This window comes from Mustela nivalis (genome assembly GCF_964662115.1).
Source record: "Mustela nivalis genome assembly, chromosome: 6".
NCBI lineage: Eukaryota > Metazoa > Chordata > Mammalia > Carnivora > Mustelidae > Mustela > Mustela nivalis.
Window position 1 is genome coordinate 50546896 of NC_139025.1, and position 135461 is coordinate 50682356.

General features: G+C 35.8%; 1 long non-coding RNA gene across 1 annotated transcript; it reads left to right on the plus strand.

Annotated features, from left to right (window-relative positions):
* The first annotated feature begins 39247 nt into the window (after positions 1-39247).
* On the plus strand, positions 39248-89137 carry LOC309867016. Its single transcript, XR_014312927.1, has 6 exons — positions 39248-39308; positions 40344-40470; positions 43390-43493; positions 85312-85387; positions 86691-86737; positions 89029-89137. It is a non-coding gene; the product is annotated as an uncharacterized lncRNA (long non-coding RNA).
* Positions 89138-135461: the final 46324 nt, after the last annotated feature.

The following is a 135461-nucleotide window of genomic DNA, read 5'->3' on the forward strand; positions in this document are numbered from 1 at the left end:
AGATCAAGAAGGAAATAAAGGCCTTAAATGACACACTGGACCAGATGGACATCACAGATATATTCAGAACATTCCAACCCAAAGCAACAGAATATACATTCTTCTATAGTTGACATGGAACATTCTCCAGAATGGATAACATCATGGGTCACAAATCAGATCTCAACTGGTACCAAAAGATTGAGATCATTCCCTACATATTTTCAGACCACAAGGCTCTGAAGCTAGAACTCAATCACAGGAGGAAATTTGGAAAGAACCCAAATACACGGAGGCTAAGAGCATCCTTCTAAAGAATGAACGGGTCAACCAGAAAATGAAAGAAGAATTGAAAAAATTCATGGAAACAAATGATAATGAAAACACAATGGTTCAAAATCTGTGGGACATAGCAAAGGCAGTCCTGAGAGGAAAATATATAGCAATACAAGGCTTTCTCAAGAAACAAGAAAGGTCCCAAATACACAACCTAACCCTACACTTAAAGGAGCTGGAGAAAGAACAGCAAAGAAAGCCTAAACACAGCAGAAGAGAAATCATAAAGATCAGAACAGAAATCAATGAAATAGAAACCAAAAATAAACAATAGAACAAATCAACGAAACTAGGAGCTGGTTCTTTGAAAGAATTAATAAGGTTGATAAACCTCTGGCCAGACTTATCAAAAAGAAAAGAGAAAGGGCCCAAATTAATAAAATTATGAACAAAAGAGGAGAGATCACAACCAACACCAAAGAAATACAAACAATTATAAGAACATATTATGAGCAACTATACGCCAGCAAATTTGACAATCTGGAAGAAATAGATGCATTCCTAGAGACATATAAACTACCACAACTGAACCAGGAAGAAATAGAAAATCGGAACAGACCCAGAACCAATAAGGAGATAGAAGCAGTCATTAAAAATCTCCAAACAAACAAGAGCCCAGGACCAAGTGGCTTCCCAGGGGAATTCTACCAAACATTAAAGAATTAATTCCTATTCTCCTGAAACTGTTCCAAAAAGTAGAAATGGAAGAAAAACTTCCAAACTCATGTTATGAGGCCAGCATTACCTTGATCCCCAAACCAGACAAAGATCCCATCAAAAAGGAGAATTACAGACCAACATCCTTGATGAACACGGATGTGAACATTCTCACTAAAATACTAGCCAATAGGATCCAACAGTACATTCAAAGGATTATCCATCGCAACCAAGGGGGATTTATTCCTGGGCTGCAAAGTTGGTTCGACATCCACGAATCAATTAATGTGATACAATACATTAATAAAAGAAAGAACAAAAACCATATGATACTCTCCATAGATGCTGAAAAAGTGTTTGAGAAAGTACAGCATTCTTTCTTGATCAAAACTCTTCAAAGTATAGGGATAGAGGGTACATACCTCAATATCATCAAAGCCATCTATGAAAAACCCACTGCGAATTTCATTCTCAATGGAGAAAAACTGAGAGCTTTTCCTCTAAGGTCAGGAACATGGCAGGAATGTCCACTATCACCACTGGTATTTAACATAGTACTAGAAGTCCTAGCCTCGGCAATCAGACAACAAAAAGAAATAAACAACATCCAAAATGGCAACGAAGAAGTCAAACTCTTACTTTTTGCAGATGATATGATACTTTATGTGGAAAACCCAGAAGACTCCACTCGAAAACTGCTAGAACTTGTACAGGAATTCAGTAAAGTGTCAGGAAGTAAAATCAATGCACAGAAATCAGTTGCATTTCTATACACCAACAGCAAGACAGAAGAAAAAGAAATTAAGGAGTCAATCCCATTTACAATTGCACCCAAAACCATAAGATACCTAGGAATAAACCTAACCAAAGAAGCAAAGAATCTGTACTCAGAAGACTATAAAGTACTCATGAAAGAAATTGAGGAAGACACAAAAAATGGAAGAATGTTCCATGCTCATGGATTGGAAGAAGAAATAATGTGAAAATGTCTATGTTACCTAAAGCAATCTGCACATTTAATGCAATCCCTATCAAAATACCATCATTTTTTTGAAGAAATGGAACAAATAATCCTAAAATTATATGGAACCAGAAAAGACCCCATATGGCCACAGGAATGTTGAAAAAGAAATCCAAAGTTGGTGGCATCACAATTCCAGACTTCAAGCTTTATTACAAAGCTGTCATCATCAAGACAGTATGGTACTGGCACAAAAACAGACACATAGATCAATGGAACAGAATAGAGAGCTCAAAAATGGACCCTCAACTCTACAGTCAACTAATCTTCAACAAAGCAGGAAAGAATGACCAATGGAAAAAAGACAGTCTCTTCAACTGATGGTGTTGGGAAAATTGGACAGCCATGTGCAGAAGAATGAAACAGGACCATTTTCTTATATCACACACAAAAAATAGACTTAATATGGATGAAAGACCTCAATGTGAGACAGGAATCCATCAAAATCCTTGAGGAGAACACAGGCAGCAACCTCTTTGACCTCAGCCGCAGCAACATCTTTCTAGGAACATCGCAAAAGGCAGGGGAAGCAACGGCAAAAATGAACTATTGGGATTTCATCAAGATCAAAAGCTTTTGCACAGCAAAGGAAACAGTCAACAAAATCAAAAGACAACTGACAGAATGGGAGAAGATATTTGCAAACGACATATCAGATAAAGGACTAGTGTCCACATTTTATTAAAGAACTTAGCAAACACAACACGCAAAGAAAAATAATCCAATCAAGAAATAGGCAGAGGACATGAACAGATATTTCTGCAAAGAAGACATCCAGATAGCCAAAGAACACATTAAAAAGTGCTCAACATCACTCAGCATCAGGGAAATACAAATCAAAACCACAATGAGATACCAATTCACACTAGTCAGAATAGTTAAAATTCACAAGTCAGGAAACGACAGATGTTGGAGAGGATGTGGAGAAAGGGGAACCCTCCTACACTATTGATGGGAATTCAAGCTGGTGCAGCCACTCTGGAAAACAGTATGGAGGTTCCTCAAAAAGTTGAAAATAGAGCTACCCTATGACCCAGCAATTACACTACTGGGTATTTACCCCAAAGATACATATGTAGTGATCTGAAGATGCACATACACCCAAATGTCTATAGCAGCAATGTCCACAATAGCCAAACTATGGAAAGAACCTAGATGTCCATGAACAGATGAATGGATAAAGAAGATGTGGTGTGTGTGTATATATATATAGAATGGAATACTATGCAGCCATCAAAAGAAATGAAATCTTGCCATTTCCAACAGCAAGGATGGACGGAACCAGAGGGTATTAAGCTAAGCAAAATAAGTCAATCAGAGAACAACAATTATCACATGATCTCTCTGATATGAGAAATTTGAGAGGTAGGGCAGGGAGTTGGGGAAGTAGAGAAGGAAAAAAATGAAACAAGATGGGATCGGGAGGTAGATAGTCCATAAGAGACTCTTAATCTTACAAAACAACTGAGGGTTGTTGGGGGTTGGAAGGGTAGGGGTAGGATGGTTGGGTTATGGACATTGGGGAGGGGATGTGCTATGGTGAGTGCTGTGAAAGGCATAAGGTTGATGGTTCACAGTCCTGAATCTCTGTGGCAAATAATATGTAATACATTTAAAAAATAATTAATTATTTTTAAATGTAAGTTATTCAATAATTAAATAATTACGGTCTTGCTCTGTATGTGGAATTTCTAATAAAGTCCATGTTTTCATCCATTGTAAAAAGTTTTTCTAATTTCTCATTAATACAGATATGCAATTCTAAAAATGATAATCATAGAAGGAAATGGTAGTGAGTTGCATATTGCCACATTTTTAGTGCATATCTTCCATGACATTTTAAGGAAATAGAACATACTTGAAGTGTATATAAATATTTCATTATATGATAACAGTTATTCTCTATTAGGAATATTTCTTATTGTTTAAAAAGAATATCACATTACTAAGAAAAAGTTATCTTTCTAGAAATTATATTACTTCTATACATCATTCAGGAAAGTATTATCTGAGTATATACCCAATAACCAATCTGTAGTATCTTCTTCAGTAATCTTTCTTTCTTTCTTTCTTTCTTTCTTTTTTCTTTCTTCTTCCTTTCTTTTTCTTTCTCTTTTACTTTCAAGGCATATGCTTTTCCCTATTTTATGTCATTAATCACTTATTACTTGAAGATTTCATTAGTTTCTATTTGTATCACTTTCTAGACCATTAATAAAGCTAATGTTAATATAATCTTCCTTCAACTTGACAGTCTACTATTTTTTTTATTATTCTTAGTTTTCTGTTCTTCAGCATGCTGTCAATCCTGCTAACAATCCTCATAGGTAGGTACTATAAATTAATTTTTCAAGCACAGTAATATGAAAAATATGAAACAACCTTAAGAGTTATGTGATAATGGTTTTTCCTAAAGCAGAACTCTACCATTGCTTGTAAAAGTTATGTATAGAAGTAATCATTAATATTAGAAGAGAACATAATCAATATTATTAATCTATGTTAATGTTTTCTTCGCTAACAAATACTTAATAAAATAAGTCAGAATACAATTATAAATTGTGTTAAGCCATTTAAGCCATTTTATGACAAGTCTTTACTCTTACTCATTTGTACTTATTTCTGAATATGAAGCTGACTCTTTTTTTGAGTTCCATTTATGAATTGCACAACTAGTTCAAAATGATTGTTCAGTTGATCCAAAATATTTGCCTATTTGCTAATTGTGAATAAAAAATTCTACAGCTCATTTCATAGAAAGACTCAAAAAGAACTCTAAACAAAGGAGAGGACTCTCCTCTAGGTTTAGAGAAGGGATGTGTTTAGTGATTAAGGCATTGTCAGTTTTCTCTGAAAACTTCAGGTAACCCTCAATCAATATTCATTAGGTTTATCAATCAAACAATTTTGTTTAATTTATACCTTTCCTACTATCTCTTTCACCATCTGTCTTCTTAAAGATATTTTATTTTATTTTTATATAATTTTTTACTTATGTTAATCACCATACAGTACATCATTAGTTTTTGATGTAGCATTCCATGATTCATTGTTTGTATATAACACTCCATGCTCCATGCAATATGTGCCCTCATTAATACCCATCAAAGATATGTTTTATTAATGATAAGGCTAGGTCTTTATTTTTCTCTTTTAGAAATAAGATTTATATAAATTTATATTTATTTTTTCCAGGTAGTTGTTTCTACTTTAAATTACCAAAGAGAAGAAATGCTGGTTATATTTAACTGTATTTGAATAACAATGCATATAATCTTATGATAATATTGGTTCATAATTATGCAACAATTGATGAAATCCAAGTTAATGAGTTTCATCCAGGTGATGCCAAATATTTTTAAGACATAGAATACATTTTTTCAAATAAAATCATAGCAATACTTCAAAATATTTAACAGATAAAAGTGAACATCTCTGTGTGAAACAGACTTAATGAGGGCCTGGGATTCTTTTTCCAGCTGTTATCTCTAGATCTCCATGATTTACCTCACAAACCCTAAGACACATCCAAAGAAAATTATATGGTAAGAAAATCAACTTTGTTTCTTGGGAAAGTGGGCATGGAGATGTGTGGGTTAGAGATACACATTCAGAGGTAAATATATCTCTAATTCACATTCAGAGGCAAATGACTGGCCTATGCCAAGTGTTAGTAGAATAGTGGTTACACACACACACACACACGTTCTGGAAGTATGCTGTAGCTATAGAACTGCTCTCAAAGAAGATTCTACTCTGCTAGCTGTGATATGCTGAAAGTACTTTTCTAATGGATCTGAAAATCTTTCATAAAGCCTATTTGCTATTAATTCTGTATTATAGCTTACACATAGGGCTTATGAATCATTTTTGTGCTATACTTATTTTTCAACTGAATTTAATGTGCACGACATGATAATAGGTTTCATACATCATTGGAATAAACTGTTATTCTAAGTTGTTTTTTGAACAAAATTTATTTTCCTCATTTTTCAAATAGCTGTACCGAAAATCTTAAGCTAATACTTAAGCAAATCCAAATAAGAAATAAAGTACATAAGAAAAGGACATTTTTGAGAAAATTTCTCTGGTATCTTTTGAAACTAGAAACATGAAAAAGAAAGTAATTCTTTTTTTTTAAATAATTTTTTAAAAGTAATCTCTACACCCAATGTGGTGCTCAAACTCACAATACTGAGATCAAGAGTTGCATGCTCTACCAAATGAGCCAGCTAGGCACCCCAAAATAATTCTCCATCAATGTAAAATTAAATCAGAAAATGTATTAATACAATGTTTTATATAAAAAGATAGTTCATTCTCATATGTAAACAAAATTGCACAGTTAATAAATAGTGGTTTAGAAATATGTCATGTTTAGAACTATGTCATCAATTTCTGGATCAGGTAGCTTTGCAAACTTAGGTTGTTTGAAAAGTATATTGCAATTTTCCTTGAAAGTACCACATACTTGGCAAACTAAAAATGTCCTATTACAACTCATGTCATTTTGTAAGTTTCTTGGATACTTGCTTATTATAGTTGACAAAGCTTTGATATTAGATGTATTTCTATGTAAATGCACATATTTAGCTAATGATATTAATTATTCAGTGTGAAAGTTAAAAAATTTTTTCCTATAGTTAAGTAGTTATAATATGGAAGTAGAACAAACATAATCACTAGATTGAAGGTGATTTGACAATATTAAGTCTAAGATGCTCAGGCTTATTATAGTCAGGGCCTCCAGACTATATATTAGGCCCAGGGAAGACAGGCACCCATCTGCCCTGGGTCCAGTGTTATAGAAAGTCTAGATGTAACATTACTTCACCCATGACTCTTACCATGCCCCTCTCTACAGTATAAAAAATTTTAAGTACCAAGGAGATGATTCTCCCACCTGAAATCCTGGCCCCATTTTAAAGGCACTCTTTGGATATCCAGAAACCTGGTTTCCTGTCCGAAGGACTGTTGTCAGCACACTCTGACTACTGCAAAGGAGGGTATATCTCTGAACCTGAGAGTAGCTAGAGAGTAGACACCTCTTGATGGGCAGAGGGGAATTGGGCATGAGGAGTAAAGCCTTGGGAGTATAAAAATAGTGGGGGCATACCAGAAGTTCAGAAGAATTTGGAAGCAGTTCTTTAGCATGGAATTTGGAAGCAGTTCCACACTTTGGCATGGAATCCTGAAGAGTCCCAAGCAGTATAAATTTAAGTGAGAACTTCCAGGTTTTTATCAATATATTTATCAAAGTAGAAGGATAAAATATATTTTATATTATAAATTGTTGCTTTAATTCATAACTTTTAAATATTGATAAATACAGTATGTGAACTTCTATGTGTACCCTGGCCCTAGGCACCCCAATATTGGACATGAACCTAATAATGATGAGTGTCTGCACAGTAAATAAAGGCAGGACAACATTGAGAATAAACCATCCTGACAACCAATTTGAATAATTTAGTTTCCAAACATTTATTTTTAGCTTGTTTTCCTCCTTTTGGGTGAGCTGAATTGGAAGTCCACATGGTCTAATAAAATGACAAAAATGGATACACAGTCCAATTTCTCATTCTATTTGAGAATGGATGACAATGAAATGGAAACTACAAAATTATTCCTTATACTTTTTAAATTTTATAGTCACATAAATATACATGTATGTCATGAGAGTTAAAACATTTGAGAATCTAGTATATTTTAGAATAATTTTTCATAAATTTTGTAGTTAAAAATTCTGAATAAAATTATCTTGATCCAAGTGGTAAATGACACTGAGGAAAAGTCACAATTTACATGAAGCTTTATATAAGAAAATAGAAGAGTCATAAAAGATATTACTAATATATGTCCCAGTAGATACTGAGTTACTCTTCAGAAAATAGGATTTTTAAGAATATTTTCTGAGAAATTATTCATGAGGTAATATTTTATTAATATAAGAATTCTGAATGATGATATAAACACTTCTAATCTCAAAGTATATATGTAAAATAATAAGATTTTGTTGACCACGAATCATATATGATTGTATTTTCATGGATATTGCCTGAGCACCAATTTCATGTATGATTGATTTTCAGAATGTGCTGAACAGAATACATTTTCAAGGTCCATTTATTCAAGATGAGGTTCAATTCACATAAAACATAGTTTCTTATGAATTATAAAGACAAAAGAGTCCCCTAAAACACCAGAGTTCATATGGATTCCTGTTAGTAGAGTTCCTTTATTAAATAATACAATATTTTTAATCAGTTCTTTTTATAGAGGTTAGTACACATTTTTTAAAAGTATACTCTATAATCTGATTATTCAATTTAGTTTCCTCAACCAGCAGCTAAGAAAGGATTTTTTCCCTGAACTTTTATGCATTGAATGGATACACCAAGCCCTCTCCATTTCGTTCATTCGTCTAGTCATGTATATATTCATTTATTGAACAAATTGTTAATTGAGACCCATATACCTGACACTGTGCTAGTGCTGAGATATAAAAACATGTATATACACACATATATATACACACACACCAGATTATTACATAAGATAAGAATATAGAAAGATAGATAAATATTATAGATTGCTAAACCTTGTAAAAGAGGAAAGATCCCCCCCATAATGTCTATCTGCTAAAAGGAACCAAGGCAACCTCAATCCTCTCTTCAACATGGAAAAAATGATGCCTTTTGGTATATTAAATTTGCTTCATGGTTATATATGTTCTATACTTACATTCTGAACTTACATGCACATGCCACAACCCCAAAACAAATCAACTGAAATTAACTGACTCAGATTTGACATACATGTTAAATATTAACAAAGGACATTAAAACAGTTATAATAACTATTTTCCATGTTTTCAGAAATTTAGCAGAATATGGAAGGGTTTTGTTTTTTTTTAAGATTTTGTATTTATTTTAGAGGCAAAGCTAGAACAGAGCACGAGGAGGAGCAGAGGGACAGAGGAAGCAAACTCCCCACTGAGCAGGGAAGACTCAGAGCTTCATCTTACAACCCTGAGATCATGACCTGAGGCAAAACCCAGAGTCAGACACAACTGGATGAGCCACCCAGGCACCCCCATGGAAGATATTTTTAAAAACATGGATGGAACTAGAGCGTATCATGCTTAGCGAAATAAGTCAAGCGGAGAAAGACAACTATCATATGATCTCCCTGATATGAGGAAGTGGTGATGCAACATGGGGGCTTAAGTGGGTACGAGAAGAATAAATGAAAGAAGATGGGATTGGGAGGGAGACAAACCATAAGTGACTCTTAATCTCACAAAACAAACTGAGGGTTGCTGGGGGGAGGGGGTTTGGGAGAAGGGGGTGGTATTATGGACATTGGGGAGGGTATGTGTTTTGGTGAGTGCTGTGAAGTGTGTAAACCTGGTGATTCACAGACCTGGAGCCCTGGGGATAAAAATATATGTTTATAAAAAATAAAAAATTATATTAAAAAAAAAAACTAAGCTTACAAAGATGAAAATTTCAATGTCTGCTATTAAAAAAAAAATACCTAAATGGGATTAGTAGATTAGACATTGCAGAAGAAAGGAATTAATCTGAGGACAGGTAATCCAAAATGAAACAGATAGAAAAAAAAAAACTGAAAAAAGTTAATAAACACAACATTTGTGAGTTCTGGGTTAAATTGGCCTAAAAAGTGGCCTAAAAATTATGGAATTGGAATCCCTAAGGGACAAAGTAGGGGGAGAGAGATGTCAGAGAGGAAAATATATGAACAATCTTTTTAATATGAAGAAAATTATAAATTTAGAGATCTAAAAAATCCAAAAAAACCCAAGCACAACAAATAGAAAGAAAACTATACCAAGGCACATCCTAATCAAATTAATCAAAAATGGTGATGCTGAGAAAAATCTTAAGGCAGGAAGAGAGAAAAAACATAAAGTTCATACATTAAAAACAAAGAGTAGTGGCTGATTTCTTGTAGGAAACACTAAAATTGAGAAGACTGTAAAGCAGCATTTTTTAAATAGTGAAAAAATTCCCATAAAACTAGAATTCTATATCCAAAGAAAATATCTTTTGAGAACAAAGCTGAACTAAGGTACACTTTTAGATATTCAAAACTAAAGAAATTAATCTCTAGCAGGGATCCACTATAAGAGATAATAAAGGAAGTTCTCTAAGCAGAAAGAAAGTTATACCAGATAAAAATATAGATTAACACACAACAATGAAGAGCACTGAAAATGATAACAATAGAGACACCATCCCGAGGTGGAAGGATTATATATATATATATATATATATATATATATATATATATATATATATATGTTTTAAGATGATTATTTAGCAAAACAATTAACAATATATCATGGGAGATAAACATAGAAAGAACTAAAATGCATAACAAGAGCAAAAAGCTGGGAGAGAAAAAAGAGAAGTATACTGTCTTAAGACTTTCTAATATATATATAAAGTTGGATAATATAATTTCAAGGTTGACTGCAGTAAGTTAAAGATACATAAGGTATACCTTAAAGCAACCACAAAAATAGCAAAACAAGAGTTATAGTTTATAAGCCAAAAAGGGAGGTAAACGGAACCATAAAACATATTCAATTGATCCAGAAAAAAAGGAAACAATCTATAAGATGAATAGAAAACAAGTAATAAGACTATATATTTACTTTATATGGTTACTTTAAAGGAAAAACTATCAACTCATCACATTTAAAAAGCAGATATGATCAGATCAGATAAAAAAGTACGGCCCATCTATATGCTGCCTAGGGAAAACAGAAACATTAAATACACAATTATGTAAAAAATAAAAGTGATATATATTGCTGGCTCATCTGAATCTCAAAAGTTTAATAAAATTTGCCCTACTTTCTAACAACAAAGGCAGAATCTGCAGCTCACCATAGAACCCATTCCCAGGGGTCAACATCAAGCACATAACTGGCAAGTAGGTACCATTGACCCTTTACCTATTGTTTGCTCTAGGAGTACTTAAATGTATCTATGCAATTCCAGGTTTGGCACCGAAGCCAATGTTCCAATATGCTATAAAGCACCAGAACCAAAAATATTGTACCAGTTTGAGACTCTTGGGCATCTTTCATCAGATCCAGGCACTTACTTTACTGTTTACTCATTGCAACATGGGAGAAGAAATATCACATTCAAAGGACTAATGCTATTCCTTATTACCCTCAAACCAATGGACTAAGAGGTAAGTGGAAGAGACAAGGGAATGCTATAATGGTGGTGCTATAGAGGGGTCAGGGGAGACAAAGTTTTAAAGAAATGGCCTACAAACCTCTGGTGTTATGTGCTATAGTGTAACATGAAAGTAGTCGTGTCATACAAATTATAAGACAGATGTACATTATATGAATTGTTAGGCTCCTGTTGAAATTGGAGCACAGGGGATGAAAGATGATATAGAAATAAAGTAGAAATCTTCCTTATCTTACCATAACTTTCTTTTTCAGTGCAGATCTAATATTCCCTGGACCCAGCTGCCATTAAGGATCCCAGAGGCTAACAATTCTGAAAATAAGATATTCTGTCCATTAAACTGAACTCCTAGCACTCTGGTTTTATCTTTATTGAGAAAATAAGGCAATTAAAAAAAAAAGTTGAACCTAAGTATCCACAATAAAGCAATTAATGCCAAGTGAAGAAATAATCTATTCCACAAAACATGTGACCCAAGTCATAACACTGAAAATCTTATGGAAATAAGTCTGCCTGAATAACACAAATTAAACATCTAAGAAAATAAAATCACATGGCTTTGGAATGAAAGAAGCAGTGCTGGCAGTCCCAAGTCCTCTGCTTAGTAGCTGTTTTCATTCATTTGTAACAATTAAAATCATGATTTAGTAAATTTTACTTTCCAAATGTGGTTACAACAGAGCCTCGCCTGGCATGTGCTCTTTTGCAATGTGATTTTGCCAGCTCCCCCTTCAGGAGGTAGATGGAGATGCATCCCTCTCCCGTTGAATATTGGCCGGTCCTCATGACTTGCAGATAACCAAATCTTGCAACAGAGGTGATGCTATAAGACTCTTGAGACTGGGTCAGAGAGAGGCTTACAGCTTCTGTCTGGGTTCCTTGGAATGCTGGTTGCAGGCTTGTTAGAAGCCTGTCTCATGAAGAGACCACACTTGGGCTCTTTAGTAGAGAACCCCAACTACCCCAGACTTCAACTCACCCTAGCCCAGGAGCCAGATAGTTGAGTGAAGTCCCCGGGTGATTTGCCCCAGCAGTTAAAACCACTGCTGCTGCTCAAGTAGACAGACACTGAGTCCAATTGAGACAAGCCCACATCCGTGCCCTGAATTCTTATTCCAGAGAATTTGTGAGCATAATATAATGGTTATGGTTTTATATCATCAAGTTTGGAGTGTTTTTGAGGATTGAAAAATTAAAGATAAGGTTTAAAGACACCTAATTTATTAAATAGCCCAACTCTAAGCCTCATTACAGGTTAATTTCTTTCTTTTATTTCCCCTTAGAGCTAGAGCTCATATAGCCAACTTAGAATTTGTAATACATTAAAAATGTGAAAAGTCCAGAAAAGAAATGATGACAAAATATATGTCTTTGGATAAACTACTACACACATGAACCAAAAAGAAAAAGAAAAGAAAAGAAAAGAAAAGACTACTGTTTTAATAACTAATAAGACTGTTATTTTAAAGTATATAGAATGAGGGAAATAAAAAATTCAATTTAATGTATACTCAATTTTTCTATGTAGTTTTACTCCCTTTTTTTTTTTAAGGACTTTGTTTTCTTTAGAATGTTAGAAGTCAGTAATAATGCCAACATTGTTAGTTACACAGTTCAGAGAGTAGGCCTTGATTCATAGGAACAGTCACAAGCTAAGTTGGGAGTCTGCAGTTTTCTCAGCATGATTCTTGTGTAGTCAACTCCTTGGGACAACACGCCATTTCATTAAATCATTTCTCTTCTAACCAGCTTAACTACTACTTCCCCACACAGCTTTTCCTAAAACTGCAATCATTCTGTTACTTTCCACTGTACATACTTCTCAATATATGTTTTGAATTTTCCTCGGGAAAAAAAAAAATTCAGTGGCACCAATTCTGTTCAAGATGGAGTACCTGTTCTAAGACAAACATGAACCATCCTTTCTACAGGACAAAACATGACAGCCCACACTTACTCCACTTCTTATATTCTGGAGTCACAGTGAAGCTCATACTTCTCAAGAGAATATTATAGCAGATCTGAAATTATTGATGTTTATTGAGTTTGAATATTAACATGGATGAATGTTGGAAAAGACTCAACTTCTAAACATAGGCAAAATGAAATTGTAAAAAGATTAAAACTTACCTTGAATAAAAGGAAAAATAGAGAAAAGACTTTTAACTAATTCTCAAGTTGGAAAATGAATACCTCCCTATAGTTTCTATAGACATCAAGTAATAATTTGTTAATATTATAAACAACTTTATACTGATAAATTTTGAATCTTTGGTGATTTGGACAAATTTCTTGGAAGACACAAATTTACTATGATGCTTCAAGAAAAATCCAAAAATCTGAATAGCTCATATTAATAAAAAGTTTGGGGTTCATAATCAAACACCTCCTCAAAAAGCAAGGCATGGATGTCTGTTTGCACTATTTCTATTCTGCTTTGTACTGAAGATGCTAGCAGGAAAGATACTAGAGGAAACAAAAGACATGCAGAATTAGAAATAGTTAGTGTCTTGATTGACCAAATAATCACAAGGAAGCTACTAAAAAAAAAAAAAACCTCTACCATTAGGTATGAATTTAGAAAGATCACAATATACACGATGACTGTTTTTATACTAGTTGTAAAACTGAAATACGATATTTAAGGGAAAAATGGCACTTACAATAACATCAGAAAGATATAATGGAATGAGTTTAACAGGCATGTGAGCCCCAAACTGAAAAAAATAACTTCGCTAAGGGAAATTAAAGAACATGTAAATGAATGGAAAGTTTTACTTTGCTCATAAATTGGAAGACTCAGTCACTAATATGTAAATTTTCTGCAAATTGATCTATAGTTTCAATACAATCTTGATTAAAATATCAATAGGCATATCTATAGACAAACCAATTCTAAAATGTATATGGCAGTGAGAAGGACCTAGAATAACCAAAATAAACTTACCAAGTAAAAATGTTGAAAGACTTACACTATTTCACTTTTTAAAGATTTTTATTTTTTGAGAGAAAGAGAGCAAGAGCAGGGCGGTGGGGGGTGGGGAGGCACGGGTAAGAGGGTTAGAGGGAAAAGCAGATTCCCTGCTGAGCTGGGAACCAGATGCAAGACTCGATCCCTCTAACCCGGGACTCAGGAATCATCACCTGAGCCAAAGGTAGATGTTTAACTGCCTGAGCCACTCAGACGTCCCTATCTTATCTCATTCTAAAAATTTAATTAAAGCTACAAAATTCAAGACAGTGTGATATTGATGAAAGGATAGATAGATAAATTGAACAGAACAGAGAGCCCCTAAACGAACCTATGTACATAAGGTAAGTAGATTTTGACAGACTCCAAGGCAATGCAGCGGGGAAAGAAACCCTGTTCAACAAATGTTGCTGAACCATCTGCATAAATGCAAGGTCATAAACTGTTCATCAAAAGTCAGTATTAAGGAAATTATAAAAAATAAGTCACAAACTGAGAGAAATATTTATGATGCTTATAAATGACAAAATACTTTCATCCTACATATGTAAAGAACTTCAACAAATCATTTAAAAAATCCACATAAATTTGGGCAAAATAATTGAAAATATATTTCACAAAGAAATATATTTAAATGGGAAATAAGTATAGAAAAGGAGTTCTACATCTTCAGTCATCGGTGAAAGTACATTAAAAATATAATGACATACAACTTCACACCTACAAGAAGAATTAAAATTGAATGTCAACACCCAAACTGGCAAAATTGAGGAGCAATTGGAGCATTTGTACGTTGCTGAAGCAATGTAAAATTCTAAGGTCACTTTCGAAAACTGGTGATTTTTGAATTAAGTTAAACATGTATTTACCTTATGACCCAGAGATCCCACTTGTTGGGTTATCCCCCCCAAAAAATAAAATATACATAAGTAAAATAGTTGCATATAAAATATTCTACTAGCTTTATTATTAATTGCCAAAAAAAAACAAATGTCAATCAACAAGAGAATGGATAGACAAATCCTGATATGTTCACAAAATGAAATATTCAGAAAAAAATGATCTGCTGAATTATGCAGGTGTGCATCTTAACATTGGATTAATATTATGTCGAACATAGAAGCTTGATACAAAAAAGTATATACAGCATGATTACATTATACAAATTTTGAGAATTGGTAAAATTCATGTATTTTAATAGAATCAGAGTGTGATTGCTCATAGAAGTTGAGATTAATTTGTGGAGACAAAAAGGAAAGTTCCTGGGATGAGAGAAATATTCTATATTGTAACATTTCTCAAATAGCATCAAATTATACAATTAAATATGCATTATCACTCAAAGTTAACATATAAACTTTCCCTCAAAAAGAAAAAAAAATATCAAAAGTTCAGGTGTTGGTGAAGAAGGTGAAAAGCTCTACTTCTATACATTGTTGATGAGAGTGTTAACCAAACAACCACTTTGATGCATTCCTTGCTAATATCTATTGAAACTGAACATACACAGACCTTATAACCTAGCATTCCCATACCCATTTACCCAATAAATACAAATACATATGTCTCCCAAAAGAGATCTAAAAAATGTTCAAACTACTTTCTTTATAATTAACATAAACATGAAGCAAGCCAAATACCCACCCAAAGAGGACTAGAATTTCTCAAGACTAGCAATGTTGACATTTTAGACCAAATAATTCTATGTTGTAGAAACTATCTTGTGTATTGTAGGATGTTTAGCAGCACCCTTGGCCTTTTATCCATTAGGTGTCATTAGTAACCCCGCTATTAGTGACAATCAAAAATATCTTCAGACATTGCCACACATACCCTAATGGGAAATTACCTCATTTGAGAAGCTCTGAAATAAAGAAAGCATATTCACCAACTGGAATATTACTCAGCATTAAAAAGAAATGTAGTATTAATAAAAACAACATGCATGAATGGAAAACAGAGTACTATATTGGTAAAAGTTTAATAATTGCTCTCTAAGACGGGGTGAGGAGAGGCTGATTTGTAGCATTTACCAATCTCCATGGTTTCCACAACTATTTCAAAAGCTAGCTGTTTAGTGGTAGCAGAGTTGTGTTTTTAGGGAGAACATTTCTAAAAATTAGGCTATCCCAAAATATTTGGAAAAGTGGCATACCTTCTTCATTAGTAATTTCATGGGTACTGTGTGATAAGTTACTGAGGATATTACATAAAAACTTATGAATCCATAAACTTTGAGGTCTTCTAATTTTGAAATTTTGTCATACTAATATTTGTCTTCAGTATCTACTGCCCATTTCCTGTTTATGAAACTAAATAGACCTAAACTCTTAGTGATTTATATTTTTAAACATGTTCTCTTTATATTTATTTGTAAATTCAGTATGTATCTTTTCCTCTCAGAAGAAATTACTGTATATTTTCATAAAAGACATTTATTTTATATACTTTTATGTGTGTAAAAGAGGTCTTTTGTACTCATAAGTAAGTAAAGGTCATAGGAGAAAAGGGTCTCATTTAGAAGCCAAAGATAACATTGAGATGATGGTAATTACTTTTCCTTGAGGCTACGGTGCTGTGTTGCTGATAATAAGTATATAAAATGTGACACCAGATTCTACTACTTAGAGATGCACTAACAATAGTAATAAAGGATTCAAGAAAGGTAACATAGCTTTTGACTCTAAAAGATTTGGCATGAATTCATACCTCAAGTTGAAGGGTCAATAAGCCATTGAATATTCTGTAACATGGGTATCCTATTTAGATCTTAAGTAAATATCACATGTGAATTTTTGACATTTGACTATCACTGCTCATGTCCAGTTCACTACTTTTTTCCCCCGCAGACTTAAGATGGATGCTGCTTAAATCTATGCTTAATCACTAAAGAACTATTGAGCAGATTTGGGGATTTGAAAGGTTCCTGGATTGAATCTTCAGAACTTATCTCATAAATAGTCAATGAAGCTATGAATGTTAATTTCCAAACTGATGGTTATTTTGTTACATAATCCCACATCAATGTCTTTCAGTAATTAGGGGGCAATCTTCTCTATAATCTACATTCACTCACATCCTACCATGTACAATTTCTTAGAAAACAAAGGAAATAGTGGGCTCTACCTTTTCTTCATATTTGTTGGAAAATATAAATTAAACTAATATTAGTAAAATAGACTTGTGAATGACATTTGAACATCTATGTTACATCCTTCAGTAGAATTCAAAAATATTTCATTCCAAAACTATTTTACAAAATTTCTTTAAATTTCAATAATGGTTTGGGCATTGTGTATCTACTTTCATATACCATAATCTTTAAATTCCTCTAAAGTCTTCATCAGCCTCTCCAATTATATTAGCCTCTTATGCACTGAATTACAATGTACAATGTTTCAAGTTTTTAAATTTTGAATATATTTTTATAATTGAAAAATATTGAATACAAGAAAATGTTTTTTATAATTTACCCATAAATTAAAACAAAAAAAAATAAGAAAAAGCCTGATGATTTGATTACACTGAAGTAAAGATATCTATATTAGCTAGGATACCATAATCAGAATGAAAACTAGAAGGAAAAAAAATGCAAAGAAAAAAATCTCACAAATCTAATAGCAACTGCCCATAGCTATTTCCAAATCAGCTTTCAATTCTAATATTTTGTTTTACATTCAACAATCAATATGAGAAAAATTAAGTCCTCACATTATTGAATATTCTCAAATTTGAAAAATTTTGTCACTCCAATAAATGTTAACAGACATTTTTAGTATGCATAAAATTGGATATCTTTTCACCTTTTATTTGGCATCTGCCCTTTATCTTTAGGAAATATTTTTTTTATTTTGAGGTTTTAATTTCATGATCTCTTTGATGTACCTTTTGTTTCTAGATGAATAAAAAGCTATAATTAACAATAAAGTATATACTATAGGTATAATTGTAAACAATTGTATAGCTCAATAAGTATAGTATATTATTGGGAAAATTTTAGAATTTGAATTTTATCTGAATTACAGGTAAATTGTATATATATTTATTATATATATATTTTTTACTGTTCTTTAATTATTTTTCTGTAACTTTGAAATGAATTTGAAATTAGTAGTAAAAAAAAAGGAAAACAACAATACAAAATGTTTTTAATGGTCTGGAGGTAACATTTAATATTTATATGTATATATGGATGTTTAAAGGTCTCAGTCACAGCAAAGCTAAGTTTGTTGTATCATGAGAGCAAAGCATTAGCCCCTTCGAAATAAGGGAACATAGATTATTACACTTGGTTATAGACGTGACAGCATGCCCTTGACATGTGTTCAGATGACCATACTATTACTGTAGCGAGTAGACTGACTTCTTTGAAAAACTTAGTGCCAGGTAATAAGAAATCTTATTTCATGTCGCTTATTATGCACTGTAAATATTAATTTGTACCTTTGCCATTACATGCCTAACATAGTTATTTAGCATTTCTTCAAACTTCAAACAAATCATCTCAAAACAGTCTCAAAGATATGAAGTTTCTTATAATTCAGCCCTAAATGCAATTTTCTTTTTTGGGGGGTCTTTCTGCCTCAGTTCTTCAGAATATGACCATAATCTCCCATAATTATGAAGTATTTCATACATCGAGCAAGTTTTACAGCCCACTAAAAAGCTAATTAATGTTAAGTTCAAATTGGTTCTCTTACACTGACATTGCTATGAGTAGTTGGCTTGGCTCAAATATAAAGTGCACTTTCCTGTTTGACCTTATATAACTGAATGCAAGGGTAGCTCATTAAAGGAATTTTAGCATTCTACTTGCATGGATATATTACTAATGCTTGGCTTTCAGAAGCAAAAAAGAAAGTGGGGGCAGGGGTGCAAAACAGTGAAAGTTCAGACAAGGGCAAATACCACATGCAGTTTAATGTCTCTCTTAGTTTGCACTTGACATTGGGCAGGAAGCAACTTTAGAAGTCAGACGTCATAAAAGAAAGTGCTTATGCTCTCTTCCCTGTACTAATCTTTCTAATTTTGGTCTCAGTGTGTTCAATCTAAGGTTATTTAACCTTACCAAGAATTTACACAGAGCAGTATTCTTGCTGTGCCTTCTAGAGAAATATATTTAAATATATGTATACATATATACATATACATATACATATACATATACATATACATATAGACTCTCATCACCCCTTCAAATTCTCCTGGTCCCAGCCCTTTCTCCAGCCTATTCCTGCTTACCATTTCTTCACAGGTTCTGACCAGCTTTGTGAAGATATACTGGCACCTATATTTCTTCTGTCCTCCTCAAGGATGCACGGGTTACCTAGAACCATGAGGATTTAACATCCATGATCCACTCTACTTAATGAGGATAAATTATTCTCCTTTCCTTCCAGCTGTAGGGAGTCCTGAGCTAATGTCATAAGATTCTGGAGGAGGTCTACCTGGATAGAGTTCCCGTGGCCAGGAGCAAATACCAACTTAGTATTGCATCCTTGGATGGTTTCCCCATTCTCCTGTTTTGTTTTGTTGCTTCTTTAACTTTTGCTCCCTGGGATCATTTTCCAAAAAAGCTATGTACTCAACTTTCCCTCAGTTATAGCTTTCAGGATTTGCAGACAGGACATAGAGCAATAGACATATAGAGATATCTTATTAAATATAATTATCTTGTGCTTTATTGTATGACAAATATTCTGAAAGTTGTTTCTAAGGCATTTTTTTTTAATTTCACTGAATGGTAATTTTTTCAAGTTAAGGCCTAATATAGCATTGTCAACATTTTTTAACAGGTATGAATATTGAAAATAAATATCTGCTTAATATCCTAGGCTCTGATTTTGCCTACACATGAATCTAAGAAATGCCATTTGCTACAGGTGTGACTTTGGCAAGTTGTTAATGTCTCTGAGCCTCTGTTTCCTTATTTCATAAAATAGGGGGAGAAATAGAAAGTTATACCACAGTAGTCCCCCCTTATCCACAAGGCCTATGTCCCAGAACCGCCACGGGATGTCTGAAACTACAGATAGTACTGAATCCTCTATAATACCAATTATAAGGTTTAACTTATGAATTAGGCACAGCAAGAGATTAACAATAATAACTAATAAAAAAAAACAATTATAACAATATACTGTAATCAATGTTATGTGAATGTGATAGCTGCCTCTTAAAATATCTTATTGTACTGTACTCAACCTTCCTGTGACAATGTGAGGTGATAAAATGCCCACGGGATGAGATGATGTGAGGTCCATGTCTTAGGTGTCATGACGGAGAGTTATGCTACCTTCTGAGGATAAGGTCAGAGGAGGATCACCTGCTTCCAGATCACTGTTGGCCATGGGTCAATGAAACTGCAGAAAGCAAATCCACAGGCAAGGGAGAACTGCTCTAGTGGGCACAGGAAATCATGAATGTATTATACAGCCCTTGTTGCATAACAAAACAAGCCCATACTAAGTGGCTTCAAATAGTAACCATTCGGTTTGCTCAGGATCCTGCAATATGGGCTGGATTAGCCAAAATATTTCTTCTGCTGCTGTCTTTGGGGATCATTCATGAAGTTCATCATGTGATCACTCACAGGTTGCAGAGGTGAGTAGTTCAAGATGACCCTACTCACATCTCTAGTGGACCACTGGAGTTTCTGACATTGAGGTAAGCAGCATTTCAAATGATAGAGAGTGGAACCTATGTAAGGCTGAGGCTGAAAAGTAACAAAAATGTTACTTCTGCCACTTTCTGTTGGTTATAGCAAATCACAAGGATTGGAAGGAAAGAGAGTAAACTCCACATCTTAAAAAGAGAGGCAACAAATAGTATGTGGCCATTTTTAAGGTATCCACCTCCAGTTAGCATTTATAAAAAGCTAAGAACAGTGCCTGGCACGTAGTCTTTACTATTTAAGACAAAATGAAACAAACAAAAACAAAAACAAAAACAAAAAAAAACAGCTATTCCCACTACTTAATTTTTTACTACCATTTTATAAAAGTAATTTATTTTTCTTAAATTATAGGAAATTCATTATCTAAAACTAAAGAATAATTCTTATATTTAATAAATGTAGTGAAAACTGAGTGTATTTCCTTATTATCTCATTTCACACAAAATATTAAGTACATATTTACAGAAACAAGTGTATATATGTTAATGCACACACACACACGCACAAAACTAAGACTAGTCCCAGCACCAGTGTTTAGTAATTTCTGGTCAAAAACATCATTTTTCCTTTTAAAATCCAGTCTGTATGGAGCCCAGTTTGCCTAGTTTTTAAACAAAAGTTCTTATCACAACATGACCATTCCCAGGATCCCCATATAATTTTCTGCCTCATCAGACCTAGAGCAGCCAAATATAAGAAGAGCACATCTATTCTGCTTGGGAATAGAAACAAATTACAGGGTTGGAATTGTGTAGTTTCCTGTCCCGCAAATGTTCCTGAGCTTCCTGTGTGAGTTCAGGCATTAACTCAATTCCAGTGATGAGCATAAGACACGTAAGCTTTTGCCTCAGAACACACAGTCAAATGTCAAGCTCCATTCTTGTTCTGAATTCTTGCTTCTCTCCTCAGTGTAAGAATAACATCTTCCTTGGATGGTTTTAAATAATGGATGATAAAATTATCACAATGTGTGGTGTCTTTGAACACATTTAGTGGTATATGAAGTAATATATAGATACAGATATCTGAATGTCAACTATTTTTACTATGCAGTAATAATATATGCTCCATGCCTGCCTGTAAATGGCTGGCTGCTCAGACTGTGACTTTTGACTAAACTGGGAATGTTGGTTCACCCAGGTTTCCCACAGGCATTTGATTTCTGCATCCAACTTGCCTAATTTCACACTTCATCTCTATGTGCCTGAGTGCCTGACCACACCTTCCCGTCATGTAGATCCAACCTCTAGCTTAGATAACCTGTTTTACCTGCTAACTTCCCTTTGGTTAAGCTAAACATATCTTCCTGCCCTTTCCACTCCCACCAATGAGCTGTGTATCCTTTGTACTGTGGGAGGATTTCAGTGACTATGGTACTCAGGGTGGCTGACCTTACCACTGTACTGATACCTGTTGTATATATTGTAGATGAGTAAGATTCACTTTGAGAAAGATTGACTATAGTTGTCAATAAAAATCCACCAGGCACTCTAATTCCTATCCCAACACTGTGCATCTTGTGGCCTTGGTAGGAATCAGTTGAAATCTATAATCTAAAGAACCCACCTTTTAATTATTTGTGATTCAGAATTTTTCCAGGGCACTTGTATCTGCCTTCCAAAATTGACAGAAAGCTGATAACATGAAAATTCCAAATAATATATGCCTAATCACCTTGTTCTTGCAAAGGAAATTGGAAAAATCATATGACTCTGACTCCAAATCCACTATGATATTACCTAAGGTACACTGTACTTTTTTTGAGTGCTTATTTAGCAAGACTTGCTTATCCAAAAATTTGGACTCTGTGAAAAGCATTTAGAATTCCTACTGTTTTTTTGATGACCCTTATTTTATCTGGCATGTATTTTCAAAATTTATAAAAAGGCATATGGGTCAGATTTTACCAAGTATAGTTTGTATTGATGAGGGAATTTTTTAAATATTTAGGGAGTTTTTTATCAAATAATACCTATTTTTTATGTCTTTGCAGAGAGAGCGGGGAAAGGAAATGAAAGAGCTAGTAATTCAAATCACTGAAGCACTCAGGTTAAGAAGTCCAGTGATTTATAGATTATTCCTGGTTGTACTAGTAAAGACTTCCGTGGGTGTAAGTTATTGAAAAAAATTGTTGAAAGCTTTGTGTTATTTTTCAACCATCATTAACAAAGTAGGACAGATAATTGGTATCATGAATAGTCACATGGTCTTATGTAAGAAAGGTGAACAGATGTAAATGCAGGTGGATAACAGAAGATTAAAAGGAAAATTCACCAATTCACCATGCTGGCATTTCTGTCTAACAACCTTTCAACTCCTTATGTAAATGTTCTTGGAACAGAAGGTGGTTTAAATTTGAAGAGGAAAAAAGCCACATGAGGACAGTTGCACTGTTTTTGAGAGAATTTGTTTTCCTCGCTGGGCTTACTCAAGAATAAAATGTTTCCTTCTAAATATCGAGGTTTTTAAAGGAAAAGAAAAGATCCTTTACAAGAGGACTAGAAACAGAAAATAAAATACCATTACAGGAAGCGAAGTTATAGTGGGAGTGAATGACTGTGGAACAGAAAAGCAAGGAAAGAAAAATGAATCATAAGTTATATGAAAGAACAAGAGAGCAACCTTTAAGAGAGAGAGTGCAGAAGAGGTGGAAATCAGGAAAAAAATGAATCTGGAGGACTATGATGCACGTGGAAGAAAACCTTAGAAATAGTGGTGATAATAGTGATAATAGTGAGATATTTGTGGAAGCAGAATTTAAGCCCTCTGAAGCAAGCCAAGAGGGAAGACTAGAGATAAATCAAGACTAGGTTCTTGAGGGACCATTACCACAGTCCCAGTGAGCAGCATTTGGAGGCGAAAATTTAACTCACCCCTGAGTACATCTGTAATTGGATTTGGAATATTTGCAGTGATGAATACTCTACTAAAAATATTGATTGGAAGAATGGTGCAAAACGGAAAGCCCTAGGAATGTACAATATGACCCAAAAAACTGGGGCTTAAATTCCAGCTCCAGCTCTTAATAGCAATGTGACCCTGGGCAAATTATTTCAACTCCATGCGCCTCAATTTCTTTATCTGTGAAATGACATTTTAACTGTCTGATTCTGTTGTGAGTAAAATTATTAAGTCTAGTAAATTGAAATAATTAGAGATGCCCTATGTGGGCACTGCTTGGAAGAGAAATACCTATTCTTGAGGAAATATAATATTCCTTCAAATCAGTACAGTGTTATCCATCACTATAGACTTCATCTTCCCTCATGTTTCTTAAAATTAGGAAAGTTTAAATAAAAATGATGGAAGTGACTGAATCTGATATCATTATCATTAGAATATTTAAATTTTTAGAATGATAATTTTATTACAGAATTTAAAATAGATTTTTAGGAATGCTAGAAAAGAAAATACTTAAGTCTTTATTCCTTTTATAGTTTAGCCTATAATACAGCAATTTTCTTTTTTATTTTCTCTCCGTTTTATGTGGTATTCTTAAAAGACAAGTGAGCATAAAAAATCCTATTAAATAGTTGCATAATTAAAATTTTTTAAAGATTTTATTTATTTATTTGACAGAGAGATCACAAGTAGGCAGAGAGGCAAGCAGAGAGAGAGAGAGAGAGAGGAGGAAGCAGGCTCCCCGATGAGCAGAGAGCCCAATGTGGGTCTCCATCCCAGGACTCTGAGATCATGATCTGAGCTGAAGGCAGAGGCTTAACCCACTGAGCCACCCAGGCACCCCTAATTTTTGAAGGTTATATTCCACTTTCTACTGTAAAACTTTTAGAATATAGTACCTTAAAATAATCACAAAGAGACATGTTTTTCCAAATTCATAAACTAAATGTTAACCTTATGAAGAGCTCCTTAGGGTTTAGCTTTTCTTTTAAGACATCAACATTGGGTAATCAAGCGCAGAGATTTTCCTATATGAGAAAGTACTTCTGTTTTTCTTTACTCACGACCCAGCCCACAGCCCTTCCAGCGGAGAAAATAAGAACAACTTCTATACTATTTATTCATCCATAATGGAATTTTGGTAATTCAGGAAAGGCATATGTGAAAATTATTGTGTTGCGAAATGATTAGATCTATGTTGGGGGGCTGGCACTCTTGGCAGTCCTCAGGATAAACTACCCTGTGTGAAGATGGGGAAAGGAGAGCCAGAAAAGAGGTGACAAAGTAGTCCAGGAGGGAAACAGACTAAGTCATGAGATTGTTCATACCATAAGCAGCACATTACTCAGCCTTGTATTTCCCTGTACACAATCAATACAACAGTTCTTGCATTAATGTAATTAAAGACTGAACTAGAACTGCAAAGAATCTGAGATTTAAGAAATGGTAGACTGTTTGCCAAGCGGCACCTGAAAAATCAGTTGGCTATAAAACCTCATCAAACAGGAAAAACGGTTGATTATAAAGCTTCCGGAACGTGTAACTAGGAGAATCAAATGAATGAAGAGACTAAGCTTAAGAAAAAATGGAAACGTAGGAGTAAGTTTGGGGGTGGAGAATGAACTATTTTTACAGGTTGAATTTGAGGTACCAACACATTGAACAAAAGAGTCTGGCACTAGGAGTGGGAAAAAGGTTAAGACTGCAGAATTGTCCTTTCAAAGTTAATTTATCTAGAGCTAGTTAGTGACTTAAGCTACTTTGATCTGGCTCAGTGCTCTTGAACAATCTCCTTGTATGTCTTGGGATTAATGTCCCTGTTACCATGATTAGTTTCAAACTATCAGTTAATGGAGAAGTTGAAAGAAAAATGGGAACTTATTTTCAAACAATGTACTATGTGGATAGCCCTAAGCCACAGAAATTTCCCTCTGTTTTCTTCTTGTACTACATCCAAAATAGAAATATGAGGTTGTTTTCCTGACTGGCACTTTTAAATGTCTCAATCAAATTAAAAAAAAAAAAACTCTCCTGTATATTCCATTAATGATTTTTATGAATTCGGAAAGGTCTACTTTTCCCGTTTCTACACTTCTACTTCCTCAATCAATTATTCTTTATTAATAAAGTAAATTATAAAAGCAATATCATTCTCATGACTTCCCCTATTTTCTAGGACAACTTTTCTCAGAAAGATGAGTCATTTTATTTCTGCTTTTCCTAAATGTAAGTTCCAGTAGACACCTATGTGTGGTAGGGCATATTGTTTAAGACCATTGCCTTGGGAGCTAGATTGTCTGGGTTCAAACTTTGATTCCATCCTTTGCTTAGCAAGTTGGCGCTAGAAACTGTGCAATCTTCTGGAGTCTGTTTTTTCTCTGTACCTGAGCATAACAATAACTCTTCTTCCATAAAGTTATGTTTGCCCACAAGATTCCCCTCATCACTTATCCCAAGTCTACTCTGTGCTTAGAGAGGCCTACTCATATGAACCAAATCATTGCACCCTCTTGCCTTCTCCCTTAGAGCAGAGATAGAGATGGTGGGGTGTGATGTAGGGCATTTATCTCTTCTTGCCAGGTTACTGTAGATTGGCTACAGTCACCTATCAAAGACCACAGCTCCTGGTTGGCAACACTTTTTGTATAGTTACACATACTAGGTCCAAGTAATTCCATTTGCCCGTTCAGACCTAGAGCTGGATCAGAGCCCCTGCTGTGCTAGCTAGGATCAACACCCCTTCATGAGGTAGATACAACTATCCTTATATTACCTGTTTTGAATATGCCATTACATTCCTTTTAGCACTCAGGAAGTAATTGAATGGATTAAATGAGTACCTGGCACAAAGTAAGGTCTACACAAAGTGTTGGGTATTATTAGTATTCCTGGGTATCTGAAGTGCTTCTGATATAATTACAACTACCATTTATATAGAACAGGTAAGTTCTCAGTGTTTAACATAAAATAAGTGTTTTAATACTATAACCTGATGAGGTGGCTTCTATTATTATCTCTAACAATAGAGAAACAGAGGAACAGAGATACTAAGTCACTTACCAAAGAATGTATCTCTAATAAGTGGGCAAACCAGAATTTCACTTGTGAGTTAGGCTTCAAAGTAATTTCTCTTAATATGGTCTATTTTATTCCATCTATATCCTCTATGGAGCCAGTAATTCCACTGAGATCAGTGTGCTGGTTATAGCAACCCCTTTACCAATCCCCACCTCAGAGATTCCCCTGGGATTCCTGTGGGATGAGAGTGGAATCAGAGCTCCCAACAAGTAACCCACAACACTGAGGAAGCTGAATGTTTACCCTTGGCTCTCTTTACCCACTAGAGTACCTGTAAGCTTAGAGAAGACCTCAGCCTGGGGAAGGGGCAATGTGGTCAAGTGTAACTACTCCTCTTACCTTTTTTTTTTTCTTTTCTAAAAAGATTTTATTTATTTGAGAGAGACAGCATAAGCAGGGATGGGGGCAAAAGGAGAGGGACAAGCAAACTCCCTGCTGAGCAGGGAGCCTGATAATGGGGCAGCACAGAGTGACCCTGGTGGTACCAGAGGCAACATAGGGTTCAATCTCATGACCCTGAGATCATGACCTGGGCCAAAGTCAGATGCTGAACTGCCTGAGCCACCCAGGAACCCCCCCCCCCCCCACACACACACCTTTCTAATATAGTCTGCCTTGGTTTCTATGTACCAGGAAGGTGCTTCAGCCTCATCCCCAGGTTCTAGGATTCTCTCAGTGGTATCCATGAAGAGTTGTTCCTTGTTCTCCACCTAAAGGGGAGCCAATTCAGGAAAGAGCTATGTCTCCCACCAACTTGATGATATCACTGATTTCTGAACCAGTTGTTCTGAAGTCTAATTTCTCTCTGAGTGTCTTTAGTATCACTCTGTTCCTCCCTTCATTTATGGCCAAAAAAATAAATAAAAATACCTTTTTTGTTTCCAGGAACCCTCAGAGTTAATAGTTGTATGGTAAAAAAAAAAAAAAAAAAAAAAATTCTTGACTAAATTCTAGATTATCTTGCCTTCTAAAAAATCAGTTGCCATGAATGTATTCATACATGAACAGTGCAGCAAAGAATAGAAGCAAGATTAAGAATTTTAAGTTCAGGGGCACCTGGGCGGCTCAGTGGGTTAAAACCTCTGCCTTCGACTCAGGTCCTGATTCCTGGGATCGAGCCCCGCATCAGGCTCTCTGCTCATAGGGAGCCTACTTCCTCCTCTCTCTCTGCCTGCCTCCCTGCCTACTTGTGATCTCTGTCTGTCAAATAAATAAATCTTAAAAAAAAAAAAAAAGAATTGTAAGTTCATGTTTTAGTGATGGAGCTTGAACATAAACAAAACAAAAATCATATAACCTTAAATGATGCTGGTACAGAAAAAAAGAGATAGTTATTGAATTAATTCAAGCATCTTAGAGAAAAATATTGGAGAGAAATCTCCAAATGCAGAGCACTTCTTACCATTTCTAAAATCACCATAACGTGATTTTAGACACAATTCCAAAATTCATTCTAATATCTTACTGTTTTGAAATAAGGACTATCATCGAATTTTTATTGGATTTTGTTTAAATAAGATATAATTATCAATTAATAGCATATGTTTATAGTACATACTCAGCATGTTATTAATTCAAAAGTATAATCCTTCTAATTCCTATGATGATTAGTGCTATATTTGTCTTAATAATGTTACTTCTTATGTTTTTCTTAAGTGAAAACAACTTGACATTTTAGACATGAAGGAATACTTGCTCTTAGAAAATAACTCTTTCCTTAAAATATAATTAATTTAATATTAATACACAAAGATTTATATCATTATAATCTTTAATGAAAATAAGTATTTATTAAAGGCCTGTCATGTGCCAGATATTTTGCTAATTAGGACTCTGAGATCATGACCTGAGTCGAAATCAAAAATCAGACATAAGAGTCAGACTGAGCTACCAGGCGCCCATCATGTGAGCTGTGTTTTGAAGTTTTAAAAGATTTCAAAAGGAGAGAGCATGGGGATGAAGTAGACAAAACAGCTTAATTACAAGGACATTAAGGGCACATTCAGCCTAACCCAACTCCCCTTCTTCTGGGGTTTATGGTGTACTAAGTGGAGCAGCGGAAAGTAAGCCACGAACCACAGTGTGGTGACAAACCACCTAGATTCTTGAATGCTAGCCAAGGAGGTTAGGTTTCCTTGTTGAAACCTTGTTAGGTTTCCAGTTGAAAAACTGAGAGTTTCTGCTTTAGAAAAATGTGTAACATCATCAGTGTGTGGAATAAATTGAGGACAGGAGAAAACTAGCAGCAGAGAGACCAGTGAGAAAGCCGCAATAAGCTCTTGAATTCTTATAATGTCTTTGTGAATGTAAAGTAAGGGAAATGTGTAAGAAACATTGATATGGCCTGTTCAAAGAGCACCTAGGGACTGTATGGAATAGGCCAGCAAATTCCCTCTCAGTGAAGAAGTTGATTATTTGACTAGATGACTTTCTCCTTTTCACTGGAGAACCTTGATGAGTAATTAGTTTGTATTTATTAAGGCAAGAATGAAGGAAAGCCGAATAAATAGAGAGCCAAGTTCTGGGAATAAAAGAGTTTCAAGTAAAGGGGCAGGTATTACAAAGGATGACTGTAATGGACTTGACCCAAGCACTGAAGAACTCCCTTGAAGTGAGGCAAAGATGTTGCTGTAGGAGGACCTATGAATTCACAAGTACCCACTCGCCCTCGGGCACTTGAGCTCAGCAGCTTGGCTGTTGCCATTCAGACTCTCAGTATTTCCGCAGGACCACTGCCTCATTTCTTTTTTCTTTCTTTCTTTTCTTTTTTTTTTTTTAAGATTTTATTTATTTATTTGACAGAAAGTGAGAGCACAAGTAGGGAGAGCAGCAGGCAGAGGGACAGGGAGAAGCAGGCTTCCCACCCAGCAGGGAGTTCGATGAGGGGGTTGATCCCAGGACCCTGGGATCATGACCTGAGCTGAAGGCAGCCACTTAAAGGACTGAGCCACCCAGGCACCCCAGCACTCCAGCCCCTCACTTCTTGACAAGAGTTGTGACCCTGAGTCCACATGCCTTGCAGGAGCCCCAGTACGGGCTTCAGTACTGGATGTCTGCTCTCAACACCTATCTAAAGTTATTTTTCTGGACATCCATCATCTTCCAGCTCTGAAGGAGTTGGGGTTCTCATGATACTAGCAGATAAGGAGGTGAAGTCTGGCTCTCGGCAAGTCTTACTAAGATGCTCTGATAAGAGCAAACCCACAATCTTTAAAACACAGAGAGCAGATAAAAATAGTCTTTAGTATGGTTAACAAACAAGTGCTTTCTTGGCATTCAGACAAGTTTTTATTTCTAAGGAGGGGAGTATGCTTCAGGAGCTTAAAAACCTACTTTAAGAAAAAAACCCACCAAGCTGTAGAGCTATTGTTTATTTTCCTATGCAAATGTTTAAAATCATCCAGAATTTTAATGTTTATGGAAAATTTGTTCTAGTTTCTTTATATTCATTGTAATATGATGTATGCAGCTGTTTATTTATTAGAGATAGTTGGTTTATGATCAGTTTGGAAATAAATATAGTGAAAAACCATAGTTTTAACAACAATAACAAAAAAAGAATATAACATATAAATTAAATTTATGATGAATGCATACTATGGTTTCTTTTTTAAGTAACTTATTTAATTAGTTGTTCATAATACCAAGAGTATTTAACTTCCCTTTATTATGGAAATAGATTGAGGATATTTTCCATAATTTTGTAAATACTTAACTTCTTATTTTTTCTTCCAGTTATTACTTTTTTATTTATTTTTAATCCATGGTTTAAGTTTTACATACAATGTTATATCAGTTTCATGTGTGCAACATAGTGATTCAACAATTCTATCCACTACTCAGTGTTCATCACAAGTGTAGTTACTATCTGCCACCATACCATGTTATTACAATATTATTGACTATATTCCCTATACTGTACTTTTTAAAAAGATTTTATTTATTTGTTTGAGAGAGAGAGTGAGTAAGAGAGAGTACAAGTAGCGGGAGAGACAGAGGAAGAGAGAAACAGACTGCTGCGCAGGGAGCCCGATGTAGGGCTCTATCCCCGAGATCATGACCTAAGCCAAGGCAGATGTTTAACTGATAGAGCCACCCAGTGCTCCTATACTGTACTTTTTGTCTCTGTGATTTATTTTATAATAATAAGTTTGTACTTCTTAATCCCCTTTATCTATTTTGCCTACTCCTTAGTCCCTTAACTTCTTATTCTTAAAAGTCTGACTATTCCCAATTGAGTTATTGTTCAAATACAGTTTAGAATTCAAACCCTTATATCTTAAAAAAATACAGATGTAGTGAAAAGAAGAGCCATCTGTACCCCAATGTTCATAGCAACATTGGCTACAGTCACCAAACTGTAGAAAGAACCAAGATGCTCTTCAACGGATGAATGGATAAAGAAGATACGGTCCATATATACTATAGAGTATTATGCCTCCATCAGAAAGGATGAATACCCAACTTTTGTATCAACATGGACAGGACTAGAAGAGATTACGCTAAGTGAAATAAGTCAAGCAGAGAGAGTCAATTATCATATGGTTTTGCTTATTTGTGGAGCATAAGGAATAACATGGAAGACATGGTGAAATGGAGATGAGTAGTGAGTTGGGGGAAACTGGTGAGGGGGACATGAACCATGAGAGACTGTGGACTCTGAGAAACAAACTGAGGGTTTTGGAGGGAAGGGTGGTGGGGGGTTGGGTGAGCCTGGTGGTGGGTATTATGGAGCTCACATATTGCATGGAGCACTGGGTGTGGTGCATAAACAATGAATTGGGGGCGCCTGGGTGGCTCGGTGGGTTAAAGCCTCTGCCTTCGGCTCAGGTCATGATCCCAGGGTCCTGGGATCGAGCCCCGCATCTAGCTCTCTGCTCAGTGGGGAGCCTGCTTCCTCCTCTCTCTCTGCCTGCTTCTCTGTGATCTTTGTCTGTCAAATAAATTAAAATCTTTAAAAAATAAAAATAAATAAACAATCAATTCTGGAACACTGAAAATAAATTAAAAAAAAAAGAAAAAATAGTTGTAATAATATTTTACTATTATCACCATTATCAAATTTAATTGCAGATATTAAAACAGATGAAAATAACATGTCTCAAATGATCACTTGAGTCAAAAAGCAGTCCCTCATTTGAAAAGAAAGATCAAAGCAAAGGTTTCTACCCACCAAAAGGGATATGTTTGCTTAAATGATAGAAATGAAAGAACAATAATTTTTACACTGATTTTCATTCATCATTCTCAAATTTATAGGAATTTGAGAGTGGAAAATGGAAAATAAAAATTGTATGTAGACATAAAAAAAAAGAATAGTTTTCCTAAAAAAGATTAATATAACTTACAGTAAAACCTATAATTTTCTTCAGAATCTTACACATCATATAAACATCCATACCTAATTAAAAACCTAAAAATAAGGTGATTTCTGAAGACCAGTATACAAAAGCAAAACAAAAAAATACTTCATATTTTGTATTTCTCATTCCCCAGTGACATATTTTAGGACACTAGGCTATATATAAAAGAATTTTATAAACATACATAATTTAGCTCACTAAAATTCTTTGACTCCTTAAATGGATCATATTATTACATAAAGGAGAGATCTTCAATATGGCATTTTTCAGGGGTAAGTGTTTATTTCCATATCCTAATATAAGTATTCTGGGAAAATCCATCTATTAATTCAACTTTTTCAAAATGTCCTTGTATGAGTTTGTCTAATGTATGAGACTTATGTGATGTCACTTTCTAGAAATAAGCTAGGAAGGAAAAAGTAATATATGATTTGATTTTTAAGAGAAAAAATTAGAAAAAAGTTCAATAATGATGTTTAAAAATAGCATAATGTGGCCACTAATAACATATCTTACAAATCAAGAGAAGATAAAATAGAAAAGGAAGTTAATACTTAGGAAATGCAAGAAAATTAAAAAGTCAAATACTTGAAACAAAATGATAGAAGACCAAGAACAGTTACACCAATGAATGTAAATATGTCCTTTTTAAAAAAGAAAAGCTCTCAGATTGATCTTAATACTCAAGTTGCACACATTATTTAAGAGGCAAACCTGAACACTACAGAGTTGTTTTTTTTTAAGATTTTATTTATTTATTTATTTGAGAGACACAGAGAGAGAGAGAGCAAGCAGGCACAAGTGGGGGTAAGGGGAGGATCAGGGAGAGAGAGAGAGAAGATCAGAAGCAGACTCCCTGCTGAGCAGGGAGCAGGAAACAGGGCTCCACATGGGGCTCCATCAAATGACGCTGGGATCATGACTGAACTGAAGTCAGAAATTTAACCAACTGAGCTACCCAGTGCCCAAGTACAGAATTATATCACTATGAAACAAGTGTAAATGAAAATCTGATAAAATATCTAATAGCTAATAAAAAGGAATTCATTGAATTATATCACCATAAGATATACTGATTAAAATCATGTCATTGAAGTAGATGTACATTTACAGGAAAATGCCCAAAATATAATGAGTTTAAAAAAAATCCTGTTATATATTATGCTATGTAGAAAGAGTTTAACTATAATATATATCAACATATTTCCAGATACTACAGATAGCTCAATATGTAGAGAGATAGGAATGTAAATATTATATGTTTTATAATAAGGAAAACAATAATATTAATGGTGATCATATCTGAATCATTTAGTAGTAGTCTTCCTCAAAGTTTTGGTAATTTCCAAATTATGCTTCCCACCAAATTTTGCTTTTATAACAGCCTAAAATGTGAGGAAGATACAACACAAGTTTTCTTTGTTTCTTTAAAAAGGAAAAAAAAAAACCCTAATCCTTAATAAAGAATTACACTATCTCTTGGACTCAAAATTTAGTGACACTACTTTGCTTTGTAGAAAAACATTAGCTAGGGCCACCTGTGTGGCTCAGCCAGTTAAGGGACTGCCTTAGGCTCAGGTCATGATTCCAGCATCCTGGGATCAAGCCAGCTTTGTCATGCTCCCTGCTCTGCAGGAAGTCGGCTTCTCCCTCTTACCCTCCCCTCACCCTGCTCATGCTTCCTCTAGCAAATGAATAAATAAAATCTTTTAAAAAGAGATAGAAAAGGAAAAATATTAGCTAATGCTTAAAACAATTAGAAAGAAAGAAATCACATGTTATTTTGCCCACATTTTTATTTATTAATATTCAGGAATATTATGGAATAGATTCCATAATATAAGCCATATTTTCTATTAGTGAGCTTAATATTTCTACTATTACTGGTCCCCATCTATACAGATAACTGATAGATTCTTTGTTTCAAATTTACTACTTATAACACTCAAAATTTTTTCTGTGGAAAAACATAGGATTTCAGTCTAAAAAGATCAAATTTAATTATGATAGTTTGTTAAAAATATCATATATTGATTAAAGGATAATTTTGCAATGTATTATAGTTTAGACTGTACCAATAGTTTGAAAATCAATAGAGTTATTTTCATCCATAAATATCACTTTAAATCAGAGTTTCTCAATACTGACACTACTGACATTATGGACTGAAAAATTCTTTGTCATGGGGTGCTGAGTTAAGGATAGAGTGATAAGTGAAAAGGGTTTCTTATACATAAAAGATTGTGGAAGGAGGATTTGAGAGGCAGTGATTCATATCATTTACTGAACTATGTAAGAGTTTCAAGGTCTCTAGAATTCTTACAACCATGCTAGGGTTGTAAGGGACTGATTTAGGGGACTGAATTTGCCATGAAGATGGCTTCTGATTCCAGACAGGGCTTCCATCTGAAAGATCACAATGAAAGCCTGGTAATAGTAGAGTGTCATATACAAAGTATATTATAATAGAGACTATCTCTTTCAAAATTGCCTAGAGTGCAGGTAACAGTCATACATAAACATCAATGTTTGAGAACCATTACTTTAGAGTTTCCTAAGGTCTAAGCCTCTTTCTTAAGCATGCCAAGGAGCTCCAATTTTATCCATTTGTCCTAAAATAATTTTAGAAGGCTTCGGAACACATAACAGGACCACTAAATAGATTTGGAGATGAACCTCATGAAAAAAATACAGTTCACACTAATTCGTGTGTATTTATTTTACTGCAACATCAGTCCGTTCAATGATGTTTTGGTGTTATTTTGAAAGATCTAGGATTCAGAGCACCAAACAGCCTATCAGTGGTCCTGAATTTTAACTATGGAAACCTACCTCCAAAATAAAAAGTTACTCTATGCCTACTTAACATTTGTACCAGAGAACAATCACTGCAAATGAAAACAATTTATAACAAAGTCTGGTAATATGAGACCTCCTGATAGTTCACCATCTCTCTATATCTACCAAAAGTAAAGTCTCCTTTAGAGCAGCACCATTACAAAAAGTAGGCCCAGATAAGTTGGGAGGAATCACAACACCTCTTTTGAGCATCTAAATTCCTTTTGAGTCTTTTCTTTTTAGAGATTACAGAAAACTAATGTAGGCTTTTGGGTCCTTCATATCAGCTCTAAATATCCAATGTAAATAAGAAGACATTGATAGATAAAAGAATAAAATGTTTTTCAGTGTGTATAAAAATGGGCAGCACAGAAAAGTTGGCTATTTATCCCAGATAAAAAATACTTGGGTGGATCTTTTAGTTGATTTTCCCTACATTTGCTAAGTAGGTCACTGCTTTTTTTAAAAAATGGGCTGGTTGCTGTGATGGTTAATTTTATGTGTCAATGTGGCTAGGCTAACAGTACCCAATCATCTAGTCAAACACTATCTAGTTGTTGCTGTGAAGACATTTTGTAGATTTGGTTAACATCTACAATCAGTCAACATTAGTAGAAGAGATTATCCTCAATAATGCAGAAAAGTTTCACCCAATCAGTTGCAAGTCTTAAAAATTGAGGTTTCTTTGAGAAGAAGAGATTCTTCCTCAATACTGTTCTATCAGTTCCTGCCTTAGTTTCCAGCCTGCCCAAATGCCTCTACACATTGAACTGGCCAGCCTCCACTCCTCACAACCCCACAATTATATAGCCAATTATCTTTCTCCCTCTGTGTTTGTATGTCTACGTCTGTGTCTGTGTCTCTGCACATCTGTGTGTGACACCTAGTGATTCTGTAATTCTGGAGTACCCTGACTGATACAGAATTTGCTCCCAAGAGCAGTGTTTCTAGAACAGAATTTTATAAATGAATTTTTCCTAATTTGTTCTGTGAACTCTGAAACTGGTTCTCATTCTGATTAAACTGAAAGGTACTAATGACTATGCTCCCAGTGGTAAAGAGAGCACTGATTAGATAGAGGCAGATGGAGAGTTATAGGGATATATCCTATTCATTCTGTTTTTCTGGAGAACTCTGACTTGATGCAGTGGCCTAATATCAAGATTGCAATCAAGTTTTGTTGGGATGGAAAATGGATAAAATGATGCAGGCAGACCCAGTTGCCTTTGATCGACCTTCCACATCCTCCTCCAGACTATAATCTGAGATACTAAAATGCTGTGGTAAAATCCTTACAGGAAAGAAGTTTCAGAGAAGATCAATGAGGAAATTCCATTAAAGACAGTATCACATGAATTATCAAAAATGGAAGTATACCATTCTCTTCCAGACTCTCCCCACCTAATATGCTTTCCTCATTCACCATCTTCAATTCCAAATTTATGCAGAAATGCACCAACCAGAGATCAAACTTTAACTCATCTTTGCTCCTTTGCTCAAAGGAATATAATCTAACCAGAAAAACTGAGACCTCTGAAGAATAAAACATCTACAGAAGAAAGACAACAAACTGAGCAAAAACGAAAGGTGAAGAAAATCAATGAACGAGTAAAAATACGAAGTTAAAATAAGTAAACAAAATATCCTCAAAGAGATCAGAAAAGTTATAACAACATGAAACAAGGTCAGATCTTTGTAAAAAGGGATAAAATATTATATATAAAACACATAATAGCTGAAATGTAAATATCAAATATGAATTTGGTAGCAGAAAAAGCAAGTTACTAAGTTAAAGATAGGGTCAAGAAATTCTAGTGACTATCAGAAATAGTTAAAGATAAATAATATTTTAAAAAGGGTTAAGGATATAAATGGTAGAAGTATAAGAAGAAAAAACATAAAAGAGAAAATATTTGAAATAATAAAAACTGGTAATTTCTAAGAATTAAAGAAAGATTTAAACTTCAAAAAGATTCTCATACACATTCACAAATCTAAATAAATTATAATGAAATTCAGAAATATCTAAAGTAACATGACAGTTCTCCAGGTTCCCAGAGAGAGTGGATGTGCCTTAAAACAACCATCAGATTGACATAGCAAATAATTGACACTGTCAGCAAGAAAACAGTGTTACATTATTTTCAAATTACTGGAGACAAATAACTCAAATAAATTAATGCCATAATTTTATACTAGCAAATTCTCATTTAAAGAAACACAGAAAATAAAAATGTTTTCTAACACAGTCTCAAGTTTTTAAAATAAAAGAACATACTTGAAATTCTACATGGAGGAAATAGTCATGAGGGACAGAAATAAATCCAAGAGGATTTTAATACATAAATGGTATGTAAGGATGAGTAATTAACTTACTGAACTGACTATCTATATACAGTAAACAAAAAATATTCAAAAGAACACATACCTAAACGCAAAATAATACCAAATGTATGGTTTTGGATATTGGGATAGAGAATGAGCAATCAGAAAATAAAATAAATTCATGCTAGGTATATAGAGAAGGCCTCTGACTTCTATAGGGTAGGCCTCTGACTCTTGGTTTAGGCTCAGGTCATAATCTCATGGGTCCTGGGATGGAGTCCTACTTTGAGCTCCACACTCTTCAGGGAGTCTGTCTGGGATGCTTGCTCTCTGCTCCTCCCCCACATGCATGCGTGCGTGCTCGGTCTCTCTCTCTCTCTCTCCCCCTCTCTTTAACATAAATAAATCTTTTTTAAAAAATCTTGATACTAAAGGAATGGAGGAAGACATGCAAGGAGAAATGAACCAAAGGAAGTCAAAGGTAGAAGTTTTACTATTAAACCATCATAAAAAGACCTATAATATAAAGAATCCTTAAATACAAAGCTTCTGTAAATAAACAGTGGAGAAACTTTTGGGACCTTCACTTTTGTAAACTGTAACAATTTTCTTACAGGCCACAAAAATCATGAATCATTAAAGTAAAAAGAGTATATTAGGAATTTTTATATTCAGAGTATATAAAGAATTCTTGCATTTCTCTCATAAAGAGACAAATCCAATCAAAATACATGGGGCAAAATCTTTAATGGACTTTTCAAAAAAGAATATATAAAAATATCCAGTAAGCACATGAAGTACGTGCAACATCATTAGAAATCAGGGAAATCAATTAAAACACAGAGATGTTACTTCAGTTCTAGTAAAATGAATAAAATTAAAAAGATTGACAACACCAACTGTTGGCAAGGATTTGGAGCAACCAGACTTTTAAACCACTATAATCCATACAACTTTGTAGAACTTCAGCAGCCAAACACCTATTGTATGACCAAGCAGCTTCACTCCCGGATACTTATACAAGAGAAAAGAACGCATGAATCAGAAGACCTCAAAAGGATGTTAACAGCAGCCTTATTCACATTTCTGCTAACTGAAAGCGACCAAATAAATGTCAACAGGAGAACGGATAAGTAAATTGTAGCATATACATTTAATAGATAATAAAGGTGGCAAATTACTACTTCATGCAGCAAAATAGATGATTCTCAAAAATATTATCTGAGTAATAAGACAGATATATTAATGAACTGTGTGATATCCCTTTGTGTGTCAGCTGCCTCAAGTGACAATTCCCAATAAGGCAGAAGCAACTTCATCAGACAGGGAGCAGTTGCCTCTGTTGGCAAGAAAGGCTCACCAGACTTTGGACTGCAGATACTAAGAAATATCTGAATCCACGGAACCTTCTCAGTTCACTTCGTACAGTCCTGCTCTTTTTCCATAGACACCCTAAACTTAAATAAGACATTTAGGGAGGCTATGAATTCAACTTCCTTTGGAATTCAGCAACCCAGAGGATTAGACTCTTGTTTCTGGTGCTTCATGTTAACATAAGCCTTCAAGGGTAAGATTCTATCACCAGGGATAGAAAATTTCTCATCTTGATAATTCAATGAGAAGAAATTTTTAAAGCTTTAAGCTTGTCATTTTTTTTCCTAAGTCTTCTAAAGGAGCTAAAAATATCCAGCCTATCCAACACACAGTCTTCATATTACTTAACAAACTCTTAATTCAAGATGATTCCAAACAGTAATATAAGTAAGTCATTCATAGCTGTGTACCATAGACAACCATTGGATCACTCTCTGATCTTAAATTCCAGAATCTAGAAGGATATTTACTATTGCAAAATCCTACCAGATTGGTTTAGCCATCTCAGCCCTCTATTTTCTTGAGACTTTCTGACCTCCAACATCTCCAGGTAATGTTTACTCTATGAGTCTGCTTTTAGTACAAGAAAGAAGATCCATTTTAAGCTATTTAAACAAAAAGGGATTTATTTCAGGGTATTAAGTAGCTTAGAACATTTTTGGAAGGGCTGATGAGAACTGAGTATGAGCTGGTAGGAGTGAGCCAAAAGCCACCTCAAAGAATTAGACCTCCAAATGCTACTTTAGCCAAGATCGGGTGGCTGCCTGTCAAACTGGAAAACGGCCATAATATACCCTCTGCTACGAAGTGCGTTTCCATTACACAAACTAGCTTATATGTGAGTGTTAAATTAGGTAATAAGAAAAGTATAGTATAAACATTGCATTGGTTTATAAGTGTTTTTCCCAGTTTATTAATCTTTCATACCAAATAACATCTGAAGGCCAAGTACACTAATACAGTCTGGTGCAGCAAACACCAATAGGTGGCACTCTCTCCCTGAACATACTGTTCACCCCACCTTCTTTCTCATGGGCTCAGTTTGCCAGGTGTTCTTGGAAGGCCTTAACGTATAATTTTCTCTTGTCTCTGTGTATGTTGCCCTGACTTCAATAACATAGCATAACACAAAGAATCTGAGGAACACATAGTCACCTATCAGAAAATTCTGTTCAATAGCCTCTGTCAGAAGCCATGTTATTAAAATGAATGTCATTAGACCTGTCATTCTATTCATTTTTTTCAATGACACTTCTGATTGCTGGAACCTGAATCATGTTCAGAGCCAAAGTCATTTTAGCTTTTTTTTTTTTTTCCTCCCCCCACATACTAGAAAGCAGGGGAATGGTACTGAACCAACCAACCTAAAATATCTATCAAAGAGGTGGCTGTTGCCAGCTGGAACCAAAGAAATACAGAAAGTCATAAGGAAATAACTTACTGCCCCCTCCCCCCAAAAATCCACTAAAATCTTCACAATAAAATGAGCAGGAAAATCTGCATTTGCCTCACTAAAGAATCTGATGCCATATTACTACCATATTGGTTATTTTTAAATGTTTTCTGGCCTCTTCCCTCTCCACAGCTTCCTTCAATCCTGAAAGAGCCCTTAACTCCAACAAACAAACAAAGGTAGTTAGCAAGTAAGAGAAACTGGGCAAGAAAGAGAGATGTCAAACCAACTCCTTATATTGCAGACTTCTAAGTTCAAGGTGAGGTTTCTCTACTAAGGAAGGAGAATATTTCAATTATATAAAGAGTTAAGTTTGCTCATGTTAACCAAAAGAAGTGTGGGATATATCTGTTACTTCAACCAGAGCCAGGAGAAAGGTTTCTACATGTGGAAATCAGAAGACCTAGAGTGAGGGGAAAACATATCTTTTGCTTATACCCTAATGTTTACATCTCATTCAATAAATGTCTTAACTTACCTTAGATGATATTTATCTTAATGAAAGAGTGTTTTCGATTCTTCATTTTTCTATAATACAATTATGCCACCATGGCCTTGATATAGCTTCCTTATGGGTAAAGTTTACTTGCCTTCATCTTGACATTGGACTTGAGCTGGAATTTCTTTGGTCAATGGGATGTTAGTAGAAGATATATAACTAGAGACTTGAAATGTGGTTGTGGAGTTTGGCTACCTTCCTAACACTGGTGATGAACCATGAGGAAAATGCCTTTAGCAACCCATTTTCTTTCAAGCAGGTCACAGAACAGGATACACAGTGATAGCCACATGCACTGGGTAATTGCTGGAGCCAGAAGATTGAGCATCATGAGGAACAGACCTGAACCCAGTCTGTCTGGAGTTGGGATCCTGAAGCCTAGCTTCTGGTATATAGCCCTACCCAGACACAATGTTGTCAATCCATGACTCATGCATATGAAAATTATTTTTTCTATCTTTAAACCATGGAGTAGTTTGTTATATAGCATTACTGTAATAATAGCTGACTGATACACATCAGTATTTCAATTAAATAATTTCATTTCTCACCATAATACATTGTTATGACTCATCTACTTTATAAAATTAACATAATGTATTTGGGTAAGGAGCTGATGTTAAAATCACTGTGAGAGAAATAATTAAAAAATAACTTTTCATAAGTAAAAATGAGAGTAAGATTTTAGCACAACTGACAATATATTTTCTAACCTTGCACAAATTTTTCTTGCTTGTGCAGAGTATCTCCTTTTTGTTAGTTTGAAGACCAAGTGTAAATGTCTTCACAAATAGAAAAATAACTGAACTAATAGCAGTAAATTTATAGGGGGATTTGTTGTTTACTGGGATGAATATTACCAAAAACAGTCTTTAACTAGAACTCATATTACTTATGCCAATCATCAAAAATATTTATGAAATAAAAATATATACAAATTTCACATATAAGCTAAATTTCCTATTTTTTTGATCTGTTATTACAATGCTGAGACATTCTTATTTTAATAATCATTCCTTTTTCAGAGATAGGAAGACTGAGGTCAAATTTTTTGCTAAAAAAGGTTAGTAAACAAAGTTTGTTTACTACTTGAATCAAATATGCTCTTAATATGTTTAATAGATAAAATTGAAAACATTTAAAGATTTTTAAACTGTTAATATTATATTCCCCTCACCACTTTAAAACTAGCTATTTCAGCACTTCCTAAACATCAGTACTCCACATGTGTCAAGGTGATGATGGGTAAAATATATCCTGAAATTTCTATCAAAGAAGTTCTTAGAAAAATCCTTCAACATAATAATACAATGGCTATCTTTTTTTTTTAACATATAATGCATTATTTATTTCAGGGGTACAGTTCTATAAATCATCAGTCTTACACAATTCACAGCGCTCACCATAGCACATACCCTCCCCAATGTCCATCACCCAGCCACCCTATCCTCCCCTCCCCACCCCTCCAGCAACCCTCAGTTTGTTTCCAGAGATCAAGAGTCTCTTATGGTTTGTCTCCCTCTCTGGTTTCGTCCTGGTTCAATTTTCCCACCCTTCCCCCACGACACCCCCTTCCACCTCTCAAATTCTTCATATCAGTGAGATTATATGATAATTCTTTCTCTGATTGACTTATTTCACTTAGCATAATACTCTGCAATGACTATCTTTTTAAAATAAAAAACAACAAAACAGCCTAGAAAAATTAGTTCCTTCAAGAACATGAATGTTCTTTACTGTAAAGAAAATATTTTAAGGAAATTAATGCCACTAACACCTTTACTTCTGTCAATGAAACTGACCCAGGTGATCTAAAGAGAAAAAAATATTTAACTCAGAAATTTACAAGCAAGTCATAAAGCCTAACAGGCAAATGGCTCCATATAATAAAAGCAAAGTAAGAGCAAAGGGACACAAGAATGGCAAGTTTTGTAGGACCAGTGTAACAGGTGTGTGTGATCTGAAAACAGTGAGGCCCTTTCCCTTTGAGATGTAACTGCAGCCCTGTCATGCTCTAGTACTCCACAAGGCAGTAGAATAATTGGAGCTAATATTGACTTGGACAGTTCTAGGGAGTCTCTATTTAGCAACAGCTGTATGACTAACACGAACCTAATATTGTACAACCAGATAGACAGTGAAACAGCACATGATCTTTTGGTCATGGGGCGCTTGTTAGATAAAAGCGTCTATGTTGTTCATTTGAGTGCAGCCAGCAATTGCTTATTAGATTAACAATAAAGGGCTAGAGTAGAAACTACACGACATGGGATTGTAATAATCTTCCCTTCGACCCTACACAGATGTGTTAGTGTGGAGCATCCGTCCATAGGTTAAAAGCCCATTTCTATTTCTTTGTGAAGTGGTGTATCAGTGCTTAGGATGAAAGAATTTAGGAACTAAAGGTCTGAGTGCAATTCTCCACTTAGCTACTTACTACTGATCTGACCTAAGACAAATATCAACTTCCCCAGTTGTAAAAGGAGAGAAACAATGTACTTTACTCAAGAGTGCTTTGCCATATGTCAACTAATAAGTGTTAAGCCCATAACAGACTAACTCAGATGTGGTAAGCTCTTGAATATAGTTTTTCTTCTCTTTTCATTTTCAGTGCTATCATTAATCCATTTTCTTGTGCTTTTTCTTAGTATTTGAAGTTTTTCTCACTTCATGTTTTAGACCACTTAATTAGAAGACATAGCTCATGTGCTCAGAAAAAAACACGAGATGGTCAGACATGATGACGAGGAGAGAGAGAGAAGAAGTGAATAAAGAACATCAGTGTAAGAGCTGTTAAGGTTTTTGTTGTGTTCAGATTTGCACTGATGTAGTAGTTCAACAAGTCTAGAAATCAATCCGTGCAATTCTCTCATTAAAACCCAATAAAACATGTCTTGCTCTTCCTGCCACATACAGAAGAAAACCACCATTATTGCCTGATGTAGATCAGTGGCTCTAAACTATATAACAACTATTTTCTAAAGTTCTTTTATTGCCAAAAGACATTCATAGAAAACATAACCTAAAACCACTCACTAGAATAATTCCAAAGTCACATGTTATTGATGCAAAATCGTACGTTATATTGATTCAGGAGAATCAAAGTAATGCTTTAACTGTAAAGGAAAGAAAACCTGATGTTCAGTAAAGTAATTGGCTACAATGTTGGCTATTAATGAAGTACTTACATTTTTGTACCTCCTTACAGCACAATTGGTGCAGGGAAATAGAAGAACATGGATGTGTGTGGACACTAAAATAAGGACTTTGTTAGGCTGACTAATAGTTGCTCTTTGTTGGTAAGAAAATAAATAATAATAATAATAACTAAAACTACAGACCAGTGATGTCCAATATGGTAACCAATTGCCCTGAATGGCTATGAAGCCCTTGAAATATGGGTCGGTGCTACTGAAGAACTGAATTCTAATGTTATTTATTTAAATTAAATTTACTTAAATTATACTAAAAGCTAAATCAGCATTAAGTTCCTCCATAATGTTTACATTGATTATGGGTTGAAATAATAATTGGGAGATATTATATGTTAAATATATAATTAAAATTAGATTCCCCATGTTTTTTTTTTTTTTTTTTTTTTTTTACTTCTTAAAATATGGTCACTAAGACCTTTTAAATCTATATTGCTCACATTTGTGGCTTGCATTATATTTCTATGGCACAGTGCTGCTATACAAACTGAATGGTAAACCCTTGAGGGTAGTAGCAGGATAAAATGAACAGTTAGGAAACTTCCTAATTTGTTTCAACATGTAATCTCTATAACCAAGACACAATATTTCAATAATTAATTTCTACTACCTAAATTTATTTCTGCATTATAAAAATTAAATTACATATATATAATTTTAAAACAATCTTTATTAATGAAATTCAGTGAGAACCTTGAATTTTATCTATACTATTGAAGTTCAAAGTATGTTAAAAGGAATCTCATGTTTCCTCTGTTCTATAGACACATTGGTGGTAACACTTTCGCCAGAATTTTTCCAAAATTACACTACAGACCTGTCAGCTGTCAAAATGTTATTGGAAATCTAGAGTAATTTGCTTCCAAAGAAGTGTATATGAGTCTTAGCAACATCCACAAGTTTTCCTAAGTAGATTGATTCAGAGTCCTTTGGCCCCAACATTAGATTTCAGTTCAGTTAAAAAATTCTAAAAATTTTGGCTAACATGTTCTTTATCTGCTTCACATGGATTAACTACTCAATCCATTTTTATATATTAAACCAAAATTCTTAAAAAATCTAATCATCCTCTCTTTAGTAGCCATTCGAATGAAAGCAACTTACTTGCATCTATCTAGCTTCTGCGAAGATAAAAGCTGTAAAATGTTTGGTGCAAAAAATAGTTTTAAATAATACATGTTTGTTGACAAATCTTATGATAATTCTGTACACTATAAAATTGATCATAAATTCTAGGATCCCATAAAAGATCCCATTTAACTTTGCAAACATATAAATACATCTGCAAGAAAAGTCATCATTTTGAGATATGTGAATTGTAATGCCCGATTTTTTGTTTAATAAATCAAAAGTTATTTTAAATAAGAAAAAAATTAACACTGTACACTGAAAAGTCACCTTACTTCCTAGTATAAACTCTAGTATCATTGCAGCTTACTCCTAATTTTATTATTAACACTGAATACATTTACTAACTTTGAAATATTTCTTCAGCATCCCTGATATCAACAAAAAACATAATGAATTACGAAAGCACCTACAGCCATTAATGTCAACTTTAAACTCCCATTATACACCCATCACAGCTGCTATTGAAGCAGTGATATTTGGAAAGCTGATGTTTTCACATGAACTATTTTTAAGGGCTTTTTAGTTGATAATCTCTACGTATCCATTCTCAATAATTTTGAAAGTACCATTCTCATCATGATTTTTTACTCTTTACAACCCCTACATATATATAAGCAGTAATGATTCATTTTCACATAGAATACTTCTATGCATTGTATGAAAATTTGCCCAACTGCCATTCATTCCACAGCTGATTTTCAACACCTTTCACAATCTCATCAAGCCTTCTTGATAAAATATCATTGCTCAGTGAAACACAAAAATTTTTCCCATTTGAGCTTCTTCCTGTAAGTAAATATAACTTCTCAATCAGCTATAAAGATTTTCTTTAATATTTTTTATTTTACATATCTTATAATGCATTGTACTATTCTGTAAGAAATAATGAGGCCTTTCTTTCTCTGATTAGGGTATATTTAAAACAGTCTGGTCATAATAAGACCATTTTCAAACTTTTCCTATAAATTTCAGTAGGATGACAGGTCCTTGCTAATTGAGTCAGTGTGTTCATGAAATTTGCACTAAATTTCAGTGGTTTAAAGGTTTCCTTTAAAAATGTGTTTTTAATATTAAAGTTATTGGTCTACCTGGGTGGGTCAGTTGATTAAGTGCCCTCTGTGCAGGTCATGATTCCAGGGTCCTAGGATCAAGCCCTCATCAGGCTCCTTGTTCAGTGGGGAGCCTGCTTCTCTTTTGCCCTCTCCCTCTTCCCCCAACCCCCTTCATGTTCTCTCGCAAATGAAATATTTTTAAAAATAAATAAAAAATAAGTAAAATGTGTTGTTATATTAGAAAGATGAGAAATTGTTCAGTTATCGGACAGACTATAAAACCCAATGTTAAATAATCAACTGAATACCATTGATATATTTCCTTTATATTGACATGTTAAAATAAGGATATTTTAAAATTTTTATTTATTTTTTTAAGATTTTGTTTATTTGGGGCACCTGGGTGGCTCAGTGGATTAGAGCCTCTGCCTTAGACTCGGGTCATGATCTCGGGGTCCTGGGATCGAGCCCCGCATCAGGAATCTCTGCTCAGCGGGGAGCCTGCTTCCTCCTCTCTCTGCCTTCCTCTCTGCCTACTTGTGATCTCTGACTGTCAAATAAATAAATAAAATCTTTAAATAAAAAAAGATTTTGTTTATTTGACAGAGAGCTATACAGTAAGAGAGGGAACACAAGCAGGGGGAATGGAAGAGGGAGAAGAAGGCTCCGCATGGAGCAAGTAGCCTGATGTGGGTCTTGACCCCAGGAACCTGGGATAATGACCCAAGACAAAGGCAGATGCTTAATGACTAAGCCACTCAGGCACCCCTAAAATAGGGATTTTTAAAAATACAGTTATATAATTTCCATAAATGTAATAATTTTAAATACAAATTGACACAAGTATTTTTACATTGGTGACTCAAATATCACAAGCAACATTGTCATTGTAACCTAATCTTCCAAAACAGAAAGCAACCTCTGGCAAAATTTGATCAGAACAATGGATAATGTCCCTTTAATTTATAAATGAATTCCAGAAACTTTTGGCATATATAAAACCATGGAAAATATTTTGTGTATACATACAATTGAGTTAGGTTTTAGACAATGAGAGACATTCGAAATGTGTCTTCAGATTGAAATTTTTTTATTATGCAGGACTTCTCTATGCTTTATAGCATGTATAACATTCTTGGTTTCTACCTACTAAAGCAGCAGCACCTCCTAATAATTTAACAATGAAAGAAATGCCTGCTTCTCCCTCTCCCAGTCCCCTTACTTGTGCTCTGTCAAATAAATTAATAAAATCTTAAAATAAAAAAAGAAGAGAAGAGAAGAGAAAAAAGGAAGAAATGCTTCCAATAAGTTTCCAAAATGACCACAAGGGTTGTGCCTTTCCCAAAGAGAGCACTAAGCAATAGAACAGTGAAATCTGCTACCCATATGCAAACTGTTGCAAACCATGTCTTCCACCTGCTATTTAGTGTATTTATTTATTCATTCATTTGTTTGTCAGACAGAGAGAGTGAGCACAAGCAGGGGGAGTGGTAAGCAGAGGCAGAGGGAGAAGCAGGCTCTGCCATGAGCAGAGAGTCCTGACATGGGGCTCAATCCCAGGACTCTGAGATCACGACCTGAGCCAAAGGCAGATGCCTAACCAACTGATCCACCCAGACACCCCAGTGTCCTTTTATATTTATTGAGTAATCTTTGCTAAATCTCAATCCCTTTCATAAAAGCAGGGGTTATTTAAAAATTAGCATTTGAAAGAGACTTTTGGGTTTGTCACAAAAAGGTATGGGGGAACTTTTTTTTTTTAAGTTTTATTTATTTAAGAGAGAACATGAGCAAGAGAGCAGAACAGGGGGAGCAGCAGAGGGAAAGGGAGAAGCAGACTCCCTACTGAACCTCAGGGGGTTGCTGAATGCAGGGCACGATGTGGGGCTCCATCCCAGGCACTGGGATTATGACCTGAGCCAAAGGCAGATGCTTAATGGACTGAGCCACCCAGGTGCCCCTGTTGCTGGGATACTTAGAACAAGTTCATGAAAATGAATTTTCTTGCATGTCTTACATGAAATCTGTAATACAAACTTCATATTTTTATACTATAATACAAAATACATAGACTCATCTTTATATATCTTTTAGACAAAGACAACAATTTTTAGCAAATTTTGCAGTGACCACTATGCATTTTAACATAAGAAAAATCAACACAGCTTTCCTCTATGATACACATATAAAAAGGAATCACAGATGTGCTTCTGCAGGAAATATTTATGTCTTTGCTTCAAACAGAGGAAGGAAGACTAACATTTAATGTGTACCTCATATTGGCAAAAATATTAAAATAATTCCTTAATCCTTACAATAATCCCAAGTTGACTTTTTTTTTTTTTAAATGGGGGAAAAAGTCTCAGGGAGTTAAATTAGAGTGATGAAGGCATAGTGAAAATCCAGTTTAGTTCCGTCTTTCTCCTCTACCGTTCTGTCCTCCATCTTGAATGCCCAGGAAGTGTTCCAAATTTTCCTTTTAAAATGGCCCCTTATACTTATAATATTACAATTCTTTTTTCCCAGAATATCAAAATAATTTTGGAAGTGGTGTTTTAGTATATTTGGGGGTGGTGATGATGATGATTATTTGAACATTCTGCCCCTTTACTTACTGTCCTTTCATTCAAGGTGGCCCCTGCTGAAGCATCCAGCTATCCTTAATTATGTCCTCTTTGATACAATGAACACTGAGGTTATAGAATAAGTGATATATGCATATACCCCCTAAAATATGTTTGGTATAGTCTCTGGATTAGCAATATGGATTTTGAAGACAAAGCTAAGATTACTGTGTTTTATATTTACATGTAAATATTGATTTTCCCTTAAAAGGTAAATTTAAAAGTTGTACAACAATGGAAGGATTTTAAAGATCTCGATGATTTCATAATTAGTACTGTGGGAATATCCCCTTTAAAAAAAAAAGATTTTATTTATTTATTTGAGAGAGAGTGAGAGAGAACATGAGAGGGGAGAAGGTCAGAGAGAGAAGCTGGGAGCCCGATGCAGGACTCAATCCTGCAACTCGAGGACCATGACCTGAGCCAAAAGCAGTGGCTTCACCAACTAAGCCACCCAGGCACCCCAAAATCCCCTTTCTGAAGGCTCATCACAGCTATCCACGTCAACTAAATCTGTTTACTCTTTTTTAGACTATTGTTTCTCAGTATTTTTTTTTTTTCTCCTGAGATCCTGCCTATAGCCATAGTTACTTTTGAATACCCATAAATTGTCCATTCCATCTGCATTAGTCTCATCAACAGGAACATTTATGATGGGATAATTTGGAAGGCTACTTCTCATCTTCCTGTGCTCACTCAGACTTACACCCCTCGCTTACTATGGTGGCATTTCTTCTTGCCTTTGCAGAGACAGTCTCAGCCCAGCCAGGCTATTCATTAGTCCCCGTATAAACTAACATTTTTATGTGCTTGCTTCGGCAAAGATTTACCAATTTCTCTCACTGCTTTACTTTGCTAATTGGTCCAGTCAGTGTTCCTTCTCACAGCTTCTATCCCCATCATCTTCCTTTAAATTTTCCACCACAGAGTAATTTTCCAGTGTCACAGAATAATTAACAAATCCTCCCTCTGATTCCACTATGGGTTCTCTAGGACCTAAAATGCTCCACATTCTATGCCTAGACAAAATTCTTATCCTTTAAGCAGGTAGAGCTAGACCCATTTCTGGGGCGGGGATGGAGGGAGATAAAATATTCCTGGCCTGGGCATGCTAGGGTAAATACCTGCTGTATGTCAGAGTTTGAGATTGTCTTCAAGTGGTGCCTGGCTGGCTCTGTTTGTGGAGCATGTGACTCTTGATCTCGGGATTGTAAAATTGAGCCCCACGTTGAGTATAGAGATTACTTAAGAAAAAAATAAAATCTTAAGAATATTAAAAAGATTGTCTTCAAGATAACTGATTATCTTCATTATCATGCTCTCTGGTATCTCATTTTCCTTTCTTCCACAATTTCAACATTTCACCAGTCTCTCAAATCCATCGTGGGGGGAAAAAAGCTTCTTAATATTAAGGGAAGAAAGCTGCATAAAATTGTCTTTTCCTCAATCTTAGTATTGATACGCTTTAAAATTCTATTTGTGCATCTGAACATCATGAGGCTAGATAACTGCTTTTTGTTGATTCTTTACATCTATATAAAGTTCTTTCATTCAATGGATAGTCCATAAGTGTTTGATTTTTATTAAGAAATTAATTAATGGCATACTGGTAAAATTTCAAAACAGCTTCTATTATTTTCTACCATAAAAATAAATACTTATAAATTGGATACTGTGTGTATATTTTGGTTTATGTGGCATTGGCTGATGAAAGAAGTGATGTAACAGGTAAAAAGTGTAGGGGAAAAGGCAATTTCTATGACTTTTAAAGATAAGAGGAAAAACTAATAGGAAGGAAATTAATACAGCCTATTTTGGCCATAACACAAAGCAATTAGCCTGGTTAAAAAAAGGAGAAAAGAAAGAGAAAATCAGATTACTGAACTTATAAGTGAGGTATAATATCAAATTCTTTAATAGGATCAAAGAGTCTCATTTAAGTTATATAGCAGAAAATAGGTATAAAATTCTTAAAATTAAACTCATTTTTATAATTAAAATCTAATGTAAGGAACTAAAGCAAGAATAAAGGGAAAAAAAGTTATATACATTGTACAAGTGTAAATATTCCAAAAGAAAAAATACCTTAAGTGTCAATTCATTTCATGTTTGCAAACACATACATTGGGATACTTGCTTTGGCATAGTTAAAAATAATAACTGAAAGCAATTTTAAAACATCTTATACTGCAAAAAAAAAAAAGGCTGTTCCTAAGAAAAGGACTGTAGGAAAATAAACATTCCAGAACAGATTCTCCACAAATACACCTTTTACTAAATCATTTCCCCCAATCCTTGCATTCAGACCCCCTGTAGTTTTCATTGATTTCTGTGAAACAGAGAAAACATACATCTGCCTGGTAAGGAATACCTCATTACAGTGATTTCTGGAAAGAAATGTGCTTGAAAAACCAAACATATGCAATATATTCAAAATGTCTAACTTCATTAAAAACTAACAGAAAAAGATTCAATATCACTAAAATAACCAAGATCTATATGTTCAATATCAAAAGTAAACACATGTACATTTAAACAATGAGATAACATCATACCCTATAAAATTAACAAAACTTAAGATAAAATTTATTTAGATTATTTAAATGAATTATTTTCTATATAACTCTAAATAATGTTTATAAAGTATGCTAGCACAATATTGCCATAGACATCACAAGTTAAACTGTCTATATTATCAGAGCAAAAAAAAAAAAAGAAATTTTGTGTGAACCTACAAAATTGATGTCAATAAAAATAAATGAGTAACCAAGGAGACCATGCATTCTGGATGATCTCTGAATGGCTGTGAAGCATAGCCCCTTGAAGATCCATTAGGATCATGTGTCCTCAGAGAAAATTCAATGTGGTATCGACATACTGAAATTGTGGGGTCTCCAGACCCCTGAGAGTCTGAATGTATATGTGGATACACAATACTTCCTGAGCCCCTCCAACCAGAAAATCCTGTCCTCTCCTCTCAGAGTGAAAGAAAAGGGCTTTATTGAGATCACTGGTATTTCCAAGGAGTTAAAGCTAGGATTAGACATAAATTAAGGGTTTAAATTAAGTATTACTTTAATATTCTCACTACTTAATAGGCCCTCTGGGAACAACAGCCTAAGAGGTACATACTTCTTGAGTCTGAAGATGACTTAGGATATTGAAGAGAAGTATAGCTGAGTAGATAGAAGAGTAAGTTTGGAAGTCAGGACATCTGGATTTAAATATTCATGTCACCACATATTGGCCTTGGCCATGTGAACATGAACCAGTTATGAAATGTCTGCAACCTCACTTTGCTCATTTGGAAACCAGGGATATTAAGTCTGTTTCCATACAGCTGTTCTTTGGATTGAGTGAAGTACACTAGGAAAGCACTTGGCACAGTATCTAGCATGTAATAAGAATGGGTAGTTATCATATGCTTACTAAATAGAGAGGAAGTATAGTATTACTAACACACCTGGATTCTTCCACCAAGATACTCTTTGATAATTCATAATTTATGTGTTGTAAAGAATCACTGTTTTACTTCCTGCTTTTCTATTCTCTTTTCCTTAAAAGTTTGAGATAATATTAATTTTTTCATGACACTCTACTCAATATTTTAAAATTTCAGACTTTTATAATTAGATTATTACATATTGGTGATTAAATATTTAATGTGGCCCAGCCATAGCAACTTCTTAGAAACATAGCCAAAGGCAAGGGAAGCAAGGGCAAAATTGAACTTTTAGAACCTCATCAAGATCAAAAGCTTTTGCACAGCAAAGGAAACAGTCAGTCAACAAAACCAAAAGACAACCTACAGAATGGGAGAAGATATTTGCAAATGACATATCAGATAAAGGGCTAGTATCCAAAATCTATAAAGAACTTACCAAATTCAACACCCAAAGAACAAAGAATCCAATCAAGAAATGGGCAAAAGATGTGAACAGACATTTCCACAAAGACAACATCCAAATGGCCAACAGATACATGAAGAAGTGCTCAATATCACTTGGCATCAGGGAAATACAAATCAAAACCACAGTGAGATACCACCTCTTACCAGTCAGAACGGCTAAAATTAACAAGTCAGGAAATGACAGGTGTTGGCAAGGATATGAAGAAAGGGGAACATTCCTACATTGTTGGTGGGCATGCAAGCTGGTACAGCCACTTTGGAGAACAGTATGGAGGTTCCTCAAAAAGTTGAAAATAGAGCTACCCTATGACCCAGCAATTGCACTACTGGGTATTTGCCCTGGAGATACAAATGTAGTGATAGGAAGAGGCACATGCACCCCAATGTTTATAGCAGCAATGTCCACAATACCCAAACTATGGAAAGAGCCTAGATGTCCATCAACAGATAAGTGGATAAAGATGTGGTATATATACATAATGGAATATTATGTAGCCATCAAAAACGAAATCTTGCCATTTGCAACAACATGGATGGAACTAGAAGGTGTTATGCTAAGTGCAATAAGTCAATCAGAGAAAGACAATTGTCATATGATATCACTGATAGGAGTATTTGAGAAACAAGACAGAGGATCATGGGGGAGGGGAGGGAAAAATGAAACAAGACGAAAGTAGAGAGGAAGACAAACCATAAGGGATTCTTAATCTCAGGAAACAAACTGGGAGTTGCTGGAGTGGAGGGAGGTGGGAGGGATAGGATGGCTGGGTTATGGACATTGGGGAGGGTACGTGTTAGGGTGATGATTGTGAATTGTGTAAGACTGATGATGCACAGACCTGTACCCTTGAAACAAATAATATATTATATGTTAATAAAAAAATTCAGTGTGGCCAAAGGTTTTACAAAAATTAATCACTGTCTGACTTATGAGTTTAATATGGTGCCTAGCCCAGAGTAGGATTCAAAAAGGGTAGCTTTATAAACAAATCAATCAATATTTCACTTGACAAGCAATTTCAACACATTAACTAGAAAGATATACATGATATCCTCTGGCTTTCATTATTCAGCATAACCTCAAGATCTCAGTCAAGCAAAACAATAAACCTCTGGATTTCAAGTGGGAGAGAGGGTTGAGCTAAGCAGGAGTGCTTTTTGAGAATTGAGAGGTAACTGAAAAAAATCCTATTGAGCATATCTGTAATCTTGAATCATTTTCTGTGTTGTCCAACAAATTTCTTTCACTGTTTGCCATTGATCTGTGACCTGCCCGAGACCTGCTTTACAACAAAGTGTGTCCAAGTCATCTTTGTCTTTCCCATTTTCCCATTTATGACGATTATCTTTCTTTCTTTTTCTTTTTTTTTTTATTTGTTTGACAGATTACAAGTAGGCAGAGAGGCAGGCAGAGAGAGAGAGGCGGAAGCAGCCTCCCCACTGAGCATGGAGCGTGAGGCGGGGCTCGATCCCAGGACCCTGGGACGATGACCTGAGCCAAAGGCAGGGGCTTTAACCCACTTAGCCACCCAGGCTCAGGGGCCCCTATGACAATTTTCAATGAGCCATACATGTCACATACTCCATATATTAAAAAAACTAGCAACTTCACCTCCAGAGCTATTTAAATTCTCACATTATTCTAAAGAGTCTTAAATTTCACTTCCACAAAACACATCTCCTATTTCAAATGGGATCACTGAAAGGCAAAAGCACTCATCACATTTTTTTTTCCTTTTTGTTTTTTTCTTTGTTTGTTTTGGGTTTTTGTTGTTGTTGTTGTTGTTGTTGTTGTTGTATAAGAGTGTGGAGGTTCTAGATGGCAGTGTGTTGTCTCTTGAAAATCTGCTGTGTACTGGAGGAGTTTGATGTCGAATGACTTTGTCAACAGAATGTGGCACCGCTCTGGGCTGTGCTTCATGTTTGTAGTGCAATAGGGCTTGGAAACATTCTGGGAAAGCAATCACTTCTGCATTGTCTGACCTGAGGAATCTACCCCTCTTGTTCCTCTAGCTCACATCTCTTACCTGCTGGGTGTCATTTCAAGAAGGGCCTTGATTGCAAGTGGCCTTCGCAGCTGGATAGCTCTGGAGATAAATATTTTTCTGTTTCTCCTCTATTTTATCTATCTTCCAGTTTTTCTTCATGCTTTGGATTCCTGAGAAAGAATGAATGAAAAAAAAAATATATATATAAATATGCCATTTGCATGGTATGTTGTTGATAGGAAGTTAAATTATCATATCAAAGGTTTTACTTGTTTTTTTTTTTCCCAATCTCATAAAACCAATCTTTTATTTTGACTCACCCTCTTCAATTTGAGTTATTTCACTTCTCTTCTAATACATTTAGAAATCACAAAGCTTCCCAAATCTCCCTTAACATTTTTTTAAGACTCCTATGTAGGAAACATACTCAACAATGTAGCAAATAGGTCAGCTGGAAACTCCCTGGAGGAAGTAGAAAACATATCTATCAGTTTGGTATGCTTATTACTAGGAGCCCATTTGAAATCTTATTAATGCCGAGTATGGCGATTTTTTATTTCCCTTTCCCTTTGGCTAATGGGTTATTTACATATTGACGTATTCCATGGGATTTGGGAGGTACGGTGGGGGGTGGGGACACTAAATGGACATTCGTCTGGAGAATAAAACAGTATTTAAGGGTATTCTTCGTATGAAAATCCTTCTTTTGTTGCATTAACAACTTTGAAATGATCATTGTGTCATGAAATAATCGCTAAATGACACATGGTTCCTTAATCAGCATTGTTCACTGCTGGCAGAATCATAGAATCATTGGACTTGCAAATGCAGGTTTTGACTTATGATGGCTTAGTGTAATGTATGAAAATCGGTGATGGGGTGTTTCAAACCAGGAAAACTCAACCTTGATTTTACATGCATGGATAGCACAGCCCTGCACAGCAAAATGAAATCCATTACCCATTTTATTGTTTTCTATTTTGTGTGGTTTGCTTCAGATTTTTGTGTGAGATGCTATATGAAATGAAAGATGTATCTTCAACTTTTTTTTTAAATTCTGTATATTTAGAGATAATGCAGCTAATGACAGAGCTAACATCACCATAATGTCAATTCTCCATTCTACATACATTCCTCATATGATTTATAGAAATGCCTCTCTCAGGGCGCCTGGGTGGCTCAATGGGTTAAAGCCTCTGTCTTCGGCTCGGGTCATGATCCCAGGATCCTGGGATGGAGCCCCGCATCAGGCTCTCTGCTCAGCAGGGAACCTGCTTCCCTTCCTCTCTCTCTGCCTACTTGTGCTCTCTGTCTGTCAAATAAAATAAATAAAACCTTTAAAAAAAAAATGCCTCTCTCTAGGAAATACCAGCTCCCAATATTGGTCTGGCTAAGGTAATCACAAATAGAAACTTTTACTTAGATATAGTAAATATTACAATAAACTGAAATATCATCTGCTCTAATAACTTGGTACTAAATACAGGAACATTATAGTTTTACTTTTTTTTTTTTAAGATTTTACTTATTTATTTATTTGTCAGAGAGAAAGAGAGAAAGAACACAAGCAGGCAGAGGCAGGGAGAGAAGCAGGCTCCCTGCTGAGCAAGGAGCCAGATGTGGGACTCAATTTCAGGACCCTGGGATCATGACCTGAGGCAAAGGCAGTGGCTTAACACACTGAGCCACCCAGGAGTCCCTATAGTTTTACTTTTAAATGGCAACTGTATTACTGATATCAATAGCTTTTACAAGTAGATATTATTGATACACAATATATTAAAGATCATTCCAATAAAACAGCACTGCATATATATTTATACAGGTGAAAAGAATCTGCCAAGCAAACACACATCAATTTTGTTTGTATTCGAGATGCAACAAACAAGATGACAACACAAACTTGATGTAACCTCAAAGTTGCCTAAATCAAATTGCAGTCATGAAGCATTTTTTTTTTTTTAGATAAACCAGGCATTCCAAATATATGCTCATTTTCATGTGTTTATCTTGTTTAGATTTGAGTTATAACACCCGGAGATACTTTATTTTTTAGAAAAATAAAGTAAGTCTCACTGAGGTTAAATGGCTTTTAGAAATTCAAACAACTAGTTAATGAGAGAGAGAACATTATCTTCTGTCTTCTTTTCCAGCACAGTTTCCATGAATCTACTGCAAATTGAGGAGAGTAAAAAAAGCAATCCACAATAAGAATATATCAATTACATCTATATTAAACAAAGCCTATATTTCCATTATAATCTCTCAGAAAAATATCTTTGTGTAATGAGACAAATTTGGGTTTGTTGGCTTCCTGGATTACTTTGTTGGAATGGATCTTAAGAACTCAGTTTATTGCCATGGTTTAGAGTAAATATCTGGACACATATGCTGCTCCCTGGATTTGTTTCAGGGACACAATTTGGCAGTCTGAGGCCTCGCTGGGAATGGTAACAAATTAAGAATGCCATTCTAGTAAGCTTTGCTCCTAAGCTTAGCACACAGAAAGAAATAAGAAGCCTGTGAATTTTTACCCGTACTATTCTTCTTATTTCTAATTGGTAATCTTTAAGACATCCTGGTTCAAAAATATTTGACATCATAGTTCAAAAAATATTGCTACTTATAAATCCTTTCTTCTGATTTGTTCTTTACCTCCTCAGTTAGAATAGGAGCTCTTTGATATCCGAGCAGTATTTCATGCCCTTTGCCATTCATAGTACACCAAAACAGAGTCTTTACACAGATTTTGAAATATTTCCTGATTTTTGATTATTTGATTCATTGGGTTTGACTTAACATGTGAAAATTTATCAATAGTTTAGAAACATTGTTATTTTATTATGTGTATCCAGATAAAATTGTTTAAATAATATTGCTTATTTTTTCCAATGATAATTCTCTCCATCTGAACTAATTTCAGTATTTTTATTCTTAATTTTGTTAATTTTGATAATAAAACTTCAATTTACCATCCTTTTGCTTCACTAAGACTTCATTCATATAACTATCAGAAATGTATTCTGTTAATAAACCAAAATTGTGTGCATATCTTCAGAGGTTCAATTTTAATTAAAGTCACTATTAACTTCTAAAATTATACTTCAGTGCATACTTTTATATATCATACCTATATATTTTCAAATCAGTATTCATAGTTTCTTTCATTAAATGGGCTCCATGTTTATTTTTAAACCATTTCCTACAACTGTATTTTAGACATGGTTTTGAACAATTTGTGTCTTTTGGGATCTATTGCCCTGGAAGGACTGCTCTTCTGTTACCGTGTTTCTATTTTATAAAACAATGAGGTGTTTGGTTTAGGAAAGCAACATTCTGAGCTTCCACAAATAATGTTATCAATGTATTTCCCCCCCCCCCCCCGGCTTTTACTATTAGTTCTTGGGTTAGGTTATTCAATTTCTATTCATTGTTGAGTGTGTAGTAAGGTAGAAGTCAAGGTTCTATTTTTAAAATATTGGTGGATTCATAGTTGTTCTGGCACAATTTGTCAAAAAGAGATTTGTTTCTACACTGACCTATCTGTTTTAGATACTATTTTATTTGAAGGTATGCAGAAGCCTCTTTTCTTTAACTTTTTCTTCTGTTCATTTATTCATCTATTCCTTCACAAGTTTCACACTATCATGATTAGTCTACTTTTATCATCAATCCTGAAATCAATTAAAGTAAGTCTTTAAATCTGCCTTTCTCAAAACTGATTTGCCCATTCCTATATAAATTTTGGAAACAGTAAGTCAATATCTTCAAATGTGTTTACTAAGATATTGATTGAAATGGTGCTAAATTTATATAGCAATTTGGAGAAAATCAAAATGTTAAAATATAAATCCTTTCATCGGGCGCCTGGGTGGCTCAGTGGGTTAAGCCGCTGCCTTCGGCTCAGGTCATGATCTCAGGGTCCTGGGATCGAGTCCCGCATCGGGCTCTCTGCTCGGCAGGGAGCCTGCTTCCCTCTCTCTCTCTCTGCCTGCCTCTCCATCTACTTGTGATTTCTCTCTGTCAAATAAATAAATAAATAAATCTTTAAAAAAAAAAATAAATAAAATAAATAAATCCTTTCATCCATGTACATGGTATATCTATTTTATTAAGTCTTTTTCATTTCTCTTCCATCCCTAAAATGTCTTATTAGAGTGTAAACAATGAGTTTTCAGGGAATAGGTCTTGCATATATTTCATTAAATTTACAATGAAGTATTTTATGTTTTTGAATGATATTATAAATGATACTTAGTTTTTTGCTTTTTAATTAATCATTACTAATATATAGAAATTTAATTTATTTTTGGATATGGAATTGTTGACCTGAATTGCTGCTGAATTCACTTACTACTTCTAGTAGGTATTTCGTAGATTTCTTTATTTTCCAATTAATTGCTTGCATTAAGGAATGGAAATAAATTTTATGTAGAATTCAATTTTATGTATTCATACTCTGACCTGAAACACTGATAAATTCACTTTTAATTCTTCTAAGTATTTTTGCAATTTATTGTTTCTTTCTAATCTCTATATCTCATTTTTTTTCTTGACTTATACTAGCCAGTATTTCCTTACAGTGTTGAATTTAAAATCGAAAGAAAAATTCTTTGCTATATGGGGTGCCTGGGTGGCTCAGTGGGTTAAGCCACTGCCTTTGGCTCAGGTCATGATCTCAGGGTCCTGGGATCAAGTCCTGCATCGGGCTCTCTGCTCAGCAGGGAGCCTGCTTCCCTCTCTCTCTGCCTGCCTCTCAGTCTACTTGTGATTTCTCTCTGTCAAATAAATAAATAAATAATCTTAAAAAAAATTCTTTGATATGTTTCCAATTTCAGGAGGAAAGCATTTACAATTTTATATCAAGGAGGATATTAGTTCCAAAAGTTTTTAAACACTTCATTTAAGGATATCTCCTCATATTTATAGTTTGGTGAGACATTTTCCATTATCAGATATTGAGTTTTGTCATATTTTTAATCAATTTCAGTAACTACATGACATTTTTCTTTTTTTTAATTAATGTGATGTTACATTCAATTATGCTTGAATACTTTTGAATACTTAAGATGAATCTTACATTCTTGAGCTAAACCATATTTTCTAATAATATATCTTTTCATGTATAATGTGTCTTATTACATTCAATTTGCTAATTTTTTAAAACATTGGATCCTTAAAAAATGAAAAAACATTTGTTCCATCTTCAGGAGGGCTATTTGTCTGTAATTTTCTCTGTTGAACAGCCTTGTCTGGTTTTGAAAACAAATAATCTGATAATAAATTCAAAACACTCCTTTTCTTCTATTTTCTAAAATTATTTACATGTTATTATTATTGTTTCCTTAAATGTTTGAAATTCATTAATGAAGCCTAATGGCCTAGAGTTATATTAGCAGGAAACTTTCATAATTAAAAATTTGATTTCTTTAATATATGTAATGCTATTGAGAATTTCAGTTTTTTCCTATAGCAATTATGTCTTTTAAGAATTATTCTATATCATCCACTTGAATTTATTCATGCAAAATTTTTTATTACATTTTCTTATTATCCTGTTAGTATACACATAATTTGTGTTGGGATCCATAGTTTCATTCCTTATCTTTGTAATTTATGGCTTCTTGCTATCTAGAAGACTTCAAATTTTATTAATTTTTTTTAGGATCAGCTTTTCACTTCTCTACTGTTTATTCATTTTTAGTTTCAGTTACTTCTACTTTTACCTTTATTTTTTCCAGCTCATATTTTTCCAGCTAATAAATTTCCAGCTGATAAGTACAGTACATAAATTTTACATATTCTTAATTTTTTAAAAGATTTTATTTTTTTATTTGGCAGAGAAAGATATCACAAGCAGGCAGAGAAGCAGGCAGAGAGAGAGGAGGAGGAAGCAGGCTCCCTGGTAAGCAGAGAGCAGAAGGCAGAGGCTTAACTCACTGAACCACCCAGATGCCCCTATTTTTAATTTTTAAACACAATTATTTTGAGCTTTAAATTACCCTGTAATGACTATCTTAGCCACATTCCACAAATTTTGATATTTATATTATTCATATCTATTCACATCTAAATATGCTACTCCTATCTAAATATTTTCTAAATTCCCGTGTGATTTTTCTTTCATATAGCACGTGGGTCATTTAGAGGGTTCCATCTAAGTTCCCCAAAGTTGTAGTTTTTCAAATTATCTTTCTGTTACAGACTTCTATTTTAATTCCCATGTGGTCAGAGAACATATTGTGTTTATTTCTGTTCTTTGTAACTTATATTGACACATTTTGTTAGATTTACATCCGAGCACCTCATTATTTGTACTTTTGTAAATGGTATTTCTTTTTCATTTCAAAATATATGATGGTATGCATTTGTCAAACTCCATAGAACATTACAGCACAAAAGTAAACTAATATATGCAAATTTTTAAAAAATTGGCCAGAAGATTAAATCTAATGCAATAAATACCCTTACAAAAGATTCTAACCATATTACAAATGTATGTATATCCTTAGTAAAGTGGATGGGCAGAAAAGGAGCTGATCTCAGTAACTTTGGAAAATAGTGTTTGATTGGAAACTATAAGACGTAAGATTAAAAGACCTATACATAAATGTTATACTCCAATGGTTTCTCTCAGGGACATGGGTTAACTATTCTGAAAAAACTATATCTGTATAAATAATAGATGCTGGATGTCAACTTTTAATAGTTTAATTAGAGAGCAAAGTTACATATAAGCAAGGAGATAGGTGACTAGAATGAACCATGATGTAATGGACTAGTCAGAGACTAACATGAACCCATGCTTAGCTTAATATATATACCAAAGTACAGAAAAATAATTGTTTATATTTGTGTATACAGGACTTAGAATACATATATGGGTTTTTTAATTATGACAGGTGAGAGGCCTAGAAGCACCTCTATTTGAAAATTTGAAAATTGAACCACCCCAGAACATCTGACTTCCAGGTCTTGCTTTCTAAAACCATTCTCTAATAAAATGTATTTCGGACTCCTCAGAGAAATGGCTTAATCTAGGGATGGGGCTGGAAATATACAAAATGAACCTGGAACCTCTCATAATACTGGAAAGTAAGGAAATGAGCAGAAAACCAATAGGATTAGTAAATGCCCAGGGACACAGTCACCAACCTGAAGGAGCAACCAGTGGCCAGAGCAACAAAATAAAAGATTAGTACTTAAGTTAGATTTGTGATAACACAAAGTAGAAGATAAGTATCAGTGAGTCCATATCGATATAAATAAGTAATTTAATGAAGAGAGGATAAGAGATAAATCTACTCAACCTAAGAATTCTAAATAATTTATGTAGATATTCTTCCCTCAAGAAGGTGGAACTTAACTCCTTGAATGCAGGTTGGACAAAACACTCACTCACTTTCCAAAAAAGTAGAGTATGGAAGAGGAGGGAGTGCCTTTCTAGAGGAAAAACCTGCCAAACACTATTTTAATGAAGGTCAATATCATCAATACTAGGTCATGTTGCATGCGCCATTGTTGTGATATAAATGATACCTCACAATTGGAAGCTCTTTTTACTCAATTAATTTTCCTTTCATTTCTAGTTTTACTGGTATTCAACAAACTTTGGCAACATGAAGTCTTCTGGTACTTATTCCTAATGACTCTCCCTTTCATTATTCACAGGTATTACCGTGGGTAAATATTTTGAGCTTCTAACTCTGTCTTGAGTAAATTTCCTGGAGGAACCAAATGACATTTGCTTCTAATGTAATAATTGATATGTTTGTGTTTAAGTCGACCAACTGGTATTTGTTTTCTATCCGCCTGTCTGCTCTTTCTTATTCTGTTCATCTTTTCCTGCCATCTCTAGAGTGAATGGATATTTTTAGTATCCCAATTTATACTGTTGACTTTTTAGTCACATCTTTTTGTGTTATTTATTTTGTAGTTTCTCTTATGCATTTTTAATTTATCAAGTCCACCTTCAAATATAATCTACTACTGGGGCACCTGTGTGGCTCAGATGGTTAAGTGTCTGCCTTCAGTTCCGGTCCTGGAGTCGAGCCCCATGTCGGGCTCCCAGCTCAGAGGGGAGCCTGCTTCTCTCTCTCCCTGTTCCTCTCCCCCTGCTTGTGCTCTCTCTTTCTCTTTCTCTCTCTACTAGAAATAAATAAATAAAATCTTTTTAAAAATGTATTATCTACTATTCTATAAAGAAACCAAGAATCTTACGGAAGTATACTTCAAATCACCACCCTCCTGGGCTTTGTGACTTCATCATACATTTAACTCTACATATGCTATATATCTCACAATCTATTGTTCTTTTACTTTAAAAAGTAGTGCCTTAAAGATACTGAAAGAGATGGATTAGATCAGATACATTATAGATAGACATAGATTAATACAAAGACCTGGACATAAGTGAAGTGTAGATATTTAGAAATAGCTTTAAATCTATGTTTTTGATATTTACTTATTTATTTTCTTTTTCTGGTGTTCTTTATTGTTTCCTACAGCCTGAAGAACTTCTTTTAACTTTCCTTGTAGTGAAGATATGGAAGTGATAAACTCTCTGAGCTTTTGTTTATCTGAACAAGTCTTTATTTTACCTCTATTTCAAAAGGATATTATCTCTGAATGCAGAAATCTCTGTGCATAATATTTATTTTTCTGACAGTGAAAGGATGCCATTTCAACATCTCTTTTTAATCATTTCTAGTAAGAAATCAGCAACACTCTTATGTTGTTCCTCCATAATGCCTTTTTTTTTTCTCTAGGTGTTTTTACTATTTTTTTTTTCTTTTCTTTTGGATTTAAGTACTTTGACTGGGATATGCCTATGTGCAGTTTTGTCATATACATTATGCTTAACTTCTGAATTGAGGCCATGTCCATTTTTCCAAGAAAAAACTTGCTATCATCTCTTTAAATCATTCTTTTATGAATTCTTTTCTCTTGCTTGGGCTCCAAATAGAGGTGTTTGACCACTTTATAGTCCCATAAAACTTGCAAGCTCTTTCTACTGACCTATATTTAAAGACCCTTATTCATGGACTCTTTTCTGCTGATAAGCTCATCATATGAATTGTTTGTTTCTGTTACTGTATTTTTCATTTCTAATTTTTATTTTTGAGTCAATTTTATAATATCTATCCCTCTGACGATATACCCCATTTGTTCATGCTTGTCATCTGCCTTTGGTCTAGATCCTCTAATATATTTATCAGAGTTACTTTAGTATAGTTGGCCTTTTCCATGAGACCCTTTACCATTTTTATTAAGTAACTTTTAAATTGCTGATAGATGGGGTGCCTGGGTGGCTCATTGTGTTAAAGCCTCTGCCTTTAACTCAGGTCATGATCTCAGGATCCTGGGATCTAACTCCACATCGGGCTCTCTGCTCAGCAGGGGAGCCTGCTTCCCCTTCTCTCTGACTACTTGTGATCTCTCTCTGTCAAATAAATAAAATCTTTAAATAATAATAATAATTATAATAATAATAATAATAAATTGCTGATAGATAATCCCATAATCTTTTGACTGCTTCTTTGTTGGTTATGGGACTCTTCTCTTTCTTCTTAATCTGTCTAAAAAATATTTTGGTTTTTTTTTTTAGTGTTTTTATTGTAAGAAAAGGATAGGACCTATGGCCAGAAAGAGGGAAGATCTGTCTAAAGGGAATGAGTTTGTTTTATTCTGTTTCTTAAGCAGGCTCCATACCTAGCATGGAGCCCCATGCTGGGCTTGAACTCATAACCCTGCGATGAAGACTGGAGCAGAGATCAGGAGTCAGACACTTAACCAACTGAGCCATCCAAGCACCCCATGTCTAATAAGTATTTCTTAAATGTCAGACAATTTTTGAAAAAAAAATATGGAAAAACAATATTTACACCTATGGAAGAATACTTTCCCGCTTTTGAGTCGATTTTATCTGTAGATGAGGTTGATGTAGAATCTGTTGCTTTAGTTAGATTTAGTTCACTGAAATTTCAAATCATTTCACATTGAGTTCAGAACCTTTCCTTTACTAGACGTGGAATCAGAGTATCTTGCGCTATTTCCCTGTTCTCCTGTCCTCAGACTTCAGCAGGCCCCATGCTTATGCACCCTGGGGAGTTCTATCTCCTCTCTTTCCCGCATGCACTCACACAGGACTTCTGCCTCATGTGCATCCTAAAACCTAGAGGGTTTGTAGAGATGCCCTCTATTGTTCAGCATGGAGAAATCTCTGTGCACCTGCACCTTGAAAATTACTCCAGCCCTCCTCCAGGCAGAGACAGATGCTTAGCCTGGCTGGGTATGAGGCGCGGAGGGGCTGGGGGCTCTCTCTCTGTTATGCTTACCCAGCCCTCACATGTTAGCGGGACCTTCCCACCACTGCCCAAGGAGTACCTGAAGTGCCTGGGGGTTTCTCGCAGTTCCATCATCCTCCCCTCAGACTTCAGCAGCCTCTACACACCTGACTCTCCCGTGAAATCTGTCTCAGCTCTCCTGTGCTGTTCACAGTGTTTCCCAGGAGTGCTTGGTGAAGCTTGTGCAAAAGACTTGGCAGGTAGTTGCAGATTTTCTTTGTCTCTGCCTCCCTGGGATTCTAAACTGTCATACCAGCCCATTATCAGTCTTTAACAACTTATTATAAGTATAACTGTTTTCCCTTTAGTCATAGCTCTGATGGCTTTTTCCTCCCCCCTTTGTTTCACAAGACTTAAAGCAGCCATGGATCACTTCTCTTCTAGGACAGGCTAACCGCTTAATGGGTTATAATTCATCTCTCTCAAGAGCTTAAGAAACTAGGACTTTAAGGTTCTTATTGCTAGGGTGGAGGGACATTCTCTTGCAACTCTATGTATCCCACGTGGAAGCAGAAATCTTCATTTATTTGGGTTTTTTTTTTCTGTTTTGTTTAAGACCTATTTGTTTAAGACCTATTTGAGAGGGTAGGGAGCAGATGAGCAGGGGGAGGGACAGAGGGAGAGAGAGAAACAGACTCCCCACTGAGCAGGGAGTCCAACATGCAGGTCCTATCCCAGGACCCTGGGCCAAGACCTGAGCCAAAGGCTGACGCTTAAACAACTGAGCCACCCATGTGCCCCCGTCATTTGCTATTTTTTAATGGACTAATTTCTTTAAAAATATCTTTGAACAATGATAAATAAAAGATGTTTTAAATTTAAATATGTGCAATTAATTTATCTAACTCCTAGAAGTTTATCACTTTTAATTTCTCTGACAATATTATTGAGATGCCCACCATTTGGAATTTCTCAGAAAGATATACAATTTCTAGGTCCTGGGTTTATGAAGCCTTAAATCATAAATCCAATATACAGTGGCTGAGTAGCATACATGGCTAACTGCTAAGAGAATCTTTACGAGGGGTATTTCCCTGTATGTAAAGCTAGAACAATATTGTTATGGAACTATGAGAAGATTATGAATTCTGAAGTGTAAGTACAAAAGTTCAGGTGAGATTAAGGTAATTGCAGAGACATTAAAAGTCTTGTTGAATACAAAGATTTATTGCTTAAGTCTAATCCTAGAATAATAGAAAACTACTGCAATTCATTGAAATAATAAAGGGCCCATTTCTTAGACCTTATATAAAGCGATGTGTAAAGCTTAAGGGAAGCAAGACAATATGCTTGATATAACCTGAATATAAAATATTGCCTGCATTTTCAGATACAGTCACCTTGAATATAAGCTTGAAAGCTTCATGTTGTTAAAAAAAATGCTAATAAATTATTTGGTCATCAAAATAAATATTATTAAATAAATTTCAAAATGCACGTAATCATCCCAATATAATGACAAATTGATATTGCTGTATTTCAACAATGCATTTCTAGTTTTAAAGAAGCATAACTGTCCAATTAATCAGGAAAGTTCTGAGTTAACGAAGTAACAACCAGGTAATCCAAAAACAAAGAGAAGAAACAAATACTTGATTCAATATGCAAATAAATATACAATAATGGTAACCAAAAATTGCATTTATTATTAAAAATCCCTGATGAATGAGTCCTTCAGTATAAAAGGACTAATTATAACTGCAATATGAGTAAAAGGAAAGTAAAAAAATACTGAATTTGGAACACCTGGGTGGCTTGGGCGGTTAAGGGTCTGCCTTTGGCTCAGGTCATAATCCTGGGGTCCTGTGGGGAGCCTGCTTCTCCCTCTCCCTCTACCCGTCCCCCTGCTCATGATTGCTCTCTCTCAAATAAATAAATAAGATCTTTAAAAAAAATACTGAACTCTACTTAAGGCCTGGCACAGTCACATCAGAGCTCGATGTACTAATCCTATTGCGCATTTTATAGAACTTGGGGCTCAGAAGCCAATATCCTGGCTCAAGTTAAAGACAAACGGGGCTTAGTTTCAAAATCAAGGGCTATCCACTTTTAATTCCATGTCCTGAGAAAAAGAAAGTGGAGGTGATAGTATCAGAAGGAGCAGCAAAGAATGCCTAAACTTCAAAGGACGTTTCTGTGAAAGCAGGGAAAGCAGATATCAGAATGGGGAAAGCCTTCAAACAATAAAATTCTCTCAGGAACCATTAAATCAATTTTTGGCCACAGAGAAAGGAATACAAATGTTGCGGCAGCTCTACGCACTGGTTATCTAATAGTGAAACAACTTGGGCAGGATTTAAAATATCACCAAATCACTGAGGGTTACGGCCAGAAGCATCCATCAAAAAGAGGCATAAAAATGCCTCTTCGTAGAGTCTAGGGACTCTTTATAAAATAAAGTTTGGTTAAAACAGAGCTAGAAAATCAGCAAATAGCTTAAATATCCTCCAGCGATGCTCAAGGCAATGGAAGAGTTCACTCTGTTCATATACACAGCTCCAAGATATCCGAGTAGTAGTAAGGCTAGCAATTTAAAGACACAGAATGATCCTGAAATACAAATCACCTGGAAAAAAAAACGACCTTTTATTTTTCTGAATAACTGTCTTCCTCCTGCTACTTATTGCTCCCTGAACAGTCTTTATGAAATTAATTAAAAATTAACTTTATGCATATTAACTTTCTAAACTCAGTTCACTAGTCATTATCCTCATAATCCGTAAAAGCTTAGAAGAATGCTCTACATTTAGATCACAGATTTTATTTATGCCATTAAAATGTAGATGTTTGAAAAAAATTAGGAGCTTTTTATCTGGCCTATATCATAGGACAAAAGGCATAAATGATTGGAAGTGGAATTTTGTATATCAGAATTCAAGCATATAGATAAATACACATATGCATATATGAAGTCAAGGACCAAATAGAAAGGAAATTTTCCTGTGAATGTTTACAACCCTTCCTGGAGATTTCCTGGGATAGTCTGAAAACAGGCCCCACATGCTGAGGGCAAGAAGAGCCTAAAGAAAGAGACAAGCCACTCACTCCATGTTGCTAGGTGGCAATTTTAATAACAGCAAAAGGGACTTACACACAAGGTTTGTCCTGAGCTGCAGCAAGATGACTGAATTCCCACACCTGTCCTCCAAATCTTAAAAGCTTATAAAGAGGCCCTGACTGGGCTCAGTCACGTGTACTGCACAGGTGTTTCCAACACCACATCACTATCACAGTTACTCTTTCCATGATGTAACAAAAGTATCAGAAATCTGAGTCGGCATCAGTATTAGCTAAGATTCGTTTGGATTTAAAAGACAGGAAACCCAAAATTAAAATGAGGTTAAAAATATGGCAAATCTTTATGACATAAAAGCTCAGGCACATGATCTCTTGCCAGAAAAGTGCTTATGGAATTGGGACATCTAGCCTCCTCCTGTCTTGTTTGTGCCATTTCTATTTGGCTTTCATTCCCAGTTTTGGCTGGAACCATATAATCTGCATTCTAGACAACAATAGGAAAAAAGAGGGCAAAAAAAAAATAATCAAAAGTGGCCGATCTTTCATCAGAGTTCAATGGTGTGACAGTGACAAGCATCAAGAAAAGTTGATAGAGGCTTTATTCCAAGCAGCTACGAGCACAACTAAAATTCAGAAAATCTGTTATAAAGAAAAGGGTGGAATAGTGGTTCCTACTACAATATTTCAGCATTTTTCGTGTTTTTCCTGAGATAGTAAACGATTGTTCCAGAGGCACACATATGCACAAGATTTCACTTGGGCACTGCCATCATTCAATGGCAGGAGGCTGGAGAGGGAGAGGTATGCGAAGATAGCTCTTCCTCTGTATCTTCGCATACCTCTCCCTCTGTTCTCTAAGGGAGGCAGAGGTATCCATTATCCTTTCCCAGTGCCCCCTCAGCAGACCTCCGATTGCAACTCATTTGGACTGAACGAGGTCACATGCTCATCTGTAACTGCAAGGACAGCTGGCAGAGCAAAGATCTGTCCAGAGAATGAGGGGCCTGTTTGAGCAAGACCAGTGAGAGTTAATCCTATTAGAAACTGGAGTCAAAACAAAATTAGAGCTTTGTTAATAGGCAATTTTGGAGAATGATATTCGCTAAGTAAACCACAGCTTTTGCCATTATAATCCAGTGTTTTGTGTGTCCTGTTCAACATGAAGGTGGAACTTGCGGTGCCTGGGTGGCTCAGTCGGTTAAGCATCTATCAACCTTTGGCTCAGGTCATGATCTCAGGGTCCTGCTCATGCATCTGGCTCCCTGCTCAGCAGAGTCTGCTTCTCCCTCTACCTGCCTCCTGCTTCTGCTCACTCTCTCTTTCTCCCTCTCTCTCTCTCTCTCTCTCTCTCTATATATATATATATATGTATATATATATATATAAAATTACAGTGGAACTTAGGACCAGATAAGGTGAATGTTCTTCAGCTGCTTTTAAAAATTCAATGGCATAATAAAGCCAAGAATAAAAATACTCAGCACACATATTCAGTTTTGGAAAGTGGTATTAGAAAATGGAAGAGAAAATTTTTTAAAAAGAAAGAAAATAATTTTTTTTGCAGTTCCTAAATATTGCTTGAGTTAAATAAGAAATCAAACCATATTGTAAACTATTAGAATTGAACGAAACTGGGACTGTAACATGCAAAAATACTAAACGATAAGGCTGAAATTTTTCAGAAGAAAATTAGAAGTCTTAAATGTTATGAGAAAATAAGAAAGAATGACCAATAAGCATTTCATTTTGGAAGTAATAATAACAATGTATCAAATCAAATTTTAAGAAGAGATACACAAAAGTGAAAGTGAAATCTTATTTAGGGATAAAAGCCAAGAATGTTTTAGAACTAAACATCTATTAGCCTAATTTACTATATTACTAGGTCAAAAGATAAAAATATTAAATATATCTTTAGATGTTACAGGAGAATTTGAAACCATCAGTATGCATTCTTGATTTTTAAAAAACAATCTTATAACAAACTAAAAATAAGAGAAAAATACCTTTAAGAGTATTATGAATCAGGGCACCTGGGTGGTTCAGTGGGTTAAAGCCTCTGTCTTTGGCCCAGGTCATGGTCTCAGGGTCCTGGGACAGAGCCCCATTTTGGGCTCTCTGCTCCCCAGGGAGCCTGCTTCCCCTCCCCTCTCTCTGCCTGCCTCTCTGTCTACTTGTGATCTCTGTCAAATAAATAAATAAAATCTTTAAAAAAAAAAAGAGTATTATGAATCAATAGGAAACCCCTTAAGAGTGAACAAGTAATGCCTCAAGTCATCAATTATTTTTCACATTATTCTTCTAATAAATATAGTATGAAAATTAAAGAATTTAGTCATCTAAATGATGGAAAGTTAATAAAAATGATTATTGTTATTATCATTAATAATAAATAGAAGTATATTATAGGTTATAGTATCATCTTGGGGATGATGCTTGTTTTTCCGGGTGTCTTTCTCACAATTTCTAAGGGCATAAACTTGTACACTGCATACTCATGCTTCCAGAGACCCTTGGGAGCACAAGAAGCAGCCAAGAACATTCTGCTAATCTGGTATTGAGTTCCATCTCAAGAACCAGAACTGTCAGCCAGTACCTGGCTATAAATCTAAAATTTACAACCTAAATATCTCTCGGTCTCCAGCTTTATTTTGTGCACCAAACTCAAGCTTGAAATAAAATTCTAAACACTGCAACAAACAAAGAGTTTGATTAGCACAGAGTAGTCAAATTTACGAGCAAAGTCAGAAAGATGCAAGACAAAATACACCATACTCTACACTGTGTCCTTGCTCTATACCAAAGGTCAATAATATTATGAGAAATAACCAGTTTTTATAAAGCTCATACAGAAGTATTTTATTTACAACACAAATAAGAGTAAAACAAACTGTACATTGAGATGCAACATTTTTACGAAGAAATAATAAATCTTTACTTTAAAACATAAAACACGATCTTGAATAGAGAGAGATCACGTTCCTAAAAAAAAAAAAAAATAGTAGTGTGGAAAAGATTTCACTAATCTTCAAATCTATATAAATACAGTACAATTAAGGTTTTTTTTTTGTTTTTGTTTTTGTGATTTTGCTTTAATGATTTTAATTTGCATTCACATCAATTTTTTTTTAATTCTAAAAATTTTTTTTTATAAACATATAATGTATTATTAGCCCCAGGGTACAGGTCTGTGAATCCCCATGTTTACATACTTCACAGCACTCACCATAGCACATACCCTCCCCAGTGTCCATAACCCCACCTACAATTTTTTTTATCATCCAATAAAAACTGGATTTATGGCTTTCCCTAAAATATAAGTTCCTAAAATTTAATTGGAGGTCCTGGGTAGACTTCAATAACTGATCTGAGAAGCAACAGAAAACTTCACAAAACTGCCAATTTCAAAAGATATGCATTAACAGATCATAGTTATACAAAATGAGCCATGATTTCTATTATAACGACCATTCCTCCCCCACCCCCCACAGAACACCGAAAACCACAAATCCAACGAGTTCATATTCCATGTAATAACTTGAGATATAGCTACTGTTCACTCTATGTTGAGAAGCCATAGATCTTTTTTCAATAGTAGGTGGTAGTTCTGCAGAGCCAAGCCAACTTAGTAAGTTTAACACAATGCCAGTGGCAATCCCAAGTTAATTTTTTAAGTTGAAAAAAAAGAATGCTCCTAAAGTTAATCTGGAAAGAGTAAATATATATATTCTAAAGAAAAATCATAATGGGCTATTTGCCTTTCCTGTTAAATTTAAAAGTAGTCTGTAAAGATATCATAAATGAAATGTTCAGTCACAGCACCAGACAGAGGAACAAAACGAAAAGTACAGAAACAAACTCATAAGGAAATGTAGGATTTGATGAAGCATTGAAGGTAATGATATTTGTTCATAAAATAGGCAAGTACAAATTCAGGGAATAAAATCTTTTATATCTGTTCTTCATACCATAACCAAAAAATGTATTAAAGTAATAAACACTACACATTTCAGAAATACAAACAAAACACAGGTAAATTTTTAGAGGAATGTATGCCAAATATTCTGATGGAAGTTTTTCCTAAGCATAGATGATCAGAGACAGCAAAGAGAATATAGTGAAAAGCTATAAATTACCAAACCCTCAGACCTCTGTAAGAAACCTCAGGATTAATCCTTACAGGAGACATCTCACAACTTTTTTCCTTTCCTAGAGCATGATAATTTGAAATTTTTATCAGCCCTTTAAAATACGTAACAAATTATCTGGCAAAATGAATATTTGGTGTTAGAAGTGAGGATAACAGTCGCCCATGGTGGGGGGAATAGTGACAGGAGAGCAAGAGAAGAGGGGTGCCTGGGTGGCTCAGTGGGTTAAAGCCTCTGCCTTCAGCTCAGGTCATGATCTCAGGGTCCTGGGATCAAGCCCCATACAGGGCTCTCTGCTCAGCAGGGACCCTGCTTCCCCTCCTTCTCTCTGCCTGCCTCTCTGCCTGCTTGTGATCTTTGTCAAATAAATAAAATCTTTTAAAAATAATAATAAAAATTAAAAAAAGGAGAAAAAGAGAAGAAAGAAAGAGAGAGAGAAAGGCAGGAAGGGTGGAAGAAAGAAAGGAAACTCGTCTTTAATATTTAGAAATCGTTCTTCTTTTTTCATCTTGAACCAATATTTCTGTTTTACTTCCAGCACTAAATTGCAAGCTAATATGATATCATTTTATGATTAAAGATTTTTTTATTGCACCCCCTTCTTAATTCTGTCACAAAATATGTATATGCTCTAAAATTTTACATTTTATTATAGAAACCTTTGCTAAACCATATTTCTTTTGGATTAAGTTGTGTTACAATTGTTATTAGTACATAATTGATCTTAGTAAAAACATTACAAATCTAAAAGCAATTTTCACATGAAATTAAATATTTTTAGAATGCATATTTTAATGAGATTAATAAAGCTATTTTTAATTACTGAACTTAACCATGGATACCTATGAATTATTGCTAGAATATGACAGTTTGCAATCAATCTTACTGATACTTTTCATTTTATTATCTGAAATAATAAAGAAACATTGATATGTATGTTGATTAAAATGAAAAATGTTTAACAACGTCACCTCATTCTCTGAACTCTTAAGAATTACATGCCAAAATAAAATAGTGTATAATCAAAATTATTATTAATTATAAGTCAGTTGGCAAATGGATTAGTTAATACATCTGATTTGTGGAAAGCAAAGAACATGAAACAACCTTTTTTGGCTTTTTTTTTCCCCTCTTTTAAGCAGGTATTAGTATCATTCCTTGTTTTGATCTGGGGGAAATTTGATGCTTAATTTTAGGTGTCAGCTTGACTCAGTTAAGGGATGCCCAGATAGCTGATAAAACATTCTGGATATCTTTGAGGTGTTTTTCAGAAGAGATTAGCCTTTGAACTGGTAAACAGAGTAAAAGATTGCCCTCAACATCCCAGGTGGGGATCATCCAATTCTGAGGACCTTCATGAATAGAACAAAAAGGCAGAGGAAGAGAAAATTTGCTCTCTTTGCTGGAGCTGAAACATAACATCTCCTGCCCTCGGGTACAGCTTTTCAGGTTCTGGGGCCATGAGACTGGGACTGGGACTTACACTACAGTTCCCTGGTTCTTGGGCTTTCAGACTCTGACTGAATTACATCACAGGCTTTCCTGGGTCTCTAGCTTGTTGATGGCAGATAGTGGGCTTCTCAGCCTCCATGATCATGTAAGCCAATGTCTATGATTAATCTTTTACATATATCTATGTATAAATTATTGACTATGCTTTTCTGGCGAACCCTGACAATACACCATTACTAAAAAAACCTGCACTGAAAACCATCCTAAAATGATGGGAACATGAGTGACTCGGTCAGTTGGGAATCTGACTTGGTTTCAGCCCAGGTTGTGATATCAGGATCCTGACATGGAGTGCACATTGGGCTTCATGCTCAGTATAGGGTCTGCTTAAGATTCTCTCTCCCTCTCCCCCACCCTGCAACCCCTCCTTTCTAATAAATAATGTTTTTTAAAAAATCATCATAAAATGATTAGAATTTATGCACTTGGTTAAATTCTTTAACCATGCACAGTGGGTGAGTTAGGTGGGGGAATAACCAGCAAAAGACACTGACAACCAGAAACAATAACATAAACAAATGTTTTATTACATTAGGAATTGTATATCCATTTGAATCCAACACTTAATGACATTTTGAACTATGAAACACTAGAAGCATTCCACTTAGAATCTGAAACATGTTATCACTAACATTTCTCAGTTTTGTAACGGAAGTTCCTGCCAGTGGAATCTCACAAAAAGAAAAAAGTGGAGAGGCATTACTACTGGAAAGAAGCAATCAAAATTATTATCATTGCAAGCTATATGATTCCTCACTTGCTGATAAATTTAAGACCGTAAAAAAAAAAAAAAAAAAAAAAAGGAAGAAAGAAAGAAAAATAGACCTAATAACCAATTTCAGCTGGTTATCAAATAAAGTGATTAGCATTTGAATCAATAGACCGAGTAAAGAAGATTACTCTCACCAATCAGTTGGGCATCATCCAATTCACTGAGGACCTGAATAGCACAAAAAAGTCAGAGAAAGGGTAAATTCGTCCTCTGCTCCAGCAGGGACATCCATCTTCTCCTGACCTCATATTGGGTGCTCCTGGCCTTGGGCCTCAGTCTTGGTCTGGGACTTACACCATTGGCTCCCTGATTCTCAGACTTCAACTCTTAGAGTGGAACTATCCACCAGCTATGGCAGGCCTCCCTCTTGTTGACAACAGAATCTGAGACTTCTCAGACTCCAGTCATGTGAATCAATTCCTTATAATAAAACTGTCTCATTTCTATTTCTCTGTACTATATTTCTCTGAACATATAGATATCCTACCAGTTGTTTCTCTGAGGAACCCTCACTAACACAGGAGGAAAACCCAAAGATGCTTTATCCAGATTTTGCAAAGGCAATTTACCGTACTTGTTATTCTTTCCCTTCGATGCATCTTGTTTAACCTGACATGCTAAGAAAGGGCTCCTTTATATTGGGTAACTTCTGTGTGCCCCTCTGAATTTATTCCCTCGTCTTTGCTCTGCTCTCTGCTCCGTTGTATCACGTATTTGGTGGGCTTTCGTGCCTGCTAATTTCTCTCTGCTTCGGTTAATAGGAAGCCCTAGCAAGTTATCTAAAAGAGAAAAGTGAGTGAAGTCAGGGTGTTTATTCTCCAGGATCCTTCCCTTCAAGGCTGCCCAGACTGTGTCCCTAGCCAAAGGTCAATGCTCATTTCCAAAGGGCCTTGTCTACAAGATTAACTCTCCTTCCAGGTTCCAATAAGCTCTCTCTTCTTTTGTCCCTTTGGTTAAGTGCTGGTGACAGCTTCACTGCTGCCTGTCCCTAGTTCCCATTTTACTCCCGCAGTTCCTCTGTAACTCCAGTGCTCCCCTTTAATTAGTCCCTTTGTGAATCAACGATCCTCAAAAACTCTAAATTCCATGTCATCTTTGAGATCTTGAGTGATACAGAGTTGAAGAAATGAAGATATTTTAATTATGTTACAATTTTATTAACTTAGTATTTTAAAATGTTCTTGAACTTTAAAGATACTTTTGTCAAGATATATTGGAACTGCAAACATTATTAAATGCGTACAGTATTAAATTTGAAATAAGGTTATGCAATGTATATAGCCAAAATTAGTCATTTACAAAGTAAAGAACATGATAAAATAAATAATTTCCTTTATACTTGTGTGGGTACATATATTATTAGCTTTTACTTATTTATTTATTTATTTTGGGCTTTTAGAATGACTAAATAAGAATCAAGAAAAAAATAAGAAACAAATCCATTTAGTTTGTTATAATCATTACCAAATTTTCTCATTTATTTAACGAAAGAAACAATGATCTATTATTAAAACCAATAGATCTGATAGTCAGAATACAATTTAATTTTTGTAAATTAGAGGTAAAAAAAATTAAATCTTTTATAAGTGTTAATAAGATGAGAGTTGGTTGTGATTGGAGATATAGCTATTGATATGATTTAATAAAATGGGTTTTAACTTCCTTATTAAATAAGCAGAAACTACAAATCAGAAATCTCTCTCTCACACACACACACATTTTATATTAAAACTTATACCTTGAAAAATTTGTTATACAACATCTCAGATACATTTACGTTGATTCTACAGTTTGAAAATGCTTTCATTATGAGGAAGAGTACTGAGAATAGCTTATTAAAAATTGCTTATGATTAAAAACCTAGGGTCAGAGAGGATCAAAGATAGTGGTAGCATTCAGTAATTTCTTTGTCTTTTCTTGGGCTCACAGAACTCTCCCTTAAGTATGATGAATTCCTTACTAGTAGCCAAGGGTTGGAAGAGGTGATGTTATTAAAGGAAATTTGTCATCATACAAACCATCCCATTCTGCCATATATCAGATCCATTACATTGCATAAGAGGTCAGATGTCCCCTTGCAATGAGCATGTTTTGTATGCTTCACATACTTCATTCTTAAAAGACATATTTATGATAGAAGAAGACAGTAAGCCCTGTGGGTTTGGGGTGCATTAATTAAATCATTAAAAGTAGTCATTTTTTTGGTATCAAGTTTTTATCTAAATTCTAGTTAGTTGACATGTAGTGCAACATTGGTTCAGGAGTGGAATGCAGTGATTCATCACTTACACAGAACACCCAGTGCTCATCACAAGTACCCTCCTCAATACCCATCACCCATCTAGCCCATGCCCTGCGCACCTCTCTCCATCAACCCTCAGTTTGTTTTCTATAGCTAAGAGTCTCTTATGGTTTGCCTAAAAGTAGTCACTTTTATTTGATGTCCTGAAGACTGTCAAACAATACATTTTTGTGGTTAAGTAAACTCAAAGATCTAAAAGTTCATTTTCTTAAAACTATCTTACAGATTGTATTTGAAATGTGTGTAACAAAAGATTCGACCTTAACCAAATAGAGGTCTGACCTCCACCTTTAGCTATTAGTCAGTAGAAGCTGATCTCCAGACCCTTAGAATGTCCTCCCCGATAAAAGTATCTTTATTTACTTTGAGAGCTTTGGCACTAGACATCTAACAATGTCAATTATGCTAAGGACTTTGGGCCTTATGGTTTCCACTCTGACCCAAGGAGCTTGAGACTAAGTGGGAAGTCAAACTTCAGTTCAGTTCAGTTCAGTTACAGGAGCTTCAGTAAAAACTGGATACTATGGCTCGCATGAGCTAACCTGGTTGGCAATATTCTGCTTATGCTATTGCATGTTGATGCCAGGAGAGTAGTGTATCCTAAAGAAAATGAAAGCTTCGTGTTTGGAGCCCTCCTTGACTCTGTCCTATCTTTCTCTTCCCGTGGCTGATTTTATTTTATTATTTTTATTTCATTTTATTTTAGGGTTTTTTTTTTTTTAAGATTTTATTTATTTATTTGACAGAGAGAGAGCACAAGCAGGGGAAGCAGGGGGAGTGGCAGAGGGAGAAGCAGGCTCCTTGCTGAGCAGGGAGCTTCATGTAGGGCTCAATCCCAGAGCTCTGGGATCATGCATGATCTGAGACAAAGGCAGTTGCTTAACTGACTGAACCACTTGGGGGCCCCACTTTGGCTGATTTTATTCTATATTCTTTCTCTGGAATAACTGTGTATATAGCTTTCAGTAAGTTCTATGGGTCCTTCTAATAGTTTAGTAAACCTAAGTGTGGTTTTAAGGAACCCCAAACTTGTGATTGGTATTGAGTAAGGACAGTCTTGTGGACTATGCTTCCTAGCTTCACAGCTTCACAGGAAATATTTCACATATTCCCCCCTTACAAGTACTGCCTTTAATGACATTGTACTATAGGACTTTCAATGCATGGAAATTCATGGCTAACATAGATCCTTAACATGATGTTAAAAAAGTAATAATGAGGAGTCCCTGGGTGGGTCAGTGAGTTAAATGTTCAACTCTTGATTTCAGCTCAGGTCCTGGTCTCAGGGTTATGAGATTAAGCCCCCTGTGGGTGCTCCGTGCTGGGTGTGGAGCCTGCTTAAGATTCTCTCTCTCTCCCAGCCTCTACCCCTTTCTCCCTCTCTCTATACATACATACATACATATATACATACATACTGTATTGAGCTGTCCAGCTACCAAAAGATCATAGGAGGTAAAAGGATTCTCTTAGAGTGTTGTTCCCAAAGGTACCAGTTCCTGGAGAAAAGAGAAACACTGGGTCAGAGAGGATCCTGCTGGCAACTATAGCTGTAACTGGTGCTGCTGGTATTTATTGACTGGGGCATCCCCCAGGAGGATGACAAGCTAGAGAGACATGGTAGACTGGAGGAGCCTGCTGACGTCCATCATCCCAAAGTGTAAAACAACGAACGTCTGGGGAAAAGGCTAAAGGTAGATCTGCGCTATGAAATAGTGCTTCACAGTGGAAAGCTTGACCCTCCACTAAGCCTGGGCTTGGAAGAATTGTAGAAAATCACCAAAACTTGAGATTGTAGCCTAACATTTAAATTTTTAATAGAAGATGTGGTCTCTTAAAAGAGCCCTTTAGTGCTATTTTCTAATTGGATTTCACATAAAATTAGAAATGCATTCATCTGGAAAATAATTTCCTCCTAAGAATTACAAAGGACTTCACACCTTATAATTAAGCCAAAGTTTAAAATTTATATATATACACCTATATGAGTATACAGATGTTTAAAAATAATTCTAATAAACTAGTAATAATATTTAAGTAACAATATGAGCTGCAATTTACATTTGGCAGAGAACCTTAAAAGTCTAGGAAAGTCAATATAAGCTTAACTAAAAAAAAAAAAAAGTGAACTAAGCTCCCTTTGAATTACCTCACTTGTGTGACAGAATGTAAACATGTAAAGTAGTTTTTTGTGGATCCTATTTGACTGTTTCTGCAATGATTGGTTTTTAGTAAGAACCAATTTACTTTGGGCTTTACGGGGGAATCAAAATGCTGTGTCAACAATAAAAGATAGGGCTTTACCACTGTAAGAGAAGTTAAGGAAATAATGGGAGAAATACTTATTAAAGTATGTAAATTTTAAAAATGTAATATTAACTCGGGCAATGCATATTTAATCAGTTCATTGTTTTTGTTGTTGTTTTGTTTTAAAGATTTTATTTGAGAGAGAGAGTAAGGAAGTGAGCACAAGCAGGGGGGAGCAGCAGAGGGAGAGGGAGAAGCAGGGCTTCAGTGCCAGGACTTTGGGATCATGACCTGAGCCAAAGGCAGATGCTTAATCAACTGAGCCGCCCAGGAGCCCCTAACAAGTTCATTGTTTAAAAATCCTGTGACAACAAAAGCAGACACATAGATCAATGGAACAGAATAGAGAGCCCAGAAATAGACCCTCAACTCTACAGTCAACTAATCTTTGACAAAGCAGGAAAGAATGTCCAATGGAAAAAAGACAGCCTCTTCAATAAATGGTGCTGGGAAAATTGGACAGCCACATGCAGAAAAATGAAATTGGACCATTTCCTTACACCACACACAAAAATAGACTCAAAATGGATGAAGGACCTCAATGTGCGAAAGGAATCCATCAAAATCCTTGAGGAGAACACAGGCAGCAACCTCTTTGACCTCAGCCGCAGCAACATCTTCCTAGGAACAACGCCAAAGGCAAGGGAAGCAAGGGCAAAAATGAACTATTGGGATTTCATCAAGATCAAAAGCTTTTGCACAGCAAAGGAAACAGTTAACAAAATCAAAAGACAACTGACAGAATGGGAGAAGAGATCAAAAGCTTTTGCACAGCAAAGGAAACAGTTAACAAAATCAAAAGACAACTGACAGAATGGGAGAAGATATTTGCAAACGACATATCAGATAAAGGACTAGTGTCCAGAATCTATAAAGAACTTAGCAAACTCAACACCCAAAGAACAAATAATCCAATCAAGAAATGGGCAGAGGACATGAACAGACATTTCTGCAAAGAAGACATCCAGATGGCCAACAGACACATGAAAAAGTGCTCCATATCACTCGGCATCAGGGAAATACAAATCAAAACCACAATGAGATATCACCTCACACCAGTCAGAATGGCTAAAATCAACAAGTCAGGAAATGACAGATGCTGCTGAGGATGCAGAGAAAGGGGAACCCTCCTACACTGTTGGTGGGAATGCAAGCTGGTGCAGCCACTCTGGAAAACAGCATGGAGGTTCCTCAAAATGTTGAAAATAGAACTGCCCTATGACCCAGCAATTGCACTATTGGGTATTTACCCTAAAGATACAAACGTAGTGATCCAACGGGGCACATGCACCCGAATGTTTATAGCAGCAATGTCCACAATAGCCAAACTATGGAAAGAACCTAGATGTCCATCAACAGATGAATGGATCAAGAAGATGTGGTATATATACACAATGGAATACTATGCAGCCATCAAAAGAAATGAAATCTTGCCATTTGCGACAACATGGATGGAACTAGAGCGTATCATGCTTAGCAAAATAAGTCAAGCAGAGAAAGACAACTATCATATGATCTCCCTGATATGAGGAAGTGGTGATGCAACATGGAGGCTTAAGTGGGTAGAAGAAGAATAAATGAAACAAGATGGGATTGGGAGGGAGACAAACCATAAGTGACTCTTAATCTCACAAAACAAACTGAGGGTTGCTGGGGGGAGGGGGTTTGGGAGAAGGGGGTGGGATTATGGACATTGGGGAGGGTATGTGCTTTGGTGAGTGCTGTGAAGTGTGTAAACCTGGTGATTCACAGACCTGTACCCCTGGGGATAAAAATATATGTTTATAAAAAATAAAAAATTATAAAAAGAAAAATCCTGTGACAGGGGCACCTGGGTAGCTCAGTGGGTTAAAGCCTCTGCCCTCTGCTCAGGACATGATCTCAGGGTCCTGGGATTGAGCCCTGCATCAGGCTTTCTGCTCCGCAGGGAGCCTGCCTCCCCCTCTTTCTCTGCCTGCCTCTCTGCCTACTTGTGATTTCTCTCTCTGTCAAATATATAAATAAAATCTTTTAAAAAATAAAAATAAAAATCCTGTGACAATGTATTTCTGAGTATTATTTCTATATAGTAAGGTATATTTGTGCCCAGTGTGCCTAATAAAATGCAAAAGTACAGAAGCATACAGATGAAAGTCATCTATCAACTTATTACCCAAGAATCCCCAGTACCTTGACTGAGTAAAAAATTAGGCACTGAACAGAGTACTCAAGGAACCATAAGGAGACAAAGAATTGAGAATACATTGGGAACATTCAGCAACAATTGATCTCTGATTGTAAGTGCATTCTATGGGTTACACACACGCACAGAGTTTATAATGACATCTGATCAAACTGGTAAATTATATGAAGTACTATTTAGTGGCACAATCTGACTCTCCCACTCTCCAGTGGCAGGAAGAAGGCTGAGGAATTTGCATTTGCAATTTTGGGAGCTTTCAGGGAAAATGATCTTTGTCTTTTGATAAAATTAAGAACTGTATAAATTTCTACGATGCGAGGGATTACAGCTATCTTTCTTGGACTTCTGGAAGTTGACGTTTTAATTGCAAGGTCATAACCAGGCATAATACATGTTTCTGAATGGGTGTAGTAGATTTTTGCAATGTTCTCATACGTAGAGATGTAAGGCCCTGAATGACAGCAGAATGACAAAGGTGGCTCAGGAATAGTTCACCAAAAACCTTCAAGACGAGCAGCTAGTGAAGAAATGTGATCCAATATCTCCACTGGGCTCTTAAATCATTGCATTTCAGCAGGAGATTGGGGAGAGAGGGAAAGAAGAAAAGAACAATAACACAAAGACCAGAAATAATGAAGCAATAGCCATTTTAAGTGATTTTAAACAACTCCCTTTTATCAAATTTTACCTGTGTATGCAAGGCAGTGTTGTCTGACATAACAGTTGAGAAGTAACATTTATTACCGATAGCCATTCAGGCTCTTTCCAAGGGAGGCAAATCTAAGCACTTCTCCAATGCAGCCTTATCTCTCTGAGGCAGCGGCCCTGGGAACACAGGCGCTCTGTCTGTGTTACAGACTCTGATCTTAGCAGCTGAGCAACAGCAGGTGAGAGACTCCTAACCTCTGGGGAGCTGGAGCAATCAGACAGCAAAGAAATAAATACTCGGCACAAATAACTCATTGCATCATCACTGTTTACCTATCTAGAGCTCTTTGGAAATTATGCATTATCAGTTTCAAATCATACACCTTAAGCTGCCTGATGTGTGAGGCTGTTGTGTTTGGCCAGAAGCCTGAATTTCAATGGGCTCGAGATTCTCAGTGTTTTATGAATATTGTGCCTTTGATGCTTGTTTCATTTCATTATGATGGACAATGCTCACGTTATTTAATGCATTTTACAAAATTGGCCCTGTGTGAGGAAGCGTGATGTTTGAGTGAATATTTTTGTAAAAGTAAAAGGAAGAACTGAAAAAAAATTTTGGTTTTAAATTGCATATTATTATTTGTTCAGTTGTTGTTGCCTTAATGAGCTGTTTTGTTTTTGTCTTTGCTTTTTACCTATTATTTGTTCTGTTTGTTGAAAAGAGGAGCAGGTGGTTTTTCTTCACACTTAAGTAGCCTGATAAAGCATCCAAGCTGGAACAGGGAGGGAATATAGAATCCCTTGGGACTGAGCAGTAGGTCTGTATAATTATTTCAGGTACTCATTTTACTGAGGTTTGTGATATATATTGAATATTTTTAAAGGGATACAGACTACTATGTGCGACATAAAAATTCTGCTTTCTAGGTCATGAAATATTGATGAATTGGGAGAGAATAATTGTTAACTATGAGCTGGTGATGGTGAGTAAAGGATTTTTTAGTAGGTGAGGACTGGTGTGTCAAGCCCTTCCCCAGCTGAATGTACATATCTCACTGGCTTCCCTCCACACACTAGCTCTGTGAACTTGGGCAAGTTCCATAATCTTTATGTTATCTCTCAGTTTCCTCATACAAAAAATATGTAAAAAGAGATTAAGCAGGACTTTTGTGAGGAGTAAATGAGATAACCCCTGTTAACAGCCTAGAATCATACCTGGAACAAGGGGAGTGCTTAAAAAATGCTAGCCATTATCTCTGCCCAAAGTCCCTTCAGCAAGTCACCAGGTAAAAAACTGACTTAGCTAAATTATAAATCCAGTCATTCTAATTCTTGGGATTTGGTCACTGGAAAAATGTTCATTTTGTTCGCTTAAGTCTTTTTTGTTATGCTGTTCATAAAATGTGGGGATAATACCTAGCATTCGATGTTCCTTCTAGTTTTCAATGACAGTTGTTCAGGTTTTAGGGAGTATAACATGACGTTCACGAAGGAATAAATTTTGTGTTCAAACTGGGAAACATTTGGCATATGAAGAGATTTTTGAAGTCTTTTGTAGTATTGGCACACATTGCCTATTTTGGATTTAATTAAAACTTCAAAAATGTAATTTTCTTAGAAGTAGTCTCCTTAATGTCCACTCCAAATATATTATTTTTATAAATAAAACACTTGGCTTTGTAGGGTAGCCGAATATGCCACCCCAGAGTACACCACACTGGCCTAAGTCTTATTTTGAGCACAAGGCCATGGAGAGGAAGTACATACAAGTGAAGCTCTCTGCTCTCCCACTATATACCCAAAGGCAGGACATAAGCTTGCAAAGGTGCCCTCCATTCCTCTCTCTCGCAGGAAAGACAGAATTATCAGAGGCAACTCTATCATTTCTGAAGAAACGAATTAACCAGAAGTTATTTATTTATTTATTTAGCCTTTCCTTCCTTCCTTCCTCTCTTCTACCCTCTTTCTTCCTTTTCTTCTTTCTAATCTCTAGGCCCAAAGTTGCATGCTCTCCTGGCGGAGTCAGCCCCACACCCCTGGTAGAGACAACTCTCTCTCCTTATCCACCTGAAGGCTGCACCAGAGGAATCTCCATCACAAATATTCCTAAAATGAGCCTTTACCTAGCACTGGTTTTCCTTATACATTTGCCTTCTCACAATTTGAATCCCTAGAAACTTAAAGTCCTTTTCTTTTGTCTTCTCCCTTCTCTAAAAATGTATTATTCTTTTGTTAAAATGCTGTGGAGGTCCAGTTCTCCATCCCTTAGAGTGACTCAACTCTGGCTGTTCTCACGTGTAAGCAGGATGCACACACTAATACACTTGTGTTTGTTTTTTACTTGTTAATCAGTTTCTGAGACCCTCACCAGAGATCCTAACTGGGTAGAAGGGAGAAGAACGGTTTCCTCCTCTACAGCCTTCTGGGAAAAACTATTGTGTGTTTTAGTTTGTTATATTCTCAAATTAACTTTATGCAGAGTTCAAGAGAAGGTAGCTGTTACAAAATTTTAAGATGCTATAGAAATTTATTAAAGGTTTAACTGTTCACCTACTGGCTGATACTCCAGATTTAATATTTAGTGTTTTAGTTTTGCTAGCAAATGTTTATAAAATAGAGACTCTTTGATGTTTATAAAATAGAGACTCTTTCTGTACAGAATATGTAAAACCCACTTAGCTGATATCGACTATTTATATGTCAGAGTGAATGAGTGCATTCCACGAATTTCCTCAATATTTAAAGATGTTAAAAGGGAAAAGTACCATGAAAATATGAGTATCCGTGGGTGGGAAAGGGGCATAATTAGGAAGTAAAGTGAAATAAATACGAATCTGAAGTACTATAAAACATCTTAGCCTAGTTCATAATCCCCTCGTGTTAGCCCTTTTGTACTTAGAAGTTTGGGGAAAGGAGACCCCAGCAGCTACTGCCTAGTGACAGTGCGGGGAGGGAATGAAGTCTCATCAATTTCAGTCATTGTGGTTTAAAGAACAGACCATGGAGGTAGACCAGGACTGGGAAAACCCAGGGACAAGAAGAATTTAACTCTTTGTTTGTGTCATGCTGAGACATACCTGTGCTTGACAGGCAAAAGAAAAAATGTGCTCCCTGATACGCACTTATCCAAAATAGTACCAGATCCCACTTGTTAAACCAGTAAGAAAAAGTAAATGAAAGCTCTACAATTTAAAAAAAAAATTATAATTAGATACAAAGCCCTACATTGCCCAGTGTGGTCCTGTGCTATTGTCAACCCTCATTAGCCCACCTCAGATCATGTGACAGATCTGCAGCTCTGGTTGGAACCGGGGGCTCATTAGAAACAACTATTCCTCCTCCATAACACAGGGTGCTGAAACAAGCAATAGCCCATCTTTATTTATAATGTGTCCACCAGAGATTTTTTCAATAATGTTTATTCTTTTTGGTGTCCCTGTGCATTTTAGGGCAAGTTGAGAGCCTCCTGTGCCTCATCCTGATCAAGGCCCAGCTGCTCACACACAGGTTTCCAGATCCACAGAGGTAAAGGTAACGGAATGGGACTAAGCAATTATATAATTTGTGACAATTATACAACAAATATACAAAGAGAATTTTATAATGTGTGATTCATGTTTTCTTTCTCATCAACCTTTTGGTTTTTTATTCCTTTTTATTGTACTTCTACAGTGATTAGGAACCCTATTACCTTATTGATTTGAGGTACACTTACTGTATTTTTACCATATTCACAATATTAAAGAAATGTTTCTAACACTTCCTCATTAGGAATCATTATTACTGCAGGATATTGTTAGTTATTGTGTGTCAGGTTAAGGAAGCTTCCTCTTATTTAGCTAAAAGTTTTCATCAGACAAATTGCCAAATTTTATCAATTGCTTTTCATATGGCTACTAAGTGGTATTTCTCTGTTTTATAATATAAATTACAATAATTGGTCTTGTAATATTAACTATCCTGTCATTGTTTTTGAATTATGCTGATTAAATTTCCCTGCGTTTTATTTAGGATGTATCCTTCTAATCAACTTGTTATTTTCTTTTCTCATACCGCATCTGATATCTGTATCAATGTTACACTGTACTCAATAGGAGTTGGTAATGATGGGGTCAGGGCAGGCTGCCCTAATAAATTCTACTTTGGCATACAGATTATTTCCAGCTGAAGACAATCAAGGCCCATCAGACTCCAAGAAGAGCCTTTACCTCCCCTTTAATTGCCTAAAAGAAATTAGATGGAGGGCCTGTACCAGGAAGAGAGCTATTATTACTAAAGATCAATTTTTTTTTTGAACCCAGAAAGACTTCTCTCCATCATTTCTTCTCCCATCTTCCTATAAGTTGTTTCCCTCCCCTTTGAGGTCCCAGACATCGGTCCACCAGCTTCCCCTTAGGGTGCCAGAGGTGCCTCATTTGCCTGCCTGGGAGTCTAAAGAGAAGAAGAGAAAAGTTTTCCTTCCCTACAGAAAACGTTCTATCATTTTCTCTCTTCTGGAATTTTGTAGACAATTTAAATTATTTATTCCTGGGGAGCCTTGGTGGCTCAGTGGGTTAAGCTTCTGCCTTCAGCCCTGGGGAGCCTGGGTGGCTCAGTGGGTTAAGCTTCTGCCTTCAGCTCAGGTCATGGTCTCAAGGTCCTGGGAGGGAGTCCTGCATCAGGCTCTCTGCTCAGCAGGGAGACTACATCCCCCTCTTTCTCTGCTGCCTCTCTGCCAACTTAGGAGCTCTCTCTCTGTCAAGTAAATAAATCTCTTTTACCACTTTAATCATTTCAAGGAAAGGATTTGTTGCTTTGTTGAGTCTCACTTTTGTGTGTCTATTTTCAGGTTTTAATGTTGCAGGTCATGCTCCCTGGGAAGCAGACTACATACAGGTGAGATTTAGCACAGGAGGTTGATGGGAGCGTGCTCTTAGAATTACCAGCTGCAGGGGAAGGGAAAGGATAGAAAGACAAAGAAGTCGCCTTCTGCTTCTTCCATGGCAAAGGCTTCAGCTAATCCCACAGAGAGTTCTGGATGGCTTTTAGAGTTCTTCTGAGTTATTAAGACTGAGCCAGGACTTTATAGCCTGCTTTCCACAAATGTTGGATGCAGTGTGCTCCTGGGAAGTAGAAAAGACTTCTAGCAAGGCACTCTACCAGGCAGCAGTGATCTAGCAGCTCATGGAGTAGTAATTTTTTGGTAGACGTGTGGTGAAGTACAATGTCAACTTTAGAATTTAGAATGTCCATTTTTATTTTTTTAAAGGACATTATTTTTTATTTGAGAGAAAGAGTGCACATAAGCAGGGGGTAGAGGCAGAGGGAGAGGGAAAAGCAGACTCCACGCTGAGCAGGGATCCCAAGGTGGGGCTCGATCCCAGGACAAATCATAACCTGAACCACAGGCAGATGCTTAAAAGACTGAGCCAACCAGGCCTCCCAGAATGTCCACTTTCAGAATTTATTCTGCTCTAATCTACCTCCACATGTACATTGGAAGCGAATAAGGGGCAGGCTGGGCTAGGTAGGGAGAGAGAGGTAGGAGGCTACTGGTTCAGGCTCACAAAAATAAAAAAATGCAGAGATGTAAGGAAATCAGAGATAAGTGACAAACCAGTCCGCCCCACCCTAGGTGTCAGAGGTGGGCTCTTGTTATAATAGCTACTTTGGATCAACAAAGAATTACAAGACCCTAAAAAGGAAGTAAGCCATTAAAGGAGTTATCACCAGTCCTTACTCAATGGTGCTATCAATAGAGATATTAAAAGGATTTAAGTCCCCTGGTTAGCACTGAATAAAAAACCAACCCTTAAAACCCTCAATGGCAACCCTCTTGGGACCCCTCTCACTCCTGAGAGCTTTTCCTATATCCTCACTTAATAAAACTCTATTGCTTTACTCACTCCCCTTTGCAAGATTCATTCTTCGACTCCCCAAGACAAGACTCTCACTCTCCCACTTCATAAGGAGCAGCATTTCCATGGTTGGGGTGTGCTTTTTGTTTGTTTGTTTATTTTTAAACATTTATTCATCTAATTGAGAAAGAGACCACACATACATTGAGGGGGTGGGCGAGGGAGGGAGAGGGAAAGAATCTCCAGCAGATTCCATGCTGACCTAGAGCCCTATGGAAGCTTGATCTCAGGACCCAGATATCATGACCTGAGCAGAATCCAGGAGCCATCCAGGTGCCCCCGTTTATGGTTTTTTGTTTTTTGTTTTTTTTCACACAAATTCAGGAGCGAAAGGTACCACCACAACCTTCAACTTAGCTGCAGAGTCAGAGGCTACAACTGATACTCCACATCTCCCTCCTTGTTATGGACTGAATGTTAAGCGTCTCCCCCAAATTCATATGTTGACACCCTAGTCCCAGTCTGATCGCATTTGTAGGTGGGGCCTTTGGGAGATGATTGGGTTTAGATGAGGTTGTTGAGGGAACAGAAGGCAAACTGAGGACAAAGCGGAAGCTGAACCACCCCCAACCCCACAATGGAATATATGTGACATTCCTCAGGCTCTCCTGGCTGCCCTAAAGGAAAAACAAATAGTCAACTTGTGGAGATCACAATCCTGCAAGACAGGAATCTCCCCCAGTTTACTTACAAAAGCCTTAGCAGTAGCTTCCAGAAGGGAATGCAAATACAATTACATGTCTTTATAACTTGCCACCCATCTGCAGATATTTCAAGTGGGCAGAGTGTCAAGTTCTTCCAGGGACTCTCCCAACTGTCTTCATGTTAATGCATTGCTAGAGGGGTAAACAACCTTAACTTGATCATTGCAAGGCCTCTGGTATCTTGTAGGTCCATTTAATATATGAAAGTACTTTCTTGAAACCTCCCTTTTTCCTTACCTCTACCAACCCCATAGTACATAATCAGCCAAGCTTCACCACTCCAGGGCAGCAGCTCTTTCTGCCCATGGGTCCTGTCCCCATGCTTTAATAAACCACCATTTTGCACCAAAGATGCCTCAAGAATTATTACTTGGTCACTGGCTCTGGACTCCAACCTACTGAAGCTCACCTATAGTCCAAAACCAGAATAATGAGGGTAGGGCCCCATGAAGGGGTTAGTGCCCTTATAATAGAAGAAGAAGAAAAGACCAGAGCTCACTGGCATTCTCTCTCTCTTTTCTCTTTTGGTCATGTTCTCTTTCTTCCTTGATCATGTGAGAACCAGCAGGAAGGTAGCTGTCTGCAAACCAGGAAGAGGACTGTCACCATCAGCACCTTGCCAAACCTGCCAGAACCTTGACTTTGAACTTCTGGCCTCCAGAGTTGTTAGAAATAAATATCTGTTGTTTAAGCCACCCAGTCTAGGGTATTTTATTATAGCAGCCTAAACTGAGATACTCCTCAACTCTCCATTTGCATTCCCTTCCATCTTAAACAGCACCTGGGGTGGTACAGATGGCAGAACTCCAGATGACTTAGACCTTCCCCCATGAGGGATCTGTAGTCCTGGTTACAGTATCTTCTCAGGCTATGGCAGATGTATTATTACACGTGCTCTCCTCTTATTACACAGCAGTATTACCTTTTCCTGATGTTCAGATCAATTAGCCTTATCAGTTTGGGAAATTCTCATCTGGCCCCTTGAAGAAAAAAATTGCCTGAGAAGAAGACATAACTTAAATTCCTTGGCATTCTTGTAGGGTCCTGGAGTCAATGGATTTTATCTTTATCAGTCAGAACTTCTATAACCTGTTTGAGTTCTAGGACTGTTCGCCTTAAAGCTCCCAGCTTACTGAGTTTCCCCAATAGAAGTGCAACTTAATATTCAGCAACATACTCAAGGGGACCCTGTGTGTGGTCCTAGAGTTTCTCCTTCAGATATTTTCCTTCTTTGGTTATCTGTCTTACACATTTCTCATTCTAGGTACTTTAGCATTCCTTTATTCTGATCTCTGTCTCTGCAGGTCAGTGAGTTCAGGCTGGGGAATATACTCTTGCACCACGGTTTGGAAAATGCATCCAGGCAGATCCTAGGGCTCACTTTGTTTGTTTCCTTGTCCCTTGGACCACAGTTTTATGTTGCTTATTGTCTTGTTTCTGAAAGTGCTTGACTCACACATTTTACATGTTTTCTAGATATATGTAGTGTTGGGAAAATTGTTACACATCACAACCAGAAAAGGATTCTGTATCTTCTCATTCTCGAGAATATTTTGTCATTTACTTATTTTGTGATTTCACCCATTGTGTAGACAGTTAATATGTTGTCATTTTATGTTCCATTTGTGATCATCCCAATAACCGAAACCCTTCGGAATCTAAATTAGGTGTTTGTTGTTTCTGATGTTCCACCCACTTTGGCTTAATTTATTTAATCTCAATCTTTGGGTATTGTAGGATCAACTTTTTCTCCAGGGATTATTAGAAATTATTTCTTCTGGAGACCTGGTCCCAGCTTACTAAAGTAATGCCAGGTTCCTTCAGACTTAGTCTAGAACATGATGTTGATAACAACTTTAGTCTCAGGCTGACTCTAAATTTCCCTTTTGTGTCTTAAAGGCAGTTCACTACTGATTCTTTCTCAGGATTCAGATCATTTTTGTATGTTTATTAGGTTATCTAATTTTAGAGATTTACTTATTTCCATGTAAGCACAGCAATGCATTGAAATGTAGATTTTATGAAGAATCTAGAATGTGAATTTATTGCACTGATGCTAGACCTTGTGGTATATCTCTCCCTAAATAAGTGTTTTCTTCCCTTCAATCTGACTAAACAGTAGCACCCATTGTAGCATATGTTTGATTTGTTTTTTATTTAAATGTTTCATATGAAAACTACAAACTACCTTAATTTTTACATGTGTTTCCTCACTGTAGATAAGCCTGTCTTGCTCTCTGGATTTTTTTTGTGTATATGTGATCTACCAATTAACTACTTTTGCAGTTTTAATCTTGTATTATTTCTTCAACTTTGTTTTGTGTAAAAGGGGAAAAATTTAAAAAGCTGGAATCCACCCCCAACCAAAATAAAAGACTGAGCCACCCAGGCGCCCCCAGAGCTTGTGTTAACCACTGTGCTTAAAACTGTATCACCAACACAGAATCCTTTTTCTTTAGGTACAATGGATAAAACACCTGGAGTCGGATTGTGTTTGTTATCTATTGCTGCATAACCACTGGCTGAGAACAATGAACATTTATTATCTCAAAGTTCCTGTGATTAGAAGATTCTTTTGTTGTTTATAAGCAGATATCATTTGAATGATATGTCATTTACCTGCTGTCTAAGATGTTCACACATATACAAATACGGAGAATAATTCTACAATATAGAAATATTGATTTTAATGGAGTTTCAGTTAAGGCATAAATCAGTGTTCCAACTCTTGGGAAAGTGGAGGGTTTTTGTTGTTTTTTAAATGGAAAACTGTCAAATACAGTGTTTGGCCATCTGAAATGGGAATTGTAATAGCACTATTTTGATGTAGTTCCACCAATATTATGTGGCAATGCTATTTTGTTTTACCAACAAGCTCTGGAACATTTAGCAGTCATTTTCACTGGCACAAGAGCCTTTTGTATGTCATTCAGTTTAAACTTTTAAACCAAAAATTTTGTGGTCCAGTGTCTTTGGCAAAAAGATGCTGAAGGGAGGGGCGCCTGGGTGGCTCAGTGGGTTAAAGCCTCTGCCTTTGGCTCAGGTCATGAACCTGGGGTCCTGGGATCAAGCCCTGCATCAGGCTCTCTGCTCAGCAGGGAGCCTGCTTTCTCCTCTCTTTCTGCTTGCCTCTCTGCCTACTTGTGATCTCTGTCAAATAAATAAATAAAATATTAAAAAAAAAAAAGATGCTGAAGGGAAAGTAACATACAATTACTATGTAACTATATAGAAAAAGATACAAATTGCCATGTTATGGTCCTGCCTTGAAAGAGCACAATGAAGTATATCAATGTATTGTGTGATTCTTTATGAAACTTCCATGTTGTGTTGTTTTGTGTAGACCATAGCCTGTCCTTTGGGCCAGATGTGGCACACTTAAATGCAATTATCATCTCATTCAATGCAGATGCATATAAAATGTCCTTTAGTGCTTCAACATTTTACCTAACTTTTTGTACGTTTTATGACCGTGAGTTGTTGTTTTCCAAAGCTGTTCCTACCTCACCAGGAGGCTTTCTGGATTGTTATGTATTATAAATGTTCTTTATGAGACAGACTACTGTTTTTCTTCTCATTTATTAAAAGTTAAGTAGAATTCCTCATGGGTTATTTTTGTTGATTCTAAATATCTTCTCTTTGTCTTGGGTGTTTTGGTTTTTCTGCATGATATTTATGTGTAATTTTATTTTATTTTGCTCCAGATTCAGTATACCTCTCAAAGCTTAAGATTCATGTGACTTATATATTTTGAAAAAATCCTAATCTTTTCCTTTCCCCTCTTGTATCTATTGTATTTTGATCTATTACTTTTTTTCGTGTCTTTCCCTGCTTTAGTCTGTGTAAAATTCTCTGCTGTGTACTAATGATCTTTTTCGAAGTGTCTTACCTGCTTTTTAACCATTGTGTCAGAGACACAATATTCACATTCTCATTTGCAGTAACGCAATTTGTATACGAATAATTGAACACCTACCTTAAGACATTTGCGAGGCTCCATGGCAACTATTTATGGCTAGATCAATGGGAAATAAGTAAAATTGATATGTGTAACTTTTGGATCACAGCCTTAAAAGGAAAGGAACCGGCCTCTCCTATTTTTTTCTATCACTCTGGTACAGTCGGGTGCAGATGTGATGGCAGGGTGTGAAGCAGCCTTGCAGGACACAGATGTAAAAGCTTAACGGAGATGTTACACAAAGAAATCTGGTTTGTTTGGCAATGTGGAGATGTGTTATCAGCCACAGGATCAGCCACAGGAGCCCTGAATTGCTGGCATTTATGAGAGAAATAAATATTGATCTTATTTGAATAACCGTTTATTTGTTATAGTTTCCTATATCATGTTCCAAGTCTATATCTAACTATTAAACCCATATATTAGAAGGTTGCTCTTTATTTAATATATTTTTCATTTTTATAACTTGCATTTGGCCCCTTTTCAAAGTATTTGCCTTTTTATGCCATCTTATCTCTTATAGTAATTGATTTCTTCTTTCCTGCTTCATTCAATTTAAAGCTACTTATTTTATAGTCTCTGTGTCAGTCAGAGTTTGATCTGAAAAGCAGAACCACCAGATTTGGGTATAATAAGGGATTTATCATAAGGATTTGCCTTCATATATTTGTGGGAGTTGGTTAAACAATGTTGGTGAAGCTATTATTTCTGTGTCTTGTGCTAAGCCTGAAGTCATCAGGACATGCAGTGAGGAAGAAAAGATGGGTATGAAATGAGGGAGCAGGGACAACCAGGTACCTGCAGGAATAAACCAGAAACCATCAGGACAGACCGAGGCCAGTTTAGTCTTTCATTGCTTCGAAGTCTTCAGCCTCAAAGTTGGGGTGCACCACAGGAGGCACTGATACCAGTTCAAACATGTCTCATTCAGAAGTCAGAGAAGTTTTAAGGGGGAATCTGGCAGGTGTGGCCTTACTGTGGGTCCAGCTACCATTCCAATTCAGCCGGATAAGACAGCATGTAAATGACAACCCACTTGAATGGCAACATTGCCTCCCTGATTTCTGAGAATAAAGGGAATACAGCTCCTGCTTCATTTCATCCTTCCAAATCTCATACAATATCTCTTTCCTGGTCCTCATTCACACAGAACTATGCTAGGACGGGGAGTCTGGGGAAAATATTTTTTTGAACGTAATTTAGCATAATACAAAGCTATCACAGTCTCTGGGTTTCCCCAAGAATCATTGCCCCCTGGCGTTCACACCCCTGTGAAATCTCCTACCACATTTAATAGGACTGACCTATGTGACAAAAAAAGGTACTGCATAAGTCACAGTGTATGATTTCTGAGGTTAGCTCATTAAATACATTACAGCCTCCTCCTTGGTCTTGTCTCTTAGACTGATCCTTCTGGGGACAGCTAGCTACCATATCATGAGGATGCTCAAGTGGCCCTATAGCGAAGACCATTTGGAGAAGAGCTAAAGTCTCCTGTCAACAGAAGCACCCATTTGCTAGCTGTGTAAGGGAGCCATCTTGGAAGCGGCTCCTCTAGCCCCCATTAAGTTGCTGTCATAGTGAGGGTTTGTGTCCTCCCAAAATTCATATGTTAAACACTTAAAGTCCAAAGTGATGACATATGGAAAGTAATTTGGTAAAGTAATTGGAAAGTAATCGGGTAATGACAATGGAACACTCACAAATGGGATTAGTGCCTTTGTCCCTTCGACCTAGTAAGGATACAGGGAGAAGTTGCAGTGTAGTGGGTCCTCATGAAACACTGAATATACCAGCACCAACGTCTCAGACTTCCAGCCCCAAACTGTGAAAAATAAATTTCTATTTTTATATACCACTCAGTCTACAAAAGTCTACAACTTTTGTTGTAACAGCGCAAACAGACGAAGCAAGTCTTCAGGTAGTTCTAGCTAGTCAGCCCTTACGTTTTCCAGCTAATATCACAAAAAATCGTGGAAACAGAAACAAATTATCCCCTCCTCACTGTGTTTGTGACCCATAGAAACTGTGAGATAATATGATAGCATTATTTAAGGCTACTCAGCAACAGTTAAAAAATATAAACCTTAGCTCTTTATATTGCTTTGAATAGATTATTTCTTCTCATGCTTTGTAATTTTGTATTTGGAACTCATTTTTGAGGGGCTTTATCTGAAATGACCCTAGGTGTCTTGGTTTGAGGGTATATACCACCAGAGTGTTTTGCATTTGTTTCTGTCAGGTGAATGAATGACCTGAGTATAACTTGACATTGATACTTTCAGCTTGAGAATTCACTGAATTACATAAATTCGAGCCCCAAATGTACATGAGGTAAAAATCCATTGTTTTAATTTTTATTTCTCTGAAAGCATTACTTACAATACAATAACTTGTGTATTGGTGTCATATCTGGGAGGTGATCCCAGGAAGTTGGATTGAGGAAGTAAGTACAATAAAGCTGGGCAGGATGTGATATATTTTCCTGGGGTGGGGTTTGTCTTCTAAGAAACAATGTTCCTCAGAATCTTCCTTAGAAGAGAAGGAGTTGAGAAATGTTTTTCGTGGCTCTCCATCTTCCATTGATTGAGGGTGGCCCAACATGTGTTAGGGACTTCAGAGAAAAATAGGGGGTGGGGGGCAGTAATATGAGATGGAAAATCTGCTAAATGCATGGAAACTGAATAACACAGCTGAAGGTGATTGCAGATGGGCCCAGAGCATGAGATAGAGAGCCTCAATAGCATCTGCTATATATATGGTCTCAGATTCTAAGGGGAGTATTTTTTCTCTCCATAAGTCATGATTTTAAAAGTTTTTGGATTATCTTACTCTGTTAGGTAGAAGATTGTTTTTCAATTCCATCATTTCATTGAAGGTTTAGCACTTTGTGGATCCCAGCTTTACATGGCAGGCCTGGCTGCATTTCCACTACCATCATCCCTACTTAATCTATTCTGATGTGGACATTGGAACCAAGATACTACATAAAGTTCCTTTGTTCCCTGACAGTAAAGCTGCAACATTGGCCTATAAGTTTACCACTCTAATATTTTATCCCATCATCAGTCTGAACCATAGAGATTTTCTTTACTGAAAGTTCAGCTATACATGTACAAGATTTGTTTCCCAGTATTTTTATTCAGTATTTTAGGTATTTTACAATAGGAAGATATTCAATACCTCTAGTCCAACACGTTAGCAAAATGGAAAACCCTGATCCTCCTGCTTGATGGTAGTGTGGAAATTGAGGAAAGAGACATTAGTCTGTCTGTCACTAAATTCTAATCACTCTTCAGTTGATAGGGAAGGCATTTTGGATACAAAAATCCTAATACTACCCCTGAAATAATTTTGTTTTGGGGGGAAATTGAGAGGGGATGGACAAAAGCTGTTTTGGCTGCAAAGTATTTCCCTAATGTTTAACCTAAGATTGAAACCATACTTAACTTCAAGCTAAATGAAGTAGAGCATTGCAGTGATTATCTAAACAATTCACACCAAAATAAAACCTAAGTATGTTTTACATATATTATATATCTATTTCAGAATACTATCTATTTTTAGGAAGAAATGGCATAGGGAAAAAATTTATTTCATCACCCTAAATTTCTACAGTTATATTCTATAGTCATATTTTTTATAGTTATACCCTCTAATTATATAGTTATAGTCTATATAATCATAGTCTATAGTTATATTTCATTTCCTTCTATCAGGGTATAAGTTAAAGAAGCACTTAACTTTTCTCCACTTCATTTTATACTTGCCCAGGGATCCTAGCCAAGTTTATATTTTCCCCTTTTCTTTCTGTAGCTAAGGAAGCTTAGATCTTTTTACCAGGTTTGAGAGGTTATCTTATCTAACTTGTTAATCATGGTTGTGGCTCTCCTTTGAAGAAAGGCATATCCTTGATCCCATAAATTGATGCAAATTTACTTTTCAAGATTTTTTCTAGTCTTACTCACTGCTTCTAAAGAAGTTCTAAAGTTCAAAAATGACCAATGGTTCCCAAGACTGGCCACACATTAAGTATCAGCCCAGGAAAGCTTTTAGAAAATTAAAAGAATCCCCACCCTGACAGGAATTAGTATTTACAAGGAGGTGGATCAAGTAATGATACTTTTAAGAACCTTTCCAGGTGATACATCTAATTTTTGATTAGTCCTAATCCTCAGATTAGCAGTAAGAAGCAATGAGTTAGAATAAGCAAGCTATTGTTACTCAAGGATTTAGACTAAATCAGGTAGGTATTCTAAAATTAGAGGTTCTCTATGGGCTTAAAATGTCCTGGTATAAAATATTTTTGAATGAACAGGGGAACTGTAGCTTAGAGGAAAGGAATCAAAATTATTAAAGTCAGAAAAGAGTCCAGTCACTAAGGAAATAGACCACCACCACCCCCAACAAAAAATTCAGGTCAAACTCCAGTCATTTTTATATGATCAAAATGGATTTATATGTGAGTACAATATATGCATTTTTAGAATTAAAAGGCTTCAAGTTTTCCTTCAATAATTGAGGTATAATCAATATATATCAAATACACATATTTGTAGTTAAGATTTATTTTTTAATCAAGTTTTGAAATTTCAGTATAATTAACATATCTTTTGTTAGTTTCAGGTGTACAATATAATGACTCAACAATTCTATACATCGCTCAGTGCTTCATCACAATGGGTGTACTCTTTAATCCCCATCATCTATTTCACCCATCCCTGCACCCACCTCCCCTCTGGTAACAACCAGTTTGTTCTCTCTAGGTAAGAGTCTATTTTTTTTGTTTGTCTCTTTTTTTTCTTTGTTGGTTTGTTACTTAAATTCCACATTGAATGAAATCATATAGTATTTGTCTTTCTCTGACTGACTTATTTTGCTTAGCATTATGCTCTCTAGTTCCATCCATGTTGTTGCAAATGGCAAGAATTCATTTTTTATGGATGAATAATATTCCATTGTGTGTATGTATCACCTCTTCTTTATCCATTCATTTATCAGTGCACGCTTGGGCTGCTTCCATGATTTGGCTATCGTAAATAATGCTACAATAACCATAAGGGCACATGTATCCCTTTGAATTAGTGTTTTTGTATTTGGGGGGTAAATACCCTATAGTGTAATTACTGGATCATAGGGTAGTTCTATTTTTAACTTTTTGAGGATCCTCTGTTTTTCACAGTGGTTGCACTAGCTTGCATTCTCACCAACAGTGCACAAGTGTTTTTTTCTCCACTTTCTTGCCAACACCTGGTGTTTCTCATGTTGATTCTAGCCTTTCTGATAGGTGTGAGGTGATATCTCATTATAGTTTTGATTTGCATTTCCCTGATGATGATGTTGAGCATCTTTTCATATACCTGTTGGCCATCTGTGTGTCTTCTTTGGAGAAATTTCAATACATGTCTTCTGCCCATTTTGTAATTGGTTTATTTGTTTTTGGGGTGTTGATTTATATAAGTTCTACCTATATTTTATATACTAATCCTTGATTGAACACTTCATTTCAAATATCTTCTCCCACTCCGTGGGTTGCCTTTTAGTTTTATTGATTGTAGCGTTCACTGTTCAGAAGTTTTTATTCTGATGTAGTCCCAATAATATATTTTTGGTTTTATTTCCCTTGCCTCTGGAGAATATCTAGAAAAATCTTGCTATGGCTGATATCAGAAAAATGACTGACTGTGCTCTCCTCTAGGATTTTTATGGCTTTAGGTCTCATACTTAGGACTTCCAACCATTTTGAGTATATTTTTGTGTAGGGTGCAATAAAGTGGTCTGGTTTCATTCTTTTGCATGTAGCTATTTCAATTTCCCAAAACCATTTGTTGGAAAGACTGTCTTTTTCCCATTGTATAATCTTTCCTTCTTTGGTAAAGATGAATTAACTGTATAATTGTAGGTTTATTTCTGGGTTTTCTATTCTGCACCATTGTTCTATATGTCTATTTTTTTTAAAAAAGATTTTATTTATTTATATGATACAGAGAGAGAGATCACAAAAAGGCAGGGGGCAGGCAGAGAAAGGGGGAAGCAGGCTCCCCACTGAGCAGAAAACCCAATGCAGGGGTCAATCCCAGGACCCTGAGATCATGACCTGAGTCGAAGGCAGAGGCTTAACCCACTGAGCCACCCAGGCACCCCGCTGCATGTCTATTTTTTTTTTTTTTTTTTAAAGATTATATTTATTTATTTGACAGAGAGAAATCACAAGTAGGCAGAGAGGCAGGCAGAGAGAGAGAGAGGAGGAAGCAGGCTCCCCGCTGAGCAGAGCGCCCGATGCGGGACTCGATCCCAGGACCCTGAGATCATGACCTGAGCGAAGGCAGCGGCTTAACCCACTGAGCCACCCAGGCGCCCTGCATGTCTATTTTTATGCCAGTGCCAGACTGTTTTGATTACCACAGCTTTGTAATATAACTTGAAATCTGGAATTGTGATCCCTCCACTTTTGTTTTTCTTTTTCAAGATTGCTTTGGCTATTCAGGATCTTTTGTGTTTCCATACAAATTTATAATTGTTTGTTCTAGTTCTATGAAAAATGCTGTTGCTATGTTCATAGGAATTGTATTAAATGCATAGATTGCTTTGGGCAGTATAGACATTTTAACAGTATTTGTTCTTCTAATCCAAGAGCATGGAATGTTCTTACCATTTCTTTGTGTTGTCTTCAATTTCTTTCATTAATGTTTCACATATTTTAGGGTCTTACACCTCACAGGTCTTTCACCTCTTTGGTTAAGTTTAGCCCTAAATATTTTATTATTTTTGCTGCAATTTTAAATGGGATTGTTCTCTTAATTTCACTTTCTTCTACTTCATTATTAGTGAAATTATTAGTGAAATCTGTTGCATAGGAATGGTTGAAATCTGTTGCACAGGTACCTTGATTTTGTATTCTGGCAGTTTTTTGGGAGTCTTTAGGGTTTTCTATGTATAGCAAAACTTGATCTTTTTAAAAATTGAGATATATTTTTCATACATTATGTAAGTTTAAGGTATATAACATACTGTTTGATTCATTTATACTGAAATATGATTCTCTAATGGAAGCTCAAGTAAATGTGAATTACACCACTATAACTCAGGAAATCTCACTTAAACATGTGTCTTAATAAGTTTGGAAGAGGGACAGTAGAGAAAAGCCAATATATTAACATTATTAATCCCTGAGCACTATTAATTTAATAACTCTGTAGAAATTTAGGAATATCCATGTCGGCTTGCTTTGAGAAAATTTTGGGGAAAGCAAGACAGGTAAATATGGAAGGGCTGACAAAAAAAAAATGGGTTTTAGAATATTTAGAAAAACATAGAATTTTTAAATGGTCAGTAAGATTTCTCATTTCCTAATAAGAGTTAAAGGGGGAAAAATGGGTAATTCTGAGAAGTTACTTACCTTTTGGTTATTTAAACTATGTTATTTACAAAATTACAGAGTAGTTCAATTCTGTTAGTAATTTACAAGGTATTGTAACATTTCCTTCATATTGGCATCATAAGATTATTTTCAGCTAGGAATATTCAAAATTACAAATATGACATTAATTACAGGTCCACATAACCATTGAGATTATGTTTCAATCTTACTTAGACACACTTTAGAAATAAAATGTTATTTTCATTCAAACAAACTGAGCTGATCAGCTCATCCGGGAAAAAACCCTTCATCTGCTTAATTATTTGATAATCATTACAATTATTCCTTATTAAATGTTAAGAAAGCTCTATAGTGTGATTGATCCATTCTAGCTAAACTCTTCATGTAGCAAATATTCAACATTTTTCATGCCATTAAATTTCCTGTCTTTCATTTTTCTTTATATCCCATGTAATCATTTCAACTATATTCCTTTTCCCCAACATATTTTTCTCATTAAAAAATAGCCATATGGTAGCATACCTGTGTAGCTCAGTAGGTTAGACATCCAATTTTTGGTTTCAATTCAGGTCAGGATCTCAGGATTTTGAGATCAAGCCCTGAGTAGGGCTCCACACTCAGCAGGGAGTTTGCTTAAGATTCTCTCTCCCTCTCTCTTTGTGCTTCTCTCCCATTTTCTCTCTCTCTCTCTCTCTAAAATAAATAAATAAATCTTTTAAGAAATAACCATATGGAAATCCAAACAATATTGAAAAATATAAGGGAAAAATTTAAATACATAAATATAAGGAATAATGTTAAAATCACCCAAAATTTCACCCAAAATTTTCACAAAATTTCACAATTATATGTATTTTTGAAATATATATGTAAATATATATACTCTGTTCAGAGACAAACTACTTTTAAATAACTTGACCTTAGTACTAAGTCTAGCTAAAATGTCCTGTCTTCTTTATAGTAATTTTCTTCTGATAGGCCTTTTGGGTTTTCTTACGCATGTCATTACAATTCTAAATATCAAATATAGTATATTTGAACCTCTACTGGGATGCAAGAGAGTGTCCATTTTCTAGTCCAGAAGTCTTATGACCTTCACAGATGCAGAGACAGAAGATAAGTGCATCCACACTTCACATGGCAAGACCAAAGTCACCAAACACCATCTATAGAAAACATTTCTAAACCATGCCCAGGCAATGGTGGAGAGGAGCAGGCAACAGAATCAGTGTCCTCTTCTCCACTGCCCATCTCCCTCTACTCCTTCCAATCTCAAAATTTCAGTCCCTTGGAGCATCTTTAATGACCCTGAAAGCAAATACATTTGTAAGTTGCAAATTTGGAGCTTACAGCTAATAAGCATTTTCCTAAAAGACCACAGAGAAATACCACAGAGAAATTCACCACAGAGAAATAAACTTCATTTTCTTTAACTATCTTTGAATGATAATTTCAAACATGAAAAAAGAAAGAAAGAGAGAAAGAAAGAAAGAAAGAAAGAAAGAAAGAAAGAAAGAAAGAAAGAAAATGGAAGGAAGGAAGGAAGGAAGGAAAAAGAGACTTTCTGTTTTGTTCTCTAATCATAACATGAAGGTTTGGCCAATTTTTCCCTAAGGATGTTTATTTTCTTAGGAAAATAAAATTAAAGGGTCTTTCTTTTTGGCTATACACATAAAATCTGTTATTTAATTTATGTTGAATTTAACGAGGAATTAGCCAATGTGTTATAACACAGTCTGCTGTTAATGGGGAATGACAATTCTGTTTAATGATTATTACATAGCTTTATTGCCAAAACGTGTCATTAATACACATTACTAAATTGGCATGGAATCTGAAATACAAACTACATTAATCGTTTCCTTTTCGTCTTCCCCATATTTTCCCTCTGCACCACTGCAAACAGGTGACACCTACAGAGAGCTGGTTGCAACGTCACTAAGTTTTCTGAAGCAGATGTCCACTCCAGCTCCATAGGAACTGTATCACTCAGATTCACTCACGTATCGTATTCCAGAAATTAATCACAGAGGATGGGAAAGCAGATTATGTGGGTTTTTTTCCCTCTGTAAAATTTAAGTTCAGAAAGAGAGCTCATGCCGACATCATGTATCACCCACCCAAACTAAGAGGGAAGGCTAAGAACTTATATGAATTAGGAAGTGAGTTGATTCTGCCCTGCAGCACAACTGCTTGCTAGTAGCAGGAAACTATTTCCAAAATATGAGAGTCAGGACAAAATGGAGTTGAAGTACTAATTTCTTTCTTCTGTTTGTTCATTATTGGTACTCTGTTAGAATTCTCAGTGGTTTTTTTTTTTTTTCCCCAGTGCTGTCATGTTCGTAAAATGAAAGCAAATAAAATTCAATCATAATAGAATAAGCACCATGACAGAGGGTAGCTAAAATGATATATCACGAATGACATGGAAATATTATTAAAGGAGAAAAAACTTAGTTGAGTTTAAGCCATCATTGCAGAATATATTAGTGAACAAGGAAAGCTTTTCAGTGTTTTCCATGGCTCCCCTTATCAACTTCATCTGAGCTCTCCAATACTCCCAACAGTTCCTTCCAGTGTTATTGTTACTTAGCATGTTTCTTTATTATGCAACAGAGGGCGGAATATACACCATTCTTTACTTTTCCCCTAAGATATAAAAATGCAAAGATAAAGTTGTCTTATTATTGTTTTAAGCAAATAATAAATATAAAAGTTGAAAACAGTTTCTTTGAGGACCTAGATCTGAAATCTTAAGACAAAAGAAAAGCAGTCTAAAACTGATTGCTGGAAAATGGTAAATTATGAGGTATTTATATATATATTTATATATATATATATATCTCAGTTTCTCTGTCTCTGTGCATGTGATGTATAAAATTGTTTATAACTTTGCTTTCTTTTCATTTCCATATTTCCATTAAAATGAAGCAGTATTTTCCCAGAAGACTCTACAGTTTGCTAGGAACTCATAAAATTGGAGACTAGAAAAACTGAAAAAGAAATGAGGAGAACCACATTTAGCTCCTCTTTATTGCCTATAACAGCATCACATAATATCAGTGATGAAACAGCAGTTCTCATTTCGATCTTTTTAAGTCCTATATGTGTAGTGTATCTCAGCTTTGGCAATCATAGTTATGTTTGCTAAAGATTCATTATGTTCTTTTGAGTAAATAAATACCATAATTTGACCTAAAATGTTACTTTACTTGTATTCAACTCTTATTGTCTTCAGTGATATTCTATAGCTAAATGGAAATCGTATTTCTGGGTTTACTGATGCTCCAATGGTAGTATAAAAAATACTAGCCATATATGGACATGAAGTATAGCTCAGTGATTATTATTGTATTTCAGATCATAGAACGCCCTTTGTACGCAGAGCAACTCATAAATGTTGTGAACACTTTTACACATAGGTAACTGGATTGATTGCCATTTGAGACCACAGGCATGGAGACACCTTTCTTTAAAAAAAAAAAACTAAAATTTGTCGTCTTTTTTTTAAATTTATTTTTTATTTATTTTCAGCATAACAGTATTCATTATTTTTTCACCACACCCAGTGCTCCATGCAATCCGTGCCCTCTATAATACCCACCACCTGGTACCCCAACCTCCCACCCCCCCGCCACTTCACCACTTCAAACCCCTCAGATTGTTTTTCAGAGTCCATAGTCTCTCATGGTTCACCTCCCCTTCCAATTTCCCCCAACTCCCTTCTCCTCTCTAACTCCCCATGTCCTCCATGCTATTTGTTATGCTCCACAAAAAAGTGAAACCATATGATAATTGACTCTCTCTGCTTGACTGATTTCACTCGGCATAATCTCTTCCAGTCCCGTCCATGTTGCTACAAAAGTTGGGTATTCATCCTTTCTGATGGAGGCATAATACTCCATAGTGTATATGGACCACATCTTCCTTATCTATTTGTCTGTTGAAGGGCATCTTGGTTCTTTCCACAGTTTGGCGACTGTGACCATTGCTGCTACAAACATTGGGGTACAGATGGCCCTTCTTTTCACTACATCTGTATCTTTGGGGTAAATACCCAGGAGTGCAATGGCAGGGTCATAGGGAAGTTCTATTTTTAATTTCTTGAGGAATCTCCACACTGTTCTCCAAAAGAGGCTGCACCAACTTGCATTCCCACCAACAGTATAAGAGGGTTCCCCTTTCTCCACATCTCCTCCAACACATGTTGTTTCCTGTCTTGTTAATTTTGGCCATTCTAACTGGTGTAAAGTGATATCTCAGTGTGGTTTTAATTTGAATCTCCCTGATGGCTAGTGATGATAAACATTTTTCCATGTGTCTGATAGCCATTTGTATGTCTTCATTGGAGAAGTGTCTGTTCATATCTTATTCCCATTTTTTGATATGATTGTCTGTTTTGTGTGTGTTGACTTTGAGGAGTTTTTCATTATAGATCCTGGATATCAACCTTTTGTCTGTACTGTCATTTGCAAATATCTTCTCCCATTCTGGGTTGCCTCTTTGTTTTTTTGACTATTTCCTTTGCTGTGCAGAAGCTTTTGATTTTGATGAAGTCCCAGAAGTTTATTTTCGCTTTTGTTTCCTTTGCCTTTGGAGACATATCTTGAAAGAAGATATGCTGTGGCTGATATCGAAGAGATTACTGCCTATGTTCTCCTCTAGTATTCTGACCTCTCACGTTGAGGTCTTTTATCCGTTTTGAGTTAATCTTTGTGTACGGTGTAAGAGAATGGTCGAGTTTCATTCTTCTACATATAGCTGCCCAGTTTTCCCAGCACCATTTATTGAAGAGACTGTCTTTTTTCCACTGTATATTTTTTCCTGTTTTGTCGAAGATTAATTGGCCATAGAGTTGAGGGTCCATATCTGGGCTCTCTACTCTGTTCCACTGGTCTATGTGTCTGTTTTTATGCCAGTACCATGCTGTCTTGGTGATCACAGCTTTGTAATAAAGCTTGAAATCAGGTAATGTGATGCCCCCAGTTTTATTCTTGTTTTTCAAAATTTCAATTCGAGGTCTCCTCTGATTCCATACAAATTTTTGGATTATTTGCTCCAGCTCTTTGAAGAATACCAGTGGAATTTTGATAGGAATGGCATTAAAAGTATAGATTGCTCTAGGCAGTATAGACATTTTAACAATGTTTATTCTTCTGATTCAAGAGCATGGAATGGTCTTCCATCTTTTTGTGTCTTCTTCAATTTCTTTGATGAGTGTTCTGTAGTTCCTTGAGTACAGATCCTTTACCTCTTTAGTTAGGTTTATTCACCGGTATCTTATGGTTCTTAATGCTACAGTAAATGGAATCAATTCTCTAATTTCCCTTTCTGTGTTTTCATTGTTAGTGTATAAGAAATCCACAGATTTCTGTACAATGACTTTGTATCCTGCCACGTTGCTGAATTGCTGTATGAGTTCTAGTAGTTTGGGGGTGGAGTCTTTTGGGTTTTCCATATAAAGAATCATGTCATCTGTGAAGAGAGAGAGTTTGACTTCTTCATTGCCAATTTGGATACCTTTTATTTCTCTTTGTTGTCTGATTGCTGTTTCTAGGACTTCTAATACTATGTTGAACAAGAGTGGTGAAAGTGATACATCCCATTGAGGATATTATTTGCTGTGGGTCTTTCATAGATAGATTTTATGAAGTTCAGGAATGTTCCCTCTATCCCTATACTTTGAAGCATTTTAATCAGGAACGGATGCTGTATTTTGTCAAATGCTTTTTCTGCATCAATTGAGAGGACCATGAGGTTCTTCTCTCTTCTCATATTAATTTTTTCTATCACATTGATTGATTTGCAAATGTTGAACCATCCTTGTAGTCCAGGGATGAATCCCACCTGGTCATGGTGGATAATCTTTTTAATGTGCTGTTGGATCCTGTTTGTAGAGATCCAGACATGTATAATTCTGATCTCAGGCTGATATCATGGGTGATCGGAGTTCTTTGGTGGGCAATCAGCTCACTTAGGGTACAAGTTGAAAAGGCGCCTCATCCTACTTCTTCGCCATCTTGTCCCCCCCTAAAATTTGTCTTCTGCATGATAGCAAATAACTACTATAAAATAAAGGAGAACAATTAAAACAACCTTTAAGATTAATAAGGTAGATAAATGAGTTTGATGTAGATATATAGATACATAGATGATTGCTAAATAAATGGATAGATAGATAGATAGAATCCATATGTGAGTTTCAAATTTAAGTTTCTTAACTTGGTAATTCTAAAATTGCTTTAAAATTTTCTACCCAGCTTAAGCAGTTGACCTGTATATTTAAATGAAATGCAATCCACTGATCAGATACCTCTTACCTGCCCATGTCTGCTTTGTTTCTGAGTGGTACCAGACAGTGAGGTCTTGCCTTGACTCCAGGAACTACATACTGTTTTGAAAGTACAAATTTCCATGAATGAGTATCCCAGTACCTGTGGAAAAATCTCTCTCTCCCTCTCTCTCTCTCTCTCTTTTTTTAAGATTTTATTTATTTATTTGACAGAGATCACAAGTAGGCAGAAAGGCAGGTGGGGTGGTGGTGGGGATAGCAGGCTCCCTGTTGAGCAGAGAGCCTGATTCAGGGCTCAATCCCAGGACCCTGAGACCATGACCTGAGCCAAAGGCAGAGGCCCAACCCACTGAGCCACCCAGGTGCCCGGAAAATCTCTCTTGCTTTAACATATGCCTTTCTGTGGCTTTTCTCTGGCCATTTTATGGCCTACTGATTGATTGACAAACTATAACAGCTGAGATTCCACCCAGAGTTAATGATTCTCCCCCCACAGAAAAAAGCTCCCGATTCTGTGTGATATTCATATTACTTTTGCTAATTAACTACCGAGAAGGTAAAAATTCTCTCTAGACTAGTTTTTAGAGACTTCTATTCTATAGCTTTCCTTTAGTTGCAGACTGAGTGTAAATTGCTTAACTATCACCGTGCTTGTCATTACAGTCTTTTATCTTATGAAGATGTTAGCCAAAACAGACCAAATGATAACAAATGTTTATGTTAGCCGTTCTGTTTTAAATATAATTTATTATGGAAAAGGAGACTTTTTTTTTTTTTTGGAAGTATAATCCCATTGCAGAAACTTCCTATACTGCAATGTTTTGTCTCCACATTGTACTTTCCCAAATACAAACACTTTTAAGAAAGATGGATATGAAAAAGCACATGTTTTGGATTGGGTCATATGAAAAGGCAGATTCCAGACCACATAAGAAGGCACATTTTAATGGCTGATCTACTCCAAATGGAATAAGATCATTCAAGAACAAGTGGGTAAAACTGAAGATATTAAAGTATAGACTAACCAAGTACTAAATGGTAATGCTATATGTGAGTCTTAAAATCTAAGGGCTAGAATAGTTTGGGATATGATCTTTAAGATAAATCTGAATTTGATGATTCTATAATATTATGGAATGGTGAAAGTGTAACCAAGTTAATAAACCCAGATTTCTCCACATACCATAGTCCCTTGTTAAATCTGCTAATTTTTTCTATCTTCTGCACACTCATGTGCAAAAATCATGCTTGCTTTCAGGGCTGTGGTGAGGATGAAAGAGTTTGTAAACTTCTGAGATACTTTATTTGTAGGCAACATTATAATTTCATTACAATTCTTATTAAAACAGTGTTTGAAGGTGTTTAAGGGCCACCTAATTCAAATACTCCCTTAAGTGCTTAAATTTTCTTTATAACATTACTGCCAGGTGGTTATGTAATTCAGTACTTGTAAATTAAACCATAGTTTTTTTCCTTTTGAAATTAATCTTACAAAGGCTGGATATATAAAGTATATAAATGTGGGATTGTTTTTATTGAGTTAGGGATGGAGATCCCTTGTCCTACTAATTTGCCTCCTTGGTTCTATAGTATCTTCTAAACTTGAAAATCACTGCTTTTTAATATATTTTCACAGCAGTATAACACTCACTGTTTTTTAAGCTAGTCCTTTCCTTATTTAAATAGCTACCAGTATTAGAAGGCTTTTTCATGTGGTGGAAAAAAAAAATCTGCTTCTCAGACTCTTCCTCTTCACGTCGTGGCTCAATAATTTAGGCCCACAAAGGGCAAGTCTACATGTCCCTCCAGTGATCATTCTCAAATGTTTGTAAACAAAAGTTAGTTTTCCCCCCAGTCTATTTTTCAAAGATAAAATTTCCCAATCTTAAGGAACACTCTTCATACACATTTGTAAATGTCCCTAAACCTATCAACATTTTTTTTATCTTATTGTTGTCACTATAACACCCAGGTTATTATATGATAAAGTAGAATAAGACTATGTCCTCTCTTATTCTCAAAATATAATGTAAATTTTTATCCATTTTAAAAATAATATACCATTATTGAGTAATTTTGAGGTTTCTGCCAATGAAAAGTCCCAAGACTTTTTTTTACACAGAGTGTTGCTAAAATTCAGCTACCTTATCCTGAATAGGCAGGTTATTTTTTTCTTTTGACCTAAATCTACTTGATTTTGTTTTTAAAAATCTGTCAAGGATAATAAGTATGAAGAACTATTTATCCTAATATTGATTAAAAGTGTAAAGATAGGGACGCCTGGATGGCTCAGTTGGTTAAGCAGCTGCCTTCAGTTCAGGTCATGATCCCAGCGTTGTGGGATCGAGTCCCACATCAGACTCCTTGCTTGGCAGGAGCCTGCTTCTCCCTCTGACTCTGCCTGCCACTCTGTCTGCCTGTGCTTGCTCTCTCTCTCTGACAAATAAATAAATAAAATCTTTAAAAAAAAAAAAAGTATAAAGATAGATGTGGGGTACCTGTGTGGCTCAGTGGGTTAAGCCTCTGCCTTAGGCTCAGGTCATGATCTCAGGGTCCTGGGATCAAGCCCCACATCTGGCTCTCTGTTCAGCAGGGAGCCTGCTTCTCCCCCACCCTTTCTCTCTGTCTACCTCTCTGCCTACTTGTGATCTGTCTGTCAAATAAATTTTAAAAATCTAAAAAAACTAAAATAAAATAAAATTAAAATAAAAGTGTAAAGACAGATGTAAATGCAAAGCTTGGCAACCTTTGTCCAGGATGACAATAATAGTCGTTGAATGTGGTTGAACAAAGTTATTTCAGCCATCCAAAGCTACTATAAGCATTCAGCTTTTATTTATTCATCTTATGCATTAAAGGACAAAAAAAGACATATTCATAAGTCGATTTTAAAAATGTTCATGTATTAAATTTGTTGTGCCTTTCTCTACTTGTTCTATGATTGTTGATGATGACAAAAGAAAAGGTCAGCCCAAGTAAAATCTACTAACCATTTGTTAAATATTCATATCTTTGACTCCCGCAGAGTCAGTACATTTTTTATATATAAAAAGCAAGGAGGTTGAACTTTTGACATCTATAGAATCTGAGGCATGATCACTGGGTGATGGTACTTGCATATTTTGTATTATAGCACAACATTCAAATTCAACCATTTATTCTTATATTAATAGTTATGATGAGAAAGGGATATATTTATGATATAAAGGAATAATTTTTCAGCTTCTATATTTAAAATAAAAGCTTCAAGTGAGACAATTGCCTTGTTAAAAAGATGTCTATAATATAATTTCAAGAATGAAAGTTTTTACCATCGCTACAGGATTAGAAATTATAGAGGATGGTCAATAGGTACAAAACAACCATCAAGTTAACTCTAGTGCTGATGAAAATACTGGAAATGTTGGATCTCAATGCCTGAGTAAGATAATATGCTGTGAGAGCGATGGTCAGTCATTCGAATTTAGATAAATAGACTAGTTCTGAAAACATCATGAACATGTAGAATATTTCCACAGAACATCATACTTCATATTTTGAGTGATAAACATTCATTTTCTTCTTCTAAGAGGAGTAAAGCAAAGCATTTTTAAAGAAAATAGTTGTCAGGACGGAAATATAGGTGTCTGGTCTTATGCAAAAATGTATGTCAAAATCCAGGAAGAGAAATTGAAGATGTCTGATGCCCAAAAGGATATATACTTTAAAATCACAAGTGAAGCCAATGGAGTTTATTTCCTCTGCAGTAATGATGATCTTTATGCATAATTCATTTCAAAAGATCAAAATATCAATCAAGCTTAGTATGTAGAAACTATTATTTCTAAAATTCAGAATGATATAACTTTACCATCTTTGAGTCTGCTTTTTAAAAAAAAGTCAAAGGTTCTGAATATAATTTCAAAAAACATTTAAAATGGTTAGATCAACAGCATTCTTTAAATATATTTATGTATAAATACATACATTTAATTTATTCTTTTTTCCTTTTCCAAAAGTCTTTAAACCCAGGAGTGACATATTTTGAAAAAGTGAGCAGTCTCTCAAAGTGCATGATACCTTGAAAAACAGTTTTTAATGATACAAGCTTCTGGAAAATTTATTCATAGACCACCTTACACCAGTTAGAATGGCCAAAATCAACAGGACATGAAACAACAAGTATTTAGAAGATGTAGAAAAAAGAGAACCCTCTTAGATTGTTGGTGGGAATGCAAGTTGGTGCAGCCACTTTGGAAAACTGTGTGGAGATTCCTATCATAGGGTAGCTCTAAAAATAGAGCTACCCTATGTCCCTGCAATTGCACTACTGGGTGTTTACCCCAAAGATGCAGATATAGTGAAAAGAAAGGCTATATGTACCCCAATGTTCATAGCAGCAATGGCTGCTGTGGAAAGAGCCAATATGACCTTCAACAGACAAATGGATAAAGAAGATGTGGTCCACATATACAATGGACTATTATGCAGCCATCAGAAAAGATGAATACCCAACTTTTGTATCAACATGGTGGGACTGGAAGAGATTATGCTGAGTGAAATAAGTCAAGCAGAGAAAGTCAATTATCATATGGTTTCACTTGTGGGGCATAAGGAATAACATGGAGGACATTAGAAGAAAGAAAGTGAAAAGTAAATTAGGGGAAATCAGAGGAGGAGACAAAGCATGAGAGACTATGGACTCTGAGAAACAAACTGCGGGTTTTGGAAAGGGGAGATGGGTGAGCCTGGTGGTGGTTATTAACGAGGGCACGTATTGCATGGAGCACTGGGTATGGTGCATAAACAATGAATCTTGGAACACTGAAAAAAATAATAGTTAAGATGTTAAAAGAATCATTAGTATTATTTCATGAAAGTATATTAATTTCTTTAAATACAACTTAGAAATAGTAAACACCATAAAGAGACAATCTTTATGGCTGAATTAATATGGATTTCCTCTCTTTTCTTATTATATGGATGAATTTATATTGTCAGTAATTCACTTGCTCTTATATTAAGAAATTAGAAAAAGAGTTTATGCCATTTAAAAATTATGTAACTTCAATAACTGTTTATCTTCCTTTATTTAAATAATTCCTGAAATGGAATTAACTATTTTAATGGACTTCTGTAAAATTAGTTTTTAATAATCTATTTTTTAACTACAACTGAAAAGATTTTATTTTCAATTTTATTTTTTAATAATCCACAAAATAAAGTTTAAACATAGTAATTATTCATGTGGCATTTCATTATATATTCCATTTTATAAAAACTGGCTATTTTATTCTGATGGGCTATTAACATTAGGGCAGATAAATTGAGTGTTATTAATAAATGTGTGTCTCCATGAAAATGGGGTGGATGAAGGAAAAAAATGCTATGACATGAATATTTGATATTTTTATGCAGTAGTTGCAAGCAAACTATTTTATAACCAAAGTACTTCAAGCTACTGTACTTTGTGGTCTGTATTTTTTAACCCTCTAAGTTACTATATAATGGGACATAGGCAAACATTTAAATTGTAAAGTCTACTTGTCTTGAGATCATATATTATTGTGTTAATTGTTTTTATTTTAATAATCAAGAAGATTATATTTTAAAATCATTCAACAAATCTTATCACTATCTGCTATGTCTTAGGCAACATTCTGGGAACTGGAGATACCTCAGTGAATGAAACATTTGAAAATATTCCTGTTCTCATTCTTACATTCTAGCATGCATGTTTGAATAAATGGGCAGGAAGTGGATGTCACCTTCCTTGTACACAATAAATATTTTAAAGGTTGACAATTCCACCTTGTTAATAGAGTCTCTCTTGGCTTTACTTCTTTGCCAAGTCCCATTCATGGTTCTTCTTTTCTCCCTACTTGATCTTAGTCTCCTTTGGTAAGTCTTCCTTTCAGTACTTTCAATATTGGTGGTGGTTCTAAAATTATGTCCTTTAGGACCTTTGCCTCTTTCTACTCTTGCCACAAACATTTCCATTTACTCCCAAGGCTTCATATAGCATCTTTATGTATGTGATGTCCATTCTAATCTCTGCTCTAACCCATGCTTTGTAATTCCAGATCATTATTTTAACTGCTTCTGGATCATCTTCCCCTATGTGCTCCACAGGAAAATTCAAGGCAAAAGCATTGTGTGAGGCAAATAGGGTAACTTTAACTGATAAATAATAAATTTAAGAGAACCTGTACCCCTGGGGATAAAAATATATGTTTATAAAAAATAAAAAATTAGGGCGCCTGGGTGGCTCAGTGGGTTAAGCCGCTGCCTTCGGCTTGGGTCATGATCTCAGGGTCCTAGGATCGAGTCCCGCATCGGGCTCTCTGCTCGGCAGGGAGCCTGCTTCCTCCTCTCTCTCTCTGCCTGCCTCTCTGCCTACTTGTGATCTCTCTCTGTCAAATAAATAAATAAAATCTTTTAAAAAAATAATAAATAAATAAAAATAAAAAATTAAATAAAAAATTAAAATTAAAAAAAAAGAGAACCTTAGGCACCTAACAACATAACCTATGTAAAATGTAAAAATTGATAGAAATATATACATATATTAAAAGCATAGCAGTAAAGACAGCTTTTAACACATCCCTCAGCTTGTGATAAGTTATACTAATAAATGGTCAATACGATTACCAAACATCAAAATGCATTAACTAGTAGAAAGATAATGATTTGTCAAATATTGTAATCAAAAGAGACTAGATTTTTTTTCAAGAACTTGCAATGCCTTTATGAAATTTCAAATGTAGAAAGTCTGTTCAGATAAAAATCTGTAACTACAACAACAAAAACAGAAATTCTATGTGAAAATTAATAACAAGATTCTGCTACATAGAAAGTTTTAAATATTCTCTAAACAACATTTAAATCATGGTTAGAAAACCAAAGCTATTAATAATAGTTACAAATTAAATACTAACAAATTTAACTCAATAATAACTTAAAACATTAAGATAACTTTATTAATTAGGGTTCATTATTGAAGTTGAATGAATTTATTAATGCTATTGATCATATCTACAGTGAAAGTAATTATACATTTTTAAATCCTAAAAATTAAGTTTGATTAAATTTATCATCTATTCCTCATAAATCTCTTAACCAACTTGAAGTGGAAGGTACTTCCATAATATGTTAAGGAATAACATTTAAGACAAGTAATTAAGATTTTATGTAATGGCAAAAATTTTAAGACATTTTCATTAAAATTAAAAGGAAATATAGTTCCTTAAGTTCTATAAGAAGAATTAAAAATGTATTTATATTAGAAATTAAAATTATAAGAACTTGAGAAAAAAATTAAAAGATGGCAAGATCTCTATGAAGAAAAATTTAAAGTTAATATGAAAAACATAAATGAAGATTATACAATAGTTTTAATAGATATAAATGTTGCTTTCTCACTGGACCACTCCATTCCTGGGGTAACTCTAACTCATACTCATCATGAGGCTGTGTTCTTTTGTCTAACTGGGCCACTTTGTTCCTATCACCATTAGTAGCTTCATCTTAGAAATTTGGATCTAGCCTCATTGTTACCTCCCTTGGCTTTTTTTGACAATCCAATTTAACCTAGAAATTCCAAATGTCACCTTTACCCCAAATCACCACCAATCACTCTTAAGTTTTCATAGTAATTATCAATATCCACAATAATTCTGAGTCAAAAGTCATTTTCTGGTTTACTATTTGTTTCATGAATACTAATTTTGCATTTCCCACAATGAGACTAGAAGTTCTAAGAAAGCAGGCAACACACAGTCTTGTTTTCTCCTGTGTCCCCAAAGCTAGAACAGGGCCCAACCCAAAAGAGGCGCATAATAAAATTCTGTTATAGTCATTGATCAGTATGTCTAGACACATCTCATCTCATAACTGGTTGGTGCAGCTTCTAAAAGTTGATTTATAGATCCACTAGTTGAATTAATGTTTATAATATCTAAGCCTGGGAAGAAAAAGTAGTCACTGGAGAAGAGCTGGGTCTGTTTTGAAGACAGTTTCCCGGCCATCCCTCACCTCTATAGGAACCTTAAGGTGAGAGAACCTGAATGCTGTGTCTGAGACTACTATGGCCTCGAGGGGCTCAGAAACACAAGCTTAGGAATCAGTGCTTCAATATTTTGGTGACAATGTGTGTGAGAAAGGAGTTGTCCTTGTGTATGCAAAAATGTGTCTTTGGCAGATTAAGAACTCAGTATTTGAATATTCTTTATAGTGTCGTAGGCTTTTGTATTTTGCAAGACATAGTAGACAACATTCTTAGAGTGGCTGTCAATGTTATCAAAGCAGACTTTAGACAAAACAGAAATGAACACATGTAGCAGCTACCAGCCATCAACAGCTTCTAGTGAGTGAGGTAGATTTATGGCAAATAATCTAAGAAAGCTGAAAAACATTATGCCAAACATTTTAAAAGTTAGGTGCAATTAACAAACTTCTAGAAAAAGTTCAGTTAAGAAACCACTTCAAAAACAAATAATTTGCATAGCCTATACCTACTAACAAAATTAATTCATCAGATTATGTCTTCCCACAAAAATGCACTAGACTTACTTGGCTTTATTGGTGAATCCTACTAAGTATGAAAAAATAAATGATGATCTGTGCCACAAAGAAGAAGAGGGGAAATAAGTCACAACTCATTTATGGGATTAGTGTAACATTAATACCAAACCAGATCAGGATAGGATGGGAGAAAAATTTCCAGATCAATCTCATTCTTGAATAGAAACACAAAAATCCAAAAGGAAAATCAGCAAACAATAGAAAGCATTATGAAGAATTTGAGGTTAACCCAGAATTTCAGGGTTGGTTTAACACAAAGAGTTTGTTAATGTAATTCACTACATTAAGACACTAAAGGAAAAAAATCCAAATAATCATTTGGATAAATGCAGAGAGAAAAATGTAAAATACAAATCTATATTCTTTCATGTTAAGTCCCTTAACATAAGGAAAAAAAGGAAACTTTCTCAAAATATGATAAAGAATACTTACCCTAAACTTATACATGAAATATATTAAAATAATTTATTCCAGACATTATAAATCCTGACTATGTATATCCACTGTGAACAACTGTATCCATCTTTTATAGAAGGTTCTAGTCAGAGTAAGAGAAGATAAAGAAATAGTATGCAAGAACTGAAAAAGAAGAAACAAATATTTTTAAATGGGCACATTATGATACTTTGAATAAAAAACCAAAAATCTATAGATAAATAATTATAATTAATATACAGTTGGTGTCTTCTGCCTGCTTAGAGATCCAGAAATGTATAATCCTACATCCCAGGCTGATTCCATAGGTATTCAGAGTGTTCTGGTAGATATTTTGCTCGCTTCAGGAGACCGGTTGAAACAGGGTCTCCTACTTCTCTAGCATTTTGCCCCTCTCCTCCCTACAATTCAAGTTATCGTAAGGAGAGCAAAAATGACAAGAGGGATTTAAGTTACTAAACTGCTGGGTAGAATGGAGAAGCAATGGAGTTTCATGGAGTATCATGGAGAGACCAGGGAGGACAGGGAAGGAGATCAGGGACCATAAGAAGCAATGCCTACTCCAGAAGAAGATCTGGTGATCTACCCCAGTGTCAGGCATTCCTTTAAAAGACTCCAGCCTTGCTAAAGCCTACATTCTTCTGAGACCAAGTGCCTCTGCGTCAAGTTACTACCTACTCAGGACAGAGCCAGAATGTGCTTCCAGTTACCAGCACCACCTTTGTTAGAATCCTCAGTTTCCTGAAGTAATTATTCCTTTGGTTGTTACCATTAGGAAAGCCCAGAGTTGCCTGTGGAAGCCTATGGCTTCTATTTTACTCCAGCATCCTTCTCTCTCCCTTTTTGAGAGTGTTGCCTTTGGCAGAAGCTAATCATACTTGAGCTCTCACTGGGAAATACATTTTTAAAGCACCTAGCTCCAATGGTAGAGAGAGTACAGGAAGGCGAGTGTGGGCCTAGAACCAGTAGAAAATGACAGGTGGAGTTAATAAGAGAGATGAGGAAGTTTGCTAGATGTGGAACTAGATTTAGTCATTATAGAGGGGCACCGGGGTGGCTCCGTGGGTTAGAGCCTCTGCTTTCAGCTCAGGTCATGATCCCAGGGTCCTGGGATAGAGCCCACATGGCGGGGGGGGGGGGGGTGTCTCTGCTCAGCAGGGAGCCTGCTTCCCCCTCTCTCTGCCTTTCTCTCTGCCTACTTGTGATCTCTCTCTCTTTCAAATAAATAAATAAAATCTTAAAAAAAAATAAAGTCGCTATACAAAAATAAATTAAGTTTTAATATAAATGATCAATCAGAAATTAAGTACTAAAATAGAATTTAAAACTTTAATAAAAATGGATAACTATGGAAGATGCTAAAGCACTAAAATAATAAAACTAAAACTAAAATTATGAAACTTTATCATAAGACATTAAAGAATACCTGAATGAATACCAAATTACAGCAAGATTAGACTCAGTATTACCAATATGTAAAATTTCTCTAAATTGACATGTACGATCAATGCAACTTCAATCATCATTATATCCTCTTTTTGTCATTTTGTTTGTTTTAACAACTCTAAAATTTATATGGAAGATCTAGGTCCAAGTCACACCTAGAACAGAATTACAAAATTGTTCTATGTTGAGATTTGAGTGTATATGTGTGTGTGTGTGTGTGTGTGTGTGTGTGTAAATTAAGATCAAGTTATGGTAAGTGGAACAGACTGCAGTACCCAAACTTATATATATATATATATATATATGCCAAATTGATATATTATAGAACTATCACTATCAATCAATAGGAATATTATAGACTATTAAAAATATGCTAGCAAAATTAGTTGATGTTATTTTAAAAACTAATTGGGATTCCTGTCTCTCATCCTATACAAAATCATCTCCATGAAGACCAAATATATAGCAAAATTAAAACTTTTAGAAGGAAACATGAGGTAGGAAATAATGATATCTGTCTATCATAAGTCAGTATTAGACAAAATATAAATTGAAGAAACAAGTATTTTAAAAATAACAGCCAACAAATACTGGTACCCAGAGACTACAGATAATTTTTACATATTAAATACAAATTATTCAATAGAAAATGAAAAAAAGCATTTCATGAAAAAGAAAATATGTCTGTTCCAATAAACACATGAAAGGATACTCAGCCTAATTAGTCTTTGTAAAATACCTCTTACAGCCACTACATAATACAATTTTGCACCCACCAGACAGAAAATATTTAAAAGTCTGGCAATATTAAATGTGAGCATGAGGAACAAATATTGGTAAACTGTAATTTGACAAAATAACTTTGGAAAATTATTTGACATTATCTGGTAGAAATTAAAGATGTGCATATCCCATGACACCAATATTCAACTTCTGAAATAAAGCTTGAGAAACTCTTGCACATATAGAGACCTCACATAGATGTTCACGGAGGTCTGGATTGTCTTAGCAAAACCTGGAAACAATCAAAGAGTTCACTGAAAGGAAAATGATTAAGTAAATGTTTATGTAGTTAACGTACTGGCTTACTATAAAGCATAGAATATTCCAGAAATCTAAGACACTCGGGCACCTGGGTGGCTCAGTCAGTTAAGCCTCTGCCTTTGGCTCAGGTCATGATCTCAGGGTCCCTGCTCAGCAGGGAGCCTGCTTCCCCCTCTCTCTTTGCCTGCCTCTCTGACTGCTTGTGATCTCTGTCAAATTAAGAAAGAAAGAAAGAAAGAAAGAAAGAAAGAAAGAAAGAAAGAAAGAAAGAAAAGAAAAGAAAAGAAAAGAAAAGAAAAGAAAAGAAAAGAAAAGAAAAGAAAGAAAGAAAGAAAGAAAGAAAGAAAGAAGTCTAAGACGCTTAAATGCAGGGGAGAAAAAATATTTTTCTCAGACACTGCTAGTGGAAGCTCACGTGGTTAAAGAATAAACTTGGACTACCTTGTCCTGTGGTATAGCCATGCCGGATAATTTACCCCAACTCCATCCCCTCACATACTCACACCCTGATCTCATCCCAAAATGTACTTTCTCACTTGTGGCAGAAACAAATTCCACCTAAGTTTGCAAAGGAAGACATTTACCAGTCTCTCCCAGGAAGGTTAGGAACAGTGTGAATATGTTCTTGTCAAAGTCCTTATACTAATTTTCAGGGCTGCACATATTCTAACCACCGTCTATCTCTTTGGTCCTGATTTCAACTCCAACTACTCCTTACTTTGCTTTTTCTGTTCTATATGACTCCTCAAACCCACCCAGCAAGTTGCCAGCTCAGGGCCTTTGAACTGGCTATTCCTTGTAGCTTAAAAGCTATGCACAGGCTCACTCTTTCACTTTATTCAAGGCTTTTCATCACCACAATAATTCTTCCTTGATTACTTGATATAAAATTGTAACTTTATCCTTCATCCTCAGGAGTCCATATACCTTCATCAATGCTCTATTTTTTCAACAATGCCAATCAGCTTCTATATTATAGTTTTGTTTGCTTTTTTACGTATTTATTCATTGACTCTCTCTTCCAAATACAATGTATCTGCCATAAAGTCAGGCACACTATTTTTTTCTTTTTGCGTAATGATATTTCTTTGGTCTATTTTAAATAGTATCTTAATGCTGAGTGCATGACTTATCAAATAGATATGATTTTACTCTTATGAATTCTGGCTGTTACTGTCAAGAAACACCCTCACTGTCCCTACTGCAATGAACAAACACCGCTATGTTATATATACATATTCCCACATTCCCAGAATATCCCCATATTCTGGGAATGTGCCCTTAAATTACAAACTCAGTGCAGCCATTTTGCAATAAAAATTTCTGTTTATTTCAGTCTTACCATGAATCACAAATCCTTTATCTATAAAATTGAGCCAGAACATATTACCATTAGACAGATGCTTGCTGGTTTGCATGCTTGTTGAGACATATAATACTGGACTATGATGCTTGCTTTCCATGCAAAACATTTATTCCAGTATAGGAAATAAATATTCTGCTTAAAATTTTTGAGATAATAACTAGATCACCACATATTATCAATCTTTCCATGTACTGGAAAAAAAAAAAAACCTCTTAGAAAAAAGTTCACTACAGTTTATTCTAGCAGTAATAAATATCCTTGGGTTTGTTTACTTTTTATAGATAAGAGAAATGAAATCTAAGTTATCAAAAACAGAAATGCTAGAATGACAAGTTGAGAACAAAAGAATAATAAATCTGTGGAACATGGTGGCATATATCTGAGAGTTCTGAAGGTTCTAAAGTACAAACCTTTATCTTTACAAAAGATAATTAATACTAAAACAATAATTTTCTAGAAGCACTCAAAGTTGTCTAACTTTGTTGTGGAACTTAATTTTTTTAAAAAAGATTTTATTTATTTATTTGACAGAGATAGACACAGCAAGAGAGGGAACACAAGCAGGGGGAGTGTGAGAGGGAAAAGCAGGCCTCCCACAGAGCAGGGAGCCCAATGTGGGGCTTGATCCCAGGACCCTGAGATCATGACCAGAGCCAAAGGCAGCTGCTTAATGACTGAGCCACCCTGGCACCCCTGTTTTAGAACTTTAAAGATGAGGGAATTATGGACCAGTAGGATTTATAATTGCTACTCCCTTTTCCCTCAATAAAAATCACAAGGTAACTGAAAGAAAAAATAAACCTAGTAATAAAATACATAAGTGAGTGTAATTACCCAGGAATAAACTATTACATTTCTTATGAAGGCACAAAAAACACTGGCCTCAATAGGTGAAAACTAACATGTAAGCCATCTCAAAACTACAACATATATGTGAAAGAGTTCAAAACAACAATGAATAAAGAAAGGAAAGTTAGCCTTTTAAAAATCAAAAGAAATTTTATAATTTCTTAGTGAAAAGATGAAAAAAATAATTAACCTTGCATTATAGAAAGTCATAGATTAAATATGAAGTGAGAGCTACAACACAAAGCTAAAATAAGCAACTAAACCCAAACTGGGGAAAAAAATAGTTAACTTAAGGGCCATAGTCCCTGTCTTAGCACTACAATTCCTAAAAATGTCTTTAACAGCTATATATATATATCTCCACCATACATACTGAAACTTTTAAACATATATGGTAATATTTTTTAAGGACATTAAATAAAATTATTTAGTTTCTCTTTTATGCATTAACATTATTATAGAAAAGAACAAGTTTAAATATTTCTTAGGTGCTTAGTATAGATAAGTGTAGTAAACAGTCTTTTAAGATGATTCCATAGTTCCCAAGGACTCCTGCCTCATTATTCAGGTCCCTCTATACGTGTGGACCTGGACCCAGTGACTTGAATTTAACCAATGGAGTACAGCAAAAGCAATGGAATGTCACCTCCGTGATTAAGTTACAAAAGATTGTGACTTCCATCTTGCTAGCACATGCTCTCTCTCTAATGTCTTCTTGGCTTATACAGTTTGATGAAGCAAGATGCTGTGCTCAAGAGGTCCATGTCAGTCCCAGCCCAACAAGCAGCAATAAACAGAGAACGTCAGTCCATCAACCCTTGAGGAGCTGATTCATACCAACAGCAACACAAGTAGCATGGGAAGTAACTCCTTGCCTAGTCATAGCTCCTTTATGTAAGACCGCCACCCTAGATTACATACTGAATGCAGCTTTGTGAGAGAAGCAGAGGACCAATCTAGCTCCGCTGAGAATCCTGACCCACAGAAACTGTGAGGTAATAAATGAGTTTTAAGCCAGTAAGTTTGGGGCAAGTTGTTAAATTCAGCAGATAAGTAATGCAGTAAGAAATATGTATTTAGCACTTCTAATGTGCCGGGCATTTTTCTAAGTGTTTAGCATCTTTTGAAGTGATTTAATCTTTTAAACTCCCCCTTTGAGATAGATGCAGTTATTATCCCAAACATACGCTGAAACAAAGTCACATAGATGAAACATCTTCAAAGTAACATCCTCAGCTAGCAAGCAAAAGATACAGGATGCAAACTCAGCTCATCTCAGATAATCTGACTTTGTTCATTAAAAAAAAATACATAAGTATATGGTCTTCACTATTCTATATCACAGTTCACTTAACTCTCACATCTGACATTTGTATATTTCTCTGTGAGAGATTGAATTTTTTTAGCTTATTTCAGGGGTGCCTGGGTGACTCTGTCAGGTAAGCACCTATCTTTGGCTCAGGTCTTAATCTAGAGGTTCTGGGATTGAGCCCCACATCAGGCTCCCTGCTCAGTGGGGAGTCTGATTCTTCCTCTCCCTCTGCTCCTCCACCCCCACTTGTGTAGTCTCTCTCTCTCAAATAAATAACTATTTTTAAAAATTAATTACCTTATTTCCTTCAATCCATGAAATAACAGAGAATTTTAAAAATCCTGTTTAAAGAAAGATGGAGGAGGTACCCGACCTGATTTCAAAGTTTGTTTTAAGTTACGCTAATCAAAATAAGTAAAGCAGAGAAAGTAAATTATCATATGGTTTCACTTACTTGTAGAACATAAGGAATAGCATGGAAGACATTAGAAGAAAGAAGGGGAAAATGAAGGAGGGGAATTGAAGGGGGAGAAGAACCATAACAGACTGTGGACTCTGAGAAACAAACTGAGAGTTTTAGAGGGGAGAGGGTGGGGGGGGGGTGTTGGCTCAGTGATGGGTATTAAGGAAAGCACAGATTGCATGGAGCACTGGGTGTTATATGCAAACAATGAATCATGGAACACTACATCAAAAAACTAATGATGTACAGTATGATGACTAATATAACATAATAACAATAACAATAACAACAATAATAACAATAACAACAACAACAACAATAATAAAGACAATGTTGTAACACTGTAAGGATAAATAGATCAATCAGAAAGAAAGAGTAGAAAAAGGAATCCACAGATATTTGTTCAATTGATTTTGCACAAAGTCACCAAAGGAAGTCAACAGGTAAAGGAAAGTCTTTTCTATACACACCAAAACATGAATAGTGGGATAGCATTATAGGAAAAAATTCTCAATTCCTATTTCACACCACACCATACCTAAATAATAATTTGAAATGGACCATTGACCTAACATAAAGGTTTAAACAATATATCTTCTAAGAAAAAAAAAAGTGAATGATGTCTTTACAACTTGAGTAGGTAATGATTCCTTAGGTCACGAAGGGGTTATCACAAAAAGAAAAGGGGTAAATTGGATATATTCAATATTAAATCTTCTGCCCATCAAGAGATACCACTAAGAAAATAAATAATGGAGCCACACACTGAGAGGAAAATTCAATACATAGGTATGTCAAAGGACTTTTATCTATAACATAGTCAATATGACTGATACCCTCCAAAGAAAAACAACCCCCACTTAAAAGTGGGCAAAAGCTTTTAACAGAAACTTCACAATAAAAGATGAACAAATGACTAACAAGCACATGAAAAGATAGTTGACATCATCAGTAGTCAAGAAAATGTAAATTTAAAAACATTAGATACCATTTTACACATACTCTGATTAACTTTCTACGATTAAAAACACCAAACATTTCTGGGAATGTAGGTCACCTTAAATTCTCATACATTGTTGGTGAGAAAGTACAATGGTATAACTTACCACTTTTACAAAGTGTTTGGCAATTTCTTAGCTATTTCCTACACCTACCCTGTGACCCAGCAATTCTGTTTCTAGATATATATCCAAGAGAAATGAGTGCAAATGCCTTCCAAAATAAAAAGGTTTGTGAAAGAATGCTTGTGGAAGTTTTTTTCATAATGTGTCCAAACTGAAAATGTCCATCACTGCAGGAAAATTAATTAACAAATTATTATATATTTGTACAATGAAACATAAAGAAAAGAAACAAACTGCTAATCACATGACCTATAAATTTCAAACACCTTGAGTGAAAGAAGCCATATATTGACTATGTAAATATTGTATGATTTCATTTATATAAGGTTCTTTTTAAATTTTTTTTCAAAGAATTTATTTATTTATTTGACAGAGAGATCACAAGTAGTCAGAGAGGCAGACAGAGAGAGAGAGGAGGAAGCAGGCTTTCTGCAGAGCAGAGCCCAAAGTGGGACTCGATCCCAGGACTCTAAGATCATGACCTGAGTCAAAGGCAGAGGCTTAACCCACTGAGCCACCCAGGTGCCCAATATATAAAGTTTTAAAAAAAAAAAAAAAGCAAACTAGGGGCATCTGGGTGGCTCAGTGGGTTAAGCTTCTGCCTTCAGCTCAGGTCATAGTCTCAGGGTCCAGGGATTGAGCCCTGCTTCGGGCTCTCTGCTCAGCAGGGAGCCTGCTTCCTCCTCTCTCTCTGCCTGCCTCTCTGCCTACTTGTGATCTCTGTCTGTCAAATAAATAAATAAAAATTTAAAAAAAAAAGCACACTAGGGCACCTGGGCAGCTCAGTCGGTTGAGCATTCAACTCGATGTCAGCTCAGGTCGTGATCTCAGGGTCCTGGGATAATGCCCACATAGGACTCTGAGCTCAATGCAATCAACTTGAGATTCACTCTCCTTCTCCCTCTGCCCCTCCCCACCCACTCATGTTCCCTTTCTCTCTTTCTTTCAAATAAATATTTTTTTTAAAAAAGAGCAACTAGTCTGTTTGATAGAGAGGTATAAAAAAAAATGAAACTCTAGTAGATTAAGTAATTTGCCCAGGATCACACTGTTAAAACGTGGTAATATCTGGCCTGGGTCATAGGTCTGCTGCTTCTAATTTATTGACTTTTTTTTTTTTTTTTTTAAATTTGACAGAGATAGGCACAGAGCCAGGCAGAAAGAGTCGGGGAAGCAGGCTCCCCGCTAAGCAGAGAGCCTGATGTGGGGCTCAATCCCAGGACCCTGAGATCATGACCTGGCCTGAAGTCAGAGGCTTAACCCACTGTGCCACCCAGGTGCCCCTGAAACCTTTTAACTTAAAACCTATCCCAAGCCATGTATTTTAGGTGAAAATATATTTGCTAATCCAGAAAAAAAAAGCCTTTGGCATCATGATAGTTTCTCCCTTAGTATTTTACAGCTGTCTGCTGTCGCTTAATTCAATGTTTTTTTGTTTTTGTTTTTGTTGTTTTGTTTTATTTTGTTTTGGCAGCTTACTTAATCCAGTCTTTTTTAAAGATTTTATTTCTTTATTTGACAGAGAGAGAGAGATCACAAGTAGGCAGAAAGGCAGTCAGAGAGAGAGACAGGGGGAAGCAGGTTTCCTGCTGAGCAGAGAGCCCGATGCGGGGCTAGATCGCAGGACCCTGAGATCATGACCTGAGCCAAAGGCAGAGGCTTAACCCACTGAGCCAGCCAGGTGCCCCCCACCTTTTTGTTTGTTTGTTTGTTTGTTTGTTATGACGTTTCTTATTATGCCAGTTGCTTTCTAGTATGCTTTAGAATAAACACTCATTTCTTTTCAAATGAAATCTTATTCTAACAGCTTGGTAATATATAATGTTTGAGAGGAAAACATAGCTCTTAACATGTATATATTTATGTGTGTGTATGTGCAGTGTATAAACTAGCGTGACCTTTTGGTGGGTATATTCAAAACACTTATTAATAGTAAACATGTATAAAAACATCAACTAGAAAGTCCATTATTAGAACTTAATTTCATAGAAAACAATAACAAAGAAAAGTTATTGATTATACCCTCCTTATAACAGCAAAAGAGTAAGAGTAACCGAAACATTTATCTTTGGGGAATTAGTAAATAAATTATGTAACGTCATTATAACAGAAACCAAGACATTTCTTGAAACAATGTTATAGATCTATATATGGTGACAGAAAGATCCTTGAGACACAATAAGTGAGAAAGCAGAGTGCCTAAGAATGTGTGTATCACAACTCTATTCAACTGAAAATATGAGCATACAGATATATCTAAGTGCACAGAATGCTTCTAAGAAGACACAGAAGTTATTAAGGAGAAAGGGTTGTAAGAAAGGGATAGAAGGAAGATTCATTTTCACTGGATGATTTTTGACCTGTTAAATGTTTTTTTAACAGACTGTGTACATTTTTCTTTTACATCCAATAAAAGAGCTCCCAAAGTTTATGTCAACTCATAAATGGCAGTTCCTTTTCTGCGAATAAAAGTGTGTTGAGATGACCCAAGGGCATAGCAGCAAAGGGGTCTAGAACGTAAGCCATGATGACATACTCCTTTCAAAAAGAAATTGGAAAGTATGTTAAAGATCAATTATTCTAAATGCGGAGAAGAGGACGGATTGGCATTTGACATTCTATTGTTCTACAGTTTTTTTCTCCAAGCTCAGGAAGAGAAGGAATAAGAGAGAGAAGAGGGAGGTGAGAAAGGGAGGACAGAAGGAATTAAAGAGAGGGAGAGCGAAGAAGTGTGCAGAGCAATGGAAGGAGACATGAAGAAAGGAAGGAAGAAAAAGAAGAGGGAAGAGCATCTTATATGGAACTCCAAGCAAAACAGGAGAGAGCAACACCACTCTTGATGCAGCTAGGAGGAATGTAGATTCCCAGATTCCTGACCTGGTTCTGTTGCAGCCCCTGTGTATCTCAGAATTTTTGCACTCTTTAGAGCACAGTAAATAACTTCTATTCTGTATCGTAGCAGGCCTCTGTGTTTGCAGTTAGTATTCACTCTCTGGACACGCTAATATCTCCATCAGTGGGCAATCTCCAATGAGATCAAGACGTGTTTACATGCAAATTCTGGTCTTGAGAGCCACATTGGAGTTGCTTACCCTCAGCGTGTATTAAGTTTTTCATTTAAAGTTAATAAGGGTACACAAGGATACAAACTCACCTCATAACACTGGGGCTAGAGTAGAGAGGGAATAACATTAGATATAAAAAAAAACACACACACACAAATTCTATAATATGACATCTATGGAAAAAACGGCTGCCTTTGGTTGTGAGGGATATGGAAGTTAGCATTTATTCTTTATGTGCAGTTTTTGGGAGAAACTACCATCTGCTGAATTTTTTTTAACACTGGACAGTTGTAGAAAAGTAAAGAGAAAGAAAATCTATCTCAAGTAAGTGAGTTAACTGCTGACTTAGCTGGATCATAACCTGAATAGTCCTCAGATTCAGTCATTTTTAAAAAACTTATAAGGAAAGCTTTCCTGGGAGTCCATTTACATAAGAGTTTGAGAAACTTACCTGAAAAGGAGTCATTCTATGATAACATGAATTCAATTTGTACAACATCCTACAAGGTAAGTAGTGGCCAGTACTGGGGTATTCTTGCTTGAGTCTTAGGGCAAAAAGTCTGCAGTAAAAACACAGGTAGGGGCATGTGGGTAGCTCAGTTGATTCTGAAATTCTTAATTTCAGCTCAGGTTATGAACTCAGGGTCCTGGGATCAAGCCCCACATTGGGCTCTGCACTGGGTTGGGTGTGCAGCCTGCTAGAGATTCTCTCTCTCTCTCCCTCTGCCCTTCCCCATCCCCTACCCCCATTCTTGAGCAAAGTGCACACTCTTTCTCTCTAAAAACAAACACAAAACCACAGGTAAAACCTTTTCACTCTGACACTGAAAAAGCAAAGTATGCAACAAAAAATGGGTGCAAGCGCCTTCTGAGAGGAATTGGGGGTATTGATAGAACTTGCTGTAAAAGAACTGTGTCCGAAATAGCCAAGAACAATCCTCAGTTATAGACAGATGCAAGAGGGGAGAAGAATCAGTGATGGCATCACCCTTGGGCTCTGGCAAGAGTAGCTGTTTGTTTACATCACTGGGAACTAAACATATCACTACAGAATGTTGGCATGACAGAGGAATAAAATGGTAGGTGCTAAAGGGAAATTAAAAGTTCACATCCAGAAGATTTAAGGTCTTGAGCACCATTCCACAGAGGAGATAAAGATATATAGTAATAGATATACTCCCTCACTTCACATAAGTAAATGGAAGTCAGGGGAAGACTAGTATATAATAGACAACAAATAATGTTAAAAATGAAGTGTTTGGATAATAACATAAAAGCAATATTAGCTTACAGTACATAGGAAAGAATCTGTTAAAAGCCCATAAGAAATAAAGCATCAATGAGTGGTGCCATTTCATGTATTATCTGATATATTTCTCCAAAACAGACAATGTTTTCACTTAATGTTAGAGTTCCTAAGGCTCTGGTGTCACCTTTTTTCCTCTTCACTCTTTCCATAGGGAAATGCCTCCATATATCCCTGCCCTATTTTCTATCTGTCCTATGACTTTAAAATTCATATCTTCATCCCAGACCTCTCCTCTGGGCTTCAGACCCATAAAGCCAAATATCTATATTTCAGATACCTAAAAAGTATCATAAAATGGCATGTGGAATAATTAAGATCCTTCCCATACCTAGAAGAAAGCCATTTTCCAATGTTTCTTCCTTCAATTACTGATGTCACTGTATTTCCTGCACTTCATGCTACAAATCTACCAGTCACTTTTGGTGCCTCTATCATTTTCATCCATGGCAAACTCCCTCAGTGCCTTTTGGTCTGTCTTCATGACTACCTCTTTAGTCCAAGCTAATAGCAAGCATCTCTTATCAAGAATCTTTCTCCAGCCTCCTAATTCATCTGCCCTCCCCCTATGACCAATTTCTTTTTTACAAATTGTAAGATATAGGATGACGCTTTCAAAATTCAAGTGTAATCATATCACCCTGATATTTAAAACCCAACAGCAGCTTCATACCATTTTTTGGATAAAGACCAAAATCTTTAACCCGGCATGTGATGGCCTTGCATTGTCTGGGCCCTGACAAGTTTTTAAGATTTATCAATATTTCCTCATTATCTGCTTGCTCCAGACACTGTGGCTTTCTTTCAGAGCCTGAGATTCAACACTTTCTCTCTATTGTTAAGACCCTTGCTTAGGTTTCCTCTTCCGCTCAGAACACTCTCCCCTTCCCCAAGCCCACCGTTGTCCCCTCCATGCTTTTACTCCCAATTCACTCTCAGTCCTCTGTAAACTCTGGCATAAGAAAAATATTCCTTGAGCCTCCCCCATTCTACACTGAATACTTGAGCACACATTTTCAGAAGGCAACATAACTTTCCTCTCAAACACTTGGGCAAGTGTGAATTATACATTTAACAATGTGACTGTAGGTTTAATGTGTGCCTTCCCTCATGAGACTGTGAGCTCCACAAGGCCAGAGACATCCTCTGGTGTTTATCTGAGCAACAAATCCCCAACATTGCCCAAAATCATTTTTTTATATAAATTATAGACAGATACCATGAAACTACTTTGTATTAGTCCTCACAGCCTCTAGAATTGTGTACTAACATGAAATAGATCCTCTCTTTTTCTCTCTCTTTGAAACAGAGCTGTACACACAGTAAAGCTTACAGCATAATTCCTTCCCACGGAACCCGGTGGCTTCCCTTTACTCCTCTCTATGAACCAAATACATAGTTCTATGTTTTGTAGATTTATATATTTCTTGAGCCATTCTAAATGAGATATGCACATAGGGTGATTCAAATGGTTCTCAGCAATTCTTAAAATTCAGGCAGGTATTTCTTCTGATGAAAAATCTGTAAGCAACATTCAGGCAGTTGTTGATGATGGCTATCTCTGGGCACAACCAGCACAGCTATCATGACTCCTCAGAACAAGCAAAATATAGCACTAGTGTCCATAACACTAGACAGTCTACAGAGGTCTTACGGATATTTCATTTTGCTTGACTTCCTGATACCGAGCAAGGCAATGTAGAGAAAGTTCTCCTTGCTGACTTCGTCTGCTTCAATGGCCGATCAGATTCAGTCCCTTTACTGCCAGCCCCACTGACCATACAGTCCTTGCCCCATCCCAGGCTAGATGATGCTTACCTACTCTCCCTGAGATCAATGTGGTATTTATCTTACTACTCTACACTAATTTCAAATCTCTCAGATAATTTGACTTTTTTATTTTCAAGGGCATTTTTTTTTCCTATATGTGAATCCTTGTGGTTTTGTTTTGTTCTGTTTTTGAGAGAGAGAAAGAGAGAGCAAGAGAGCAAACTCACATTTGTGAGCAATGAGGGAGGAGGGGCAAAGGGAGAGGGAGACTGAGAATCTTAAGCAGACTCCACACCCAGTGCACAGCCCGACTCAGGGCTTGATCTCACAACCCTGAGATCATGACCTGAGCTGAAACCAAGAGTTAGACATTTAACTGACTGAGCCACCCAGGTGCCTCCAAATACTTGTTTTTTTAAATGAATAGTTTTGACTTTTAGTATGATTGTACTGATGTGGCTTTTGGAACTCACTTTGGAATTCTAAAGACTTTATTTATTTATTTGACAGAGATCACAAGTAGGCAGAGAAGCAGGCAGCCTGCTGAGAGGAAGAAGCAGGCTCCCTGCCGAGCAGAGAGCTCGATGTGGGGCTCGATCTCAGGACCCTGGGATCATGACCTGAGCTGAAGGCAAAGGCTTTGAGCCACCCAGGCGCCCCTTACTTTGGAATTCTAAATCAAAATATTGACTGGATCTTTCTCTTCATGTTCTTGCCATAAAAATTTTATTCTCCTACAGATGATGTAAGTGTCTTTGATTACACAGAAAAAGGAAAGTACATTTGCGAGTATTATAGTATATCATCTCACTACACATGTTCATTAAGCACCTACATTAAGCCAGGGAAATGGGACATGAATCTCAGGAATATCCTCTCAATGAGTGTTCTCCTTCAGTCACACGGTCAACAAGGAAATACTTGTGTAAATCACTTGAAAAGTGAAAGCAGCCAGCCACGTGTGTCACACTTACAGCATGAATAAGTGGTTTAATGAAAAGAATATTCCTCCAAAAAGAAACCTAAGGACCATTTAAGTTACCATAAACAGGAAGAACTGTAATCATCTAGAACATTATATTTAGATTATGAAGTGGTATGCTTTATGATTTTTTTAAAGATTTTTATTTATTTATTTGACAGACAGAGGTCACAAGTAGGCAGAGAGGCAGGCAGAGAGAGAGAGACGAGGAAGAAGGCTCCCTGCAGAGCAGAGAGCCCGATGTGTGGCTCGATCCCAGGACCCTGAGATCATGAGCTGAGCCAAAGGCAGAGGTTTTAACCCACTGAGCCAACCAGGCAACCCTATGATTCTTTTTTGTATTAGCTTCATTTTGGTTTCATTTTCTGTTCCTTCCTTTGTTTTATCATATTTTTCCTGTCTCACACATTTCTAAATTATGTTGTATGTGTTATATATGTATGTTATGTGGTGCATTTTCTGTATTATTATAAATTATTGATTTCCTTTACATATTTTTGGAACAAGAGATTAGTAAAATAACTAGGCATAATGCAAAAATAGGGCATTTCAGAAAAAGTTAAAGATATACACATGCATGTTAAGAGTGGAGAGGCAGATCAGCAGCTAGTCTAATCCAACAATACCATCTTACCCAAATAATTATTGTCTCTGGAGGGTCTTTTTATCCTTATAAAGTCCATTCTCAACCAAAAGTGCTCAGTATGCATGGGGTGCCTGGGTGGCTCAGTTGGTTAAGCATCCAACTGTTGATTTTGGCCCAGGTCCTGATCTCAGAATGGTGACATTGAGGCCCTGCTGGGCTCCCGTCTCAGTGGGGAGTCTGCTTGAGATTCTCCCCTCTGTCTGCCCCCCCATGCTATCTCTCTCTCTCTCAAATAAGTAAATAAATCTTTTAAAAAGTAGTTCTCAGTATGCATTAAAATCAGATGTGTTATATACCCAGTAGTGCAATTTATATAATGGAATATTACTCAGCCATCAGAAAGGATAAATATCCAACTTTTGTATCAACATGGATGCAACTGGAGGAGATTATGCTGAGTGAAATAAGTCAAGCAAAGAAGGACAGTTATCATATGGTTTCACTTATTTGTGGAACATAAAGAATAGCATGGAGGATATTAGGAGAAGGAAGGGGAAAAAAGGGGGGAATTAGAAGGGGAAATGAACCATGAGAGACTATGGACTCTAGGAAACAAACTGAGGATTACAGAAGGGAGGGGTGGAGGGGATGGGCTAGCCCAGTGATGGGTATTAAGGATGGTACGTATTACACAGAGCACCGGGTGTTATATGCAAACAATGAATTATGGAATACTACATCAAAAACTAATGATGCACTCTGTGGTGACTAACATAACATAATAATAAAAAAAAATAAAGCTCATTGAGGGCAAACAAAAAAAAACAGATGTGGACAAATTCACATGGGCTGAAATATATGAAATAAGTTGAGAAGAATGGCTCTGCACTGGGAACATGGCAAGCATTGCAGTCATGAATATAATATTTGGATAGGAGTTTAGGTCATGGAGAAAGTAAAAGAAATATTGATATCAGATCACCTAGAAGAGAGACATCAATGTAGGGCATATACAGGAACAACAAAAAGAGATTCCCAGACTGCTGGTCAGGAAGATATACACCATCAGAAAAAGTGCAGGAAAAAAAAAAAAAAAGTGCAGAAAAAACAGGTTGAGAGAAGAATAAAAGCTCTATTTCTACATATTAGATTAAATGGTGGGAGATGCAGCACATAAAATGAATAATAATTGAAAATATTTAGAACATGTCTTAGCTCAGACTGCTCTAACAAAATACTACAAATTAGGTGACTTAAATGGCAGACATTCATTTCGCACAATTTTGGAGGCTGGAAAGTCCAAAATCCTGGTGCTAGCAAATTCAGTTCTTGGTAAAGACCCTCTTCCTGGCTTGTAGAAAGCTGCCTTCTCATGTATCCCCACAGGGCAAAGGGAGGAAGTTCTGGGGTCTCTTTCTCTTCTTATAAGGGCACTAATCCCATGATGGGGCTCCACCTACAGGATCTCATCTAAACCTAATTACCCTCCAAAGGCCTCATTTCCTAATGTAATCACACTTGTGATTAGGCTTTCAACAAATGATCAAGGGCACAAGCCTTCCGTTTGTAACAGAGCATGTTGCAAGAAAATGAGGGGCAGATAATGCAATCAAGGCAAGACCACTTGAGCCATTCACAGAAAAAAACGGGATAAATGCCAAAAGGAGTTAACATGTTGTAAGATACTGACCACATGTATTTTTCAGAGGATGAAAGGTCTGTGGACACAGTGAAGACTTTGTTTGCAAAATGTTCAAGTAAGAAAACACTGCTTCTGAGCCTAGACTTCCAGAAGGTAACAAAGCTGACTTCAGCAACAACAATTTCCCTGGAAGTAGCCAAACTGAACAGAATTTGTTAACTGTCAAAGAAATTTAGCAACACAGTGAAGAAGGATAAAAATGGGGAGAAGTACTGTTTACATCTTTGTGCCATGTTCTGTGTGTTTGCATTCCTACCTCAAATACTGTAGCGGTACAAACGGGGTGGGATAAAACAAAGACATTTATAAACTGGATGTTAGGAATGTCACCAATCAGAAAGCATTTCTTTTTTTTTTTTTTTTAATTTTTTATTTTTTATAAACATATATTTTTATCCCCAGGGGTACAGGTCTGTGAATCTCCAGGTTTACACACTTCACAGCACTCACCAAAGCACATACCCTCCCCAATGTCCATAATCCCACCCTCTTCTCCCAAACCCCCTCCCCCCAGCAACCCTCAGTTTGTTTTGTGTATACACAATGGAATACTATGCAGCCATCAAAAGAAATGAAATCTTGCCATTTGCGACAACATGGATGGAACTAGAACGAATCATGCTTAGCGAAATAAGTCAAGCAGAGAAAGACAACTATCATATGATCTCCCTGATATGAGGAAGTGGTGATGCAACATGGAGGCTTAAGTGGGTAGGAGAAGAATAAAAGAAAGCATTTCTTCATTTAAAGAAATTAGGCAAACCAGGTTGAGGGTTTACAGAACCACTGACTTAGAATCTTTAAAAAGGCTAAGGTTATAAAAGACAAAGACGGATGAATTGTTCCAGATTAATGAGGACGAAGGAGACACGACTGCTAATGGTATCAGAGGGTTCTATGAAAGTTAAATAACAATACCAGAATTTTTCTAGGTTACGTGATACTGGTAGTATTTTTCAACTTTTTAAAATTTGTCATGTGTTATGACTTTTTATTTTATTTTATTTATTTTTTTAAAGATTTTATTTATTTTGACAGACAGAAATCACAGGGAGGCAGAGAGGCAGAGAGAGAGGAAAGGAAGCAGGCTCCCTGCTGAGCAGAGAGCCCGATGCGGGGCTCAATCCCCGGACCCCAGGATCATGACCTGAGCCGAAGGCAGAGGCTTTAACCCACTGAGCCACCCAGGTGGCCCATGACTTTTTATTTTAAAATAAATATTCTTCCCAATCCCATCTTGTTTGGGAGGGAGACAAACCATAAGTGACTCAATCTCACAAAACAAACTGAGGGTTGCTGGGGGGAGGGGGTTTGGGAGAAGGGGGTGGGATTATGGACATTGGGGAGGGTATGTGCTATGGTGAGTGCTGTAAAGTGTATAAACCTGGTGATACACAGACCTGTACCCCTGGGGATAAAAATATATGTTTATAAAAAATAAAAAATTAAAAAAAAACTACCCAGCCAAAATATACAGGGGTAGAAATATTATAGAGGTGAGCCAGGTACTTAATACAAAAAATTATTTTTCTCTCTGCATTGTATTTGTATTGTCAACTTTTGGAGATTTGTAATTTGTTATTATTTCTTTTTTCATTTGAAATCAATATTCATATTTGTACTGAAAAAAATAAATATTCTTTCACCCATTTTACTTTGTAAAGCTGTATTCTTTTTCTTTTATGGCTCCCCTAAAAATATCTGAGCTTCAAGCCCTCCAAAGCCTTAATCTCCTAGAAGATGAATAAAAGAATATAATAAAAGAAAAGGGGGAACATTTTTATAGATAGTCATGTACAAAAGAAATGGGGGTGTTCATCCAAAACATGTGTTCACCTTCTGGCTGAAGTGATTCCAGACCTTTAGATGGATACAGTTAAACTCTAATCTTGAAGATCAATGCACAATATTTAAATCATCAGTTAATGTGTACAGAGAACTTACAGATACAGTAAAGAATTACTTACCTATATTACTAGAGAGTCATTTTACAGAACGGCATTTTCACTTAAGCAGAATGAATCATTAGGTCTCTACTGGAGTGTTTAAACTGTGACAGAAAAGAACTAATTTAAGGACTGTAGAAGTTAAAAATGCACAACTTAAAGCAGGATTACCCTAGACATTTGCCTTTAATTTTCTAGGTTCCCTTTTCATCCTGTACACCTAGTATTAGCCAATTCTGTAATGACAACGTGAACATCAATAAGCATAGGCTCCAGGCAGAGGTTTAAGTACCCAGTGTTTAAAAACCGAAAAGTTCTCATTAGTGGGTACAACTATTAGCTTTCTTTTCATACAAGTAATCAAAAGAAGAAGATCTGGCTTTCTTCTATGTCAGCTACATTTTAAAAATCAGCATACATGTCCTTAAACTATTATAGTGCTAGTATTGCTCAGTAATTTTTGTGTCCATTTGGATTCTCAAGCTTTGTCTTCGTTCAATTGTCCTAAAAACTAGGCAGAGTTTATTAGTCATTGACAGAATCGCATATTACAGAATCTATAAAAGTAAACAAATAATATATTTTATTCAATTATATATTTGTACACAGACTTTTGTGTTCTGTCCAAGTGAAGGAATGCTTTGAGTTTCAATAGCCTCTTCAATGCTTCAGAATAACATGTGAGATACTCTTTTTTTTAAAATATTTATTTATTTATTTGACAGAGAGAGATCACAAGTAGGCAGAGAGAGAGGGAGAAGCAGGCTCCCTGCTAAGCAGAGAGCCCGATGCGGGACTCAATCCCAGGACCCTTAAATCATGACCTGAGCCAAAGGCAGAGGCTTTAACTCACTGAGCCACCCACGTGCCCATGTGAGATATTCTTACACGGTATTATGGCATAGCCTTCTGTGAGGCATTCGAAAGATTTGAGTATAGTTTCTAAGTCACAGTCACTCATTATGTTAAATACATGGTGCTAAACTTTAAATTCATCAGTCACTCCTTGAATGTTGTCTTAGTCAATAAATGTCTTGTTGCTGGCTTTTCCCTGGAGTATACCAATAGGGTATTAGTACATTTATTTGTGACATCAGCCATTAAACTCACCAACAAACTGTGACTCGCAAACAAGAGATGGGCCTTTCGAAAAGAGCATTAAAAGCCTGTCAAAATTCCATTAAGTACTGACTCCTCTGGGAGGGCTGCCTTCTTAGCATCCACTCTCTGACATTGATTAGAAGCATAGGATCCAAGGGCAGCTCACTCTTAGTTAGCCCCAAAATTGTACTCTAGAAAGAGATACACGGCATCTGGCTGAATTCTATCAGAAATTCTTTCAGACCAGGGCCAAAAAGAAAGATTCTGTATCTTATTTTTGCGGCCAACACACTGTTAATTTCTAATCT